General features: G+C 42.3%; 2 protein-coding genes and 1 pseudogene across 13 annotated transcripts; all 3 read right to left on the minus strand.

Moving 5' to 3' along the window:
• Positions 1–7,614: 7,614 nt before the first annotated feature.
• On the minus strand, positions 7,615–77,756 carry RAB7A (RAB7A, member RAS oncogene family). The gene is made up of 6 exons (XM_041761685.1): positions 77,533–77,756; positions 25,276–25,336; positions 23,492–23,618; positions 14,306–14,524; positions 12,578–12,706; positions 7,615–9,072 (listed from the first exon to the last, which is right to left on the minus strand). Exons 2-6 carry the CDS (start codon positions 25,326–25,328, stop codon positions 8,977–8,979), a joined length of 624 nt encoding a protein of 207 aa, XP_041617619.1. The 5' UTR covers positions 25,329–25,336; positions 77,533–77,756; the 3' UTR covers positions 7,615–8,976.
• Positions 77,757–107,623: 29,867 nt separating this feature from the next.
• Positions 107,624–107,812, minus strand: LOC121494242 (annotated as a pseudogene).
• A 5,542-nt stretch (positions 107,813–113,354) lies between these two features.
• Positions 113,355–134,284, minus strand: LOC121496205. Of its 12 annotated transcripts, none has more exons than XM_041764552.1 (4): positions 132,458–134,284; positions 128,277–128,419; positions 125,019–125,194; positions 113,355–113,642 (listed from the first exon to the last, which is right to left on the minus strand). In XM_041764552.1, the coding sequence occupies exons 1-4, from the start codon at positions 133,233–133,235 to the stop codon at positions 113,495–113,497; spliced, it is 1,245 nt and encodes a 414-aa protein (XP_041620486.1). In that variant the 5' UTR covers positions 133,236–134,284; the 3' UTR covers positions 113,355–113,494. The 12 variants fall into 12 exon arrangements, 10 of the variants coding, with proteins under 10 accessions (XP_041620486.1, XP_041620491.1, XP_041620496.1 ...); XM_041764554.1 differs by lacking the exon at positions 113,355–113,642 and adding an exon at positions 118,784–119,071; XR_005989124.1 differs by lacking the exon at positions 113,355–113,642 and adding an exon at positions 131,434–131,559 and having other exon boundaries at positions 124,440–125,194; positions 132,458–134,261.
• Positions 134,285–144,179: the final 9,895 nt, after the last annotated feature.

The following is a 144,179-nucleotide window of genomic DNA, read 5'->3' on the forward strand; positions in this document are numbered from 1 at the left end:
TTGGAAAAATGTCTATTTACCTCCTCTGCCCATTTTTTATTTTATTTTTTTTAATTTTTATTTATTTATGATAGTCACACACACAGAGAGAGAGAGGCAGAGACATAGGCAGAGGGAGAAGCAGGCTCCATGCACCGGGAGCCCGACATGGGATTCGATCCCAGGTCTCCAGGATAGCGCCCTGGGCCAAAGGCAGGCGCCAAACCGCTGCGCCACCCAGGGATCCCTCTGCCCATTTTTAAAATAGGATTTTCTTTTTTTGGCTAGTGAGCTATATAGTTCTTTATATGTCTTGGATATTAACTCATCAGATATATAATGTGTACATTTTTTTAAGTTTATTTTTAACATCTTTTTTATTTTTTAAAAGATTTTATTTATTCATGAAAGACACACAGAGAGAGGGAGAGACACAGGCAGAGGGAGAAGCAGCCTCCCTGCAGGGAGCCCCATGCAGAACTCAATCCCAGGATCACGCCCTGGGCCAAAGGCAGACCTCAACCACTGAGCCATCCAGGCGTCCCTAAATATTTTCTCCATATTTCTTTAGTTATTGTTGAATGTTTTAAAATGCTTTATCCATATTAATTGGTAGGATCATGTTGGGTTTTTCCCCCCTTCATTCTGTAAATGTGGGTTATATATATATATATATTTTTAATATTTTTTTATTATTTTTTTAAATGTGGGTTATATTGATGGATTTTCATGTTGAATCATCCTTGCATTCTAAGAATAAACCCCTCTTGGCCTCAGAAGTTTCCTTTCCTTCAGGGAAAGCAGTCAGAAAATCAATGACTGTTTTTGGTGCTCTTCAGGATAACGTGAATTAATGTCAGAGCTGGAGGATCCTTTCCCAGGGCAAGGAATGAAAATACAGCAAGAAGTTTCTCAGTCCTTCCCCAACTTGTCAACAAAACAATCCCCAAACAGTCCTTTCTAGGGGTAGAAAAATGACTAGAGAGCCAGGGTACTTCCGAACTGACAGCCTTGCTAGCTTCTCAGAGTAGAATCAACAGATACAGATGCAAACCCAACCGTTGAATTCACTTCAATTCAATAGACCCTCCAAGGTGGCTCTTTCCTCCTCTAAAGCTCGACATTTATTATGACCTTTACCCTTTCTCTCTCCTGGCCTAGAGTAGGGATTAATAATTCACCCATGAACTAGACTAAAGCCTAAGTGGCTAACAAAATTCCAGCGCTGGCTCCCTTTGTGTAATTCCAGTAAAATTACACATAACCCAGCAAAAGCGGGCATCTTTAGCCTCGCAGTGTGAGTGGAGGGAGACTTCTGCCACAGAAGAGGGCCAGGAAAGGTAATGTGAAGGCACAGGGCTCCTCTCCTTGAAGGAAAGGGGGAGAACAGAGTGCAGCATGCTGGCACTCAGGCCATCTCCAGACACCCGACATCTCCCGCCTGGCCAGGAAACTAAGGCTATGGAGCGCTGGTCAGCGGGGCGGGTGGAGCAGTCCTGCCAGTGTCCCACCAAAGCCATGGCTCTGATCTCTTGAAGCAGGTGTATTCCACTCAGAATTCTTGGCCAGCACTTACAAAAGACACTTTTTTTTTTTTTTTTACAACATATAAAGCAAGGTAGGCAAGTTTTAAATGAGGTGGGTCCTCAATTAATGATCATTATGATTTAAAAAAAATGATCATTATGAGGTATTTAGGAATGAAATCAGTGTTGCAATGTCTTCTAATATTTTTTAAAATTTATTTTTAGTGTGTTGGCTTTGCAGGTGCTCTCAACAAGTTATTTTTTAATAAATAATTTATACACCCAACATGGAATTTGAACTCATGACCCCAAGGGTCAACAGTTGGATGCTCTACCAACTGAGCCAGCCAAGCGCCCCTTTCCAACCTAAAAGCAGCTAGAAAACTGCATATTGTGTGGCAGCTTTCAGTTTAGATATTGGTTGGGTGTGCGTAGGGAACGTGGAAAATGGAAAGTCAAAAATTAGTGGGCAAGACTGCAACTTAGTGTGTGTCTAGGATGTAGGGCTAGAGCACACATTTGCGATCTTGCATTTTTAAGGCTAAAAATTCTCTTATCTCTTTAGGAACCAGCAACGGGCTTACACATAATTGTAGCGCATAAAATACTTAGGGTAATAACTTTCACCACTTCAACTCTGGCTGCACATTAGAATTACCTGGCGAGGCTTTAAAACGCTACCCTGGAGGCGCCTGGCTGGCTCAGTTGGTAGAACAAATGACTCCATCTCTAGGTTGTGAGTTTGAGTCTCACATTGGGTGTACAGATTACTTAAAATCTTAAAAAAAAAAAAAACTTACTGTAAAGTTCAGTAAATTGAGTCGGGCCCAGGCCTTCAGCTGATTTTTTTTTAAGATTAGAGAAAGGAGAGGGAGCAAGAGAGAGCACACACACAAGTGAAGGGGAAGGACAGAGGGAGAGAATCTTGAAGATGTCCTGCTAAGTGCAAAGCCTGACGGGGGGTTCATGATCACGACCCATTAGATCACGGTGAAACCAAGATCTGAGCCAAAACCAAGAGTCAGATCCTTAACTAAGCCACCCAGGTGGCCCCCTCCAGCTAATCGTAATACACAACTAGGCTGTTTTAACTGTTTTTCTGTTTTTTTTTCTTCTCTTTATAGAGGGTAGTTCATACCTTACAAGGTTTTTAAGGAAAAGAGCAAAGTTTTAAGTCAGGAAAGGGGAAACCTGGCATGAAGCCAGCTTTAAGAAATGAAGACAAGTGGAAAGTTAATGACAGACATGGGAGGTAATATGTAGACAGGATTTGTTACAGGGCTGAATTGTGTCCCCTCCCCAATTCATATGTTGCAGTCCTAACTCCCAGTACCTCAGAATGTGAAGATGGCTCTTTATAGAGAAGTAATTAATTTAAAATGAGTTTTTAAAAAAGAATTAATTAATTAATTAATTTGTGAGAGAGAGAGAGAGGGGGGCAAAGACCCAGGCAGGCTCCATGCAGAGAGACCGATGTGGGAGTTGATCCCGGGACTCCAGGATCACGCCCTGGGCCAAAGGAAGACACTCAACTGCTGAGCCACCCAGGCATCCCTAAAATGTGGTTATATACGCAGGTATATCTCACCCAGTATGGCTGGTGTCTTCATAAGAAGAGATTAGGGCACAGACACACAGAGGGAAGACCGTGTGAAGAAACAAGATGCCCACCTACAGGTCAAGGAGAGCAGCCCCCAGGAGGAACCAATTCTGCTGACACCTTGATCTTGAACTTTTATCCTCCAAAATTATGAGAAAATAAAATTGTCACCCAGTCTTTGTAAGATTAGTCCTAGTAAACTAATAATACAGGACATATCCAAGAGAAGGGTCAAGAAAATGAGATCTGTGAGGTGACAGTAGTTTGGGACACAGGAAAAGGCCTCTAGGAGGGCACGTCACGGTCAGATTCAGAGTTCGCTTCGTGATAAAGTTCAAGGAGTGGCAGATCAGATTATGATCTGTCAGGATGAAGGTAGGAGAATAAGGATCAGAGTCAGTGTTATGGTCAATTTTAGGATAATTACCATTTTTTTAAATAAAGATTTTATTTATTCATGAGAGAGGCAGAGACACAGGCAGAGGGAGAAGGAGGCTTGCCATGAAGAGCCCGATGCAGGACTTGATCCCAACCTGAGCAAAAGGCAGACGCTCAACCACTGAGCCACCCAGACACCCGATTATCAATCATTTCAAGGTCAAAATAGGTTAAAGTATGAATGATGGTACATCTGTGTACAAAGGATGGTTAAGATATAAGGTACCAGGTTACAGTGGCCTGTCAGCACAGTAGCACAATCAGTATGAAGGCAATGTTATTTGAAGTTCAAGCTGAGAAGGTTAGAATGACTGTCAATGTCAAAGTGAGAATCTAGAGCAGGGTCAAGGTCAGGTTCAGTATGAAAGCAAGATACAGTCATCATAATGATCTGGGTCAGAACCAGAGTCAGATTCAAGGAAAAATTCAAAATCACTTCAAAGTCAGGGTGTCTCAAGATAAGGAAGGTTGTTGGTGTCAGGAAGAGAGCCCTAAAGGGGCACCTGGCTGGCTCAGAAGAGCATGTGACTCTTGATCTCAAGGTCATGTGTTCAAGCCCCACACTGGCTGCAGAGGTTACTTAAAAAAATAATAAAAATAAATAAAAACACTTAATAGTCCTAAGAATTAAGGTCAGGTTCAAGATCAGGTTCAAGTAAAAATTTAGGCTAAGATATGGTCCGAGTGCTGGTTTGCATCAGGGTAAGGGTCAGGTCAAAGGTCTGAAAGGTCATCATCCTTCATGAGGGTGAAGGGCCAGGATTAAAGTAATTTTAAGTTCAGGGCAGCTCAAAATCAGGTCCATCATCAGTGACGCAATGAGCAGATTCAAGGTTAAGTATTAACTCAGGATAACAACATGGCCAGGACTATAATCAGGGTGTTTCAGATTTAGGCTCAAGATCATGAAAATCATCAGTGTCAGTATTTGGTTCAATACCATAGGCAATGTCACAGTTTCAAGGATAAAACTGAGAATAAACTATTGTAAGAATTATGGTCAGGATGAAAATGAGTCAAAATCAGGGCCTGGTTCAGGACCACTTTCAAATTCGAGGTCAAATTCAGTCATTCCAAGCTCAGGGAGGATTAAAATCAGGATTATCAGTGTACAAGATAGGTCAAGGTCAAGTTAAAAGGGTATATATAGAACATTAGATCAAAAAAAAAAAAAAAAAGAAAAAAGAACATTAGATCAAGGTCAGGTTCCAGGTCAATTTCAAAGTAAATACAATGTCATTTCAAGGGGATCAGGATCATTAGTCAGGATCAATGGTCAGGATCATTAGTGTATGAAGGACAAGATCAGGGTCAAGAAGTTCTGGTTAAAGTCAGCAACTCAGTTTGAGGTGGCAGGGTGATCAAGGTCGGGATAAAGGTCAATTTCAAGATGATCAAATTTGGGGCACCTGGGTGGCTCAGTTGGTTAAGCATCTGCCTTTGGCTCATGTCATGATCCCAGGATTCCTGTGTCAGGCTCCGCTCTGTGGGGTCTGCTTCTCCCTCTGCCCCTAACCCCCCATGCTGTATCTTTCTCTCTCAAACCAAACCAAACCAAACCAAACAAACAAATTTTAAGGGTAAGTTCAACATTGATCTTGCCTATTTTTAAAAGATTTTTTATTTATTCATGAGACACAGATAGGCAGAGACACAGGTAGAGGGAGAAGCAGGCTCCATGCAGGGAGTTTGATGTGGGACTCGATCCCAGGACCCTGGGATCACACCCTGAACCAAAGGCAGACAGATGCTCAATCACTGAGCTGCCCAGGTGCCTCATGATCTTGGCTAAGATTTTGAAATTCAAGTTCACTCCAAGGTTGTGATAAATAGTAATATAATATTGAGGGTCAAGTTCAGGCCAAGCTCAAAATTAGGGGAATTCAAGAGAAACATGATTATCTAAAAGGGTAAGACTGGATCAGGGTTAGGATCAAGGGAAGTTTCAATGATAAAATCAAGTCCAAGATCATTTCATAGCCAGAGCGGGTCAAGGCTGGGTTCATGGAAAAGATCCAGTTTGAGGCAAGGTACAGGGTCAATTTAAAATTAGGATGAGACATAGTCAGAATGAGTTTCAAGGTCCTTTCATGCCTGGGAATGGTCAAGGTCAATGTGAGGTACAGGAAGATTATCAAAGTCATAATGAAGGTTAAGGGTTCAACATCAAGGCCAAACTCACATTCAAGGTCAGACTGGGGGAAAAATCATGGGTCTCTGGCGTGTGTCTCGCTGAGCATCAGGGCCTGTGTCAGGATTAGTGAGACAAGAATGAAACTCAGCAAGATACATTCACCTCAACAGCCAGCTCTGAGAGTTTGAGTCAACTAAAGGCATCTAATTAAGGTAAGCATTCTCCATCTCAATCATTTGATTTACAAAACTCCTACTGCATACTAGTGTAAACCAAGATGGACTCAAGAAGTGTGCTCCACACATTCATGTAGAGTGAATTAGCGCTATTGAAAAGCATCATTATTTAGTTCAAACAACCTCAATCTCAGACATTCTTCCTAAAGGCAAAACCTTATTGCTGGTTAGTATTAACTAACATGAAAATAAGCATGTGCAACATACATTCATCTCAAAGGCACATTCTTAACAAGAAGTGGAAGGAATGAGAATCAATCTGAATAGGTGTTTGGAAAAGAATTCCTGTTAACTGCAACAAACCCAGCCCCAGGCTCCTTATAGATTGTTGGAGTAAACAAGTAAGCACAGCAATACACATTCATACTGTGATAGTGAGTTTGGGTCAAGCTAAGGCATACTATTTAAATAAATCTATAATAGTGCTGGGCATCTGGGTGGCCTAGTTGGTTAAGCTGCTGCCTTCGGCCCAGGACTTGCCCCTGGGGTCTTGGGATGGAGCCCTGCATCAGACTCCCTGCTCAGTGGGAAGCCTGCTTCTCCCTCTCTCTCTGACCCTCCTCTTGCAAATAAATAAAAATCTTTAAGTTCATTCCCATTCTTCTCAAAAGTAACTCCTTACTGTTAGAAAAAATTGAGAGGAATGGAAACAGCAACACATGTTCATCTCAATTCACATTTTAAAAAGATTTTATTTATTCATGAGAGACAGAGAGGCAGAGACATAGGCAGAGGGAGAAGCAGGCTCCCTGCAGGGATTCTAGGACCACATCCTATGAGCCAGCCAGGTGTCACTTTGAGGTCATCTCAAAATGAGGAAAGTCAATGTCAGGATGATTATCAGTTTTAGACTGATGGTTGTGATCCGAGGTCAAGATCCGTTTCCACGTCACATTTAAGGTTAAGACTAGAAAACTTGATCACGGAATAGGAGTCTGGTTTGTATACGTGGGCATCACAAAGGGTCCATAAACTGGAGAAGATCTAGGCCATGCAGTACTAGCCATGGTGGAGTTGTAGTTGTGAGCTTCTAAAAATGCTACTTGTAACACGAAAATTGAGCCATTAGCCGGCATGAGGAGAGGAACGAACTGAGGAGCCTGAGAAGTGGAAATGTAGAAAAGTGGAGCAAAATAGAATCCAAGAGTTTAGTCATTGTCGGCATTTCTAGAAGCAAAACCTTTACCAACCCTCTACTGAAAAACTACTATTTTATACATTTGGTGCTAGGTGGCATATATTCAGTTCTGGCTAGTGACCTAGAATATCGGAATACAGTGCCCTGCGGCTGCCACATCATCTTTCCCTGTGAATAATCAGAAAATCAGAACCATGTGATATCTAAGTATTAGCAACTATGCTGACTACAAAACAACACAAAGGCTAAGTTACACTTGTATCCAATAGGCTGTGCATGGTCCACAGGCAACCAACAGTTTGCAGCTGCTCCTCTACAGGGAGTGTTTTCTCCATTCAGAGTCCCGCACCCCATCACTGTAATTAGAAAAAAAACAAACCCAAAAACCAGGGACAGGTACTGCATGCAGGGCTGGTTGTGACAAGCCTTTCTGCCTCAAAGGCACCACATGTGCCCAGTTACGGAGGGTTCTTTGGCTTGATAAAGCACTGACTATGAAACATGGGCTCTACCGAGCCAAGGATCCAGAAGAAGGAAAAAAGACAGGGCAAAGGCAGATGATCTTTGTTCTTGTTACATTTTATTGGCATCACGTTCATCTCTTTACAGAAGAACTTGGCCCACACCCTAGAATGTAGACCTTTGGAAAAAGGGGAAGTGCTCCGTTAAGCAAGCTACAATGCAGGGGCAGATCCTAGGGAAGGGGCAGGACTGTCAGGGTTCCATACCAAAGAAACAGGTTAATCAAGAGTGGACAGTACTAGGAGGTGGTGGGGAAAAGGAGAAAAAGGTTTGCTAACCTAAGGATACCACAACCCTGAAAGGAGCGCCTTCTAGAACAAAGGTAAAATCACTAGGACAGATTCGGATTTTCCTTTCTCTCTTATCAGTAGGATGCTGACCTAATAGGGGAGTTTTGAAGTGTGGAGCTGGGGGGAAGGGGGAGAGAAAGAAAAAAAAGAATTTTAATTTCTGAAACGACAGCCATTTATCCATTGCACACACCACTGTATTATGCAAATCAACCTTTTGGAAAATTTAGACACAGAAGGGAACTAGACAGTTTTCCCTCTGGAGAGATGAAAAGCTTTTTGGCTCTTAAGTCTTTGATAAAAGGCGTACATAATTCTTGTGTCTACTGTACAGAATACTGCCTCTAGCTGGATTTCTGAATTCTGAGTTGCTAATACTCTGCAATCCAGACAGGGTTCAACCCTCCACCTTACACGCCTGCATTACAGGACTTAAACACATAATCCAAGAATTTCTTACACTAATTTATACATTTTTAATTGGTTGCATATATTAACATGTACTATAAGATTCTTTTCTAAGAAGCATTACATAATAAATGGATACTGTAAAAAGATCTGATTAGTTAAAAGTAACAAGCATTAACAGATACATACAAAACTCAGTCTGATCAGACTGGGTGTGAGCCTGTAATGAAGCACGGGGCACCAGCCTTCCCAAGTGGTAGCCTTCACGGGGGGTGGGGGTGGGGGGCAGGATAGGGGGTAAAAAGACCACAAGACCGTTAAAAAATCAGATAACTAATTAGACACAGATTAACTGTAAACAGTTCTCTCTCCCCAATGGACAAAAAGACTAAGCTTCCGATGCCGACTCCACACCAGAATGATTTCTACAGCTTGCCTGTCCTGTGGCCACACGAGGGCTGATGCGGTGGTGGGCAGACCCCAACGGCGTCATCACAGGCCTGGGCTGGAGTCTGCTTGTGTCAGGGGCCTGTGTGTGTGTGTGTATGTGTGTGTCAGGGTGAATGTGTTTGGTAGGGTCTTTTGGCAGCTGGATTCGAGAGATGACTTTATGTTTTGTTTGGAAGAGGAGAGGGGGCTCGTGTTGGAAGGCCTAAGTGTGTTCTTTGTTTGTGAAGGACTCTGTGCTCTGCTCTCACTGCCCCTTCAGCAACTGCAGCTTTCCGCTGAGGTCTTGGCCCGGTCGTTCTTGTCCAGTTTGATGGGTTCGGGGAATTCATTGTACAGCTCCACCTCTGTTTCCTGGGCAGGGAGAGAGAGAGGCCTGTTACTCAGGGTACCGGGCGCCTTCCGAAGCCAGCGGTGGCCCTTAGTGGTGCTCTCCCACGGGTTACTGTGGGCATGGGGCTGCATGCGGCAGTGAAGGGAGGGCTCGGCAGGTTCTGTGATAACCCTGGGACAGCGTGAAGAGAGAAACTGAGCAGGAAGAGCAGCGATTGACACTATGAGCAGTTGGGACAGAGCTGACTCACGCTTCCATCACGATGGCAATCTGGTGGCGTGGGGCCAAAGCCAGCCCCACAGATGCTCTCTGGTCTCCGTATCGGATCATTGCCAACACTCCAGAAGTCAGACTTCAACACGGGCTGGAATGTGGCAGCCCTCAGCACTTCCCCAAGGCAAGAGTGGGCTGGAACAGGAGTGCTACCTGCCTCCTCAGTCCCCAAACATCCTTCTAGCTCCCTGGTTGCCACTCATTTTTCTGGACCGATGGTCTGTTTTGTTTTTTTTTCTTCCAAAGGTTTAGGAAGGTTTTTGCCTCTAAGCGCTGCATGCTAAGAAACCAGCTATGGATGAATTTTATCACCAACTGGAGATGGTGAGAGGTCATAGGAGATGGACCATGGTCAGCTTAGTGTGACTTTTTGCTGAATTAAAATGTGTCCAGTGAGGAGCAGCTTTTACTTCCTGGTGTAGGAAAACAATGTGTCACTTGACCACTGAGCACCTATGTGTCAGGAACTGTTCTAGGATAAGGAGATAAAGCAGGAATGTTTCTATTCATTAAAAATTCTCTGGGAAAATCATTCCATTCATAATAGCTATAAAAGTAAAAACCTCTAGGAATACACATTAAAAAAATTTTTTTAAAAAGGTTTACTGAGATCTACCACAGTGCATATGATTCAGTGGTTTGGTTTTTAGTGCATTCACAAAGTTGGGCAACTATCACCCTTAATTCCACAGATTCTTTACCCCACACGGAAACCCTGCACCCATGAGTAGTCATCCCCCACTCCAACCAGACAGCCCCAGGCTTTAGTGACCAGACATCCTAGTTTCTGTCTTAAGAGATTTGTCTATTTTGGGCACTTCATTTGATGGACGTTTGTTTCTGCTTTTTGGCCATTATGAATATTCATGTACAAGATTTCATGTGGATAAGATTTTGTTTCTCCTGGCCTATACCTAGGAGTAGAATTGCTGGGTCATATGATAATGCTTTATGTTTAACTTTTTGAGGAACTGCCACACTGTTTTCCAAAGTGGGTGCACCATTTTACATTCCAATTAACACCTATGAGTATATTTAATATGAAAGGCAAAGGATCTGAAAAATGATAGTTTTATTGAAGGATATCACACAGGACCTAAAATATAATAGCTGTCATGGACTGACTGCTTGTATGTTTCCAAAACTCTTATGTTGAAATCCTAATCCTCAGGGTGCTAGTATTAGGATTAGAAAGTATTTATGGTTAAATGGGGTCACAAAGGTGGGGCCCTGATCCGACAGGATCAGTGTGTCCTTTGAGAAGACACCAGAGAGTTGTGGTTTCTCACTTGCTCTAGCTCGCTCTCTGCGAGCACAGAAGAAAAGCCACACACCTGAGGACACAGGGAGAAAGGCAGCAGTCTGCAAGTGGGGGAAGAGAGCCTTTAGCAGAAACGGAATTTGCTGGCACCTTAGTTATAAACCTCTGGTCTCTGAACCTAAGGGAAGATAAAAGCCTGCTGTTTTGCCACTGAGTTTGCAGTAATGCGCAATCTCAATTGTAATGCTTCAATCCACTGGGTAAAGTGGTTTATTTAACAATTTGCTATTCATATTTCAAAACTGGCTATCCCTCTGAAAGAAAAAGGTGAGTAGCTATTTCCTGCCATAAAGCCAAAATGAATTCTAACTGAATCAGACAATAAATAATCTAGACAGAGGAAACCTACACTTTTAAAATGACACACCTATCTAACAAAAATTACTTTTTTTTTTCTATGGCTCAGGGATACAGCAGAGGTGGAAATGTCACTTGCAACACAGGTAAAGTTAATTCCCATTCAGGCAACGCTCATGGGAAGCGATGGGTGCCTGGGCCAGTGTCATGTACTGGTGGTGGTGTGCAGCAGAGGGAACCCACAGATTGGCAGCAGAGTTACAGGTGGTGCTGGCCACCTGCTGGTGAGTGGGTAAGAGGAAGGACTGATGTACTACTGCCCTCGAGGAAAGTAGATCTGGCACCATTTTTTAAAAGCACACATACCTTTCAATCTAATCATCTTAGTCCCGAGAGCTAGCAGATAGGAACAAAAAAGCACTATAATCAGACTACAGGGACGGCACTATTCAGAGAGAACTGACAGTGGTTCTAGTCAACAGGGAGCTGGTAGAAACAACTCCCCATGCCTGTTTAGATCTGCATGCAAGGATGGGAGAATTAGGAAAAGCACACTGGGTTACTGACCTAAGTGTGAAGGTGGGTTAAAAGAAGGGGGACCGGGGAAGCAAAGGCCTCAGACCTGCATCCTGCTATCAGTGTTGCTCACTGGGGGCTCCCAGCATTTCGGGAGGCTTGATTCCTTTCATCAGGGGACGCTTGGTGCAGCCTCCAGCCCTTGGAACAACCCAATCCAGTTACTTCCTTTCCCACAGGTTCAAATGCCCTGTTCTGCTAAGAACTGCTGTTTTCTATAATCCCAGTTTCCTAGATCTGGCAAAACCTGTTGTGCCCTTTACAGCTAACACATGCTTCCTACCTGTTTGCTGTGCCTTCTGGCGTGCACCTCACCTCTGACCCTCACCCACTCCCCAAGTCTGACCACCACAGATAACCGATGGTGCCTCACGATCTGCCCTAATGCACTGGCCCCAAAAGAGCTGTTGAATCAAGAGAGCTTTCAACTCCCTCATGCCAACAAGAGGTAACGGTCTCTTGTGGGAACAGCTGAGTAAACTACATAAATAAGGAAGAAAATCTCACTCAAGGAATGCAATTCCTAGAACTTCTGGTTAAGCTTTCCTTCTGGTGATCAAACAGAACCAGTTATGAGAACACCAAGAGTGAGCCCATCTCATTCCATCTTCACAACCACTTTGCAAAGCCAGTATTCACATTTGACAGATGAGGGGATGGAAGCAGAGATGATTAAAACAAAACAAAAAAACAAAAAACAAAAGCAAAAAAACATAGGTAATGATGGGTGGCAGACCTGGGATTTGAATTCGTTTATCCCCTCCTTTGGTAGAAGGAACCACCAGACCAAGGGCCTCCTGAAGAATAAAGAACATACCCAAATAATGGTGGCCTCAGCCTGCCTTTGTTGCCTCTGCATTGGATAGATTATTCACAAACAAGTAGGGTTTCTATAGAAGCTTTAACAGAACATCTCATTACCTTCCCAGATAAACAACACGGGTTCTTCTGGCTACACAGGAAAAAGCACTAAGAAAGATTAAGGACAGGAAAGCCAGGCATGGGGCTGGGTCGATGGTCAGTCACCAGAGGGAGCCAGACAGCTGCCAGAGACCCACCTGTTTAAGTGCATTCCTTGCAATCGTCTGGAACGCCTGCTCCACATTGATGGCCTCCTTGGCACTGGTCTCGAAGTAGGGAATGTTGTTTTTGCTGTAGCACCAGGCCTGTGCCCGCTTTGTGGCCACCTGGAAGAGGAAGCAGGATGTACGTATGCTCTTAACAGAAGCAGAGAGCATGGACTGTACCTTCTCTAAGAAAGGTCACAGTACCAAGGCTATACAGGTAGCACAGGGGAGGGAGCAAACTTGGGATGAGGGTGTGCAGGGTTGGAGGAAGGGAGCTGCACACCTGTCCATGGTCATGCTGCTAGCTCTGTGTGATACAGCTGGGCCTCAAACCCAAGCCCACTCTACAATCCATAGTTTCTGACCCCTAGCTACACTTACAAACAACGGTGAAAGGAATAAGCACCCTGGGAAGTAGTGAATCGTTTCTCTTGGGACCTCAGAGGTCCCAACCCAGGAAATGCCCGGCAGCTTGGTCTTAAGGTTTGCAGTATATCTTCCTCATTACTGCTAATATTACACCACCTGTACCACACCCTCTTGCCAAAGAATTCTGCAGCTCTCACTGACCCCCCTACCTCTCCTACCCTAATTCCTTCCCCCACCCCTAGGTTCATTTTCAGGCACAAGAAGACCATCACCTAGGAAAGGCAGAAAAAGAGATCAATGACCAGAAATAAACCAAGCTATAATTAAGAGTCTATGCTCCCAAGAAAAAAATGTTATTTCAAAGTAAACCAGAGCAGTTTTGAGTGCAATCTTCTGCACACATGGAGATCCAGGCAGGCCCCTGAGGGGCAGGAGAGCACTCAAGAATGACAAAATCTAATTCCTTCAAGTGCAGAAGGAGAACTGAGGCTCAGAGGGCAAAGGCAATGGCCCAAAGTCATAGCCAGGCGGAGAAAGCATAGGGATTTAAACCAGATCTCTTGGGCCCCTGCCCTCAAAGGCAGCTGGCCGGAAGGTAGTTCATATTCCCACAGGTACCTTTCTAGAGCCCTTCTGGACTTCACACAGAACCCACGAAACCACAAGTCACTCAGAAGTCAGTGTCCCTCAGAGGGGAGGAAAACAGCAATGGTCAACTAGAAAGTCACCGTTTCCTAAGCTGCTCCTAGGTGCCAGGGCTCTTGGGTATAGTCATCTGATCCCAGAGTATTCTTGTATTCTTGTCATGTAAGTCAAGACTGAGACTCCAAGAAATATGCCCAGATTAAAAGTGCATGAGCCAGGTTTTAAATGCAAGTTTGCCTTTAAATCCAAAAAACCAAAATGCAGATTGCAACCAGCCTCAAGTCAAATTATTTCAACAGGACCAAAACAATGGCTAGTATGGGCAACTCCACAAAATGGATTTGCTACTTTGTACCCTTCCAGACTTTCATGGTCTCTGTTTTCCCCCAGCAAAAACAGTATGCCTTTAGTACATTAGGAAGCAAGGCCTGATTCCAAGGCTGGGCAGGAAACTACTTAAGTCACCCCTCCTTCTCTCCCCCATGGTCTCTCTCTCTCTCTCTGCTCTCTCTCTCTCTCTCTCTCTCACACACACACACACAGATACTGGATGCTGGTCTCCTTAAGCCACATGGATTTTTACCAATCAAAACTAAAAACAGTACCTGTCATCTGAAACTTAGCTGCTACTTTTAAAAGAAGACCCTAATGAGGGTAGATTCATGAGCCTCCACATTTAGGATTCCCACTATCTTTAGCACTTACTTGTCTGTTTTCGAGGTCAATCTTGTTTCCCAACACAACGAAAGGGAAGTTTTCAGGATCCCGGGGACTGGCCTGGATGAGAAACTCATCTCTCCAGCTATCGAGGGTTTTGAATGTGTTGGGGGCAGTAACGTCAAATACCAGAACGCAGCAGTCTGCACCTCTGTAGAAGGCCACACCAAGGGACTGGAACCTTTCCTGGCCTGCTGTGTCCCAGATCTGCGAGAGACAAAAACATTATCCCTTCAGGGGCACAGCACTAGGAGTCAGGGGCATCAGAGGAAACGAGTTGCATCATGCAGCCACTCCGAGACAAGCAAAGTCAGATTTCAGAATTCAGGAAGCAGAGTACAGCACCACAGTATCCCAAACAGCCTGGGAGAGAGAGCATGTGTGAGTACATGTTCTGCAAGGGCTAACATTGAGTCTGAACTCTGTTACAAAACCTTTTTATCTTGACATGGGTGGTGGTCACACGAATAGATATTTAAATAGATATTTATGTAACGTTCAGGATGAAAACTTAAGATCTAGTACTCTAGGAACTTTCTGGGAGTGATGGAAATACAGGGAGGTGATTACTCACTGAAATATACATTTAAATCTACATATTTTACTGCATATAAAGTTATCTTTAAAAAAAATCAATGTTTTATTTATATTATAACTCAATAAAAAAAGCAAAAACCCCTGACAGAGAGAGATGAAGGGAAAGACAATAAGAACATACTTTAGAATAAAGGAGAAAGCCAGCTTTTAATCAAAAGAACACCAGGTGCCACTACTCAACAGCTCAAAAACTTCCTATCCTTCACTGCCTGCTAAGGTTCAAGAGCAAGGATGATTTCCTCATTGCTCTACATCCCTAACAAGGCCATCCTGGTCAACCTGAGAGATGGTGAGTGTTCCAAGGAATGGTCCCACACGCTCCAACAAGTCACCTGGTTTAAAAAAAGCATCTGCTCAGGGATCCCTGGGTGGCGCAGTGGTTTGGCGCTTGCCTTTGGCCCAGGGCGCGATCCTGGAGACCCGGGATCGAATCCCACGTCGGGCTCCCGGTGCATGGAGCCTGCTTCTCCTCCCTCTGCCTGTGTCTCTGCCTCTCTCTCTCTCTGTGACTATCATAAATAAAATAAAATAAAATTCTTTAAAAAAAAAAAAAAAAAAGTGAACCACTCAGAACCAGAAGGAAGTGAAAATGACTTTGACATAAGGGTTAAGACCATAAAAACAAAGCCAATTCTCTCTTATCAGGATGGGGAACTAAATGCAACCTCCAACGCAACAAGCTGAGTACACACATGTAGACCAAATACAATCTCTGTTGCCAGTGGATAACCAGTAGATGGACTGCTGGTGTTATCTGCTTGTGTGCTTTTCTGGTTTCCCAATGTCCTATAGCAAATGTGTGTTTCTCACTGAAAAAACAAACATCTCTCACAAGAGGGAGACTAAGATGGAGCGGGACTCAAGAGCATGGTCATACAATAAGGAAAGTAGAAACAGAAAATTACTTCTATAAAGGGACAGTAGGAAAGATTTAAAACCAGAACTTAAGTCTAGGCTTGTAGAAATTAAAAAAAATTTTTTTTTCTATTAGAGAAGTAACACTATTATGTAAACATTTGGTTAAGTAAAGCCAAAGCCAATACCCACACCTCAAGACCTGGTACCCTCCCACACAGAGACCATCTTCATTACCTCATTTGTTATTCTAGGTGTCCAATGCTGGGGTGGGGGGAGGTTATGGAGCTGAAATCTTTTTTTTTTTTTTAAGATTTTATTTATTTATTCATGACACACACAGAGAGAGGCAAATACACAGGTAGAGGGAGAAGCAGGCTCCATGTAGGGAGCTTGATGTGGGACTCAATTCTAGGACTCCAGGATCATGCCCTGAGCCGAAGGCAGGCGCTCAACCATTGAGCCACCCAGGCACCCCTATGGAACTGAAATCTTTTTTTTTTTTTTAATTTTTATTTATTTATGATAGTCACACACGGAGAGAGAGAGGCAGAGACACAGGCAGAGGGAGAAGCAGGCTCCATGCACCGGGAGCCCGACGTGGGAATTGATCCCCCGTCTCCAGGATCACGCCCTGGGCCAAAGGCAGGCGCCAAACCGCTGCGCCACCCAGGGATCCCTGGAACTGAAATCTTAATACCACATGTCACTCTCTGGTCTTCCCCATCACTCCTACTCCTCTCTGTGTGGACCACCATGGTACTTTCTGACAGCAGCTCACACCTTTATTGCTGCCCAATAAATTCAGCAAACAATTTCATTCTTGTTTTCTAAAAACATATTGCTGGGGTGGCTAGGTGGCTCAGTCTGTTAAATATCTGCCTTTGGCTCAGGTCATGATCCTTGAGTCCTGGGATTGAGCCCCACAATGGGCTCCCCACTCATCAAGGAGTCTGCTTCTTCCTATGCCCCTACTCCTGCTCATGTGTGTGCAAGTGCATGCACTCTCTCTCTTCTCATAAATAAATAAAAATCTTTAGAAGAATAAAAATAAAAACACATTGCTGCCAATTTTCCACAATTTTAAGGACCTCAGAGTCTCTTCTGTGTTTCTGATTGCTTGTTTAGGACAGAAGAATCCCAAGAGGAGAGTAACATAAGAACTCTATGACTCCTGGTGGAACCAAATGGGTATTTGGAATTGGGGTATACAGAGAAAATGAAGTAAGGCTTAAGAAGTTGAAAAACTGGGGATCCCTGGGTGGCTCAGTGGTTTAGCGCCTGCGTTTGGCCCAGGGCGCGATCCTGGAGTCCCGGGATCGAGTCCCGCGTCGGGCTCCCGGCATGGAGCCTGCTTCTCCCTCCTCCTGTGTCTCTGCCTCTCTCTATCTTAAATAAATAAACAAATCTTAAAAAAAAAAAAAAAAAAAGTTGAAAAACTAGCAGTTATCCTTAGCAACTTCCTGGGTCTCCAGGATCATGCCCTGGGCTGAAGGCGGCGCTAAACCGCTGAGCCACCGGGGCTGCCCTATTCTCAGCAACTTTCAAAGATTAATTTATTTTCACACCTAGAAAAGTACAGTCCTATGGCTGTGATCCTTTAAAATTTTTAATATTTTAATTGAAATAGTTTATTTTCTACATTCAAAGCACATCCCTATATGTATTTATCCACACTCCAATGTGACAAATATTAACAATGCCACTTTTTAAAAAAATATTTTATTTATTTATTCATGAGAGGCACAGAGAGAGAGGCAGAGACATAGGCAGAGGGAGAAGCAGGGAGTGGCAGGGAGTCACCTGGGCTGCCCAACACTGCTACCTTAATGTCATTTTTTCCCCCCCAGAAACGGAGTTAGCCCTTCCTCAGCATTCCTTTTCCTTCTTCCCAGATGTAAATGATCCTATACAACTTTTTGCAACTTGTTTCTTTTCTTTTCCAAAAGTTAACAGCTATATAGCATTCCACTGTCTTCATATACACACACTATTCCTTGGTCATCTCAGGGGCAATGAGATTTCTCTTCCTGAGCCCAGAGTTCATTCAGTTCCTATAGGTTCTCTGCCTAGACAGGTAATTGCGCATGCTTAACAATGGAGAGCAAAATGATAGTCTCTAATGAAAAGGGCGGCACTGATACACTCCCATTATCAGCTTGAGAATATTCTACCATCTATATTCCATCCAAAACTTGTTTTTTCTTTCATATCTTTACATTTACAGCAACATGATTAACTTTAAAGTAAAATATAACAAGTTACTATTAAAATACAGTAAGGAACATCTGTGTTTTGTATTTAAATGACTTTAAAGAACACTATCTACATTAAGAGAGCTATATAAAATGAGGAATCGATTAGAATTAAAATGCTATCTGGTTTGCATTTTTCTTAAAATGTACATAAATTCTCACTTCCAACTCATTAACTTTAGTATGTCATATCTGAAAATTTACTTTCTACATGAGAGGCTCTTCGCTTTTAAAATGTAGTAGTAGGGGCAGCCCAGGTGGCTCAGCAGTTTAGTGCCGTCTTCAGTCCAGGGCTTGATTCTGGACACCTAGGGTGGAGTCCCAGGTCGGGCTCCCTGCATGGAGCCTGCTTCTCCCTCTGCCTCCCTCCCCCGTGTCTCTCATGAATAAATAAACAAAATCTTTTTAAAAATAAATAAAATGTTGTATTGGATCACCTTTATGGTTCTGTTGATAAATGTTACTGTTTATGATCAAGAATTTCAAATGAGACTTTATATTGAAATAAGACACTTTTTTCCCATATCCATGATTTTACTTATTTTATAACCAGAAGTTTGTCCCTCCTAGTCTCCTTCAACTATTTCTCCTATTTCCTTTTTTTTTTTTTTAATTTTTCTTTTTTTCTTTTTTTTTATTTATTTATGATAGTCACAGAGAGAGAGAGAGGCAGAGACACAGGCGGAGGGAGAAGCAGGCTCCATGCACCGGGAGCCTGATATGGGATTCGATCCCGGGTCTCCAGGATCGCGCCCTGGGCCAAAGGCAGGCGCCAAACCGCTGCGCCACCCAGGGATCCCTATTTCTCCTATTTCCTACACCCTCCCCTCTGGCCACCATCAGTTTGTTCTTTGTACTGATGAGTCTATTTTTGTGTTGTTGCTGTTGGTTCATTTCTTTTCTTAGATTACACATATAAGTGAAATCATGTGGTATTTGTCCCTGATTTCACTGGGTATAATACTCTCTAGGCCCATCTGTGTTGTTGGAAGCAGCAAGATCTCATTCTTTTTTATGGTGAGTAATATTCCATTGTGTATATATACTGCACTTTTTTTTTTTTTTTTAAGATTTCGTTTATGAGAGACACACAGAGAGAGGCGGAGACACAGGCAGAGGGAGAAGGGACCCAGGATCATGCCCTGAGCTGAAGGCAGACACTCAACCACTAGGCTACCCAGATGTTCCACACACCACATCTTCTTTATCCATTCATCTGTAGATGGACACTTGGGCTGGCTGCTTCCATATGAAATAAGATACTTACTGAATATATTATTATTTTACTTTAAGACCAGAGAAGATGGTGCTATCTCAAAGGCTTGGACAAAGTTTTCTTTTTCTCTTATTCCAGTAAGTTTACTTAACAGCAAAAAACCTGAGGTTTCTTAAGTGATATAGAGCAATGATGCTTCTGTCTGTGATAGACCCAGATGAGATTTCCAACATGTTTTGTTTTTTTTTTTTAAAGATTTTTTTACTTATTCATGAAAAACACAGAGAGAGGCAGAGACATAGGCAGAGGGAGAAGCAGGCTCCCTGGGAACCTGATTAATATATACACACAATTAAAGTTTATCTCAGGGATGCCTGGGTGGCTCAGCAGTTGAAAGTCTGCCTTTGGCTCAGGGTGTGGTCCTGGGGTCTGGGATCGAGTCCCTCATCCGGCCCCTTGCAGGGAGCCTGCTTCTCCCTCTGCCTGTGTCTCTGCCTCTCATGAATAAATACATAAAATCTTTAAAAAAATAAACAAACAAAAAAATAAAGTTTATCTCAGTTTATCTTACCATCTCAGATCTTACTAAATGAAATTACTTTCCTTCTGCCTGAAGTACAGCTTTTAGAATTTTCGCCATAGAACCTAAGGATGTAGGTTTTCATTCTTCGGGGTTATTTTTAGCAGAGGCAAAACACTGTGCTGAAGGTTTCTTTCAGAATCTATTCCACCGCCTGTTGATTTCCACTAATACTGTTCAGAGTCAACTGTCAGCCTCATTCTTGTTCCTTTTCAAGGTCATCTTTTCCTCTGATGCTTTGTGAGTTTATCTTTTGTTTTTGCAATTTTAAATTCTGGAAAATTTTCGGCAAATGCTATCTTTGATCTCTTCTTTTTGAGATTAAAAGGAGGTCTGACCTATCTACTGAATCCTGTTCATGCCTCTTTCCTACCATTCTTCCTTTCAGCTCTTCTGGCATATCTTTTTTTTTTTTTTTTTTAATGATAGAGAGAGAGAGAGAGAGGCAGAGACATAGGCAGAGGGAGAAGCAGGCTCCATGCACCGGGAGCCCGACATGGGATTCGATCCCAGGTCTCCAGGATCGCGTCCTGGGCCAAAGGCAGGCGCCAAACTGCTGCGCCACCCAGGGATCCCTCTTCTGGCATATCTTAGCTGCTGCTAAAAACATTCTTGGATTTCCACCTTTTGGTTATTGTAGTTTATTTTTAGAAATTCTATTAACCTAAACCACCTGTTTAATTTCTTCTCTCCAGATACATAAGATTGCCTTGTTTCTTTAAATATAAAAATCACTCTGAATGACCAGGGAGCTTTCCATTGGTTCTTGCCTTGTTTTCTTACTTACGAGTTATCTTATTGCATGCTGCTAAAAGCCTGTGAAAAGTATGTGAATATTCCTCTCCTCAAGATCTACGATGGTGGGCAACCAGGGTGGCTCAGCGGTTTAGCACCACCTTTAGCCCAGGACGTGAGCGTGGAGACCAGGATCGAGTCCCACTTCGGGCTCCCTGCATGGAGCCTGCTTCTCTCCCTCTGACTCTCTCTCTCTCTCTCCCCGCCTCTGTGTCTCATGAATAAATAAATAAAAATATTTTTTAAAAAATGAAAAAGAAAAAGATCTAGGATGGTGATGCCTTTGTCCAGAGATGATGGTTTTCATTTCCCTCTAGTCTTTCAAGCTGGCCACAAGAGCATGAGGGTCAGCCGTTTTTTCAACCTTTCAGGAACACATTCCCTTTCCCACTGTTTCCTGACTCTGATGACCTGTGGTTCTCCATGTGGTGTCCAGTCCTGTAGTGCAGCACCACAGGGTTCTGCTTGGTCGAATACATGGGGCTCTATTATAATGGCCCTACACTCAGGAGGAGCAGGTTTCTGACTCTGGGATCAACGTACATTGCTGTCAAAACCACAGCCTGGCTCCATAGCTCTGTCTCTCCTGGTCCAAGAAGGAGTCTTCAGTCTGGCTGGAACACACGTCAAATTTGCAGGTAGGACTTAACCCCAGCATACGGAAGACATTCCCTTTCCTTCTGCCTCCTGTTTTCCCTGAGAACTCCTCTGTTGTTCCTTTGTAAGTAATCTGTCTTTTCTCTCTAGCTGACCATGTTTTTCACTTCTTCAAGTTCTAAGTTTTCCATATCCTCATTTTTTTAGTGTCCTTGTTCATTATGGTTTCTGTTCCTTTTTTTAAAATCTCTAGTCATTGTGAACATTTTTTGTGGTACATTATTTCCTCATGTGGCTATGAGCTCATCTTCTATCCTGAGGTTGCAAGTCTTCCTATAGAATGGTCCTCTCTCTGCTTTTGTCACGAATGATGGGGATTTATGGGTTTATATTGAAGTCATCTACATTTCTGTACCACAGAGTATAAGCTCAGAATCCAGACAAGCATAGTGAGAATGACAGTCTCCAAAAAAAAAAAAAAAAAAAAAGGAGAAGAGGCAAAGCCTCAGGCCTTTACTTCGTGAGCTCCGCCACTTCCTTGGGCTGAGGTACTTGATCCTGTTTCCACAGCTTTCTGAGGTCCTGGGTGACTGTGAGAGTCAGTGACAGAGAGAGGGAGAGAAAGAGGGTGTTTGTGTGTCTCCTCAAGAGAGACAAAAAGATAGCTCCTCTATCTTTTGTAGTCACATCTCCTGCCCCGGTGAGTGATGAAGTTCTCATCCTGGTTATACACTTGCAAAGCACCATGAGCTCAGAAGCCCCTGAGCGAATCACCGGCTTTCAGTTCTCCCTTCTGTCTGATAATCTCGAAATTCTCTTTCTCTCAAGCTTGGCTTATTAAAACTTCAGTCATATTTTGAACATCTCTTTAATAATTTTTTGAACCCGTATTAAATCCATCCTGGATGTATGAGCCAAGGAAGTGTCAAGTCCTTATCCTCTCAGAGAACATCACAGCTTGAGGTCAATGTGTAAAAGCTTCTACTTGTAACACCTGGATCACCCAAACATTTTGGTGAGCCTGGTTTTTGCTAGGACCACACAGTGGGATTAAGAGTTACATTTGTCTCTAGAGGCCTAGTCTGCCAAGGATCTCATTTAATACAGGAAGGAGGGGATCCCTGGGTGGCTCAGCGGTTTGGTGCCTGGCTTCAGTCCAGGGCATGATCCTGGAGACCTGGGATCGGGTCCCACATCAGGCTCCCTGCATGGAGCCTGCTTCTCCTTCTGCCTATGTCTCTGACTCTGTCTCTCATGAATAAATAAATAAAATCTTAGAAAAAAAAATACAGCAAGGAACAACTGCTGTGGAGATAGGAATTTCAAAAGACAACACCTAGGCTAAAAGTTGGAGACTTTTCAGGATGGATGGAGATGGGCCAAAGGGGCTGGGATGGAGGCAGACAGGTGCAACGACAGCTTGTTGTTAAAAGCAGCACATGGTTTGGAAGGACTGGAAAAAGACAAAAAGTGAAGAATAGTTTGTAGTCAGAATGCAAAGACTCTCAAAAGGTCATATGAAGGAATGTGTATTTTATCCTGTTGCAAGGGAAACCCCCTGAAAGATTAAGTAAGGTGATACACAAAAAAGCCAGGCTGACTTAACAGAAATACAAAGTTGGTGGCTATAGATAGGACAGATTAAAAGTCAGAAAAACAGGGAAACTACATTAACAGCTACTATAAGAATCTAGGAGAGACCCAAAGATATTCTGACCTAAAATACTATGTGGTGATTTTTGTTTTTAAGATTTTATTTCTTTATTCATGAGACATGGTGTGGGGGGGGGGGGGCAGAGACACAGACAGAGAGAGAGGCAGGCTCCCCAAGGGGAGCCTGATTCGAGACTTGATCCCAGACCCCGGGACCATGCCCTGAGCCAAAGTCAGACGCTCAAGTGCTGAGCCACCCAGGCGTCCCCCATGTGGGGATATTAAGAAAGGAATGAGTTAAACTTTTGGAGACAAAAGTTTGGGCCTGTATGTTATCAAATTCAGCAAAAACAAAAAAACCAAACCAAACCAACAACAAAAAAACAGGAACTCCAATTAAATTTGAACTTTGGAAAACCAATGAAAAATTTCTAGTATGTCTCATGCAATGCCTGGGTCATACCCTGATGTCCTGTATTTGTATCTGGCCATCCTACCTGCGACCAATTATCCATGAATATAGTAGTGGGAAATGAAGAATGGGGTGGGAAAATGCCTAGGCATGAACAAAAGAGTTCAGACTGAATGAACAAGGCTTGGGTGACTAAATTGAGATGTGTGCTTACCTGCATTGTAACTAGTCTGTCATCCACCATCACCTCCTTTGTCAGAAAGTCTGCTCCTATTGTAGCTTTGTACTGATTACTGAATTTCTTGTTCACATACTGGTTCATGAGTGATGTCTTACCAACTCTGAAATTGGAGAAAAACCACAAGTATAGGTCAAGTTAGAAGGGGCAGAAAAATGATTCTGATATTTGCAGCTCTGAAGATACTTGCCAGCTTAAAGGAGAACAAGCAACTGTAATCACAACAGAGGACAGTGCCAGCAAATTGCTCAGTGTTACTCATTCAAGGTTTTATTTTCTCCTGGAACAAAAGTACGGGCTATAGATGTGGATCAGATGTTGAAAAGTTGCTCTTAAGTTTTGGTACAAGCAACTCAGATGGTAGAACTTAGTATTATTTTTTTCCTTCCAGAAAGATGTCAGCAAATACTCTCCTTCTAAAAGAAGCTACAGCAATAAGATCCTGTCACCATTCTAAAAATATCTCTGCTGTCTTGGGTGTCTCTCCATTTAGGGGCTGCTATTCAGTCCAAGAAAGTAATAGCAGGAGAAAGTCACTGGCTATGAGCAGACATATATGCCAGTCAGCCACCTGCTGCTTCAAAGTTTAAAATCTGAAGTGAGGAAAGTATCAATATTCCCACCAAATCAGAATCTACCTCAGAGTAAGCTCCTCCAGGGAAGTTTTTCAATAAGAAAACTCAGTAAGAGACAATGTGTGGATTTTTTTGGTGATGAGATTAGTTAGGGCAGGCTGAAGATAATATAAAAATCTTATTCCAAGTCAACAGGATCACCTTCCTTTCCCACTAAGGAACATATTCATCTTCATAGGCAGAGGACCTGGAAGTAAGTTATGGCTTTAAGGCAGTGTTCTCCAATCCAGGTCACCTGGGTCTGAATTTTCAGGGTCAGGAGGTCTCTAATCAAATAAAGGCCCGGTGATTTTTCCCATGCAAGTTTGGGCCTAAAACAGTACCTTTCAATCCTGACAGCACAGTGGTCACCAGGAGGGAGGGAGGAGGGAGACAGAGAGATGTATGTATTTAAGTACTGCCAATGAGGCCCAACACAATGGTCTGGAAAAATGCTTACTTTTGAAAAGCTCCTCAGGGCAATCAGAAAAGCCAGCCAGGGTAGAAAAATCACTGCCTTCTTAAAGGGCAGGGAACTTTCGTGTAAGGAGGCACACCTGCATTTGTCGTCGTTGTCATCATCATCATCATCATTATTTAAAAAAAATACATAGCTTCTAGTTGGTCTAAGGTTTCCCAAGTCACATCAGATGCTGAGTCTGAAAAGCCTCCCACAGAATCATTAACAGTTACTGAAGAGTTAGTCACTTAATTAGTGGCAGATCTAGGATCAGAACCCAGTTCTCCAGTCACAGGTTCTTTCATATACACCCCAAATCAGACCCAGTAGTGGGAAGATACTGCACAGCTGTATCCAGACTCCAAACCCACAACTGGTGGGCATGAGGTCAGTGGCAACAAATCTACACATGAACAGAACTCTCTTGTCTAATCAGCTCAGAAAAAAGAGATTCCAGTGAAACCGTTCTTGAGTTTAAATGGCTACTCCTTCTCCTAAATCATGCCAAAGACCAGGGAACCAAGGATTACAGATCAAGAGATCATTAAAATTTCTGCTGTGCTGGAAATGGCAGGAGACCTAGAACCCTACTGCCACTACTATTAGAAAAGTGGCAAATGCCAGCAGGGAGGGCATGGCTTCAAAGTCACATTTTAATCCAAACCAATCTGTTACTTCAAACTTACCCAGAATCTCCCAGGATGATAACCTTCAGCAACACTTTCTTCCTAGAGGTCATCCTTCAAACTAAAAGGAGAAAGGAGAAAGTACTTGTAAGCGTGACAGAAATACCAGGCAAACCTTGTCCCTCTGCACAAGCATCAACAGCCCCAGGAGCACTAAGCCTTCCCATTTAGCTATTTCCCTGCCACCCAGGGGGACCGGACAGAAAGCAGAATCAATCTTAGAACTTTGGACACAAGCTGGGCAAAATCATGAGAGGCAGGGTCATCCTGCCCCTTGGAGCAGTCTAAAAGGATGGATTCTCCCTCTCAGATGTTGCTGGATTGCTGTGGATTAATGTTCAATTTAACAACTAGGCCCTGCTTCATTCAAGTCTCTGCTCACATAGCACTTCCTCAGAGACGTGACCACTTTATCTAAAGTGGCACACCCTCTCCCCATCTGCTCTCTAACCCTTTACATTGCCTTACTTTTTTTCTTCAGAGCACTTACCACTACTTGACATCCAAATCTATTAATTTGTTTTCTCCCTTCTCCAACAACTTCCACCAAGACAGTTTTATTACCCACTGCATCTCCAGTGCCAAGTAGAGAACAATTATCAAATATTGGGGTTGGTGTGAGAACAATACTTGTTGAACTGCAGCTCTTGAGATCACCCTTTTCTAGAAAACCTTTCAGGGCAGCCCAAGTGGCTCATCGGTTTAGGGCTGCCTTCAGCCCGGGGCCTGATCCTGGAGACGGGGGATTGAGTCCCACATTGGGCTCTCTGCATGGAGCTTGCTTCTCCCTCTGCCTGTGTTTCTGCCTCGCTCTCTGTGTGTGCCTCTCATGAATAAATAAATAAAATCTTAAAAAAGAAAAAGAAAAAAAAAAAAGAAAACCTTTCAGGAAGCCTGGCTAGACAAAATGTAAGATGCCTCATTTTTGCTCATCTCTATTCCAGAAATCTGCCCCTATTTACTTACTAAGGCAGGGTTCCTGTCTTAATTATCCCTTGGTCTCCTGAACCTGATTCTGAGTTTCAGAAAAGTAGGAGTCCTATATTCCGGACTCCAATGTTAGCAACTTACCTAAGACTGCTGGAGGATCACTCCTCAGACAGCTGGAATCCCCAGCAGAAGGCCTGCATTCTTCTCTATAATCAGGAATTCAAGACTGAATCGAGACTGATACCTACACCTGAGAAACCTTAGCTCTGGCCCATTATCCTCAGCAGACAGTGAAAATGCCAGGGCAGGAGACTACAAGGACCCAGGCAAGGGTCAACATCGACCTCCTGCCTTCAGTGGAGCTGGAGGAAATGTTGTTTACATATAAAAAAGGCAGGTAAGGAAGTGGGTTCAGTAAAGCCTGTTGTTATTCTTCAGTTTGGGGGAACAATGCTGTCAAAACTCCATTTCAGAAAAGCTACTTTTTAGTCTCATTTTTAACCACCTAGCTTCTAGAAGGCTGAGGCTGATCATACTGGCTATAGTGAGTGAGACTTAAGCATGCAAATACTGATCCTGGACCACTAGATTTTTACTCTGGCTATGCTACTCATTATTAGCTGTGATCTGAGGCAAGTCATGTAACCACTGTGTTGAGCTAGGGATATACAGGTAATGGCTATCATGTCCTAAGGATGCTGTGAGGCCTGAGGGACTAAAATGCTCAGGACAGTCACTAGAATGGAGTAAGTGCTCAGTGAGTACTGGCTGCTATCATTTTAATGTGTGTCAAATACAGAGAGAATGGAAACAGAACATGGACTTCAGAAGGCATTGAGAGAACCAGTAAATCAGAGTCCATGCAAGGCAATTAAGCTACACTCCCTCATTTCCAGATGCCTCGCTGTCAACTGTTCTCTTTCAACAGGTGGGATTGCACCAAAGACCACAAACTGAAAGGAAATATTACAACTGACTACTGCCCCACAAGGAAGGATTAGATAATGAGCCCTATGCTCCTGAAGGTGGAGCTTTCCAAAAGCTTCTCAAATACTTTGGAAGTGGGAGCGAGACCAGAAGACAGCCTACCAGGCACTCAAACCAGCCCCCACATCACACCCAAGGGTTATGCTGTGTCACTGCCCAAAGTCTCATTTCTCTGGTAGGTCTACTGAAGACACCAACTCTCTGCCCACCAGGATCAGTCTATAAAGTTCCCATTGGTGTGTCAGGGAGCAATATAGGATGAGCTGAGTTTGTTGTAAATTCCATTTCCTTTAGTCTTCCATCATACCTAGTTTGTTTTTCCCCCCCATCCACAGTGAGAGTTATACCCTCAAATCACCTGTTATCTAAGGAGCCCTACCAGCCCTACCTTCCTCCCCAGAGGCTGCCTTGACCAACGTTAAAGAATCTCACCCCAAGTTCTGGTCCACATTTTGGGTTGGAGATCAGATTATGACAGGATAGTTTCAAACTTAAAGAAGGGCAAGTTAAGGAAAAGGATGAAAAAAGATGAGAAGCTTTACAAAAAAATTCTTGGGGATCCCTGGGTGGCGCAGCGGTTTGGTGCCTGCCTTTGGCCCAGGGCGCGATCCTGGAGACCCGGGATCGAATCCCACATCAGGCTCCCAGTGCATGGAGCCTGCTTCTCCCTCTGCCTGTGTCTCTGCCTCTCTCTCTCTCTCTGTGACTATCATAAATAAATAAAAATTAAAAAAAAAAATTCTTGAAGAATATTTAGGAAAGTCACTGATTTTGAGAACGTGAAAAGAGATCTCCATTACTTGGTTTAGTAAACCTCACTGGTGTACCAAGTATTGCTTCGTATCTCTTTAATACTGTAAACAATACTAATTTGATGAAATATTTTATAATTTGTTATTTTTATTTAAAAAACAAACACAACTCACCTTATCAGTCAGACTGACTCTCTAGGGCAGGAGAGTCCTAAGTTCTTTCCTCATCTGCAAATCTCAGTCATAAAGATCCCAGAAACACCTGACACAGCCCAAAAGGTTCCTAAGTGCTCACTAGAGCAGGCACATATGCCCAGCACACAATCTATATTCTGTTCCTTCTGTATTATTCTTTATCCTTGTTGCTAGTACTTGCTTCTGTTATAGTCTTAACGCCTCATATTTCTTTGAGTGAATTAAGTGTTTAAATAGCCATTCCTGGGGTGCCTGGGTGGCTCAGTGACTGAGTGTTTGCCTCTGGCTCAGGGCATGATCCTGGGGTTCAGGGATGAGTCTGGCATCAGGCTCTGTGCAGGAAGTCTGCTTCTCCCTCTGCCTTGTGTCTCTCTCTCATGAATAAATAAATAAAATATTAAAAATAAATAAATGGCCATTCCTGCCTTTTACTTAATATACCAAAAATCTGGGGAAAGTAATGCTATAAAGAATATCTTTGAACTTGTTTGTAGGATCATTTCCTTGGGACACAGTAACAGCCATGGGGTGGGGAGGATGTTCTTAGACTCACAAGCATATCACAGGGCACACCTGGCACTTGCCAAGGAGAAGGACTGGGACAGGAACACAGCTTGCTGGCTGTTCCTGTAGCAGTCTACACAAAAGAAGGCTCAGAAACAGGGAGACAGTGTGGGTTCAACCCCTGACTTAATACCCACATTGCTGAGGAGCCAATCATCTCTTTTAATAGCTCCTTTGGCTCCTTGTGAGAGGCATATCCAGCACAAGAGCCACCGTGCTCTGGGAAGCCCAAGCATGGGGGTCCATTGGGTACTCACAGCCTCTCCCTGTCCAGATGCAATTATCAACCAGGAGACATTTTACGATAAGCCACAGTGCACAGCAACAGAAGTGATAGTCTGCCTTTATCAGGTTCCCCAGGAACAAAGTTAGCCACAGGCCAAATTTTCACACTGGCCAAAGGGTTTTGTTAAACTTAACTTACAGATTTTGTTCATGAATGGGGTTACTGAATCAAAAGTATAAATACTTTCATGACTTTAATTCGCTTTCCTAAAGGATTTTCCAAATTTATTTATTTATTTTAAAATTTTATTTATTCACGAAGGACACACAGAGAGAGAGGCAGAGACACAGGCAGAGGGAGAAGCAGGCTCCCTGCAGGGAGCCGGATGTGGGACTCGATCCCGGGACCCTGGGATCACGTCTGAGCCAAAGGCAGTCAACCTCTGAGCCACCCAGGTGTCCCTCCAAATTTATACTATAACCACTGTTGCAGTGATTAACAGCAGTATAGCACTTAAATAATGACAATCTTACTGAAACAAAGGAAATCTGAGTAACTGAAGAAATATTTCCAATAGGAAGCTTTAATGGGAGATGTAAATCCTCCCATACTGAAACAATCCCAAAGATTTTTATTCATAAAAATACACGAGTCCCTCTCAATCCTCCCCCAAAAGAATAATGACAGGACAGCAGACTTGCCTTCATAGTCTTGGGAAAGTATGTTAGAAAAATAGAGTATTAAAAGTATGGGGCTGGAATAGGACTAAAAAGAAAAATAACCCAGAAATGAATAATTTGGGCAAATACGGCATTATAAAATTCAGCAGCAAAAGGATAAAAAAGAATTTACTAAGTGAAGTTAGCCAGAAAAATTCTGATGAGAATTAAGACCTCTACAATGCATGCTCCAAAACGGATTCCCAAAGGAGTAAAGATGTAAATGTAAAAGTTGAAAGGAATACACAGAACTTTAGCAGGTTCTTCCTGGGGGACAGAATTACAAATAGCTTAGTTTTCTTTATACTAGCTTATTGTGACCTTTGGAAGAACATGTTACCTTTAAACTGAAAAGGCCTCAACTTTGGAGGAAAATGTTAATATGCTGATTTTTCAAATACGTTTCCTCACTACAAAAATAGTCCTTATTCATCATGAAAGATGAATTACACATGAATGAGGATTTTCATCTTCACTTAGGGCCTATCGAATATTCAAGGGTTGTTGCAAATGGGAAGAAACCAACATGTGGTTTCACCAGGACATTGATGGCTTTAAACTGGCAAAGTTAAGAGCTATGTTTTTGTACTTACTGATCTCCAGGATCAAGAATGGGACACTTGTTTCTACAAAAGAGCTAAGAAAAAAAAACATAACAAAACCTGAGTACTTTTCCTATAAGAAGCTGCCCAGGCTGCAATGGCTTTAAAATCTCCACTAGCAGTTTCTTCTTCTTCTTTAAGACTTTATTTGGGGGGAGGAGCAGAGGGAGAGGGGCAAGCAGACTCCTCGCTGAGTGTGGAGCCTGAGATCATGACCTGGGCTGAAATCAAGAATCAGCCACTTGTGCAGCCCAGGTGGCTCAGTTAGCGCCTGTCTTCGGCCCAGGACATGATCCTGGAGTCCAGGGATTGAGTCCCAGGTCAGGCTCCCTGTAGGGAGCCTGCTTCTCCCTCTGCCTGTGTCTCTGTCTCTGTCTCTCTCTCTGTGTCTCTCATGAATAAATAAAATCTTAAAAAAAAAAAAAATCAGCCACTTAACAGAGCTACCCAGGTGCCCCTAGCAATTTCTTTTGTTACTGATTTCCATCAGCACTTTCATGGATTTCTGAGGACTGAAATTACTTTTTGAAATCCTACAAACTTAGGCAACACCAGCTGGCTCAGGTGGTAGAGCATGCAACTTGATCTCAGAGTTGTGAATTCTAACCCCAGGCTGGGCGTAGAGTTTACTTAAAAAACAAAACAAAACAAAACAAAACAAAAACTACAAACTAGCAATTTTTAACTGGAAAACAGTTTCTAACGCAGAGACCACTCCTTTTACAGGAGAAACCAAGGAGGCAAAGAGGAAAAAAAGTTGTATGAGGTCCCTAACCCCTTTTAACATTTCTGATAACATCCATTAATCCCTTTATATACGTTATTTTCTAAAGGTCAAGAAAATACTTTCCAAGGGTCTAGGCTGGGCAAGGTCAATGAGTCAGAAAGGGCTCAATCGAGAATGGTCAAGGGGAGGGCAGCAAGAGCAAAGAACTGGTATGGGAAAAACAGAAGGAGCAGGGAAGGGGTAGAAGTTGGCAGTCACGGGGCCACTACAAAGTCTGGCCAATGCAATTTTGCATGGTGATCACAAACTCATGATGACTGTGCTCAAGTAGAGGTGAGACTTTAGGGAGTTGCAGTATCAAGGAGCTGAGCAAAGTGTTGCAAAGCCATCAAAAGTGTAAAACACAGGGAATAAAAGTGAACCAGGTGTTGTATCATATCCAAGATCACACAGCAACTGAGTGGCAGAGCTGGAATTACCAGATATGTCAGCCCAGGCCCCAATACTCCACCATCATGCCACTCTGCAATACTAGCTCTCACTGCAAGAGGATTCTGGTTCACCAGAGCTGGAGAACAATCCTCATCAGGGCATTCTGAAAAGTTCCCACTGGCAACTGAGGCACACACACTGGGTCTGGAAACCACTGATCTGAGGCCCCATAATTGCTGTTCTGATTTACACGTGTGTCTGACACAGTGATGGCAGAAATGTTAGATGTGCAACAAGGCTGGGACAGTGAAACCAACTGGTTTTCTAGAGCCCATTAACAGTTTTATTTGCTTGGTGTTGCCAAGTTAGTTGCCTACCTCTAACAGCTAGATCCTAATCAGACAGTTGGCTTTTCTGCTACCTTCTCTTCCACCCCCCAATTAAAGTATTAATTATAGAAAATTCAAAGGTATTTAAGAGAGTGAAGCAAAGACAAAAAGGACCAAGGACCCAAAATTCCAACACCTCGGAACAATCACTACTGAAACAGCACGGTAGAAGTCTTTCTAGTTTTCCTTCAAATGGTTGAGATTATACTGGTGCATCCTGTTTTTTCTATATTAAATATCCTCCTGTGTTATTAAGGTGGCATATTTCAGCATGTTGATAATCCCATTATTAAGCATGCAGTTATTTTTAATTATGAGATGAACCTATGCATATAATCTGTCAGCATATCTCATCAGACACATAAACATAAATGTGTTACCATTCAGCAAAGTAGTATGAATATTTTAAAAGCCCCTGAAATATACTGACAAATTATTTTCCAGAACAGCTTTTATTAACACCCACACCAGCAGTGAACTAGTATTTCCATTTTGCCATACCCCAGCTATCATTAGCACAAATCATTGTTTTTTTTTTTATTTTTTATTTTTTTAATTATTTATGATAGTCACAGAGAGAGAGAGAGAGAGAGGCAGAGACACAGGCAGAGGGAGAAGCAGGCTCCATGCACCGGGAGCCTGACGTGGGATTCGATCCCGGGTCTCCAGGATCACGCCCTGGGCCAAAGGCAGGCGCCAAACCGCTGCGCCACCCGGGGATCCCAGCACAAATCATTGTTAATCACATAGCTAGAAGAGAGGGTCAACTGGTTCCATCTGCAACTCCTGGATGAGCAGAGGTCAAACATTTCAACCAGGTATCTTTCAGTTGTCTGATGGTTTTTGTCTATTTTACCTACTATAAAGTGATTCACTGCATAGTCTAAATATAGTATTGAGAAGAAAGTATCATGGGGACACAGATTTTAGAAGTTGTAGGCTTTTTTTTTTTAATTTTTTTTAATTTTTTTTTTAAATTTTAATTTATTTATGATAGTCACAGAGAGAGAGAGAGAGAGGCAGAGACATAGGCAGAGGGAGAAGCAGGCTCCATGCACCAGGAGCCCGACGTGGGATTCGATCCCGGGTCTCCAGGATCGCACGCCCTGGGCCAAAGGCAGGCGCTAAACCGCTGCGCCACCCAGGGATCCCTTTTTTTTTCTTTTTAAGATTTTATTTATTTGACAGGGAGAGTGAGTGAGCACAAGCAGAGCTGCAGGCAGAGGGAGAAGGAGAGGGAGAATTAAGCCCCAGTGCCGGGCTTGATCCCAGGACTCTGGGATCATAATCTGAGCAGAAGGCAGACACTTAACCAACTAAGCCACCAAACCACCTGGAGCTGTAGACTTCTGAGCAGATTCTAAAGTACCATTCTAAACTTTAACCAGAATGAAACCTCTCCAATCCATTTTCTTCCAAGACTCTGTGCTCTGTAGCCTACTATTAAAGAAGACCAGCAGGGGCTCCTAAGTGGCTCAGGGGAAACAGGGGAGGGAAAGGACTGGAAAGGAATTTGAAATCACAGAGTATGACTGTGCTGGTTGCCAACCTGAACAGTAATGTCTGCTGTATCCACAGGTTGAGATGGAGTGCACAGCCAAAAGAAGATGCGCATGAGCTATTAACAGGTTGAGCAATGGGGTGTGATATTTGAAACTTTTCCATAATAAAAACTGTAGGAGCAGCCTCAGTGGCTCAGGGGTTTGGTGCCACCTTCAGCCCGGGACATGATTCTGGAGACCCGGGATTGAGTCCTGCATCAGGCACCCTGCATGGAGCCTGCTTCTCCCTCTGCCTGAGTCTCTACCTCCTTCTCTGTGTGTCTCTCATGAATAAATAAATAAATTAAATTTTAAAAAACTGTAAATGCAATTCAGATTTTTAACAAATTGGAATGTCTATAGGAAAATCAAGAATGTATACATTTATTTTCATTAATAAAAATACTTTGACAAACTTTTATGGCAATGTATCCCATATTCTGGCTTTTTGATAATCATCTCTGGTTATCTGTGATAATCAGCCTTTGGTTTGAGGACAAGAAGACTGTTAGTTTTGTCATGATAGAAATCTTAGGTTAGAAACATCTAGTACATATCTTCTAAAAATGAAGCCTAAATAAAGAACTATGTTATGACTTTGATAAGTAACTTTTTTAAAAAAGGGAGAGAGGAGAAAGAATTAGGGGGAAGGACAGAGGGAGAAGCAGACTCCCCCACTGAGCAGGAAGCCTGTCTCAGGGCTCAATCCCAGGACCCCTGAGATCATAACCTGAGCTGAAGGCAGATGCTTAATTAACCTAATGAGCCACGCAGGTGCCCCAGAAGTAACCTTTTTTTGGAGTAGGCTCCCGGCCCAACATGGAATTTGAGACCTGACCCTGAGATCAAGGCACATAACCTACTGACTGAACTAGCAAGGCACTCCTGGTTTTAAGATCAATTTGAGAGAAAAAGGGAGAAGCACAGTATGAATTTGGATTTCCACAACAGAGCAGCTTAAGATGGAAAGAGGGCAGCCTTGGTGGCCCAGCGGTTTAGCGCCACCTTCAGCCCAGGGTGTGATCCTGGAGACCCGGGATCCAGTCCCATGTCGGGCTCCCTGCATGGAGCCTGCTTCTCCCTCTGCCTATGTCTCTGCCTCTCTCTCTCTCTCTCTCTGTCATGAATAAATAAATCTTTTTATTTTTTAAAGGATGGAAAGAGAAGTTTGAACAAGAGCAGAATCTTTCTAAGTAAACTACCCCCAAATTCATGATCCCAAGATCAAGAGTCATATGCTCTACTGTCTGAGCCAGCTAGGCTCCCCAAGAGCAGAATTTTCAACCAATAATAACACCCAGCCAATCCCAATGTCAATGGCTAAAAGGCACTGGCACTGTAGAAGGGTTCTAGAGTAGCAGGAGAGAACCATAAAAGGTCATAAAGGTAAATAAAAACAATTCTCAGCAGCAGCTCTAAGCCAGGAGATGAAAGGAAGTTATACTGGTTGTAGAAGGTAGGTGTGCTTGATGGGCATGGGAAGTACTGGTAACAAGTGAAGGAAGACTAGCTACGTGAAAGCCTACAATCAAACATTACTAAGTGCACCTCTTGAAAACTTACTGTATGCTTGTCTCCAAGCTAAGCATCTTACCTGTATCATCTCATCTGGGTAAGCATGAAGGTAAGATAACTTAGTGTTACTTATGGGACAGTTAAAGGATGTTCAGTGTGTCCTTTGGGGATGGGAGTTGGAACACGGCTACTTTAATAATCCAAGGGTTAGCAAATTCAGAAAATACCCTATTAAAAAATAAATAATTTTTTTAAAAAAAGAGGAAAAAGGACGGGGTGTAACAGATTGCCTGAGTTAAAAATAAAAATGTTCTCAAAATTCTAGGCCCAGAAGAAAGGCAAGAAAATAACATCTCAAATGATGTTTTGAAAGCTCCCAAATTAAAACTGAAGCTGTAGTTAAAAACAGTAGCAGGAATCCCTTGGTGGCTCAGCGGTTTAGTGCCTGCCTTCGTCCCAGGGCGTGATCCTGGAGTCCCGGGATCAAGTCCCGCATTGGGCTTCCTGCATGGAGCCTGCTTCTCCCTCTGCCTCTGTCTCAGCCTCTTTCTGTGTCTTTCATGAATAAATAAATAAAATCTTAAAAAAAAAAAAAAACTGTAGCAAAAATTCCTCCAATAAGGAAATGAGAAAGATGGAAAACTGGAGTTGTTTGGAAACCCCATGATCAGACAGTGCTAGTACCAGGTGCAGGTACACCAAAGTGAATGGGAGAAGAATGTAGGAGGCCACAGCCACATTCTTCCAGAAGGGATGCAAAGTTCCAGAGAGGAGGCGGCTCATCCTGGGCGATGGCACAGGAGTGGAAAGACTGCCAATATGGGAAGAAGAGGGAAGGACAAAAGCCCTTTCTGTGGAGTCATCAAGTCACTTTGAAGGAGCTCAGGATAATGCTGGTGTTCTAGAAACTCATAGAACAAGATTAGGTTGGAAAGAAGAATCTGGCAACTGGTTGGTACGAACTATCACTATCTCCAAATGTACAACAGGCATTCAGACAGGTAAGCCACCTTTTTACTTTTAACTAGCTTTTGAATAAAGTCACTTGCCTGGTCTGGAGCACCTTTCTTACCCTTCAACTGGCTAAGCTCCAATGCCCTTCATTAACACAAGTGTATCTCAGAATAATCCTAAAACCTTAAATCTAGGTTCTCTACTCCAGGGCACCAGCGTTTGTCTGTAGCAAGTTTTTTCTTTCCCTTTCAGGTCAAATGCTGCCTTCAGAAGGAAGCCTCCTCTAGCCTCCTCTAGCCTCCTCTCCCCAGAACCCAAGACAAACTCAAGGCTTCCTTCCACTAGTTTCCATTACAACCACCCAGTACACAAATGGATGCTGTGGGTCTGACTAAGCTGTGACCAACCCAGGGTGGAATGCCCTAAGAGGGAGCCCACACCTGGGATAAAGATGGCTGGGAGAAGTGGGCAGGGCCTGTGGAATTTCTTGCCATGCTGAACCAGTTTGTACTCCGGAAAGTTCAAGAGCCACTGATTTCTCTCTTTCTCTCTCTCTCTCCTATGAATAAATAAAATAAAATCTTAAAAAAAAAAAAAAGCCACTGATTTAACAGAGTCAAAGATCTGGTCAGGAACATGGATTCTGAAGTTCATATTTCAACTACTTTCATGTTACAGCTTAGGGGACTTCCAAGTCTAGGAAAAAACATGAGCTCAGTTGAATTTTATCGTATTCTCCTTTCTTCCTAAATAGAGGGCCCGGAGTAATTTTGCAATCAAATCTTTTAAAAAATTTATTTTATTTTATTTATTTATTCATGAGAGACACACAGAGAGAGGCAGAGACATGGGCAGAGGGAGAAGTAGACTCCCTATGGGAGCCAGATACGGGACTTGATCCCAGGACCGCGGGATCACACCCTGAGCTAAAGGCAGATGCTCAACTACTGAGCCAGCCAGGCATCCCTATTTTTTATATAGATATACTATATATTTTTTTAAAAAGATATACTATATTTAGTTGTATCTCAAATTTCACTGCTGAGGAATGTTTTTTGTGCTAGGATTTTATGACTTCAGTTTAGATGCCTGTGCTAAAATGGGAATGTCAACATTCACTGGACGCACAGGGCAGTTCAAAGAACAGTAATAGATGGCTGGCCTTGTCTTCTAGAGGTGTGCTGTTTGGTGGCAAGAAGACATGATCATTCCACAGGGCAGTGTAAATACAGGAGTTTAAGGGAAAGAACACTATCAACAGAAATACCGGAACAGTTTCAAAAGCAAGGCTGAACAGCTGTACACACAATGTGTAAGGAGGAATGTCCAATGTGTCAAAACTAATTGGTCAGGATGTTTTACTTGTTTTCTATCCCTTACAAGCTTCAGAGAAGTTCCCAGGAAGTCTAGTGGGAAATGTTAAAGGACTGAAAAGAGAAAGAGCAAGACTGTGAAGGGTCAGGTCTGAGGAGCAGCTGGACCAGAGGGATGAAAAACAGCTGTCTGAGGTCAAGACAGCAGGGATGCCCACAGGACCTGAGAGTATGAATTCACCAAGACTAGAGTGAGCACACAAAAGCTACAGCCCAGCCTGCCATGGGCCCTCCAGACGACCATGGGAGGCAGGTATCAAGTCTAATCTTATAATATTTCTCCATATTATGCATCATTTCCACCCCTACATTCCCCCTATCTCAAGTGCGCTTGCCACTCCTCCCCCAGGGTCCTACCCTCTTCATGTACCAGGAGCTTGCTCCTCTGGGAGGGGGTAACGGCTAGGTAATGTGGAGAACCTGTCTTCCTGGACACCACTCCCCAAACTCCAGAGCATCTGGGTCTCAGAGCACCCTTCATCATGCTGAATCGGGCCTTCCTGCATAACTGCCTCCTACGCAAACGGGGACAAAGGCAAGTTCTCCTTGAAGGCAGTCTCTCCTCCATCCCTGAATCCCCAATTCCAACAGTGTGCACCCCACATGAAGGCTTGGTAAACAACTACTGCTTGGACAGGGCACATGTCCTGTACAGTAGTTACTAACCACAGGTGGCTATTTAAATGAAACTAAATGAGGTCAAATATAGTTCCTCAGCCACACTAGCCACATTTTAGGCACTTGACACCCACCTGTGGCTGGCACCTAGCATACTGAACAGTGCAGATATAGAACATTTCCATTATCACAGAAAGTGTTATTGTATAGGGCTGGTCTAAATTCCAGAGCATTTCACTAGGATGTGTACAGTCCTCAAACATCTCAAATCTCAATTTACGGCTATTCCTTGTTTCATTATTGATTATCTTGTCTTTCACTCTTGACAACACAATAAAAATACTAGTTCTTTTTACCACAACACACCAATCCCACCTCTCCAAAAAATAAGATCTGTTAAAAAACAAGACAACAGGCATAAAACGAAGTCACTTATGCTAAGCCTAGCATCACCAAATTGAGACGTAATTACAGTTCTGGCCTCTTCCAGAATGGAATCTTAAACCAGTCAGGAATTACCTGGTCAACACCAGTGAGGTGCTGAAGACCCCTCTGTCTCCCATAGAAAAGTGACCTTCTCACAACCAATCCACTTATTACTAGCTACTTATTTAATAACTTATTTAATAACTTATTATTAGTTATTACTAATATATAACTTCCCTGTCCCACTCCCTTCTGCCAATAAAAGTCTTTTCATTTTGTACAGCTCTTTGGAGTTCCCTTCGCTGCTAAATGGGATGCTGCCTGGTTCATGACTTCTTGAATAAAATCAGTAAAATCTTTAGTTTACTCAGTTGAATTTTCTTTTTAATAGGTCAAAGGAGGGTGCGCTTGGGTGGCTCAGTTGTTGGGTGTCTGCCTTTGGCTCGGGTTGTGATCCTGGAGTTCCAGGATTGGTTCATCAGGCTCCCAGGGGGAGCCTGCCTCTCCCTTTCTGCCTCTCATGAATAAATAAATAAAAACTTAAAAAAAAAATAGATCAAAGGAACAAAAAACTGTAGCTATACAACATTTCTCTCTCTCTGATATTAGAAGGGGGGAGGAGGCAAGTTACCTCTAGGGAAATACAAGTTAGAGCAACAAACTCTTACCCAATGTTTAAGGTTCTACAGGGTTCTAAACCCTTGATTCTTTCTTGAAGTCAGATACTAGGAATGCAGGAATACTGCAAGTCTGACAACTTGTCTGAAGGGCTGAAGCTCAGTGGCTGTAATTCTCAAAACAGATGCTCAAAGTAGTAAATGCTTCTAAGTACACTGGCTTGCTTGCTTGATTTATTTAAAGTTTTTTTTAAAGATTTTATCTATTTATTCATCACACACACACACACACACACACGCAGAGGGAGAAGTAGACTCCTCAAGAGGAGTCCCAAGTGGGACTTGATCCCAAAATCATGCCTTAAGCTGAAGGGAGATGCTCAACCACTGAGCCGTCCACGTGTCCCTAAGTACACCAGCTTTAAAATAAAGATCTTACTTCATATCATGTCTCCAAAATACATGAACAGATTAGATTAAGCCTAATATGCAATCACTGGGGCTTAAAATCAGAAAGCCTCACCACCAAAACCATTTTTAAACAAGTACTTAATATATGAAACAAAAGAAAGTAGAGAAAACAATATTATAGATTCTCATATTCTGTAAGTAAACTTTAATTTAAAAGCAGCATGGGGGATCCCTGGGTGGCGCAGAGGTTTGGCACCTGCCTTTGGCCCAGGGCGCGATCCTGGAGACCCGGTATCGAATCCCACGTCGGGCTCCCGGTGCATGGAGCCTGCTTCTCCCTCTGCCTGTGTCTCTGCCTCTCTCTCTGTGACTATCATAAATAAATAAAAATTAAAAAAAAAAAAAAAAAAGCAGCATGGGATGTCTCCAGTGGGAAACTATGCATTACTTAGACTCTAAATCTAGAGCACTTTCTTTTGGGTTGACTCTAGCTTTCCACTGCCTGTAACCCAACTGTAAATTGTAGAGAACCTCTGTTTGTGGATATGCAAATGAATTCTAGCTGGAGAATTCTCTTTTCCCCTCTGGATGAGCAGGTTTTATGTTCATTTGCATGTTCCTTTCACTTTACTGACCTACAATTATATCTGTTCTTTGTATTCTTTGGTTGTAACATTTTCCCCCTGCTTTATTCAATCAACGTGTTAAACAAAATTTTTGACATGTGTTCATTTCATATTTAAATAACGGTCATGATCTTACCTTTTCTTGAAAAGGATCATAGATTTAACAGCTAACATTTCTTTTTTTTTTTTTTAAGATTTATTTATTTATTTATGATAGAGAGAGAGAGAGAGAGGCAGAGACACAGGAGGGAGAAGCAGGCTCCATACCAGGAGCCCGACGCAGGACTTGATCCCAGGACTCCAGGATAGCGCCCTGGGCCAAAGGCAGGCGCTAAACTGCAGAGCCATCCAGGGATCCCCTACAGCTAACATTTCTAACAAAGCTTTAAGTGTGTTTGTTTTATCTTCAGAGGCAAAAAGCAATACTCTTAAGGAAAGAATGTGAGGAGTGATGGGATTCCTTAATAATCCACAGCTGGTCATACAAAGGTTGGTCGGAATGCTATGGCTTAGGGGGTGTTCTCAATACTATTCCCCAAAAGCAGATCTGATCCTTATCCAGATGCAAGACAAACTGGGATAACAGACCAACCAAGCAAGGGCTTTGGGACCTGAGAAGCTCTGGTTCAAATCAGGGCTTTGAAACCTACTAGTTGTGCAAGTTGGGGTAAATAATCTGCCCTTCTTGGGCCTTTTATAGTGAATTCCTAAATCTGTAAAAAGTTGTAGTTTTATCTTTTTGTGCTCCTTGAAGAATGAGAATGAAGATGTAAAAGAACCAGAGACACCAATGTCTGATACATTATCATTGAGGGGTGGTGGTGGGACCCCTGGCTGGCTCAGTTGGTTAAGCATCTGCCTTTGGCTCAGGTTAAGAAGTCAAGGTCCTGGGATTGAGCACCACATCTGGCTCCCTGCTCAGTGGGGAGCCTGCTTTTCCCTCTCTCTCTCTGCCTCCTCTCTCCTGCTGCTCATGCTCATGTTGTCTATCTCTCAAAAAAATAAATGAATATGATCTTTAAAAAAAAAAAGTGGTGGTAGCTCATTACCATTAAGATCAGTATCTCCCTACCTCTTGAATTCTTGGAGCTACTACTGGTTAGTGGTAAAATGGAGTGAGTCCCTAATAAACGCAATACAATATTCTCCAATTCAGTTTGCTACGGGATTGTCCTTCAACCAATGTAACTATAGAACATACTTTAGTCTTCACTCTTCTTGCTGAGATGATCCCCATGACTGAGGACATTTTCCAATTACAGAACTTAAAATTAAAACATATCCTTTCTTGGGGCACCTGGGTAGCTTGGTCGGTTAAACATCTAACTGGTGATTTCAGCTCAGCTGATGGTCTCAGGGTCATGGGATGGAGTCCAACATCAGGCTCCGCCCTCAGCAGGGAGTCTGCTTGAGATTCCCTTTCCCTCTGCCCCTCCCTGCCTCCAGTGCAAATGTGCATGCTCTTTCTCTCAATAAATAAATCTTTTTTTTAAAAGATTTTATTTATTTATTCATGAGACAGAGAAAGAGAGAGAGGCAGAGACATAGGCAGAGGGAGAAGCAGGCTCCCTGTAGGGAGTCCGATGTGGAACTTGATCCTGGTCTCCAGGATCACACCCTGAGCCAAAGGCAGAGGCCCAACCACTGAGCCACCCAGGCGTCCCAGAATAAAAAATACATCCTTTCTTAACATTTAATGAAAAGAAAAACAGCAGTAAGAGTCCAATCAAGAAATGAACATCTACATGGGACGCCTGGGTGGCTCAGTGGTTGAGCGTCTGCCTTTGGCTAACGTCATGATCCCAGGGTACTGGGATAGAGCCCCACATTGGGCTCCTCGCAGGAAGCTTGCTTCTCTCTCTGCCTCTGTGTATCTCTCATGAGTAAATAAATAAAATCTTAAAAAAAAAAAAGAAAAAAGAAATGAACATCTACAATAAGCAAACATAGCCCTCAGGGATATCAATATGCCTCAGTCAAGATACCTATGTCAGAGTACAATCTACAACGATGAAGCCTAAACATACTAATGGGCCAATAAATTTAGGTCTCCTTAGGAATTTAGGAGGTAAGAGAGGAAATATGGCTAGAAAGAAAAGGAAGAAAAACTCAAAGACCTGAAAACTGGGAACATCTAGGTGACAGGAGCAAGAACACAAGAGAGGCTTAGTGAAAGAGTATGTAGTAGCCACTGATCAAAAGCTTCCTCATCTCAAGCATAATAGGATTCCTTCTAGCAAAGCAAGGTATGGAGCGGGAAGACAATAAGGAAAGGGCAATCCTCATACCTTCGGAGTTCTAACGGGCTCTGCAACTACAACTTTTATAAAAGGAGTCTAACCATACTCAGAGATGGAAGACTCCAGAGGAGACTTGGATTTTTTCGAAAGAGAAAGGGGATGTGCCTTCCAAATTTTATTTTTCTTAAGATAACACTGATTTTTTTTCTTTAGGCATCCGTTTGACAGGAGGAAGAGCCAGTTGAGAAAACACGGGAGACAGATGGGGATGAGGAACCCTGCATCATTTTAGAGTTGGCTAAGTACAGGCATGCTCACATAACTGACAGGTGACTGAGCAACTGACTACTTTGATTACTGGCTTATTTATTAACCCGACAATTTCTGACTCTCCAGTGTATCCAGTGAGGGACATAGATGACAAATGTAAATGCCCCCTGGGTACCTGAGACCCTACCTCAGTTTAAAATCTAGTCCTGGGACTCCTGGGTGGCTCAGCAGATGGGCATCTGCCTTTGGCTTGGGTCGTGATACCAGGGTCCTTGGATCGAGTCCCACATCCGGCTCCTCATGGAGAGCCTGCTTCTCTCTCTGCCTCTGTCTCATGAATAAATAAATAATATCTTTCAAAAAAAACCAATAAAATAAAATAAAATACAATAAAACCTAGTCCTATTTCAAGACTGTTGGAAATTTGAGGTAGGCAGATTTCCTAGACATCACAACAAAAGCACAATGTATAGAAGGATTGACAAACTGGACTTTATAAGGGTTAAGAACTTCTGCTCTTCAAAAGACACTTAATACAATGGAAAGACAAAGATGGAAAACATATGTGCAAACCATGTATCTAACAGACTTAGAACTCTAAAACTCAGTACGAAAACAACTCAATAAAATAAGCAAAAGATTAACCAGATACTTCATCAAAGATGAGTAAGCATGTGAAAAGATGAGCCACATTATTACTCATTAAGGAAATGCAAAAACCATGAGATAAAACTACCCACCTGGGCAGCCCAGGTGGCTCAGCAGTTTAGTGCAGCCTTCAGCCCAGGGTGTGGTCCTGGAGACCCAGGATCAAGTCCCATGTCAGGCTCTGTGCATGGAGCCTGCTTCTCCCTCTGCCTGTGTCTGTTCCCGTGTCTCTTATGAATAAATAAAATCTTAAAAAAACAAAAACAAAAACAAAAGCTACCCACCTGTTTGAATGCCTAGAAATTTTAAATGACCATACTGAGTGTTGGTGAAGATATGGAACAATTGGAGGATATGGAACAGTACTGCTAGTGGGAATGTAAGACACAGAAAAACCATTTTAAAAATTAAACATACATTTTGGGGTGATGAAAATATAAAATATGTTCCCAGAATGACAGAGTTGTGTTGAACAATCTTGTGAATATACTAAAATAGCACTAAAACAAACCTTGAAAGGGGAGACTTAACAATTCCCCTAAGTAGCTGCCCAAGAGAAATGAAAGCATATATCCAGACTTGTACACAAATGTTCATAGCAGGTTTGTGTGTGTGTGTGTTTTTTAAGATTTATTTATTTATTCGAGAGAGAGAGAGAGGCAGGCAGAGTAGCAGGCTCCCTGGGATCACGCACTGAGACAAAGGCAGACGCTCAACTGCTGAGCCACTCAGGCGTCCCACAGCAGGTTTATTTGTAATAGCCAAAAACTGGAAGCAAATGGCCATCAATCAGAGAACAGAGAACTGTGACACATCTATATATCAGAATACCATTTGGTTTCAAAAAGGTATGAACTACTTGATATATTTAACATGGATGGGGATCCCTGGGTGGCGCAGCGGTTAAGCGCCTGCCTTTGGCCCAGGGCACGATCCTGGAGACCCAGGGTCGAATCCCACGTCGGGCTCCCGGTGCATGGAGCCTGCTTCTCCCTCTGCCTATGTCTCTGCCTCTCTCTCTCTCTCTCTCTCTCTCTGTGTGACTATCATAAAAAAAAATAAAAAAAAAAAAATTAACATGGACGAATCTCAAAATAATGTTGAAAGAAGTCAAACCCCTCTCCCTCAAAAGTATATCCACAGTATGTGCATATACATAAAGTACATACACAGATTCCACTTAAATGAAATGGAAAGAAAATGCAACTAGAAAGCAAGTCAGTCAGTGATTGCCTGGGGATGGACAAGGAAGGGGCAGTAGGCAGGAGGGAGGATTTGTAAAGGGGCATTAGGAGACTTTTGGGATAATGCATTTGTTCATCATCTTGATTGTGGTGACAGTTTCACAGACATATGCATATGTCAAAACTCAACATATATAAACACGTCCAGTTTACTATATGGCAACTATACCTCAATTAAGCTGTTCTATAAAAAAAGAGAAGGTAATCAGAGGCCATCTGCAGATATCTGAGGAGATGACCTGGAAGAACTGGTGACCTTGCAATGCTTCACTTCCTACTTCATTCAGGGCATCAAACGCGGATTTCAGTTTATGCTTTTATCTGCCGCACACACATTTGTCATGTGTTCTGTGAGCACCTAGAGTCGCATCACATACAAAACATTCCATCCACCCAAATCTGTCCAAGGGGAACATTCTCTCCTGTTCTCAAACATAAAACTATTTCCTATGCTCCTCTACCCTAACCATTACATCTGACCTAGTCCTACCCATAACTAATCTTCCCTAAACTTTTCAAAAACTTGGCACAGCCCCAGTGAGAATCCTCGTTATTTCCTGCTTCTTTATTTCTTCAGCCCCAGAGTTGCCCTGCTCTGCTCTATATACATGGTGTTAGCAATCACAGAGCACCTTGGGCTTACTTTTCCAGCCCTCCCAGGGCTTGGCCCCAGCTCCCTTTTGGTCTATTTGCTGACCACATTCAACTTCCCCCTCCATTGTAACCTGCCTCTTCACACTTTGCCAGCCTCAGCTCCCACCAGGAGCATCCCTGTTGTACTGTGACCCAAACCCAGCAACTCCTGATTAGACTAGAAGTAAACAACTGACTGAAGAGAAAGCCAACCATAGTAGGGGCTGAGCCACACAGATTCTCAATGGAATCTGAATCCCAGCATGCAGTCTGGTTAAATAGTGCCAAGTACTGGGCACAAAAAGTCCAGCAACAGATGGTGTCAGGCAAGCCAGCCCCAGGTGTAAGTCAAAAGACAAGAAGAACCCACGTCATACCCACTAGGATGACTATAATTGAAAGGACAGACCATAACAAGTGCTGATGAGCGCGTGGAAAAACTAGACCTCCATACACTGCTGGGGCAAAGGTGAATGGGTGCAGTCACTCTGCAAAAGTCTGGCAGTCCCTCAGAAAGTTCAACATAGAGTCACCCTATGACCCAGCAATTTCATTCCTAGAGTTGAACCCAAGAGAAATGAAACATACATCCACACAAAAACCTGCTCACAAATGTTGACAGCATCATTATCCACGATAGCCAAAAAAAGAGGAAACCAACTGTGTACCAACATCTGGTGTTGAACACAGAAAAAGCTGAGTAAGCAAAATCATCTGGACCCTTAGGGAACCTAAAGAAATAAAAAAAGGAGAGATGAGAATCCATGCATGAGACATTCCACAGAGAGGACTACCTTTCCCCCTCCCATTAAGCTGGGCTGGAAATGAATTCCCTAAGATTCTCTCCACTATCCTCCTGGCAATTCTTCCCAGCCTGTCCACGTGAGTCATGAGTAATGTGGAGGAAGTCTAGACTGCACACACTGTTCCCATCCTCAGAAAGAAACAGTTCCCTTAGCCACAACTTTCTTACTTTGCCAAACTCAATCCCTTTCCAGTGCCCTAGACTTTTCTACTGCTGATTCTGCCAGTGATGCTGCTTTTAACTCCAATGGCCTTCCTGCCCCTTCTCAAGGGTACCACCAACCCTCCCTAATCCAACTCGAAAAACACAAATAACACCTCCTAAACTGAACACATCTAAAAAAAAATAAAAAATAAAAAAATAAATAAACTGAACACATCTCTTCAGTTGGCCTCTCTACCTACATAGGCAAATAAATTAACATTATAACATTAACATGATAACATTAACATTGAATACAGATACTCAAACATGGTAGCCTTAGAATATAATAAATGTTTGCCAAATTGCATTACTCTGGATGACAGAACCTGAACTAGCTGTTTAAAGAATAATTTTGAGGGGTGTCTGGGTGCCTCAGTCAGTTGGGTGTCCGATTCTTGATTTCAGCTCAGTCATGATCTCAGTTTGAGTTCAAGCCCCGAGTTGGGCATGGAGCCTACTTAAAAAAAAAAAAAAAAAAAAAAGGAACATATAAAGAATAACTGAAATTAAAAAGAAAATCATCTTGCAACCCTTAATGAAAACAAAAGGTTAAGGTCAATATCATCAATGATGCTAATACCACAGGTGAAGGGGGGATGGGGAACTAAAGCTGTACATGTCACCAAAATAGCACCTCACAGATCATTTCCTAATCACAGAGGTTGGGAAAGAAGAGCAGTACATATTTGTGACCATTTTAATATAGTGATTAAACTAATCTTCACTAACAGTGGGACAATCAGACATTATGAAATATTCTCTCAAAAACACATAACCTGGGACACCTGGGTGGCTCAGGGGTTGAGCATCTGCCTTTGGCTCAGCACATGCTCCTGGAGTCCCGGGATCGAGTCCCACATCAGGCTCCACGAAGGGAGCCTGCTTCTCCCTCTGCCTGTGTCTCTGCCCCCACCCCTCTCTGTGTCACTCATGAATAAATAAATCTTAAAAAAAAAATTTTTTTTTAACCTAAATTCACCCAAACTTTTAGATCTAACTTTCAGTGCACAAGAAATATCAGGGCTAGAGGAACACATTCAATATCAAAGGATATACCCAGAATGTGGAACATTCTGTTAAAGCAACTGGTTTGATGTCTTCAAGTTAAAGGTAATGGCATAAGTGGGGGGGAGGGGACCACATTCTAGATGAAAAGACTTGAGCATTTAGGGGTAAAGTGTCATGAAAATATCTAATTTGCTTTGTATTAGTTTAACCAAAAGAATAGAGCAAATAGAGTTGACCGTTGAACAACACGGTCTGAACTGTGTGGGTCAACTTATATGTGGACTTTTTACAGTATGGTACTAAAAATATTTTATTTTTTCTCTAGCTTACTTTATTGTAAAAATACTGTATATAAGTCATAAACAAGTGTTAATCGACTCTTTATTGGTGAGGCTTCTGGTCAACAGTCTACCAGTACTTAAGTTTGCAGGGAGTCAGAAGTTATACTGGAATTTCACCAACATGGGGTTTCGTACCCCTAAGCCCTGCATTGTTCAAGGGTCAACTGCTGATATTAGGTAGAAGTGTGTGTGTTCGTGTATTTTATGATTCTATTTACTTGAATTTTTTCATAATAGAACATTTTAAAGAGACAGCTACTCCACATTAGAGGAAGAGTGGCTTCCTGAAGCAGCGCTGTTAGAGCATGATCTCTGATCAAATCAAAATCTGGTTAAACAGTTTCTGATACTTAATCCCCAGAATCCTCCAATTTCACCATGGGCTTTCAACATGCAGAACTTCAACATGCAGAAATGCCTCAAACTAAACTAAACCTTCTATAGTACTTCAGGTGTCCTTAACCAGTAGCTAGTTCTCCCCAGGCAAGAAGGCTCTCCACTACTAATTCAGGTTTAAGTAATGATTCACATCATTATATTATTCCCGGTTTTTTTGTTTTGTTTTGTTTTAGAGTGCTGTGTGATAAGACTTCAGAAAGTTAAGAAGTGTGGGAGAGATTTGTAATACAGAATAAACAAATAAACAACACTGTTTGTTTAGTTTATTGCGTTGGGGCAGAAGGGCCTGAAAGGGAATGAATACCAGTATAAGGATGCTCTGGGACCTGTCCTTAGGAAAGAGTGACTCTATTAATGCCAAATGTATTAGGACTTTCCAAAGAAACAGAACCAACAGACCACCAAGATGGAGGAAGAGAATCTATCAGCTCTGTTGCACCATATATAAGCCCATATTTTGCCAGTCACCTTCAAGCAAGATTTAAAATATGTTAAAAATAATCTTTATATATGTTAATAATGTATAAGATCACATGAATACATACAAGATTGTATATATACACACATAAACTTTATATATGTAACATTACAAGGAATTAGCTTGCACAATTACGGAAGCCAAGAAGTCCCAAGATCTGCAGTCTGAGGGCTTGACAACCAGGAGAACCAGTGGTGTAAGATCCAGTCTGAGTTTGAAGGCAGGAAAAGACATTCAAATAGAGTGCTGAATTCTCTCTTGCTCAGCCTTTTGTTCTCTTCAGGCCTCTAATGACTGGATGAGGGCAATCTGCTTTGCTCTGCTCAGTCTACAGATTCAAATTCAAATTAATCTCATCCAGAAAGACCCTCACAGATACATCCAGAGTAGTGCTTTAATCAAATACCTGAGCATCCCTGCCCCAGTCAAGCTGCCACATAAAATTAACCACCAGGCCAGGGCTAGATATGAAAAGCTAACAGAGCTCACCCATTTGAGGTTTTAGGTAAAATGGGGAACTGTAATGCTCAAGCACAGGCCCAGCTCTTTAGGTTAAAAAGGAAATGCTAAAGAACAGTAATGTCAAAAGTTTCACAACACTTTGCTTCTATTTCAAAGATTACATCATTGAAGAGAAGGTTTAACGGGACAGAAACTATGCTGGTAAGATTTTGGCAAAATAAAGATCTGTCTGCCAAACTGTATATCACCAACACATAGCTTGCTTCGGACATTGAGAGACATCATTGCTAAATACTCAAGGTGAAAACACAAAACTACCATGACAAAAAAGGAAAAGGGATGAACGTTCCACCACTTTCCATAACTATACTTGCTTTTCCACCACACCATACTGCACAGCTGAGCACACTATGTGGTAATACATGGTTTATAAAATCATACTTCAGTATCAATGATCTGTCAGTTAAGATGCAATCTGGCTGGGATACCTGGGTGGCTGAGCATCTATCTGTCTGTGGCTCAGGGCATAATCCCAGGGTCCTGGGATCGAGTCCCACATCAGGCTCCCCACAGGAAGCCTGCTTCTTCCTCTCCCTATGTCTCTGCCTCTCTCTGCATATCTCATAAATAAATAAAATCTTTTTAAAAAAATGTAGTCTGGCTTTATTTGAGCAAGAGTTTATATGAAGAGAAGATACTGATTTTTTTTTTGAAGATACTGATCTTAATTTCCTCGTTTGTAAGAACATCACCAGCATCTATTTCCAGAACTTTCTCATCACAGCAAACAGAAACTCCATACAAGTTAAGCAGCAATTACCCAGATCCCACTCCCTTAGCCCTTAGTAATCTCTATTCTATGAATTTTCCTTTCTTAAAATAGCCCATGCAAGTGGGATCATACAATATTTGTCCTCATGTCTGGCATATCTCAGCATGTTCTCTCAAGGTTCATCCACGTTGTAAAATGCATCAGAACTTCATCAATCTTTATAAATAAATAAATTCAAGTTAGTTAACATATAGTGTATTTTGGGGACACCTGGGTGCTTCAGGTGGTTGGGCATCTGCCTTCAGTTCAGGTCATGATCTCCAGGTCCTGGGAGAGAGCCCCCACCCCCCCCACCCCCGCAATTGGGCTTCCTGCTCAGCAGGGTGTCTGCTTCTACCCACCCCACTCATTCTCTCTCAAATAAAATCTTAAAACCAAAAAACATACAGTATAGTGTATTTTGCTTATCCTTTTATCTGCTGATGATGTGGGTTGTTTCTACTTTTTGATTATTGTAAATAATTTTGCTATGAACAACAGTGTATCATTAACTGTTTTCAAATCTTTTGGGTACATACCTAAGAGTGGGTTTGCCAAGACATATAGTTTGTTTTTCCTACCAAGCTAATTCTAGTTTTTTGGATGCTATTTTAAGTGGAACTGTTTTCTTGCTTTCCTTTTTGGATAGTTCATTGTTAGTATATCAAAATGCAACCAGTTTTTGTATGTTCATTTTCTATCCTGCAAACTTTGCTGAATTAGTTTATTAGCTCCAAGATATATTTTTATTTTTAGGTAGGAAATCTTTAGATACTCTACATATATAAGATCATGTTATCTGCAATAGAGATAATTTTACTCCTTCCTTTCCCATTTGGATGCCTTTTATTTCTTTTTCTTGCCAAACTGCTGTGGTTAGAACTTCAGTATTATTATGACTAGAAGTGGTAGCAGTGGGCATCCTTGCCTTCTTCCTGAACTAAATCAGAGGAAAAGCTATCAGTCTTTCACCAATGACTATGCTGTTCACTGTGTGCTTTTCCTATGTGGCTTTTATTATGGTGAAGTAATTGACTTCTATTCCTAGTGTTTTGCGTCATGAAAGGCTGAATTTTGTCAAAGGCTTTTCCTGCATCAACTGAGATGACCATGTGTTTTTCTTGTTCTTTTCACTCCGTTAATGTGGCATACTGATCACTTTTTCAATGTGCAATCATCCTACCTCTCAGGAACAAATCCCATGGCTCATGTGTGAAATCCGTTTAATAGGCTAAATTTGATTTGCTGGTATTTTGTTCAATATTTTTGAATCATCATAAGGGCTACTGACCTGTAGTTTCCCTTTCTTTTAGGGTTTGCCTGGCCTTGGTATCAGAGCAATGCTGGTTCACAGAATGATTTATTACTGTTCCCTTCTCTTTGATTTCTGGGAATAATGTGAGGATTGGTGTTAGTTCTTTCAATGTTAGAATTCACCAGTGAAGACATCAGGTACAGGGCTTTTCTTTGTCGGCAGATTTTGGGTAACTGATTCGATCTCCTCACTTGACAATAAAATATGATTTTTATTGAGTCAGTTTTGGTAGTTTGTGTTTCTATGAACTTATTAATTTCATCCAGGTTATTAAATTTGTTGGAGTACAAATGTTCACAGGACCCTCTTACAATGTCCCCGCCCCGTAGAATTGATAGTAACATTCTCATAAAGTTCATTTCTGATTTTAGGAATATTTGGCCTTTTCCTTAGTCAATCCAACCAGAAGTCTATCTGCTATAATCTATATCACTTCCTTTCCTTCTACTAGTTTTGGGTTTGGTTTGTTCTGTTTCTAATTCTGTAGGAAGTAAAGTTAGGTTGTTGATTAAAGAGGTTTCTTCAGGGGATCCCTGGGTGGCGCAGCGGTTTGGCGCCTGCCTTTGGCCCAGGGTGCGATCCTGGAGACCCGGGATCGAATCCCACGTCGGGCTCCCGGTGCATGGAGCCTGCTTCTCCCTCTACCTATGTCTCTGCCCCACCCCCCCCGACAATCATAAATAAATTTAAAAAAAAAAAAAAAAGGGAGAGAGAGAGAGGTTTCTTCATGGGGTACCAGGGTGGCTCAGTCAGTTAAGAGTCTGACTCTTGGTTTCAGCTCAGGTCATGATCTCAGGGTGGTGAGACTGAGTCCTGCATGGGGCTCCACCCTCAGCACGGACTCTCCTTGAGATTTTCTCTCTCTCCTTCCCCCTCTGTTCCACCCCTGCATTTGTGTGCACTCCCTCTCAAATACATAAAATCTTTAAAAAAAAAAAGATGTTTCTTAAATAAATAAAATCTTAAAAAAAATAAATAAATATAAGTGTGTTGTTTAGGGACGCCTGGGTGGCTCAGCAGTTGAGCGTCTGCCTTCAGCTCAGAGCATAATCTGAAGTTCTGGGATCAAGTCCTGCATCGGGCTCCTGTATGAAGCCTGCTTCTCCTCCCTCTGCCTCTGTGTCTCTCATGAATAAATAAATAAAACCTTTAATAAATATATAAAAGTGTGTTAATATTCATAGATTTGAATTTTTTAGTTTTCCACCTGTTACTGATTTCTAACTTCAGCTCATTGTGGTCAGAAAAGTTATTTTGCATGATATCCACCTTGCTATTGAAACTTAAATTGTGGCCTAACACCAGGTGTCCTAAAGAAGGTCCCATGTGCACTTGAGAAGAACACATGTGCTATTGTTGGGTGGAGTCCTGTATATGTCTGTTAGATCTGATTGGGTTATTCAAGTTCTCTCTTTCTTTACTTCTCTGTTCTCTGGTTCTATCCACTCTCGAGTATCAGGGTAAAATTGTCTATTTCTCCCTTCAGTTCTGTCAATTTTTGCTTCATATAACTTGATGGCCTGTCATTAGATGTATAAATGTTTGCCATTATTTTATCTTCTTGCTGTACTGAGACTTTTATTAATATATGTCCTTCTTTGTCTCTTGTATTTTTTTTCTTGTAAGTATTTTTAATTTAAACTCTATCTTGAAAAAAAAATAAAATCTGTCTTGACTCATATTTGTACAGCCATCTTAGCTCTCTTTTGGTTACTATTTGCATTGATTATCTTTTCGCACTATTTCATATTCAAATATTTTTGTGTCTTTGGATCTAAACTGGAAACTATTTGTAGACAACAAATAGTTGGATCAGGTTTTTCTATCCAATATGTCAATCTGTCTTTTTGGAGAGTTCAATGCATTGACATTTAAGAAATTACTGATAAGGAAGGACTTATTTCAGTCACGTTAGCGTTGTGTTCTATATGTCTTACAATTTTTTTGTTATTCTACATGACTATCTTCTTTTGTGTTCACTTGATAAAAAGTAAAACTTTTTAACCCTTTCTCATTTCTTTTGTGGGTATTCTATAGCTATTTTCTTTGTCATTATCCTTGGATTACCTTTAACATCCTAAATTATGCACACCGTTATGTGTATTTATACCAGCTTAACTTCAGTAACATAAAAACTCGGCTCCTTGGGGCACCTGGGTGGGTCAGTGGGTGGGTTAAGCATCTGCCTTCAGCTCAGGTCATGATCCCACAGTCCTAGGACTGAGACTGTTCTGGTCTCTCTGCTCAACGGGGAGCCTGCTTCTCCTTCTCCCTCTGCCGCTTGCCCTGCTTGTGGGCTTGCTCTCTCTGTGTTCTAAAAATAAAAATAAAAATAAAAATAAAAATAAAAATAAAAATAAAACAAAACAAAAAAAACCCACCCCCAAAACCTCAATTCCTTTATAGCTCCAACCCACACCCTTTCAGTAACTAATGTCACACATTTATGCATGTGTCCAAAAATATTTCTTAAATGCCCTTTTTAAAAATTTCTATTTATTTATTCATGAGGCATACAGAGAGAGAGAGAGAAAGAATGAGAGAGAGAGAGAAAGGCAGAGACACAGGCAGAGGGAGAAGCAGGCTCCATGCAGGGAGCCCGATGCGGGACTTGATCCCGGGACTCCAGGATCACACCCTGTGCCATAGGCAGGCACTAAACCACTGAGCCACCCAGGGATCCCCATGTCCAAAAATATTTAATTTAAAAAAATATAGGGGTAGCCTGGGTATTTAGATATGGCCTAAATGAAGAGAATCCTTCAGGTTGAAAAGAAAGGACGCTAGACAGTAACTCAGAACATTATAAATAAGGCCACTTGGATGGCTTAGTTGGTTAACTGTCTGGTAAAGTAAATACTTGGAAAATGATAAAAGCTAGAACCTACTGTAACTTGGGTCTTTCCACTTTGGTTTATCTGGGAATGTCTTAATTTCCTCCTCACTTTTGAAGAATAGTCTTGCCAGATAAAGGTTTCTTGATTGACAGGTTTTTCCCTTCAACATTTTGAACATGTCCAACCCAAGTCTGGCCTCCAAGGTTTCTGATGAGAAATCTACTCATGACCTTATTGTTGAAAATAACATGAAAGAAAGCTATCTTTCTCTTGGCTTAACAGATAATAGACCTTATTGTGTTGTATGCAACAAAACCCTTTCCTATATTGTGATAAAAACATAGTTGCAGGGTCATTTTGAGGCCAATCACAGTTTAAGTGAAAGGAAATGGATATTTTAAGTGTAAACACTGAGGTCTTTAAAGCTAGAAATTGGGATTCCTGGGTGGCTCAGCGGTTTAGTGCCTGCTTTCTGCCTACGGCGTGATCCTGGAAGCCCGGGATCAATTCCCGCATGAGGCTCCCTGCATGGAGCCTGCTTCTCCTTCTGCCTGTGTCTCTGCCTCTCTCTGTGTGTCTCTCATGTATAAATAAATAAAATCTTAAAAAAAAAAGCTAGAAATTATCACAGATTTCCAAAGTAGAAAGGAAAAGCCCACTGAAGCATCACAGATTTAAATTTTCAATAAAGTAAATATTTGTTTTTTAAGATTTATTTATTTATTCATGAGACACAGACAGAGAGAAAGAGGCAGAGACAGACAGAGGGAGTAGCAGGCTCCTTGCAGGGAGCCCAATGCAGGACTTGATCCCAGATCCTGGGACCACAACCTGAGCCGAAGGCAGGTGCCTAACTACCGAGCCACCCAGGAGTCCCATAAATATTACTTTGTAATAACTCACCTAAACAAAGAGTTCTTTGGAGTCCCTTGGGGAAAAAAAAAAAAAAAGCAAGGTGCCTGGGTGGCTCGGATGGTTAAGCATCTGACTCTGGATTTCAGCTCAGGTCATGATCTCAGGGTTGTGAGACTGAGCCTTGCATTGGGCTCCCCACTCAGCTGGGAATCTGCTTCAGATTCTCTCTCCCCCTCTTCCTCCTCTCTACTAAATAAATAAAATCTTAAAAAAAAAAAAAGGAACACAAAGTCTTGAAACCAAAAAGCGAGAAAGCCACTGTAGATGATCCCCAGCCATTATTGGTTCATTTCTTGCTCCACACCATTGTGATGGAATTACAAACACGCATATCCAGCCCCCAGCTGGGCCCAGGTTTTTGGTCCTTACAGCCCAGAAAGCTGATTTTTGGTGACCTGATGGACTTTGGTAACATGACAGGTTGTTTTTTCTTTTTCTTCTATCTTGTTGCTTTTTTCTTTATTCTCCATTCTTTTGTATTTCTCATTTTTTTTTTATTTTTCTTTGTTCTGTTTTCTTGTCTTTTTTCATTTTTCCTTTCTATTCTTTAATTAGCATAGTATAATTATTATTTTGTATCATTAGTATTAGTGTTGTTAGCAAAACTGGCATTGTCAGTACAGTTGGCAGCAGAGTCTTACAGCCATCTCTAACAAATTACCCATATCTACAATTATGAGCTCCTCGATACCAATGGCCAGGGTAACTTTGTTGGCCCAGCACATCTTGACTAGGACAGAGGCTGTGAAGGTCATTGAAAAGAATAATCCAGAACTCCTCCAGTCTCCAGGGACTTTTCTATGAAGCACACAGCACAAAGACCTTGAATCATACCAATATTGTAAGATTATTTGAGGTGATTGACACTGAGGAAGCACTATTCCTTATCTCAGAGTACATTAGTGGAGGAGACATGATTGGCTATTTATTGGACCTTGGCCACATGACCAAGAAAGAGGCCAGAGACAAATTCCAGCAGCTAGTATACACTGTACAGTACTGCCACTGGAACGGTATAATCCACAGGGACCTGAAGCCAGAGAACCTACTTTGTGACACTCTGCTGACTGTAAAAATTGCAGACTTTGGCCTCAGTAATGAGTTCCCCACTGGCCATAAGCAGAGCACCTACTCTATTAGTCTCCCTTATACTACCCCAGAACCCTTCCTATGCTGAAGTACAATGATCCAGGGTCACCTGGGTGGCTCAGTCAGTTAAGTGTCCAATTCTTGATTTTGGTTCAGGTCATGATGTCAGGGTTGTGAGAACAAGCCCCACATTGCCCAGAATGAAGTGTTCTTAAGATTCACTCCCCCCCCAAAAAAAAAAACTCTTTCCCTCTCCCTCTGCCCTGCCCCACTACTCTCTCTAAAACCCATTAAAAAAAAAAAAAAAAAGGTACACATTCCACCATGTGGGTATGTAAAGCATGGGAATCATTCTGTCACCCTGGTCACCGGTATCCCTGCCTTTTGTGGGAGAGGACTTCTGGGAGCTATGGAAGTAGCTCCAGAGGGAGGAATACCACATTCCAATATTCTTATCTCTTAAATGTGAAAACCTCAAGAAATTTGATGACCCTCAACCTCAGTGATAGAAGAATATTAGAAAATATTATCCATGGGTGAATATGGGCCAGCAGGAGAAACTCAGATCTTACATAGAGTACATCACAACAAGGACCCCCAGGGTGACCAAGGTGATGATGAACATGGGTTACAGGTGGACCAGATCCAGGACTCACCAAGAGGTTGGAGGTACAACAGTGTGATGGCCACCTAACTGACCCTAAGCTCAAGAAACCCAAGGTGGAGGGCCATTCCATCAGAGTAAGCCATCATAGTAAGTCCCTCCTTCCCTTCTGCTGACCTTAATAGCTACATTCTTCCCCAACATAGAAGGTTCAGCAGGTGTCTGATAATACAGTAAAAAAATACAGGCAGCAAGTCTGCTATATCCACCTGGTTCTACAAGGAAGATCAGGGGCTGGAGGAGCACCAGAACTTGAAGTAGAAGGCCACAGTGATTGCCAGTTCCCCCCCCCAGTCTGGAGTCAAGGAACACCATCCCAGCTCAGTCCCTTAGCAGTGACCCTGGGGCCTCCTCCTCCACCCCTAGCACCAGGAGCAGTACAGCAGCATTCAGAGGGAACTAACTGTCCTCAACATATGTCTTTGAAATCCTCTGCAAATAAGGCAGCCTGATGGTATGACCCAAATCTCTCCCTCTGGTCACAGCCAGGGCCCAAGAGGGATGGCTGTCAGGTTCCTCAACTTTTCTTTTCTATTCTTTTCTATTCTATTCTATTCATTCATGAGACACACACACACACACACACACACACACACACACACACACACAGAGACAGGCAGAGGGAGAAGTAGGCTCCATGCAGGGAGCCCGACGCGAACTCGATCCCAAGTCTCCAGGATCACACCCTGGGCTGAAGGTGGCGCTAAACCGTTGAGCCACCCAGGCTGCCCCCTCAACTTTATTCTAAGACTGCCCAGCAAGAATGAGAATGGCAAACAAAATAGAGTGAAGTCAATTTAATCTCTCATAGTGGATGGCCAAGGCAGAAATCAAGAGGAGGTGGAGCTGCACTCCCTGGATTTTAAATGAAAAGAAAGAAAAAAGGGGGGGAGGGGGGCCTGGGTGGCTCAGTGGCTGAGTGGCTGAGAGGCTGCCTTTGGCTCTGGTCGAGATCCCAGAGTCCCCTGGAAACCTGCTTCTCCCTCTGCCGGTGTCTCTGCCTCTGTGTATTTCATGAATAAATAAGTACGGAGAAAGAAAAAGAGAATGAGAGAAAGAGAGAGAAAGAGAAGAAAGACAGATACCTGGGTGGCTCAGTGGTTGAGCATCTGCCTTCAGCTCAGGGCACGATCCCAGGGTCTGGGAATCCCAGGAATCCCGGGAATCGAGCCTTCCATCGGGCTCCAGGCGGGGAACCTGCTTCTCCCTCTGCCTGTGTCTCCACCTCTTGCTGTGTATCTCATGAATAAATAAGAGAGGAGAAAGAGAGAGAAAGAGAAAGAGAAAAAGAGAAAGAGAAAGAGAAAGAGAAAGAGAAAGAGAAAGAGAAAGAGAAAGAGAAAGAGAAAGAGAAAGAGAAAGAGAAAGAGAAGACAGACAGATACCTGGATGGCTCAGTGGTTGAGCATCTGCCTTCGGCTCTGGATGTGATCCCAGGGTCCAGGGATGGAGCCCGGCATCGGGCTCCCCATAGGGAGCCTGCATCTCCCTCTGTCTCTCTGCGTCTCTCATGAATAAATAAATAAAATCTTAAAAAAAAAAAAAAAAAAAGAAGTACATGCTGTGTGTGCAGATGCTTGGGGAAGAAAACTTGGTAATTATTGATAAGGAAATATTTACTTCTGCTAAGTAACATTTGTTTTCTGTACGTCTCTTTTTTGTTGTTCAGTTCTTCACTTACTTTTTTTGTATCTAGTTGAATTTTTTAATGTAGTTTTATGTACCACTGATTCCCTCTTCTTTCCTCTTCTGTTTATTATTATTATTTTAGTGGTTACCTGGGGGATGACAATTAACATCTTTTTAGTTTCAATGGTATACACTGTTCTAATCTGTCCCTTCTCCTTTACATTGTTATTATCACAGATTACATCTATATACATTGAGTGCCTGTTATGACAAACTTGTAACTTTTATGTTTTTGTCATTTATTTATTTTTAAAAGATTTTACTTATTTTTTTTAAAGATTTTATTTTATTTATTCATAGAGACAGAGAGAGAGAGAGAGAGAGAGAGGCAGAGACACAGGCAGAGGCAGAAGCAGGCCCCACACAGAGAGCCCGATGTGGGACTCGATCCCGGGTCTCCAAGATCACGCCCTGGGCTGCAGGCGGCGCTAAACCGCTGCACCACCAGGGCCGCCCAAGATTTTACTTATTTATGGGGGTGGGACATGAGTGGTGGAGATAGGCAGAGGAAGAAGGAGAAGTTTCCCAGCTGAGCAGGGAGCCCGACGCAGGGCTTGATCCCAGGACCCTGAGTTCATGATCTGAGCCAAAGACAGATGCTTAATTGACTGAACCACCCAGGCACCCCCATGTTCCTATCTTTTTAAAATCATATATTTAGGGGCACCTGGGTGGCCCAGGGTCCTGGGATTGAGTCCCACATCGGGCTCCCCAGAGGGAGCCTGCTTCTCCCTCTGCCTATGTCTCTGCCTCTCTGTGTCTCTCATGAAGGAATACAATCTTTTTAAAAAATCATATATTTACAAAAAGGACAGAACAAAAGAGCAATAATATTGGCTTTTATAGTTACCTTTACCAATACTATTTCTTCTTATGGCTTTGAGTTAGTGTCGGTGTCTTTTCACTTCAGACTGAAGGACTCCCTTTAGCATTTCCTGTGGGGCAGGCATACCTATGATGAATAAACTCAACTTTTGTTCATCCGGAAATATCTTAATTTCTCCTTCAATCTTGAAGAATAGTTCTACCAGATACAGTATTCTCAGTTGATAAGGTTTTGTTCCCCCTCTCAGGACTTTAAAATGTCATTTGTACTGTCTCCTGGCAGCCATGAATATTCGTTTTTAAGATTTATTTATTTGAGAGACAGAGAGTGCATGAGCAGGGTGGAGAGGGAGGAGAGGGAAAAGCAGAGTCCCCACTGAGCAGGGAACCTGAAATGGGGCTCAATCCCAGCACGCCCTGCGCCTGAAATCAACTGTTATAAACCTTATTCAGAATTCCTTATATATGACAGGTTGATTCTCTTGCTTTCAAGTTCTTCTTGCTTTGCAAATTCAAGTTACAATTTGACTATAACATGTCTTGGTGTAAATTTCTTGAGTTTATTCTCCTTCGACTTCATTAAGCTTTTTGGATGTGTAAATTCCTTAGATCCTGGAAGTTTTTGGCCATTAGATTTTCACAAATGTATTGTTCCTCTCTACGTATTCTCCTTCTGGAGCTTCTATGAAGTGTATCTGGCATGCTTGATGGTGCCCTGCAGGTCCCTCAGACTGTGTTCATTTTTTATAATTCTCTTCTCTTTCTGTTCCTCAGACTGAATAATTGTGATGGTCTTACCTTTAGCTTGCTGATCTTTTCTTCCATCTGTTCACATCTGCTGCTAAACCCTTCTAATAAATTTCATTTCAGGGGCATCTGGGTGGCTCAGTCAATTGGAAGTCCGAATCTTGATTTTGGCTCAGGTGATGACCTCAGGGTCATGAGATGAAGCCCCATTAGGCTCCCTTCTCAGCAGGGAGTCTACCTGAGGTTCTCTCTCCATCTGTCCACCCCCCATGCCCACTCGCAGATGCTCTCTCTAAAATAAATAAATAAATCTTTGTTTAAAAAAAACAAAAAACAAAAAAAAAATTAAAAAAAAACAAAACAAAACAAAAAACAAAAAACAAAACTTTGTTACTGTACCTTTTTTCTACTCCAGGAGGTTTTTTTTAGAATTTCTTTCTTGATGGTTTTATGCAGACACTATTCTCAATTGCCCTTAATTCTTTGTCCATGATTTCCTTTAACTCACTGAGTATATTTAACACAGTTGATTCAGTGTCTTAAAAAAAAAAAAAAGATTGAGGGACGCCTGGGTGGCTCAGCAGTTGAGCATCTGCCTTTGGCTCAAGGCGTGATCCCAGGGTCGGGGATCAAGTCCCGCATGGGGCTCCTTGCAAGGAGACAGCTTCTTCCTCTGCCTGCCTCTCTCTTTCTCTGTGTCACTCATGAATAAATAAAATCTTAAAAAAAAAAAAAAAAAGATGGATTTATTTTAAGGAGAGAGAAAGCATGGGCAAGTAGGGAGAGTGGGAGAGAGAAAGAGATGTAGACTCCCTGCTGAGTGCAGAGCCCAATGTGTGGCTCAATCCCATGACCCCAAGACAATGACCTGGGGAGAAATTAAGAGTTGGATGCTCAGCCACTCAGACACTCCAATTTAATGTCTTTAACTTACAATTCTAATGTCTGAGCTTCCTCTGAGATGGTTTCTGTCCAATTCCTTTTTTCCCTGTGAATGGGTCACAGTTTCCTGTTTCTTTTTATGTTTCATATTTTTTTCTTGTTGAGAAATGAACATTCTAAGCATTATAATGTGGTATATCTTCAACAAAGTAGGTCCCGGAGTTCCAAGACAGTTGATTCCAACTACTCTTTCCAGGTCAATAGCTGACTAGGTAGAGGGGTTGCCCTCTAAAGATTCCCATTCAAGTCATTTTGTGTGACATCACTGCAGTCTATAATCTTTTATTTATTTTTTTAGTCTATAATCTTTTAATGTAAATAGTCAATCAGTCCAATTTTCAGACCTTGATCAAACTCATTCAAGCCCTTGAATCACTGCTAATTCGCTCAGCAGAAAATGCCAAGTACATGAATATTTTTGGACATAAATACGACCTGTTTTCTAGTTCTGGTGAAGGATCGAGATGAGTCATTCCTTCCTTAAATGTAACATCTTTCTTAAATCTCTTGTGACTATAGAAGACCATCACGGGAAAGAATATGACATGCAGCAGAAGACAAAGATAATCTAATAACACAGACTTAAAATATGAAACTAGGGGCTCCTGAGTTTAGGTATTGTTCAAAATACTAGGAGTGAAATGTAGTATTAAGAGGTGGTTGGAAAAAAAAAAAAAAGAGGTGGTTGGGAAAAAAAAAGAGGTGATTGGCTAGGAGTAGGGCAGAGAATTTACTTCAAGAGTTTTTGTTTTGTTTTGTAGATTCCACTTATTTATTCATGAGAGACACAGAGAGAGAGAGGCAGAGACATAGGCAGAGGGAGAAGCAGGCTCCCTGTGGGGAGCCCGATGCTTCAAAAGTTTTGATTTCTGGATACAACCATCCAGTGCTCTAAAGGTACAGCTGGAGCTAATATTTCTAACACTGTGCTCAGCACATATTAGGGACTTAAACATTTGCTAAAATATTTAGCTTCCTTTGTCTTAATAGAAACAACTTTCTGGAAGCATACATAAGAAAGGATACAAAGAATGCTCCATACAGGTAAAGTACTTAGCTCACACTCCAGAAACCTTCTCTCTCTAAAATATGCCTTTTGGGGGGGCACCTGGGTAGCTCAGTCAGTTGACCATGCAACTCTTGATTTCGGCTCAGGTCATGATCTCGAGGCCCCAGTGAGGCTCCACGCTCAGCACAAAGTCTCTTCCTCTGCTCCTCCCCCTGTCCACTCTCCAATAAATAAAACTTTAAAACACGCCTTTTTAAAAATTTATTGTTTTTATTGGAGTTCAATTTGCCACCATATAGCATATTACCCAGTGCTCATCCTGTCAAGTGCCCCCCTCAGTGCCCATCACCCAGTCACCCCAACTCCCCTCCCGCCTCCCTTTCCACCATCCCTTGTTCATTTCCCAAAGTTAGGAGTCTCTCATGTTCTGTCATCCTCACTGATATTTTCACTCATTTTCTCTCCTTTCCCCTTTATTCCCTTTCACTATGTTTTATATTCTCCAAATGAATGAGACCATATAATGTTTGTCCCTCTCTGATTGACTTAACTCACTCAGCATAATACCCTCCAGTTCCATCCACGTCAAAGCAAATGGTGGGTATGTATTTGTTGTTTCTTTTTTTTTTTTTTTTTTTTTTTTTTTTTTATTTATTTATGATAGTCACAGAGAGAGAGAGAGGCAGAGACACAGGCAGAGGGAGAAGCAGGCTCCATGCACTGGGAGCCTGATGTGGGATTCGATCCCGGGTCTCCAGGATCGCGCCCTGGGCCAAAGGCAGGCGCCAAACCGCTGCGCCACCCAGGGATCCCGTATTTGTTGTTTCTAATGTAAAACATGCCTTTTTTGAAGCAATAAATTTGTATTAGCAGAATAAGCCAGGAGTTACAATGTTTGAGAAATTAATGTTCTAACAGTCAGCAATTTCCAACAAATACCAAATAAATGCTTCCTCCAAAAACAGCCAAACTACCTCAACAATTAACCAGTCAGTGGCTGTGAATATGAGTTCACTATGAATATGACATAATCACTGGTTAGGAGCAATCAATGGATACAAATCACCATGCCCGCACTGCCCAGGTATCTTCAGTTAATGGTTAATCCTGTTTTTTCAGGAGCAGCCAGCTGTTTCCTCTTTCACCAACACCCTATGCTTGCCCATGCCTACCCCTATGTGTCGCAAAACCTGTCAAATCGGTGTCCCTGCACAGTCACCATCTTAGACCAAGCTTGTAGGTCAAAACCAAGCAAATTTATAGGGTTCACGGTCTCTACAGTAGGAAGGACTGAGGTAGGAAAATATTTGTTTTCAAGGCCTCCTTCTGTACAACTAGATGTATGAAGTATATCATTACCTCTTCACATACAAAAACTGACACCTGTCCAGAAGCCTACTATCAAATCTTTTTCATACTACATCACCACCTTTTGTGGGTGGCTCCTCACATGTCACAGTCAAAAAGAAAAATTCCTCCAGGCAGGAAACTATCTCACTCCTCTGGCATTTCCCTATAGCACTTGATACAAAGCATCCTTTGGATGCTTGATGTCTGAATGACTACATTTCCACTTCCTCTGTCACCAGGGGTAGAACTTGCTCTCTACTACAGCAGTGGGAAGCAGAAAAACCAACTCATTTTTCAGATTCGGACATGCACTGTTTGATTTTGGCCTGGGAACACCACAGATGAATTATTCATTAACTGTATACACCATCTGTCTAGGGAGCAGGTACATTAAAAGGCTGACCAATAGGAGCTCCTCACTCCCCTCTCACCCCCCCCTTCCCAAACTCACAAGGGGAATCTTGCTACTGCCTCACTTCTCCAGTGGTCTAACAGAAGTCTGGCCACAAGGCTCCACCCTTCACAGAAACAGCATGCCTTTCTCTCCTCCAAGCAGATCATGGTTGCTCTATAACTCCAGATGACTTTATGGGTGCATAGAAATGCAAGCCAGAGAAAACTGCCATTTGGCAGGGGAGCTGGCCAGTCACGTGCAGACAAGATTTCATGTTGTTGTCATGCAGAAATGATTAGCTATAACTTTAGAATAAGCAAGGGAAAAAAAGAATTGGCTGATCCAATGTACTTTTTCCCTAAAACACAATTGTTTCTCCCAATTCAAACTGCTAACAGTCTTTCAACAGCCCTAAAAATAAAGACTGGGGCACTGGTCTACTCCTTATCTGTGAAAATTAATTAACTCACTCCTTATCTGTTACAATTTAAAAAAAGAAAAAACCATTTTAACTCTTGCCAAGTCTCAAACACTCCTATGGAATCTGCTTTTACAATCCTCCACCAAAAGTGACAAACAAATCTCATTTGTCAGAGTTAGACCAAAAAAGTTGGTAAAGGGACGCCTGGGTGGCTCAGTGGTTGACCGTCTGTCTTCAGCCCAGGGCATGATCCTAGAGTCCTGGGATGGAGTCCCGCATTGGGCTCCCTGCATGGGGCTTGCTTCTCTCTCTCTGCCTCTCTCTCTGTGTTTCTCATGAATAAATAAAATCTTAAAAAAAAAAAAAGTTGGTAAAAAATCCATCTAGAGTGCAGATTATAAACTGTGTATGTTCAAATACCGCAAGAAATGACCATAGAAGTCAAAACATGAAATGCATAAAAGCTTCATGACCCTAATTTAAATATTTGCTTTCCAAAGTCTTTTTTCAATCCATTACATAAGGCACATGGGTTGTAAGGACTGAAAGATACTGCCCCATCAAATCCAAGGCTCCTTGGATTTCCAAGGCTTCCTCAGAAACCAGGTTTTCTATGGTTTGTAGAGCTACTACCTTGCACAAGGCTTGGGATATGGTGGTACTCAATAAAACCTACTGACTTGTATGAGCAATTATACAGATATATATACAGATACATATTTGTCCCAGATACTTAAGAGAGAGAATTTAGCTGCCTCCCTATGCCAGGGCACCTTAGAAATGCTTCTTCTAAATTTCTTGATGGATGAAACTGCCAGACAAACTGATTAAAGAACCAAGACAAGGAGTAGAAAGAACACCAATTTAATGAGAAACAAACGTGTTTGAGCCTAACTCCAACAAAGTTCTATGAAAGATAGAAAACTGCTGAGCTTGTCAAAATGTATTATGAAGCAGAAGCAAATAAGACAATAGTACTGTCCCACAAAGAACAGATCAATAGAGTTAAAAAAAAAAAAAAGACACATGTAGGTGGGTAATTTGGATAAAAAGATTTCTAGTCAGTGAGGAAAGGATGACAATACAACGAAATACTGGGACAACCACATGTTTGGAAAGATTCTGATGTCATACTGCATCATATGTAAGAATTCCAATGAACTAAGTATGAGGGGAAAACATCGTTTTTATTGCCCTTAGGATAGGGAAGGCTTAAGTATATTTAACATAAAACACCAAAACTAAAACAAATCAACAGATGTTGACTATAGCAAAGTTTCTTTACTACAAAAACACACCATTAACCAAACCAAGCCATGTATAACAAGCCTGGAATGTTTGCACCATGAAAAAGGTCAATATTCTTGCTCTATAAAAAGTTTAGTTTAAAACAAAACTAAAAAGCCTCACTTGAGCTTTAGAGAAAAGTCAATTCACAGAATAAAAAGAAATGGCTAACATTTTTAAAAAGCTACATCTATTCATCAATAAAATAAAAATGAGGTATCATTTAAATTTCCCCATTAGGGGATGGCTGGGTGGCTCAGTGATTAAGCAAGCGTTGTCTGCCTTCCGACTCAGGGCACAATCCCTGAGTGCTGGGATAGAGTCCTGCCCCAGGCTCCCTGTATGGAGCCTGCTTCTCCCTCTGCCTGTCTTTTTCTGTCTCTCTCATGAATAAAATATTTTTTAAAAATTTAAAGTAAATAAATAAATTTCCCATTAGTTAAACTAGCAACCATGAAGAAAATTGACAATTGGCAACTATATAAATAGAATTCTCAAGCTACAAATGTAAAGTAGACAACCTTCTTGGAGGCAGTATGATAATGAATACCAAATTTTAAGTATGAATAACAACTATAAGGTAATGATCAAAGAAGTGGATAAAGATAAATACTAAATAACTAGGGGTTTTTTTTTAGATTTTGTTTTATTTTTTAAAGATTTTATTTGTTTATTCATGAGAGACACAGAGAGAGAGGCAGAGATATAGGCAGAGGGAGAAGTGGGGCCCCTGCAGGGAGCCAGATGTGGGACTCAATCCCAGGACTCCTGGATCACACACTGAGCCAAAGGCAGATGCTCAACCACTGAGCCACCAAGACATCCCTAGATTTTATCTTTAAGTAATCTCTAGGCCCAGCATGGGGCTCTAACTCACAACCCCGAAATCAAGAGTCACATACTCCACGGACTCAGCAAGCCTGGTGCCCCTTAAATAAATTTTTTTAAAGATTTATTTATTCATGAGAGACACACAGAAAGAGGCAGAGACATAGGCAGAGAGAGAAGCAAAGAACAGATCAGAAGAGACGGCTGGACACGGGATCATGCCCTGACCTGAAGGCAGATGCTCAACTGCTGAGCCACTCAAATAATTTTCTTAAAGATGAAAGTTGGAACTAACTGAAATGTTCATTTAGAGGATGGTTAAACTTGGTAAATGTGGTATTACACAGCCTTTAAAAACAGTATGTACTGGGGGGCACTTGGGTGGTGAAGCTGGTTAAGCACCTGACTCTTGGTTTTGGCTCAGGTCATGATCTCAGGGTCATGAGATTGACCCCTGTGTCAGGCTCTGCCCTCAATAAAGTCTGCTTGGGATTCTCCCTCCCTCTCCCTCTGCTAATTGCCCCCCAACGGCTGCATGTACACACTTTCTCTAAAATAAATCTTAAAAGAAAATAACAGTAGGTAATGACAAAAAAAAAAAAAAAAGGTGTGTAGTATATACAATATACTTCTTTTAGGGATCCCTGGGTGGCACAGGGGTTTGGTGCCTGCCTTTGGCCCAGGGCGCAATCCTGGAGACCCGGGATCGAATCCCACGTCGGGCTCCCGGTGCATGGAGCCTGCTTCTCCCTCTGCCTGTGTCTCTGCCTCTCTCTCTCTCTCGCTCTGTGACTACCATAAATAAATAAAAGTTAAAAAAAAAAAAAACAATATACTTCTTTCAAAAAAAACAAGTTACCGAAGAGTGTACATTGTATGATCACATTTAAATATAAACAAGATTGGAAGTATAACCACCAAATTACCCAGAAGGGTAAGAGAGAACTATTCACTTACCACTGTAATTTAGAAACAAATCCGTTTTAGGAAAAATCTAACCACCTATATAGTGCGATAACTCTTGCCCCTCATAAAGAAGTCAATGAGCAGGACCTCCATGTGGGTGATAGCTTTTAAAATGGCTTAAAGGGTCCTCAAAGTTTCCTGTAGCATCATCTTGTCAGTTGGGATATTGCAAAAGCCACTGCAGTATGATCAAAAGCCAAAGAAAGCCAAAATATAAAATGAGAGCCAATCTGCTACTCTTGTTTTGCAGAAGTGGAAATGGAAGCTTAGTAACTTATTTAAGAGCCATAGTGTGGCCCTGCTTAAGAAAGTCTCTTCAGGGATGCCTGGGTGGCTCAGTGGTTTAGTGTGTGTCTTCGGCTCAGGGCATGATCCTGGAGTCCTGGGATGGAGTCCCACATCGGGCTCCCTGCACAAAGCCTGCTTCTCCCTCTACTTATGTCTCTGCCTCTCCCTCTCCCTCTCTCTCTCTCTCTGTGTGTCCCTCATGAATAAAAAAAATCTTAGGGCAGCCCAGGTGGCTCAACGGTTTAGCGCCGCCTTCAGCCCAGAGCATAATCCTGGAGACCCAGGATTGAGTCCCACGTCAGGCTCCCTGCATGGAGCCTGCTTCTCCCTCTGCCTGTGACTTTGCCTCTTTCTCTCTATGAGTCTCTCGTGAATAAATAAATAAAATAAGAAAAGAAAAGAAAAGAAAAGAAAAGAAAAGAAAAGAAAAGAAAAGAAAAGAAAAGAAAAGAAAAGAAAAGAAAAGAGAAGAAAGAAAAGAAAAGAAAAGGAAAAAGAAAGAAAGAAAGAAAAGAAAGAAAAGAAAAGAAAAGAAAAGAAAAGAAAAGAAAAGAAAAGAGAAAAGAAAAAAGAAAAAAGAAAAGAAAAGAAAGAAAAGAAAAAAGACAAGACTCTGCAATCCTATAGCTTCTGGCCTACTGATTTCAAGCAATGTGAAGAATTTACAGATATTTCTTTTTTTCAGCCAGAGAACGCAACAGATGTGCACGCGCACACACACACACACACACACACACACACACACACATCAAAAGCCATTTGGAGGACATATTTTCAGTTCTTTCCTTCAAATGATGAGCTTTGGGGGAAAACATAAATTAATATCTACCCTGAAGCCCCTCTCCTAGAGTAGGCAAATGCATACACAAAATGAACATAAGACACATATATGAAATACAAGTCACAGGTGTTCAGTGAAAGCTGAGAGTAGCCACAAAAAGCTTTAAAAATGGAGCTCGTGGTACCTGAGCCAGGCAGGATGCCAAAAGAAGAACACTGAAATGAAGGGAAGTGACAGGAGCCAAGCTGAAGGAAGCAGGGAATGTGTGGCAAGGAACAAGTAAGTAAAACAATTTAGGATAAATAAAACAATACAAGGTGTGCATCAGAGAAAGGACAAAACCAGGAAGACAAACCAGAGGCAGTGTGTGAAGAGACATAACCAAGGGCAATGGAAAACCAAGGGTTCTCTGGGCAGGGAAGGAACAACCTAAGGAGTACTTTTAAGACTGATAGTGCTTTACAAGAAGGGGGGTGGGGGGCTGAGAAATCAGTAAAAAGATATCTACTAAGTCTATAGGATTCCAGCACTGAAAACATGGAAGGCAAGGGAATACTCAGACTCAATGGTTTCTTTCACACCTGCTTCTGCAAAAGGTATTTCAAGGCACTTGAATGGAGATTATCACACATCATTTAAAAGAAATACAGATTTCTTAGGCTAGGTGATCTGTCAGTGAGGCAAGGTGGTATCCTTTTCCACATTTAAATTGCCACTTGACTGGAATGAGAATCTACAAATGAGGCATTCTTTCCCCCAACAGCTATTACCTATTAACAGCAAGCCACTGTAAAACTAGTACTATTTCCCAAATATTTCCAACTCTGTGCTTTCCGGGTCCACAGCAGAATCACAGTTCTTGATCTCTTGTGTGGTGTGACTCATTCTGGCCAGTGAGCGAGAAGCTGAAGTGACGTGTCATTCTGGGGTGGAACATTAACTGCAGGAGCAAGACCCTCCAGTATTTCTTTTCCACTTTGCCAAGATATGCAACAATATTCCGTACCATGGCTGCCCCTTCAACTGAAGTAGGAATGATGCAAAGCCTCTGGAAAATTTATGTTGCACATGCTGCATGAACAGAAAATAAACCTATGTTGCTTTCAACCATTTTGAAGTTATTATTTGTTGCAGAATAACCTAGCCTATTCAGTCTTATACAGCTGGAAAATTCACTACCTGGAAAAAACTTACATTTCAAAAGAAGTAGTCAAAGCATCCCTCTTAAAAAAAAAAAAAAAAAAAACTTACTAGGGATGCCTGGGTAGCTCAGCGGTTGAGTGTCTGCCTTCAGCTCAGGGTGTGATCCCGGGTTTGGGGATCAAGTCCCACATCAGGCACCCTGAGAGGAGTGTGCTTCTCCCTCTGTCTGTATCTCTGCCTCTCTTCTCTGTATCTCTCATAAATAAATAAATAAAACTCTTAAAAAAAAAAAAACTTAAACTGAACAATAAAATTTACACAGGCTGCTCTTCCAGAGAAGATGTATGTTATTTTCCTCATGACCATTAGGGTTAAAGAAACATCTGGCAACTTGGAATATGGAGTGCCAGTTCCAACCTCACTATTCAGGCCTCCATGATACTGAGCATGTCCTTTTGGGCCATTTCCTCATCTGAAAAGAGATGGTCACAATTCATGCTGCTTGAATTGAATGCTGAAGTGAAGCTGAAAACAAGGTAACAGGTGAGCTCTGTAAGAGACTGATCATACATACCTTTGTTCCTTGTATCAGTCATGTGGAAGGGGGAAAAAAAAAAAAACTAAAGCAACTTTTACAAAGGAGTAAGTTCCCTGCAAAGCAATTCTCGTTAAGAGGACTTTGCAGCCCAGCCTAGATTCTTGACTATGATGCACCCCACTGCTCTCAAGCTTTCTAAAGGCAGGTACCAAATCAAGAGCTGAGTTTTTAGCCAGAGACGTGGACGATGGTGCCTTTTCCCCCTCTTTTTTGGTAAAACAGATTGGAAAGCAGAGACAGTAAAACAGTTACACAGAACTATTTCCTATAGCTCAAAGCTTTTGCTAGCAACCTTAGTTTATCTCAAGCATTTACCTAGTAAAATAGATTATCCATAAATTGGTAAGAGGAGCTCAAAATGGGCCAGCAGGCTAAAGAGGAAAATCAAATTGTTCTGTCTTCATCCCATCCGTCCCAAGCCAACTCCTTTTAATGTGTTAAAGGCACTTATGTGGAAGCATCTCTTTCAAGGTTTAAACACATTTGTATTTGAGTCCTAGTCCCACTAATCTCTCAACACGTATTTCTCTAGGTAAATTATAACATCAAAGTCATTCCTTATCCGTAACTGGGATACCACCTGCCTTAATCAGTAGGGTACTGAGGTTTAAGTGAGAGGATGCCCTATCCTAGCACTACCTAGTGAAGTACCACTTTGTTAAACATAGACCCTTCAAGAAGGCACTGGAGTGCCTCCCCTCCCCCACTCCATCTGGCCCCCATACATACAGTCTTTCCCAATTTGGAGATACTGCAGCTACTCCATCTGCCTTAGCATTTCCCTACCTCCATTCATTTGCTTGTGCCATTCCCTCCAACTATAATGGGTTTCCCAAGTCTCCTTCCATACCAAAACTCCACTCAGCATCTACCGAACCAAGACATCTGAACACCTCTGGCATTTTCTTTAAGCTATTTTTATGACTTCCATCCGCCTTGTTTTACAATCATTTCTAAACCTCCAGTGATCTTTATTTTATATTCCCCACAGCTGCCAGCAGTGTTTTCTTACACCAGACAATAAAAATCTGTCAAATGAATACAGAACACAGTTTAGCATCCAGAAAAGCTCTACATATTAATCACTGGCCCAGAAGCATAACTTACAAATAGTAACTTACTGTGCAAAGTTAGAACTGGAAAAAAAAAATTTAAGTTTACTGAGTAGTGTTTCAAGATCTATCCTAGAATGATTCATCCCTGCTCTCCAGGAGTTTAGAGGTTTTTTTTTTTTGGGGGGGGGGGGTAGGGAGGGAGGAAAAGTCATGTAATATTATTTCAACCAAACTAGGTCTATAGTAGATGTACAAAGCTCAAGATCACTCAGCCAGAAAACTGCTGGTCAAACACCAGTATCTAAATGGTCAGTCAGAGACACCTGGGTGCTCAGCGGTTGAGCATCTGTCTGCCTTTGGCTCAGGGTGTGATCCTGGAGACCCAGGATCGAGTCCTGCATCGGGCTCCCTGCATGGAGTCTGCCTCTCCCTCTGCCTGTGTGTCTCTGCCCCTCTCTCTGTCTCTCTCTCTCTCTCGAATAAATAAATCTATAAAAAAAAATAAAATAAATGGTCAGCCAGAATATGCAAACAGACCTATTTCTAGTATGTGTATGAATGAATCCAATATTTTCTAGTACATGTATGAATGAATCCAATATTTTCAGGGCTCAAGCTTAGATCAAAGAAGAATCTGAATGAAAGCACTGTTTATTATGGCTAGATTTATACCCTACAGATGATACTTTTGGGCCAATTCCACCACCAGGAATGGATCCAGATCATAAATGCAAAAACTAATCCACAACTATGGAGGACTAACCACTCACTAGACAGAAACCAATCTGCTTTTCTAACCCTAACAGATTTACGAAGCATTTACAAGAGGTTGTCTCAAACTTTAACACGCTTAGCTCCTTAAACAACTTCTCTACTCCCTCAAGGATTGTCTATACTGGTACTGAATGGGGCTATAAAAAGTAGGCTCCTACCCAGGCGGCAAAAAAAAAAAAAAAGAAAAAAGAAAAAGACGACAATTGTTAACAAAGATGTGGAATATTTGGAACTCTCAATAGTGCTGGTGGGAGTGAAAGCTGGTACAACAATTGGATAATTGAAAGCATCTACCAAAGTGTAATACACTTATGGGCTGAATTGTATCCCCACCAAATTCATTTGTTAAAGTCCTAACCCCCAACACCTCAAAATGTGATGATCTTTGGAGACAGGGACTTTAAAGATATGATTTGAGGTTAAATGAGGTCATGAGGATGAGCTCTATTCAATATGACTGATGCCCTTATAAGAGATTAGGATACAACAGGTACAGTGGAAAGACCATGTGAGGACACAGGAAGATAGCCACATACAAGCTAAGAAGACAAGTCTCTAAACAAGTCAAACCTACCAACACCTTGATCTTGAGCTTCTAGTTTCCAGAATTATAGGAAAAGAAATTTCTTTTGGTTAAGCCTGTGGTATTTGCTACAGCACTCCCACAAAAGAATACAGATACATACCCTAAAACTCAGCCTTTCCTCTGCTTGGTATTAACGTAATAGAAATATGTTAGTTAAAAGACAGACACAAGAACATTCATACAGCATGATTTGTAACAGCCATAAATTTAAAACTATCCAAATGCACATCAATAAATTAATAAATACATTATGGTATACCACATAATAGAATACTTCTGAGCAATGAAGATGGAGTTTACAACTGCACTGAATGCAAAACACAACAATGGATCGAAGAAATCAGACAAAGAATATGTAGTGTGTGATTCCATTTATACAAAGTCCAAATGCAGCAAAATCACACTATAATGTTCAAAACCAGCAGACTCATTACGCTGGGAGGATGGGAGGATAATGACTTGAAGGAGTCACAAGGAGGCTTCTAAGTTTATAAAAAATATCCAAGTTCACTTATTTGTGTACTTTTCCGTATGTCCTACTTCAAATTCAAAGTTTACTAACATATAGAAATGAAAAATTACTTAAAAATAGGAGCAACACTTTACTTATCAAGTGTCACCACACCAAATAACTATTCTTGAACTGGATGCATCAGGTTCTTTACCAGTTGCCATTAAACATACAAAAAACACAGCTAGTCTCATGATGCCCAGCTTCCTATCACTGAGTGTTTTTTTAGGAAAGATCCCATAGGTCAAAGACCCAAGAGTGTTCAGTCCCCCCACAGTTAAATTACCATACTGTATCTTATTCAACTGCATAAAAGAAAGATTAAAGTATACATTCATAGGAAGAAAATAACCAGTTAACACTGTGGTCTTCCTCTGGGTAGTGAATCAATTTCTTTTTACTTCTTCTTTTCCCTGGGGGGGGGGGGTGTTCGCCCTCTTTTTTTTCTTAAAAATAATTGACTTGTTTACTAATCAGCAAAAGAGAAACATAATTTTATTAAAGATTTATTTATTTTAGAGAGAGCACATGTGGGCATAAGCAGGTGGTAGGGGAGAGGGAGAGAATCCTAGAGCCCCCTCCCTGCTAAGCCCCAAGTGGGGCTCTATTGCAGGACCCCAAGATCATGACTTGAGCCAGAAATGAAAGAGCCACTTAAGCCAACTAAGCCAGGGGTCCCAAGAAATGTCATCCTAAATAAAAGGTAGTGGGGGGTGCCTGGCTGGCTCAGTGGGAGGAACACGTGACTCTTAATCTTGGGGTTGTAAGTTTAAGCCCCATGTCGAGTGTAGAGATAACAAGAAAAAACCAAAACTTTAAATTGTAAGTACTACACAAACACTAAAAAGCATTTAGAAACAAGTATTGTGTAAGAAGGTTTCCACAGAATGTTAATACTCTTTAGCAACGGTCAACTGAATGGCAACAGTCATAGGATGAGTGGCTCTTAACTTGTAGGCTGTCCAAATGACCCAGGGTAATTTCCGGGGTCCTCAGATCTGTAAGTGCATATAGAGCACTGCTGGTACATTGACTAAATACCATATCTAAGAGGCACTACTTTTTAAATAAATTCTATGCTGTTACAACTGGGTTTTTAAAAGGTTAATTCATATTGGCTTTATCATGTACTCTCAAATTACTCAAACTAAAGTTCATCAAATGGAAATAAACTTTTAATTAAAATTGCACACAAAAATTAGAAACAAACAATGTAGCTATTTAGCTCACAATGTAATTTTTAAAGGATTACCAACCCAACTGAGCTGAACAACTCCAGGAAAGCCAGTAGCAAGCACAAGCCATCTTTACTTGAAGGATCAGGGAGAACAGAGAAGCTCCACTGTTTCTGGTAGCAATCACACAAGCAAGCTCATTTGAGAGCCAAGTGAGGTTACAGAATTCCTAACACTGTCAGGTCCCCAGGCCTCCCTTACCATGCCTCCTCAGTCTTGCTCTGCCAGAACAGCAAGCAGTCTGAGTCGACCAGGAAATGGACAACAAAGTCAGACTGAGCTCCACAACAGTGACCACATCACCAAAACAGCCTAGGAGAGGCTTGAGGTCCCTTGCATTAAGAACTGCATCCTCAGGCAAATGAGCAAGGCCAACACTGTATGCCACCACTGGAACCAAGTCCCAAGCTTTCTTCCTCCCCTACAGAGACATTCTGTAAGTAGTTATTCTTAAATTTGTTTTTGAAATCACAGCCTGAGTACTAAAACTGAAACTAGTCAGAGGCACTGCTAAAAAGCCTACTCTGATTTCACCCACCACACATCACGTTTACCTTTGATTCACAAATCACACTGACCACAACCACCATGAAGACGTTTTAAAACACAAATGCAAGCTATTTTTCTGTGTTTAGGAAAAAGCAGAAAATAGAAGGAAGATGTGAGAGCAAAAACTGAAGAGATCAACACGTTGCAAAATGTGTCTGCAGCAAACTGCAGACAGGCATGGAGATCTGGGAGATGGCAGTAACAGATGATTGTCTGCTAACACACGATGGCTGACCCGGAACACAATAGCAACCTTACATGGGTGATGAGAGTCTGCAGAAAGCCAGCAGCCACAAGGGGGGGGGGGGGGGGTGCTCATCTCTACAGCTTTGGTCTCCTTCAGAGGATGACATCAGTACCAAGGGGAACCACCAGTTAGCCTTACTCTGGAGGACTCGTCTTTACTTCCCCAGAAAACGCTGCCTGTCTGTATGTAACTCCTAGTCCAATATTTGGTCAAATCCAAAGCCTTTTTTGTTGAATTGTACAGATGTAGAGTTAAACACTTTATCACAGAATAATGGTAAATACTTATGTCAAATCTCAGAAAGAAACCGTGCATAAGAAGACTATCACAAGAGTGTGGTCTGAGTTTGCTACACCTTTGCACAGAAAGGCTAATACTAAATAGAAGGGTAGAAATGACAGCACAATTCTCTTGGAGATTAGAAGCTAATCAATAATCAAAACCAAGTTTTTGCTTCACTTGGTGATGGGATTGCGAATCGGCTTCAAAGCCACACTTTATTATAAAACAATGCTTTTGATTACAGGGTTTGGGGGCTTAGGCCTCGTTGGCATGAAAAAACGTAAACAAAACAAGCAAATGCCCAAGTGACTGCTAACAATTACCTAGAGAGGTATACTAACAAAACTATTTTTAGAGTGTCTTCTCTACATTCCACCCTTCTGTTTGTTTGCTCATGAAGTTCTACACAAACATAAAACTTACATCTCCTTTTAAAGAAGGGGAGCCAGAGCAGTGGCAGGAGTTGGGGTGGCGTAGGGCTTTATTTAGTAAAATACTGGGACTATAAATGGTGGACACTATATTAAACTTTCTTCATCGGCTAAAAAAAAATAATAATAATCCACCATGCCAAATGTGCTTTTGCTCCAAGAGCACAGCAACAGCAAACGTTTACAGTGTCAAATAGCAGTGACAAGAATTCCCTCAAGTGAAGGACAAAATGCCAGTACAGCAAAAGGAAAAACATATTTAGTCTTGAAGGTTTCTCTTCCAAAGACGTGACCAATTTGGAACTGTAACGTTATCCTCTATACTCTCAAGAGCAAATCATACAAATGCTATTACAATTAACAAAGCCTTCAAGTTGGCCAGAACATCAGACTGCCTACTATGGATTCACATGCAGTGATGAGAAAAGATTCCTTTTCCAAAAGCCTCAGGTTCTATCACCAAGCCATTCCACAACAGAATTCCTGGCCATGATCAAACGCCATTTTTAAATTCCTTCAGGACAATAACCACACCTGTCTCCCTGAGTCAATAACCAGTGATGCCTAATACATGGTAGATACTCAAAACATCTCTGAATGAAAAAGTGCTCATCATTACTCTCTAAGTTCAAACACTATTTAAGACTACCGTATTTATTACTCGCTTAAATATATCAGTTTGTTATATATATTGATATATTTAACGGAGTGATACCCAAATATAACCTTGGGTAGCAAAGTTTAAAAAGAAACTAAATTAGAATGCAATAGGATTGGGAGAACTAAGCTTTAGCTTGGACAGTATCTTCAGAAATACAACTCACCTTCCAGTTCTCAGACTCAAATCTGAACAAAGTCTCCCAAGTCTGAAGAGAAACACACTAATAGGAGACTCTATTAATCCATGGATGATAAGTCATGAGGCTAATCAGCTGCTTAAGTCACAAGGAAAAGACAAGAGGCTGTTCTTTTGGAATCCAAAGAGAAGATACAGTATTTTCAACAGGACAGAACCAACTGACTAGACACCCATGTACTAAGGTTTTAAGAAAGGTTCACATGGCAGGATTGCCAGGCTTAATTCATTTCACAAAACATTTACTTATCAAAAATTTTCAGACCTCAATTAAGCACTTTGCTAAAACTGCAGAGCTTCTAATCTACTGCCACTACAGTACAAGAAAAAAGTTGTGTTAAAAGTCACAACCGCAAATGGAACATTTTATGATTTTAAGGTAGCACTAAGTTGGCTGTAAAGCAGAACCGAAGGAGGATTTCAAATGGCATCACTGGAAACAAAGGAGGCGGAGAGAGGAAGATGCCAGGTGACAAAAGATAGATCACAAACTTCAGGAGCATCGGAAAGCAATACAACCCAGACTGAGCACAGTACTCCGGAGTCTGCCTGCCTGGGCTGGACTCTCCGCTCCATTACTTATTAGCTGGATGACCTTGGACAAACAACTTAACCTCTCCATTCTTCGACAATTATGGTACCTCAGAGGGCTGTTCTGAGAATCAAACACAAAAATCTATGCAAAGGTCTTGCCACGCTGCCCAGAATACAACCAGCGCTCAAATGTTTGCAATTATTCTTCTCAATTTTCCACCTTTACGAACCACTAGGCATCAAGGCCCCCAATGCGGTGGGATCCAAATATAGCTCTAGAGTCAGCCACCATCTCTCACCCAGTAAGTTTGAAAACTTCCTTCGGGATTGACCACAACACATTTAGGACAACAAGCCCCCTGTCTACCAGAGCCAGAGGCGTCTCACAGGTATACAAGCGCTTGGGGCGAGCCCAGTGCACGTGACCTGACTCACCGCCTTGACTCAGTTGCCGTCAGGGAACCTCCCGCACTAACAGGGTCAGGAACGTGCCTCGGCCCCGGGCGCCTGTTGGCAAGGCCCGCGCGGTCAGCGGCGCCCCGGGCCAGCGTCCCCGGACGAGGCAGCGGGCGGGGTCGGCTCCGACACACTCCGCTCGCGGCTCCCAGGGACTCGGCCCAGCGCGTCCCACCGCGGCGCAGGCCCTCAGTGTCGGGAGGCCACCCAAATCAGGAGACACTCCGGATCCGAGGTCTTGACGCTACCGGCAAACCAGGCGTCCCAGACAGCCGGCCCGCGGTCCGCAACTCGACCAGAGGTCACACCCGGCGACCTCTGACCTCCTCCCCGGCCGGGTGCGGTCCGGGCCTGGTCTCGGGCCCCGAGCTCCGCAGGGTTTCCCCACGGGGCCTGTACCGGGCCCAGAGCCGCCCCAAACTACAGGCGACGGGAGGCCCAAGCGACCGAGGAGCTAAGGAGGGGGATGGGGCCAGGCCACCGGCCAGGCTGGGCCCGCTGCTTACCGCAGCCGCTCCGCTGGAGGCTCCGGGCCGGGCGCGTCGCTAGGGCTCCCGCGGAGGAAGAGGAGCAAGGATGGACAGGGGCCGAGGACAAGTCCAAATTCCGGTTCCGGCGGCCTCCTCGGCACTCCCCAGGCCTTCAATGCCGCCGCTGCCGCCGCCTTGGGCTTTATGGCCAAGACTCCGGCTCCGCTCCCACTTCCGCCACCGCCGCCGCCCCGAGCGGAAGTACCTGTCACGAGACTCTAGACGCCAAGAGTGCGGGGAAGGAGCCCCGCCTCAATATTGCGTCACGTTCCGGCCGCCTCTGGGCTGAACCTGGATCACGTGGTGCAAACATGTCTGCCCCCAGGCAGTTGTCGCCATCTTTGAGGCTCGTACAATGAGGAGGACGACGCCATGTTGAATCCAAGAACCGATGTCTCGGCCATCTCCCCGGTGTCCCCGGAATAACGAAAGCCAGGGAAGAGGACGAGATTAAACTGGCCCTAACAGTAGTGTCCCTCTGCAGAAGGCACAGATCAGTCAACTAAGTAATCCTACTATGTGCCCTGAGCTCTTCCGGATCAGCAAAGCAGCATGCTCTAGGAATGGGCTTTCTCATTGAGAAAGTAGTGGGAGATAAGAGAGTGATTATTTGACACACTTGCAATGCTTTGGGAAAGGGTACCCCTATTTACTGAACACCTACCATGGCCCTATACTGCACCTTGGATCATCTCTATTTGTCCTCACTTTAGCCGCTTAAGGAGAGATTATTTTCACCATTTTGCAAATAGGGAACAGAGACCCACCACACGTCACTTGACCTCACTCTCACACTTAAGTGGTAGAGTGGGATGAGAACCAAGGGGTGTCTGATGTCAATGTGCATGATCTAGTAGACCTGAAACAACTGCACTAATGGTGTAACAGAGTGGTAGAGACAGGAAGGTGAATTAGGTATTACCAGAACATTTCCTATGGCAGAAGAGAGGGTCCAAGAAAATGGAAAAATAGTGTAACCCAACTAACCTGAGGTTGCTCCTTAATGAGTCACAGATACACCAGATGGAGTTGTCTCACAAAGTAAACTTTATTTGCAGCAAATAAGGAAATTGTTGGGAAATAACTGCCAAATCCATGGCTCATGGATCAAGGGTGAATGGGTTCCTATTATTTGGGGTTAGGATGATTGTTTAGATAGGGAAGCCTTGTCATCGAATGTAGAGGTGGGCAAAAGGAGGTGCTTGTGTCTTAAGGAAACATGCCTACACAAACATGCATTGTATTTTATATATATAAAGCTTGTGCTCCTCCTTGGGTCGAGATTTTACTATTATAACAAGGTAACTTGGTCACTCTGTGGGTCACTCCATGGTCCGTCTGCATAGGCATGAGGGTTAAGTTCAAACTGGTCTGTGTGATCTGGGCAGTTGTTATTGTTTGAGGGGCATTTTGGTTTCCATCAGGGAATATTATGCCCCTCGGATCTTTTGCCTGAGTTAAAAGACAAGCTGGAAAGAAGAACCTAAGGAAAAATGTGAGACCCATCAGTGAGTACAATAAGCAGGTAGACAGTAAAGGTCAGGTTTCAGAGTCCAGCTGGTGACAACAGCTCAAGACTCTGAGCTTACTATTAAAGGTGAGACAATAGGGCAGCCCGGGTGGCCCAGCCATTTAGTGCCTCCTTCCGCCCAGGACATGATCCTGGAGACCTGGGATTGAGTCGAGTCCCACATCAGGCTCCCTGCATGGAGCCTGCTTCTCCCTCTGCCTGTGTCTCTGCCTCTGTGTGTGTGTGTGTCTCTCATGAATAAATAAATAAAATATAAATAAATAAATAAATAAATAAATAAATAAATAAATAAATAAATAAATACAATAAAGTTGTACACTATACAGCTCTCAAGAGGATAGGACATACTACCATACTACCAAAGACCCACCCCATCTGAACACATTCAGATCAACTCAGAACTTTATCTCCATCTTCAACATCATACTCTTCTCATAGTTTTTTCCTGTCTTGGTTCATGAAAACTTTATTCTTTCAGTTGCTCACTCCACAAAAAACTTTGGAATCATTCTTGTCTTCTGTGGTGGGTTGAATAAGTGACCTACAAAAAGATAAGCCTACGTCCTGGAACCTGTGGATATGGTTCGATTTACAAAAAGGTACTTGCAAATGTAATTAAGGATCTCAAGATGAGAGCATCCTGGATTATCAGGTGAGTTCTACATCCAATGACAAGTTTCCTTATAAGATACACATGGAGTGCAAACACACAGAGAAAAGAAGTCCACCTGAAGATGGAGTCAAAGATTGGAATGAGTAGCCACAGGCCAAAGAATGCTGACAGCCATCAGAAGCTGAAAAAGCCAAGGAAAAGGAGGGATGTTGATTTTGAATTTCCTATTTAGGTTGTATGAGAGAATACATTTCTGTTGTTTTAAGCCACCAAGCTTGTGGTGATTTCTTACAGAAGTCCTAGAAAATGAATTTAACTCCTTTTTCTCTGGTACCCCTCATCCACAGCCTTCAAAAGATATTCAGAACATGACTACTTTTTACTATCTCTGCTATTACCACCTGGTCTGAACCTCTATCATTTCTCCCCTGCAGTATTGCAAAAAAACCTTGGTTTCCCACTCCCATGTGACCCTTTGCCATTTCTTAAACAGCAGCCAAAGTAATTCTATAAAAATGTCAAACCATTATTCTCCTCCTCAAATTCTTCCCATAAATCAGACTAAAACTAAAAGCTTTGACCCCAAAATACCTCTCTGACCTCATCTCCTTCTAATATCCCCTCAGATCAGTCTTCTCAAACTATACTAGTTTATGAAAAGAGAAGGGATATATCTAACTCGGGCATTTGCAATTGTATTTCTATCTTTCTAGAATGCTCTTCCCCCAGATACATGTATAGCCAATCCCTCACTTTGACTTAAATGTCATCTTCCCATTGAGAATGGCTTTTCCTATTTAAAATGGAAGTTGCCCTTCCTATCAACATTTAGACACAAAACACCACATGGTATTTTCCTGCTTGCCTTTTTTTTTTTTTTTTTAAGATTTTTATTCGAGATAGAGGGAATGGAAAAGGGAGAGAATCTTCAAGTAGACTCCCTGCTTAGTGTAGAGCCCAGTGCAGGGCTTGATCCCACGACCATGAGATCATGACCTGACCTAAAACCAAGAGTCAGATGCTTAACCTACTGAGTCACCCAGGCACTTGTTTTGTTTCTTTATATTGTTTTCTTGCTTATTGCCCATCTCTCCCACTAGAATGGCTGTTCTATAGGGCAGGCACTTTTGTCTATTTCATTCAGTGCTATATCCCTGATCCCCTAGAATAGTGCTGGGGCACAGTAGGTGTTCAATGAGGACCATATGTAGAATATTTGGGAGAATAGAAACTGGAAATGGTCTCAAAGGCCAAGAATTATGAAAATTCCACCCTATTCTGCAGCCATATAAAATGCTAGGTTTGAAGATAAAGAAGCAATTAGAGAACATAGGAAAAGGCAAAGCAAAATATAGAGAGCTGTGAGCCCCAGCCTTCTAAAAAGCTGACTGAGAAGGCTATTCAGATATAAGCATGGGCCACTTCTTCTTTTTTTTTTTTTAAAGATTTATTTATTTGAGAGAGAGAGAAAATATGAGCAGGGAGAGGGGCAGAGAGAGAAGCAACAGACTCCGTGCTGAGCAGGGAGCCCAACTCAGGATTCTATTGCAGGACCCGGGATCATGACCTGAGCTGAAGGCAGACACTTAACTAAGTCACCCAGGTGCCCCAACATGGGCTGTTTCTTATGGAAAAGAAGGGATGACTTAGAAGAAGCACATGAGCCAAGAGGATAGAGTCAAGAGCTGCACAGAATCATTAACAGGGAGCAAGACTGAACCCCTATCAAAGAGCTGGCAATGTGTGCTTAACTGGATTTCAGAATTGCTATGACACAGTGGTAGTTATGTTACTCCTGTTTTTCCCGTTTTTGAACAGAAGTGTTTGCTCTGGGGGCACCTGGGTGGTGCAGTCGGTTAAGTGTTCAACTCTTGGTTTCAGCTCAAGTTGCAATCAATCTCAGGGTCCTAAGATCTGGCCCATGTCAGGCTCTGCACTCAGTGGGGAGTCTGCTTAGGACTCTCTCTCTGTCTCCCTCTGCACCCCACTTCAAATAAATAAGTAAATCTTTTCAAAAAAGTGTCTGGTCTGGTAATCTCAAGCCCATCAATTCTGTTGGGTTTCTGGAGAGCAGAAGACCTATCTGTAGCTTACAGGTCTTCAGTAAGAATAGTACTCAAGAATCTGTTCTTGAGGAATCATGCCTAATCTGTACTGGGACTTGATTTATATGATAAGATACATTAGGAGCAGCGATGTTTTAGAATGAGACCTTAAGGGTCCTTGGGAGGAGGTGAATATATTTTGCACATAGAAGGAATGTAAATAATGTGTGTCCAGAAGGTGGACTATGGTAGATTAAAGATGGTGGTAAATTCTTTGCTCCTCCTTCGAGATGTTGAATCTACTTCCCTTCCTTTTGAATTTGGGTTGGCCTTCCTGATTTATTTGGCCCATAAAATGTAGGGGAAGTAATATCCTGTGACTTTCTCAGCTAGATCATGAGAAGCCTTAGAGTTTTTTTTTAAGATTTTTATTTATTTATTCCTGAGAGACACAGAGAGAAAAGCAGGCTCCCTTTGGGGAGCCCAATGCGGGAATTGATCCCAGGATCCTGGGATCACGCCCTGAGCCAAAGGCAGATGCTCAACCGCTGAGCCACCCAGGTGCCCCAGCCTTACAGTTTTCAACCAGAAGTTTTGAAAGGCTCAGGCAGTAGAGGCTCCTCCTCAGAAACCAGCCTTCATGCTTTGGGAGCCCCAAACCATCACAGGTGTTCTTAACAACAGCCCCAGCTGAGCCCCCAGGAGGCAGTCAGCGTTAGTTGCCAGCCACGTAACTGTACCATGTGGGATGTCTAGCCATGTTAAACTTCAAAAGATTATAGCCCCAACTAAAAGTTGACTGCAATCATACAAAAGGCTCCAAGTGAGACATACCCCATTGAGCCTAGCCAGCCTATAGAACCAAGAGATGCTAATAAATTTTTGTTTTAAGCTGCCATGTTTTGGGCCGCTTTTTTTTTTTTTTTAGATATTATGATTATTTTTAAAGATTTTATTTATTTGAGAGAGAGAAAGCAAGAGACCAAGTACAGAAGGAGAAGGAGAAGCAGATTCCCTGCTGAGCAGGGACACCCCCCCCCCCCCAATGCAGGGCTCAATCCCAAGACCCTGGGATCATGATCTGAGCTGAAGGCAGACACTTAACCCACTGAGCCACCCAGGTACTCCTGGGCTGCTTTGTTATATAGCAACAGATAACCAGAATAGGGCCTATAGAAAATGAAGGGGGAAAAAAAAGAAAATGAAGGGGAAGGGAACAGTTATATAAAAGACTTTTAGCAGAACAGATTTGGGTTGAGGGAGACAGACCTCAGAGTTGTTAGGTTTTTTTTAAATTTTTATTCATTTATGATAGTCACAGAGAGAGAGGTGCAGAGAAACAGGCAGAGGGAGAAGCAGGCTCCATGTACCGGGAGCCTGACATGGGATTTGATCCCAGATCTCCAGGATCACGCCCTGGGCCAAAGGCAGGCGCCAAACCGCTGCACCACCCAGGGATCCCTCTCAGAGTTGTTAGTTAAGGGAATGACATGCTTACAGCTGTTTTAAGAGTCTTCACTAAATTGGTGTCCTGCAGAAAGTGAGAGAGGAAGCCCAACCTAGGACTGCATGTGAGGCTGAGTGGGCAGGGAATGAGAGATTGTGACTTATTGATCCATGCGGAAAACTCACTTAAGGAAGTTTGGATCCCTGGGTGGTGCAGCGGGGGATCCCTGGGTGGCGCAGCGGTTCGGCGCCTGCCTTAGGCCCAGGGCGCGATCCTGGAGACCCGGGATCGAATCCTACATCGGGCTCCCGGTGCATGGAGCCTGCTTCTCCCTCTGCCTGTGTCTCTGCCTCTTCTCTCTCTTTCTCTCTGTGGACTATCATAATAATTAAAAAAAAAAAAAAAAAGGAAGTTGTCAGTGGGTCACGAGAAGTGGACACTGGTGCTCTGACTGAGTTGGTGAGGCCCAGAGGATAAGAGAGAAGATTGGAGCCTAGAAGGTTCAAAGGAGGTTAAGTGATGTAGGAGTAAGGAGCTCAGTTCTGGAAATACTGATTCAGAGGCTGTCCCCCCCCCCACCCCCACTTTGGACATGTAAGTAGAGAATGTGGAGGAAGAATTCTATAAAAATGTCAAACCATTATTCTCCTCCTCAAATTCTTCCCATAAATCAGACTAAAACTAAAAGCTTTGACCCCAAAATACCTCTCTGACCTCATCTCCTTCTAATATCCCCTCAGATCAGTCTTCTCAAACTATACTAGTTTATGAAAAGAGAAGGGATATATCTAACTCGGGCATTTGCAATTGTATTTCTATCTTTCTAGAATGCTCTTCCCCCAGATACATGTATAGCCAATCCCTCACTTTGACTTAAATGTCATCTTCCCATTGAGAATGGCTTTTCCTATTTAAAATGGAAGTTGCCCTTCCTATCAACATTTAGACACAAAACACCACATGGTATTTTCCTGCTTGCCTTTTTTTTTTTTTTTTTTAAGATTTTTATTCGAGATAGAGGGAATGGAAAAGGGAGAGAATCTTCAAGTAGACTCCCTGCTTAGTGTAGAGCCCAGTGCAGGGCTTGATCCCACGACCATGAGATCATGACCTGACCTAAAACCAAGAGTCAGATGCTTAACCTACTGAGTCACCCAGGCACTTGTTTTGTTTCTTTATATTGTTTTCTTGCTTATTGCCCATCTCTCCCACTAGAATGGCTGTTCTATAGGGCAGGCACTTTTGTCTATTTCATTCAGTGCTATATCCCTGATCCCCTAGAATAGTGCTGGGGCACAGTAGGTGTTCAATGAGGACCATATGTAGAATATTTGGGAGAATAGAAACTGGAAATGGTCTCAAAGGCCAAGAATTATGAAAATTCCACCCTATTCTGCAGCCATATAAAATGCTAGGTTTGAAGATAAAGAAGCAATTAGAGAACATAGGAAAAGGCAAAGCAAAATATAGAGAGCTGTGAGCCCCAGCCTTCTAAAAAGCTGACTGAGAAGGCTATTCAGATATAAGCATGGGCCACTTCTTCTTTTTTTTTTTTTTAAAGATTTATTTATTTGAGAGAGAGAGAAAATATGAGCAGGGAGAGGGGCAGAGAGAGAAGCAACAGACTCCGTGCTGAGCAGGGAGCCCAACTCAGGATTCTATTGCAGGACCCGGGATCATGACCTGAGCTGAAGGCAGACACTTAACTAAGTCACCCAGGTGCCCCAACATGGGCTGTTTCTTATGGAAAAGAAGGGATGACTTAGAAGAAGCACATGAGCCAAGAGGATAGAGTCAAGAGCTGCACAGAATCATTAACAGGGAGCAAGACTGAACCCCTATCAAAGAGCTGGCAATGTGTGCTTAACTGGATTTCAGAATTGCTATGACACAGTGGTAGTTATGTTACTCCTGTTTTTCCCGTTTTTGAACAGAAGTGTTTGCTCTGGGGGCACCTGGGTGGTGCAGTCGGTTAAGTGTTCAACTCTTGGTTTCAGCTCAAGTTGCAATCAATCTCAGGGTCCTAAGATCTGGCCCATGTCAGGCTCTGCACTCAGTGGGGAGTCTGCTTAGGACTCTCTCTCTGTCTCCCTCTGCACCCCACTTCAAATAAATAAGTAAATCTTTTCAAAAAAGTGTCTGGTCTGGTAATCTCAAGCCCATCAATTCTGTTGGGTTTCTGGAGAGCAGAAGACCTATCTGTAGCTTACAGGTCTTCAGTAAGAATAGTACTCAAGAATCTGTTCTTGAGGAATCATGCCTAATCTGTACTGGGACTTGATTTATATGATAAGATACATTAGGAGCAGCGATGTTTTAGAATGAGACCTTAAGGGTCCTTGGGAGGAGGTGAATATATTTTGCACATAGAAGGAATGTAAATAATGTGTGTCCAGAAGGTGGACTATGGTAGATTAAAGATGGTGGTAAATTCTTTGCTCCTCCTTCGAGATGTTGAATCTACTTCCCTTCCTTTTGAATTTGGGTTGGCCTTCCTGATTTATTTGGCCCATAAAATGTAGGGGAAGTAATATCCTGTGACTTTCTCAGCTAGATCATGAGAAGCCTTAGAGTTTTTTTTTAAGATTTTTATTTATTTATTCCTGAGAGACACAGAGAGAAAAGCAGGCTCCCTTTGGGGAGCCCAATGCGGGAATTGATCCCAGGATCCTGGGATCACGCCCTGAGCCAAAGGCAGATGCTCAACCGCTGAGCCACCCAGGTGCCCCAGCCTTACAGTTTTCAACCAGAAGTTTTGAAAGGCTCAGGCAGTAGAGGCTCCTCCTCAGAAACCAGCCTTCATGCTTTGGGAGCCCCAAACCATCACAGGTGTTCTTAACAACAGCCCCAGCTGAGCCCCCAGGAGGCAGTCAGCGTTAGTTGCCAGCCACGTAACTGTACCATGTGGGATGTCTAGCCATGTTAAACTTCAAAAGATTATAGCCCCAACTAAAAGTTGACTGCAATCATACAAAAGGCTCCAAGTGAGACATACCCCATTGAGCCTAGCCAGCCTATAGAACCAAGAGATGCTAATAAATTTTTGTTTTAAGCTGCCATGTTTTGGGCCGCTTTTTTTTTTTTTTTTTAGATATTATGATTATTTTTAAAGATTTTATTTATTTGAGAGAGAGAAAGCAAGAGACCAAGTACAGAAGGAGAAGGAGAAGCAGATTCCCTGCTGAGCAGGGACACCCCCCCCCCCCCCAATGCAGGGCTCAATCCCAAGACCCTGGGATCATGATCTGAGCTGAAGGCAGACACTTAACCCACTGAGCCACCCAGGTACTCCTGGGCTGCTTTGTTATATAGCAACAGATAACCAGAATAGGGCCTATAGAAAATGAAGGGGGAAAAAAAAGAAAATGAAGGGGAAGGGAACAGTTATATAAAAGACTTTTAGCAGAACAGATTTGGGTTGAGGGAGACAGACCTCAGAGTTGTTAGGTTTTTTTTAAATTTTTATTCATTTATGATAGTCACAGAGAGAGAGGTGCAGAGAAACAGGCAGAGGGAGAAGCAGGCTCCATGTACCGGGAGCCTGACATGGGATTTGATCCCAGATCTCCAGGATCACGCCCTGGGCCAAAGGCAGGCGCCAAACCGCTGCACCACCCAGGGATCCCTCTCAGAGTTGTTAGTTAAGGGAATGACATGCTTACAGCTGTTTTAAGAGTCTTCACTAAATTGGTGTCCTGCAGAAAGTGAGAGAGGAAGCCCAACCTAGGACTGCATGTGAGGCTGAGTGGGCAGGGAATGAGAGATTGTGACTTATTGATCCATGCGGAAAACTCACTTAAGGAAGTTTGGATCCCTGGGTGGTGCAGCGGGGGATCCCTGGGTGGCGCAGCGGTTCGGCGCCTGCCTTAGGCCCAGGGCGCGATCCTGGAGACCCGGGATCGAATCCTACATCGGGCTCCCGGTGCATGGAGCCTGCTTCTCCCTCTGCCTGTGTCTCTGCCTCTCTCTCTCTTTCTCTCTGTGACTATCATAAATTAAAAAAAAAAAAAAAAAAGGAAGTTTGTCAGTGGGTCACAGATGGGACCTGGTGCTCTGACTGAGTTTGTGAGGCCAGAGGATAAGAGAGAAGATTGGAGCCTAGAAGGTTCAAAGGAGGTTAAAGTGAGGTTAGGAGTAAGGAGCTCAGTTCTGGAAATACTGATTCAGAGGATGTCTGTGGGACATGTAAGTAGAGATGTGGAGGAAACTGAGGAAGAGAGTCAAGTTAGCAATCTGGGTCCCTCAGTGTGGATTTGGATGATAGTAGAGATTGGAGAGTAGTGATGGGTGTGACTAAGATAACCCATGAAAAAAGTCTAGAGGTGGTTGATTTTTCAATAAACTATTTACTGAGATTCTCTTATGTGCTAAGCATTGTTACATGCTAAGGACACGAGAAAAGCAAGGCCTCTGCTCTCAAGGTCCTTACCACTTTGTGTGGTAAACAATGCATAAGTAAACACCTCCCCACATACACAGAATTTCACTCAAATTTCCATCAAGGGGAAACTGGTTAAATAAAGTACAATACATCCAGTCAATGAAATAGTATGCAACTATAAAAATGAATGAGAGAATTATCTGTGTATTGATATGAAAACATCTGTAAGAATTTTATTAAGTAACAAGCAAAATACAGAATAGTATATACCATATGTTGCTTTTCAGGAGGGGGGAAGAGTGAAGGTAGAATAAGAACATACTTCAGCAAATAAAACATGTGATTAACTGGTGTATCAATTAAGATCTTTATTTAATTTATTTATTTGACAGAGAATGAGAGAGAGAGAGAGAGAGAGAGAGAGAGAGCACAAGCAGGCAGAGAGGCAGGCAGAGAGAGAGAGAGAAGCAGGCCCCCCACTGAGCAGGGAGCTCGATGTGGAACTCGATCCCAGGACCCTGGGATCATGACCTAAGCTGAAGCCAGATGCTTAACTTACTGAGCCACCTAGGCACCCTCAATTAAGACTTTTTTAAAAAGGTTATTTATTTATTTATTTATTCATTCATTCATTCATTCATTCAGTCATTCATTCATGAGAGAGGCAGAGACACAGGCAGAGAGAGAAGCAGGCTCCATGTAGGAGCCCGATGTGGGACTCAATTCCGGGACTCCAGGATCATGGCCTGGGATGAAGGCAGACACTCCTGAGTCACCCAGGTGTCCCTTAATTAATATTTAATCAGAGAAATTAGAATAGGAAATTAATGGTAGGGGTTAGACCTACCCAATTGTTGGAGTTGTTAAAAAAGTTTATGCAGGCTGTTGTTTCTGTGTTCAGTGTTGGACCAACATTGATCACCATAGGTCAGGTATGGAGGAGGACAATGACACACTGGACCCCATAAAGATAATTAGAATCCACAAGGACCAAATAGAACTCATGTCTGTCTTCTCACCTCTAACTTCAGTGCCACAAGTAGATGACATGCAGCATAACCTAGTGTCTGTCCTTTGCCATAAAGCTGCACACATGCTTGGCCCAGGATTAAAAGAAGCTGAAGGGGGAGATCTGATGGAGGGCTGGAGAGGGTGTTGACTCAAGCCAACAAGACCACCAGACTAGTGACACTATGAGCTGCCCCAGGAGCAGGCGCCCTGTATGATTTTCAGAGGATAAACAGTATAATTGCTGTTTCACTTTTGCTTTCCAAATCTCATGCAAATGTCTCTTATGACCAATGTGACCACAGATCCACATAGAGAAAGAGAATTCTGGGAAATGTAGTTCCAGCTTAGTTGTACTACAAAGCCACCATAATACCTGGTGAATGAGATAAAGCTGGGAGCTAGATTTTCAGTGCATGCCCTTTATATTACCTTTAAATTTTAACCATGAGATTATATTATCTATCAGATATCTAAATTAAAAAAAAGAAATCCATAAAGTGATGAAGGGATGCAGATGGTAAGATGGTATATGAAGCAGTGATGGAGGGATGTCTGGGTGGCTTAGCGGTTGAGCATCCGCCTTTGGCTCAGGTTGTGATCCCAGAGTGCCGGATTGAGTCCCACATGGGGTTCCCTTCATGGAGCCTGCTTCTCCCTCTGCCTGTGTCTCTGCCCTCTCTCTGTGTCTCTCATGAATAAATAAATAAAATCTTTAAAAAAAACCAACAAAGAAACAGTGATGGAAGTTGGGGGAAAAGTGATATTAGACACAGGTGGTAAGAAAGGCTCCCTGAGGAGGTGACATTTCTGCAGACACCTGTTGACAAGGGGGGAGCCAGCCTGTTGACAGTACCTGAGCAGAAGACATTACAGGTAGATGGAACAGCAAGGGCAAAAACTTCGTGAAGAAACAAGTGTCCTGCTCAAGGAACAGCAAAGACCCCAGTGTGGTTGGAGCAGATCGAGGAAGGGAGAATGTACAAAGAGGTGAGGCTGGAGAAATGGGCAGAGCAGGTCACATGGGGTCTCATGGTCATGGTAAGACCTCTGAAATACATACTAGCTGTGATGAAGCCCCTGGAAGTTAGGCAGAGAGTGTGTGCGTGTATGTGTCTATGTATGAGAGTTGTCTCCCATCACAGGTCACTTGCACTGTAGTGCTTTTTCTGGCCATCACTCTCTTGTCTCCTGTTTCCACAGTGAAGCTATAGCCCTGGTAGGCCCCTGTTACAGCCCCATGACACTACTTACTTGATGTCTGCTTATTCCTCTGCTCCTCAACTAGACTGAGGGGCTTCTCAAGGGCTAGCACTTGTTCTGATCTGCCTTAATGTCCCCAGTGCCCCAATAGGCATTGCCAAACCTCACCACACAACCGAACCATTCAAAACAAAGTCAACTGTTGCATTATTCTCTCTGACACAGCTTTACATGATTTATGAAGTTCTTTGGGGTTTGCTATGTAAACATGGCCAGTTTTGCTCAAGAGTTCCTTCCTTGGCAGTTTTTACTAATCCAGGAGTCACTGACTGGCTGTCCCTCCATGCCCGCTCTAGTCTTCCCTTCTTGGTACTTCCCCAGTCTAATCCCTTTGAGCAACTCACTTGAGCAATTTGGGCCTCAATTTCCTCATTCTAAAATGGTGTTAATAACCCCAACTCTGAGATATTGTGGGAACCAGATGTGAAAGTGATTTATCAAGTGCTCTATCACACATAGAATGGCTGAAGTTACATATCAGTTGCTGGTTGAGATAAATCTGGGATGGTAGCTTCAGGCATTTTCCTGCTAGATGTGGTGAAGAAAACAAAGATTCATTCATTGATTCATCCAAAATAAATCAGTCCTCAGCTTCCAGGACAACCCTAAGGACACAGAGATGAACCAGCCACAGTCCCTATGTTCCAAGAGGTCCCAGTTGTGTGTGTGTGTATGTGTGTGTGTGTGTAGCCCGGGGTACACCCCCAAAAAGACAACCTCACATCATACTAGGTCCTCTTCCTCCTCCCATAACTCTAGCCACGGGCTGCTTTCCAGAGCCTTCCTGCTCACAAAGCTACATTGCAGCCCCCTCTCTGCCCACAGTAACCCTTTCGGAACAGGCACTCAACCAGCTCCAGGGCAATCAAGGCCAGTAACTCTCAGATCTGCTTCTTTTTTAGGGCGGAGGGAGGCAGATAGATTGGAAGGAAGAAGATCTTTTCCCTGTGAAGAAAGAATAAGATATGTCTAGAATTGCTGGGGGACTTCTTATCACCTCAAGGGCAGAACCTATTGGAGAGTAAAGCTAAATATTAAGTAAAAACAGAGGAGGGGTGCCTGTGTGGCTCAAATGGTTAAGCATCTGCCTTTGGCTCAGGTTGTGATCTCGGGATCCTGGGATTGAGCCCTGTATCAGGATCCCTGCTCAGCGGGGAGTCTGCTTCTCCCCCCCTCTGTCCTTTCTCACCACTCATGCTCTCTCTCTCTCAAATAAATAAATAAAATCCTGGGACGCCTGGGTGGCTCAGTGGTTGAGCCTCTGTCTTTGGCCCAGGGTGTGATCCCAGATCATGCCCGGGATCCGGGATTCAGTCCCACATCAGACTCCTTGCAAGGAGCCTGCTTCTCCTTCAGCCTATGTCTCTGCCTCTCTCTCTCACTGTGTCTCCCGTGAATAAAAAAAAAATTAAAAAAAAAAAAAACTTAAAAAAAAAATAAATAAATAAAATCTTTAAAAATAAAAAAGAGGAGAACAGGGGTGCTTAGCTGGCTCAGTCAGTAGAGCATGCAACTCTTTATACTGGGATCGTGAGTTTGAGCCCCATGTTGGGTGTAGAGCCTACTTAAAAAATAAAAATAAATTAAAAATAAAAGCAGGGGAAAACAAAGAGATGGTGAGGGACACGTACATCTTAAGGTTAAAATCTGGGCACTTGTATCCAGTGATGCCTGAACTCACCTGCCTTTCTCCCTCCCCCATTTCCCCAACCTCATTTCCACTCCACACTCCAACCTTTACCACTTGCTTAAAAGAATATCTCAGCTGCATCAGGGGCTAGTCTTAGCTGGAACTGGAGCAGCTTTCTGTCCCAGGTCCTGCCTGAATGGACTCACAGAGGCTTTGGTGACTCTTCTAGTGACTGCTCAGGAAAGTCAAGGGATACAGCCCAGAGATGTGGGGGAGTGAACATCCCCAATGGGACTCAGGATTTGGGGAGGAGCTGAGAGGTAAAGTCTTTGCTTTTACCTTTCCCCAGTGGATGGTTCCAAATGCCTTTCTGGCGACATCTCATGAGACTAAAGTTGTCAGAATTAGCCAATAAAAACACTTGGCATAAAATACTGTTTGTGTTCATCTGGAATTCAAATTTACCCGGGGGTCCTATATTAGTCTGGCACCCCTGTATGAGACCCAGCAACAAGCTGTGTCTGCTGAGACTATGGTCAGTGTGATAACGGTGTGACAACCTTGTGTTTCTTTTCTTTTCTTTCCCTCATCACTCATCCTTCACTCTTGCTGCCCAGGTACGGAACTCCACAATAAAGTGGCAGCACGTTAGCTTTGTTCTCAGGCGCTGGTTTCTAAGAGCTAAGCCAAGATAAGGCAGTTCAAGTTAGGTTTCTTTCACTTACACCCAAGAGTCCTGAGGAAAACTCACCTGTTTCCTCTTCTGTGGAATGAGGATAAGAGTTCCTACCCCATTGACACCCCAGGATGGACGAAAAGGTCAAAAGACCTTATGACCTACACAGCCAGAGCCAATGGGTCAGTGCAGTCACTCTGGAACACAGGAGGTTGAGTCCCAGAGCTGGCTCCTGACACACTGAGTTAATGGGGCTGGGAGACAGGGCTGCTATCTCCTCAGTGGCTGCAGGCTCCATCTGTGTTCTCCTGTGTAAGCAATGTCTCCCCTGGTTCCACTTCATTGGACCACTGCACCTGACTGTTTCAGACTTTGCCCTTCAGGGGACCAGGGAGCCCTGCTTCCACCCAGTCATTCTTCTATGGTGTGGATTGAAGTCATCCTCTGGCTCCATTCTGACAATGCTGTGGGTGCTTCATCCTGCCTTTACCAACACATGCCCATCCCTGTGTGTGCCTCTGTCCCCTTTGCCTGGAATGGCCCTACTACTGTGGTCTTTGAGGCCCAACATCATTTGGTCTTTGTCTCCCTTTCATGGATTTATTCATGCAATAAGCCTAGTTTGAGCATTTACTGAATGGCAGGCATTGTTCTGAGCCCTGGAGAGAGAGAGCAGTGAACAAATCGGACAAAACCTCTTCCTTCATGGAACTTACATTCTAGTGGAAGCCTCTGAAAATAAATCATGTAAATAAGTGAACTATGTAGTATATTAGATGGTGTAAGTGACAGAGAAAAACAAAGCAGGGAAGCAGGGTGGCAACGGACCTGTCCCCTGCCATAAATACAGCATGATAATGCTACATAAAGGAAGCAAAGGAGTGAGAGTGGCCTAGCAGAGGCACCTTTGTAGCCTGGGAGACTACATAAGGTGCCTCCAGGGGCCTTCCCAGAGGAGGCAGTGCTGAGGTGGCTCATGAAGGGTAAGAAAGAATCTGCTGGGCAAAGGAAGGAGGACATTACTGCCAACAGAGGGACAGCTATGTGCAAAGATTTGGAGAAAAGAGAGAGCATGTCATAACTCATTCTAGAAACTGCTGACAGTTCAGTGTTCCTAGAGAACAGTTAGAGGGAAGGAAGCAGGAGCAGCAAGAAAACCTAAGAAGAAACAGCAGTCATGATAGGTTGTGAATGCCTTTCATCTAGATGTTGACGGAAACTTTTCCTGTTTTCCTGGTATTGACAATTGAGATACAAGATTGAAGACAGAGTTGAGGACCTCACATTTAAGGATGATTAAGGATTTCTGCTAAGACTTGGGCAAGAACAGGCACTGCCCTGGGAGGATACGGAGAAGTGGCAGGACTGGCCCTGCAACAGTCACTCACCCTCCTCCCCCGCTCTCAATGAGCAAAAGTGTGGGAAGAGTTGAGACAGGGAATCTGAGTAGGCCTGGGCTACTCCCACTGGGGGATCCTGGGTTATTCCCCTTCTCCACCAATGCCAAGTTGAGGGGGTTCTGGGAGATTTAAAGGTAGGGTGGCAGGGCTACAAACAAGATTGATGAGCATCTCATTTCCTAGTGGAACCCCTGATTAGGCAGATGTACTGATCCTACCTTCCGCTTCCCTAGACAGGGAAAGGAGAGGGATAAAAGGACAAGAGGAGACTGCAGGGGAGCTGCCGATGAACCCACGTGGGTGAGGCTAATGTGCAAGAGTTTCCCAGGTTTGGTCCAGAAGGACATCAAGCATGAGCCATTGTATTAGCTACCTATTGTTGCAAAACAAAACACTCCAAAATTTAGTGCCACGAACCAACAGATGATAAATCTCATGATTTCCATGGACAAGAAGTTCAGATGGAGCACAGTGTGCATGACATATCTCTACTCCATGATGTTTGGGACCTCAGCTTAAAGACAGAAAGCTAGAAGCTAGAATCATCTGAACGGTTACCTGGGGCTAGAGAATCAATCTGCTCCCAAGGAGGCTTAATTGCATGGCCAGCAAACTGGTACCGACAAATTGGTTTTTTCCATATGGGCCACTCCATAGAGCTGTTTGATTGTCCTTATGACATGGCAGCTGACTTCTCCCTGAGAAAACAACCCAAAGGACCAAGGTAGAGGCTGTAATGTGTGATATGACCAAGCTTCAGAAGCCATGCATCATCACCTCTACAGAATTCTACTAGCTATACAGTTCAGCTTTGATTCAATGTGAGATGAAACTGCAGAAGGAAATGAATACCAGGAAGTTAAGCTCATTGGGCCCAATATGGAGACTGGAGACCACATCCTTCTTTTGGCTCCTCACCCAAGAGGGCTGGTGAGGGAATGGAAGAAACTTAAGAGGATTGGGAATATTTCCTCAGTAGAGCTAAGGGGTAGAAATAGTTCAAGCATGAGTCAGATCTCCCTTATAATGGTGTTGAACTATGGGAAGGCCCCATAGGGCTCTGTGCATAACTCACATGTGCCCTGCGTAGAAATGCAGCCCCCACAGAGGATGTTCGGGATCACTGAGCATAGCCAGAGAAGCACCCATGACCCGGTATCATCTATTAAAAAGATCATCTGGGACGCCTGGGTGGCTCAGCGGTTAAGCGTTTACCTTTGGCCCAGGGCATGATCGCAGAGTTCATGGATGGAGTCCCACATTCGACTCCCTGAGGGGAGCCTGCTTCTCCTTCTGCCTGTGTCTCTGCCTTCTCTGTGTGTCTCTCATGAATAAATAAAAATCTTTTTAAGGGATCCCTGGGTGGCTCAGTGGTTTGGCACCTGCCTTTGGCCCGGGGAGTGATCCTGGGGTCCTCAGATTGAATCCTATGTCGGGCTCCTTGCAATGGAGCCTGTGTATCCCTCTGCCTGTGTCTCTGCCTCTCTCTCTCTCTCATGAATGAATAAATAAAATCTTTTAAAAAATTCTTTAAAAAAATTTTTTAAAAAAAGATCATCTTGGGGTGCCTGGGTGGCTCAGTCAGTTAAGCAACCAATTCTTGGTTTTGGCTCAGATGATGGTCCTGGGATTGAGCCCCTTGTCAGGCTCTGTCCTCAGCAAGGAGTCTGCTTCAGGATTCTCTCTCTCCTTCTGCCCCTCCCTTCGCTCTCCCTCCCTCTAAAATAAGTAAATAAAATATATTTTAAAAATATTTTATTTATTTGAGACACAGAGCACAAGCAAGAGAGAGAGTGAGAGAGCATCCATGAGGTAGGCGGAGGGGCAAAGGGAGAGGGAGAAGCAGACTTCCCAGTGAGTAAGGAGCCCTTCACAGGGCTCAATCCCAGAACCCTGGAATAATGACCTGAGCTGAAGGCAGATGCTTTTCTTTTCTTTTCTTTTTTTTTAAGATTTTATTTATTTATTCATGAGAGACACACACAGAGAGAGAGGCAGAGACAGAGGCAGAGGGAAAAGCAGACTCCATACAGGAAGCCCTATACAGGACTTGATCCCGGGACTCCAGGATCACACCCTGGGCCGAAGGCAGGCATCAAACCGCTGAGCCACCCAGGGATCCCCAAAGTTCCTCAGTTTTACATGTGTTCATTTGTGTGTATGTATGTGTGTGTACTAAATTCTATACAATTTGATCCCCTGTCTAGGTTTGTGTCTCTATCATCACAGACCATGTGTTTTTAATGGTATGTCTTGCCCCAACTTGTCCTAATTTAGGAACCTGGGCTGATGGAGCCAGCCTCCACCTCCTGACATATCACATGTTACTGCATTACAGAGGTGTGACTATGCAAACTATGCTCTGGCCACCACTCAAATGTGAAACATTTTGCTTCCATTTGTGTTTTCTTAGACAAAGCCTGTCACATGGCCATGCCCTAACCTCAACGAGGCAGAGAAGCATGATATTACTATGTCCTTGAAAGGAGGAGAATCTAGGGATCCCTGGGTGGCTCAGGGGTTTAGCATCTGCCTTTGGCCCAGGGCGTGATCCTGGGGTCCTGGGATCAAGTCCCGCATTGGGCTCCCCGCATAGAGCCTGCTTCTCCCTCTGTCTGTATCTCTGCCTCTCTCTCTCTCATGAGTAAATAAATAAAATCTTAAAAAAAAAAAAAAAAAAAAAAGAAAGGAGGAGAATTTGAATACTAGTGACCAGGATCACACTATATGTTTTTCTCCCACTGTGTACATTGGTGAATATCCTGAAAGGGCCAGGTCTCTAATCCACTCTTGGGGGAAGTAAGGCAAATAGAACACAAACAATTATGTAAAGCTTTCAAATAACTTGAAATTAATAGCACTAGCCATGTGAAAGAGTAGATCAATTTCCCTTCTCAGGTGTCTTTGGAGATTATGTCAAGCGTCAGACTGTTATTTTGGTCATTTCTCTGCCTTCAATTTTTTTTTTTAATTTTTATTTATTTATGATAGTCACAGAGAGAGAGAGAGAGAGAGAGAGGCAGAGACACAGGCAGAGGCAGAAGCAGGCTCCATGCACCAGGAGCCCGATGTGGGATCTGATCCCGGGTCTCCAGGATCGCGCCCTGGGCCAAAGGCAGGCGCCAAACTGCTGCGCCACCCAGGGATCCCCTCTGCCTTCAATTTTTTTTGAAGGTTTTATTTATTTATTCATGAGAGATGCAGAGACATAGGCAGAGGGAGAAGCAGGCTTCCTGTAGGGAGCCCCATGTAGGACTTGATCCCAGGACCCTGGGACCACACCCTGAGTCAAAGGCAGACGCTCAACCGCTGAGCCACCCAGGTGCCCTTCGTGCATCTTTGTACATACCTTGTTTCTTGCAACCTTGATAAGCTTGTTATTAGCTCTAATAGTGTACATTGTTTCGTGTGCACTTATTTCTTAGGAGTCTCTATTATATGCAAGATCATGTCATCTTTCTTTCCAATCTGAATGCTTTTTATTTCCTTATTCTTGCCTAACTTCCCTGGCAAAAACTTCCAGAACAATGTTGACTGGAAGTAATGAGAGCAGATGTCCTTGCCTTGTTCCTGATCTTAGGGGAAATCTCTCATTCTTTCACTATTAAGCATGATGTTAGCTGTGGGTTTTTCTTAGATGTCCTTTATCAAATTCATGGAGCTCTCCTCTATTCCTATTTTGTAAAGTTTTTTTTTTTTTAATCATAAAGGGTGTTGGATTTTGTCAAATGCTTTTTTGCATTTATTGAGATGGTCATTTTTCCCCATTAAATTAATTAATTGATTGATTTTTTTTAAAAGATTCCATTCGTTTATTCATGAAAGACACACAGAGAGGCAGAGACATAGGCAGAGGGAGAAGCAGGCTCCCTGCAGGGAGCCTGATGCAGGACACATCCCAGAACCCTGCGCCAAAGGCAGATGCTTAACTGCTGAGCCACCCAGGCATCCCCCATTTTATCTTAATAATATGGTGCATTACCTTAATTGATTTTCATATGTTGAGTAAACTTTGCATTCCTGGGATAAATCTCAGTTGGTCATGGTATATAATTCTTTTTATATGCTACTGAATTTGGTTTGCTGCTAATTTGTTGTGGATTTTTATTTTTATAATCACAAAAGATGCTGGTCTGTAGGTTTTTTTTCTCTTTTCTTGTGATGTCTTTCTCTGGTTTTGTGTCAGGGTAATACTGATCTCATAGATTGAATTGGGAAGTGTTCTCATATTTTCTTGTTGAAAACTAGACATTTTAAATAACTGAATGTGCAACTCTAGAAATCACATTCTCTCCCTCCTCAAGGTCTTTTGTCATTACTGCTTGTTGTGGTAGTTGTCTGTTTGTTAAGTGACTATCCTGAACTATATTGTCTGTATTCTTTGTTATATAGGGCCACTGACGTCTACTCAGTTAGATTAGTGGTCAGCTGATGATGGGACAGAGATTTCTATAAATGCCTGGAATCAATAAATCTCCAAGTTTGTCAAGGGGCTCTGAGTGTATATTAGGACATGCTTTCAGTGTGCAGGCAAGCAGTTACAACTACATCTTAACATTCACTTCCTGCTTGAGCAGTGCTTCAAGAGCAACTAAAGATGAGAGCTTAGGGTGTTTTTGATTCTTTCCTGAGCATGTGCATTCCTGGGCACATAGACCTATGCAAGTACATGAACTTCTAGACTTCTTAGAGTATGTCAAAGCTTTCAAAGCCCCTATGGACACCTATTCCCTAATTTTTCCTTTTTCAGTCTTTTTTTCATCTATTGTGTGACCCAACTCTTATCTACTACCTCCAGCAGTCACAAAGTTAAAATACCTGCCTGTATTTGTTTTTTAAAAAATATCCCCCAGGGGTACCTGAGTGGCTCAGTTGGTTCAGCATCCAACTTCTTGATTTTGTCTCAGGTCACAATCTCAATGTCATGATCTCAGGGTCATGAGGTGGAGCCCTGTGTTTGGGGGCGGGGGGGTCCCTAGCTCAGCGGGGAGTCTGCTTGAGATTCTCTCTTCCTGTGTCTCACCCTGCTACTTTCTCTCTTTCTAAAATAAATAAATCTTAAAAACAAACAAACAAACAATTAAATAAATCACCTAAAGAGAAAACTTTTCACACTGGGTGAGCTCCAAGTGAGCCAAATACAATCTTGCCACTGAAGTCTTTTAGGGAACCACCAGACAAGTCAAATAATGAAAATCATTTGGAAATGCATCTTTTAAAGAGTTCCAGCTCCATTCTTCTTCCTCTGGTATCTGCCACACTATACCAGGATGGCGGGTTGTTGTTGTTGTTGTTGTTTTAAGATTTATTTATTTTTAGCGAGAGAGAGAGAGTGTGTGATAGGGAAGAGCAGAGGGAGAGGGAGAGTCTCATGCAGACTCTGTGCTGAGCATGGAGCCCAAGGCAGGACTTGATCCCATGACCCTGGGATCACAATTTGAGCGGAAATCAAGAGTGGAACGCTCAATCCACTGACCCATCCAGGCACCCTGCAGACTGTTATTTTTGAAGGCTACTGAGGACCTGGAGAACAGGAGATAGGTCTAGGGCAAGTTAAAATGTCATAAAACTCACTGTTCTTACTGAAAAGGTTCTTATTCACCTTTATTCTTGAATAAATTTTCTTCAGTTGTTCCAAGCCTTTGGCTAACTTCCACACTCCTCAAAAAGTTGATTCTGATAATTTTTGCCAGTTTTCTGGTTGATTTTATGGAGGAGACAATATTTTGAGTCCTTGTATTGTCATTTTCATTGACCTCACTCACACATACTTGTTTTTTAAACTTGAAAATGAACCCTGAACTTTTAAAAATAAGACTAATTATCCTAAAGTATGATGTTCTCATGACTGAGTTGCATTCCATTCCATGAATAAATTATTGTTTCTTTAAGAACCATCTCCCAACTGTTAGACATTAGGAGGTGGAAATCTCCAGGCATATGCTAGAGCCAGTATGCACTGACTTTCAAGACCCATTTGTATACATCTCTTCCCAATTCTCTGTTCAGAGAGAGTTCATTGATAGCTTGAAATCACCCATGGTTGAAAGGCTTACACCACAGAAATCGGCAAAAATACAAAATGTTTCTCTCCACCCCCAACTGATAGGTGGCTGTTAAACAATCAACAGCACATCACTAGGTACAAGTACCATAACAGAAAGCCATATTAGGACCACATTTTATTCATTTGTGTATTCTTAAGACTCAGAAGAGGGCCAAGCACACTGTAAGTGATCATGAGTTTTTTGGATTTTTTGTGTGTGCATGCTTCTTAAGAGTCAGATTTTCAATTTGAGTACTATTTTATAATCTTTCTTGATTCAGAAAAACTTCAAAGCTTATCATATTTTGACACATAATTGTCATTATTTTAATAGCTGCAATTTTCCTTTCAATGAATGAATCATATTTCTTTAATCCTTCTGATGTCGATTTATTATTAGGTTATTTCCGATGTTTCACAGTGATGGACATCTTTGCATAATGACCATTTTATATCTTTTTACAACTCCTTTAAATCTGGGAACAAATTATCTTGTCAAAACAAACAAATAAACAAACAAACAACATCTGAGGGGCACCTGAGTGGTTCAGTTGATTAAGCATTGAACTCTTGATTTTGGCTCAGGTCATGATCTCAGGGTCATGGGATCAAGCCCCATGTCAGGTTCTACACTCAGTATAGAGTCTGCTTGTCCCTTTCCCTCTGTTCCTTCCCCACTCATGCTCTCTCTCTCTCAAATAAAGAAATAAATAAAATAATTTTAAAAACCTCACCTCCTGGGATGCCTGGGTGGCTCAGTGGTTGAGCATCTGCCTTTGGCTCAAGGCATGATCCTGGGGTTCCAGGATCGAGTCCCACATCAAGCTCCTTGCATGAAGTCTGCTTCTCCTCCCTCTGCCTCTGTCTCTGTCTCTCATGAATAAATAAATAAAATCTAAAAAAAAAAAAAAAAAAGCCCCACCTGAGATAGAGTAAAAAACACATATGACCTCTTAGATTATTCTTTTCTATAGTGAGTGTCTTTTCTGGGCCTAAGTGTGGCACCTGTTACAGGGACTCAGGAATAAAACCCTACATTTAGAATTTTATCAATATTTCCAAATGAAATTATACCTACCAAAGAGTAGTACTCATATAATTCCATAGTTCTGAACCAGGAACAATTAGGGTGTAGTTTTAATTGCTCTAAGAGAGAACCTAAATATTTGCACATTAAAGAGATAGAAGTTTCTTTTTCATCTGTTAATAGTCTTGCTTTGCTGTATCAGGGAGCCAGCCTCCAAATGTATCATTGCTCACCTGTACCTAGGCATGCCCAAGTTTGCTCAGCCCAATATAGCTTACTGCCTATTGGAAGCAAGAAAACACCTTTTCCCTTTTAGAGCATCTGAAGTTGTGTATATCACTTGCTCCCACATTCTAGAGGCCAAACTTAATGATATGGCCACACATAGCTGCAAGGGAGTCTGGGAAGTGTAGTATTTGACCTGGATGACCATAAACACAGCTAAGAATTGAGGAACATGGGCAGCCTGGGTGGCTCAGCGGTTTAGCGCCACCTTCAGCCCAGGGCCTGATCCTGGAGACCTGGGATCAAGTCCCACGTCAGGCTCCCTGGATGGAGCCTGCTCCTCCCTCTGCCTGTGTCTCTGCCTCTCTCTCTCTCATGAATAAATAAATAAAATCTTTTTTTTTTAAATTTTATTTATTTATTTATTTTTTATGATTGTCACAGAGAGAGGAGAGAGAGAGAGAGGCAGAGACATAGGCAGAGGGAGAAGCAGGCTCCATGCACCGGGAGCCTGATGTGGGATTCGATCCTGGGTCTCGAGGATCGCGCCCTGGGCCAAAGGCAGGCGCCAAACCACTGTGCCACCCAGGGATCCCAATAAATAAAATCTTTAAAAAAATAAAATAAAAATTGAGGATCATGATAACATAAAAAGTAGAGAACTGATTTGGAATAAAATTAACATTTTTCTCCTGGAGTTTCTAATACTTTTTTTAATGTTAAAGCATTAAGTTGGTAAACTTAAACCTTTAAACTGTAGCAGCAATTTTGCTACCCTGTTTCTGTCTTCTTTCTCTTTTTTATATGCCAGGAGCTAAAAGGAATTGCCCCCAACTTTGCTCAGCTGTGTAAACAGAGACAGGTGAGACCTAGTCCCTGCCTTCTTGGTCTAGTACAGGAGACAAACAAGTAAATAAATTATTGGAGAAGGTATACATATAGAAGCCAAGAACAAGACTTTTCTCCAGGAGGTAAGAGAAAGCTTCTAAGAAGAGGCAATCCAGGAACACCTGGTTTGTTTAATTGGTAGAGTATGTGACTCTCAAACTTGGGGTTGTGAGTTCAAGCCCCACATTGGGCATAGAGCCTACTTAAAAAAAAATAGAACAGGCCATCCAAATTCACCTGGTAGGAAAAGTAAGAGTGTTACCAACAAAGGGCTCACCTTGAGAAAATGCATTGAGTATTGGAGGTACCCCAGCAATTCAATTGAACACAGTGTGGATGGGTTGTAACCCACAACCCATGGCTGGAGATGATGCTGGGGAGATTGGCTGGGCCTCATTTTTCCAACTGTGGTAGGCAAGATAAACTGACTCTCATTGTCCATTCCAGTATTCTAGTTTGCCTTCCAGAATTCTAATGTTTCAGAGTTTAGAAAACCAAAAATTTCACTGCCTTCCTTACAGGTGGAATTCTGGGTAAGAGCTCTACCAGTTAAACTGATGCAACTAGGAGTGAAGTGGAGGCCATTATTTTGCTTCTCTGGCTGGCAATGCCTGGGAGACACTAGGTTTCAGCAGCAGTTCACAGCAGCTACTTGTGAGAGCTAAAAGAGATTAAGGGAGAGTTGCAGCTGAGGCAAAAGCTTCCTTATATCCAGATCACAGTTCAAGTGATAGTCTCCTGACTCCCCCACTTCCTAAGGGAGAAACTGCAGTTCCTCTGGTAGGTCAGCTCTGCTGTGTCATTCTGGGTGCTGGCTTAGAGACCCAGCAAAGCCATGCCTCTAGGCCCTCCAATGATTTTATAAGCATCTAATCCCCTGTATTAAATCTCCATCTGGTTAAAATCGCTAGAATGGGTTCTGCTTCTCATAATTGAATTCTGATTAATGCAGAGCAATAGTCAGTTGGAACTATCTAGCTGTATTCCACCTGAAATGTAGACCCAAATCAGGCTCTGGCTTATGTCTGGAGAGCCTGTTACTGTTATGCCTAAGAGGCAATGTGATCACCCCCTACCAGAAAGCTCTCCTGGCCTGGCCTGCTATAAGTGGAGAATAGGCCACTTCTGAGAGTTAGTTAGAGTAAGTGTAAACACAGCCTGCTCTGCAGAGATCCTGCTTCTGGTATATCAATTGTAGGGGTGGGAAATTTTTCCCTTGTTCCCTTCTAGGTTTTTTGGCTGATCTAATAAACTGACATAAGACAGATTAACAGGAGAAAAACAAATTTACTTTCATACCTAAGGGAGCCCAAAATATATGAGACTCAAAGGCAAGTCAGGCAATTGAGGCTTAAATGCCATCCTGAGCTAAGGAATGGGATGGAGGTCTGGGGCTTCAAAGGGAGAAGGATAATTCAAAGGACAATCAGAAGAGCAGATGTTTGGTAATTAGGTGTTTGTCCTGCCATACAGATAGATCTTTCAGCTAAAAAGTTACCTCTAGTAAGAGCCCTCTTTCTCATCCAGGCTCTCCCTATCTTAAATTATTTTAGGTAGTTAAGGGAGAAGTAAACATTTTCTTGAGTCTACTGGGTCTCGATTGCCTTCAATTGAAAATAATCCATATGCCAAAGTGGCATATTTTGGGGTGATATAGTCTGCTCTCTCTCATGGTCCTCCCTTCCACACCCAAAGGTAGGGGTTGTACAATCTTGGCCATGACTCAGGCCACTTGAGTTTCTGCAAAAATATACTGAATGGGTTAAAATACCTATCATTACAGAGATTTGGGGCCTCTTTCTTTTCCATACAAAGCTATGGACATTAAATCAGAGACTGTAGGGGGAGGGGAGGGGAGAGGTATAAAATCTTTAAAAAAAATCATTGTTTATTTCTTTTAAGGTAGAGTAGAAAAATATAACACATGAAATAAAGCCAATTTCATGAGCAGTATTTTTTTTTAAGATTTTATTTATTTATTCATGAGAGGCAGAGAGAGAGAGGCAGATACACAGGCAGAGGGAGAAGCAGGCTCCACACAGGGAGCCCGATTGGGACTCGATCCTGGGACTCCAGGATCATGCCCTGGGCCTAAGGCAGACGCTCAACTGCTGAGCCACCCAGGCGTCCCATGAGCAGTATTTCTTCAGGACATGTTTATTTTATTTTTATTTTTAAAAATATTTTATTTATTTATTTATTTATGAGAGACAGAGAGAGAAGCAGAGACACAGGAAGAGGGAGGATAAGCAGGTTCCATGCAGAGAACCTGACGCGGGACTCAATCTGGGGACCCCAGATCACACTCTGAGCCAAAGCAGATGCTCAACCGCTGAAGCCACCCAGGCATCCCTTCAGGACATGTTTAAAAGGCAAACCAATTAGGGGGAGTTATCAGGTAAGTAGTAGTAGAGCTGGCATGAAGACATGGCCCAAACCATGTGGGTGGCATGGCATTTCCTAAAATTTGGAAAGCCCACTGCAGGATCAGTTATTTCTCCAAGACAACTGTTGGAGTTGCTAATATTTTGCCCCTATTTTATTTTATTTTTTTTTTAAGATTTTATTTATTCATGAGAGTCACAAAGAGAGAGAGGCAGAGACCCAGGCAGAGGGAGAAGCAGGCTCCATGCGGGGAGCCCGATGTGGGACTCCATCCCAGGACCCCGGGTCACGACCCGAGCCAAAGGCGGACTCTCAACTGCTGAGCCACCCAGGCGTCCCACCTGCCCCTGTTTTCGAATGGCAACTGAGGGTTCAGAAACACAAATGACCTGTCAGGGCCACATGGCTGCTATGTTTAGTGACAAAGTTGAGATTCATTCCTGGCCAACGTTTTTTACCCCCTCTTTCCCCCATCTTATTTGTCATGTAGGCTCTGCAAGGCACCAGGACAGACGACTTTGGAGAAGTGAAAATTCCTCCAGCTCACTTCCTCCTGGTGGCTGAGGTCATCCACCTGATCCCGGTTCCCCTCTGTTGGGGCTGGTCTGTTGCACAGAACGCTCAGGAAATCTGCCAGGTTTGGGGTGTGGACATCCAACCTGGCTGCCTCCTCCAGCATCCCAGGCTGGAAGGTTCAAGGCCAGAGAGATGGGGGGAGCCTGTCTCTGTTCCTTCTCCTTGCCCTTGTCTCTGGACTATGGTCTATATTTTAGGAAAATAAAAGAGAAAGTGCAGTGGGGATGGCATAAGGGGGTTGGGATGCTGCTTGAGCACAGGCTGAGAATTCCTTCTCCAAAGTCAGTGACCCATGTGGCCCCAGGATTCAAAGTCAGAGCTGTTTGAGGAAATGGAAATGGAAAAGGGGCAGGTAAGATCCAAGCCAGCTTTCCCAAGGATCCAGTGGCCATTGGTATGTCTCTTGGGCCAGAAGTTTCTTTCTTTCTTTCTTTTTTAAGATTTTATTTATTTATTCATGAGAGACAGAGAGAGAGAGAGGCAGAGACACAGGCAGAGGGAGAAGCAGGCTCCCCATGGGGAGCCCGACACGGGATGTCATCCCAGGACCTCGGGATCATGACCTGAGCCAAAGGCAGACACTCAACCACTGAGCCATCCAGGCGTCCAGGCCAGAAGTTTCGACACTGTCATAGGCTTCAGGTTGGGGAGCCCTCAACCCAAACAGCAGGGAAAGAGAAGGTCTTTTGGGGTGCTGCCCTTGTTCGAACCCAAACAACTTCTGTTTTATGTCTTAGATTCAAAAACAGTTTGAGAACCATTGCCCTAGGATCTTCTAGGCCTCGGGTTCAAAGAAATGATCACAGGGCCTCATTCAGCCACTGGCTCTGAAGATACCCAAGGCAGAAATGGATGACTTAGAGGAGACCAATGGCAAGTCATGGTAGAGCTCTCCAGGCTGGGAGAACCAGGTGAACAGAAAGGATACTGGGTCCCAGAAGCTAGCCGTTACCAAACCCTCTTCTCAAGTGCCTCCTGTCATTCCCCTAACTAGCTTAGGAAAAAAAGTACACATTTGTCTCCAAGTATCTCCCTATAACTTACTAATTACAAAACACTGACGTACTAAAAACTGGTGGACATCTACCATAACCAAATGATCATACTTAATGTCAGCAATATTGAAATAAAGTAACATCAGGGACCTCCTGATAAGATGAACCTAGACAGTTCACATACAGTTTTTCTGCCAAAAATGTAAAGCCTGGATCTACCTAACAAGAAGGAAATATCAAGCAGGCTCAAACTGAGGGAAAATCTACAGAATAATTGGCCTATGCTCTTAAATCTACTCATGGATATATGAATGATGTTATCAACATCCTGCTCTGTGTGGGGATTTAAGTCACTTATACTTTGCCATCTCCCACTCTTTCCAATAGAGTTTTTATCACTATTTTTCATCCTCGTAACTTTAGGTTTTCTGTTTTTCTATCAAATCTAGACAGTATCTAAGGTCCAAGTTTATCAGATATGGCTGTTCTGGCACCTACTCTTCCCATTGCCTCATTCTCTTGCCTCCCTACTTCCATGATCTGTGATTTTAATTTTATACTGTCAAATTGGATAGTGTTTATGTCTTTGTTCTGTAACCACAACTGTCTTCTTTGCTGAGTCTACAGGTTGGCTTTCAGATTCGAAAAGTCAGATGCCTGGGTGGCTCAGTGGTTGAACGTCTGCTTTTGGCTCAGGTCATGATCCTGGGATATGGTCCCACATCAGGCTCCCTGTGAGGAGCCTGCTTCTCCCTCTGCCTGTGTCTTTGCCTCTCTCTGTGTGTCTCTCATGAACAAATAAATTTTTAAAAAGTTGAAAAGTCAATAAATATTGCTCATATGATTAAGACTATATAAACTTTATTACCTGCACAACCAAGCAGTGTACAATGGTTACATTTTCTTTCTTGGGATCCTTTGACTTCTTTTGTATTCAATTATTTTTAGAGGCACCCGACTAGCTCAGTCTTGAGGTCATGAGTTCAAGCCCCATGGTGGGTGTAGTTTACTTACAAGAATAAAATAAAATAAAATAAAATAAAATAAAATAAAATAAAATAAAATAGGGGCACCAGGGTGGCTCAGTTGGTTAAGCATCTGACTCTTGATTTCAGCTCAGGGTCAGGATATTGGGCTCTGAGCTCAGCATGGAGTCTCCCTGAGATTGTCTCTCTCCCTCTTCCTCCACTCCCAACCCTGCTTGCAACCCTCTCTCAAATAAATAAATTAAATCTTTTTAAAAATAAAATATTTTGGGGGATCCCTGGGTGGCTCAGTGGTTTTGCGCCTGCCTTTGGCCCAGGGCGCGATCCTGGAGTCCCAGGATCGAGTCCGGCGTCAGGCTCCCAGCATGGAGCCTGCTTCTCCCTCTGCCTGTGTCTCTGCCTCTCTCTCTCTCTCTGTCTATCATAAATAAATAAATAAAAATAAATCTTTAAAAAATAAAAATAAAATATTTTAAAAAGCAAATAAGGGATCCCTGGGTGGCGCAGCGGTTTGGCGCCTGCCTTTGGCCCAGGGCACGATCCTGGAGACCCGGGATCGAATCCCACGTCAGGCTCCCGGTGCATGGAGCCTGCTTCTCCCTCTGCCTGTGTCTCTGCTTCTCTCTCTCTCTCTCTCTCTCTCTGTGACTATCATAAAAATAAATAAATAAATAAATAAATAAAAATAAAAAGCAAATAAAAATCAACTATTTCTACTTAATGATGTCTGAAAAGTCTTCCATTTTTTACAATGACTATATGGTAATTCAAGTCTGTAGATTTAAATTTTTGATTTTTTGACTATTATAAAAGTTTAACAAAAAAAGTTTAACATGAAAACACACATGACTTTATTTTTATATTGCAGTAAAAACAGGTACTATATGGAGAGAGGACATGTGGAAGCAGTTGATTTCTTCTAATGAACACACCCATTGTTTATATTCATTCCAAGGCTCCTAACATAATGATACTATTTCCTCATATTACCACTATTCCAATATGGTTCTTTTTCCCACTAGTTGCCATCTCCACACATTCATCTATCACAAGATTCATAAACAGATCGAACCCCTGTAATATTCCTTGGACATGTTGGCCACCACTTAACTTCAATGATAATTTCTTGCCCATAAGTTTTTCAACTTGGGAGGGGAGCTTTGCTCATGGTGTCTACTGAGTAAGCTTAAATATGCCTCCAAATGGAATTTGATTTACATTTTTAAAATTAAATTAAAATTTTTATTGTGGTAAAGCACATGTAACATAACATTTGCCATCTTGTCCATTTCCAAGTGTTTAATTCAGTGGCATTAAGTACATTCATACTGTTCTGCAACCGTCACCAACCATCTACAGAACTTTCCCATCATTCTGTACTAAACCTCTGTACCTACTAACAACTCCCCATTTGCCTCTCCCCAGCCCTTGGTAACTACTGTTCTACTCCATCTCTATGAATTTGACTATTTCAAGAATCTCACATAAATGGAATCATATGAAAGGGAGCAAAATACATGATCCCAAAATATGTCAATTTGGCATGTGGATTATTTTGAACTGAAGGCAATCACCTGCATACTCAAGAAAAATTTCTCTCTCTTAACTACTTAAACTACTTAAATTAATTTAGTAACAGTCTTGGCCTAGAAAGAGAGCTCTTACCAAAGGTAACTTTTTTAATTGAAAGATTAATCTGTACAGCAGGGCAATCACCTAATTCCCTAATATCTGCTCTTCTTATGGTCCTGTGAATTATACTCCTCCCCCCGCCCCCCCCCCCCCCCCGAGCCCCAGGTTCCCATCCCATTTCTTAGCTTAGGATGGCATTTAAGCCTCAAATGACTGACTAGTCTTTGGACTCTAATGGTCTTTGTGGGGTCCTCATATGTATGAAATTAAATGTTTTTCTCCTATTAATCTGTCTCATATCAATTTAGCAGCCAAGGGTAGAGGAAAGATTTTTCCTTCCCAATAGTCAGCACAGGTGGCAGGATGAACCATTGACTGGACACTGCTTGCTTTGAAGCTGCTGCAGCAGAGAGCTCCTGGGACCTCTGATAAGCACTAGCAGAAGGCAAGAATTGTTACTTCAGTCTCCCACATCTCTGCCCACAGCTACTGGTAGAAGTATGAGTGGTGACTCTTTTTCTCCCCTCTTTTTTCTTTTTTAAAATTTAGGTAAGTGGGAGAAAATATTTGTGCAACTAGTTCCTTGGATTTATTGACTCGGCTAAAGAATTTTTAGGAGTACTCTTGATTTTTGTTGGTCATTTTACTCCTAGAGATAGTCACTGTTTTCCTTTGTCTCTATTGTGTCATTTGTCATGAGGAAGAAAACCATTGGGAAGAATGCAGGTGTAAGGCCTGTGAGCCTGCTATTTGACCTGGCCTCACAGCACAGTGAGTCCATGGTTTTCACCAGATCAATGTTTGCTTAGACAAACTCTGCTGTGGGCATGGTCTAGCACATTATGGCTATTAGAGCAAATGCTACCTAACTCAAAGACTCTTGTGTTAGGATAAGTTAGTCACAGAACAGGTTGGACTGACCATAGGTTAGCTGCCAACCGCAAAAAACATTTCTGTGTAATGAGGCACACTGTAAACCACCACACAATCCCCACCTCTGGGGCACATATCCCTCTTATGTGTTAGTTTGGCTGAGAGACCCTTTTAGCTCAGCTAAAGCTGTTGATATACGTATAAGAAAACCCAAATATGGTTTCTCTTTTGCCCTGTTCTGTGTTTTGAAGGCTCGGCTTTATGAATAGTGAGAATATTCTCTCGGGTCTCTGTCAACTGGAGGACGCATGTACAGGTGTGCATTCAGGGGATAACCACTGCCTGTGGATTTGATAAGCAGAATTCTCCTTGTCCAACTGTACCAGCTTTCAAGGGAATTTATCATGAGGGGTCCTGGTCCATGAGGGGCCTTTGTTGTCTCAACCTTTGTTGTCACTAATTTGGCTGGACAGAAATGTGGATGTACTCCATTTGCAGCTAGATCTTTTTCAGGCTAACTTTGGGAGTGAACTTTTTGGACCTTGTTAGGGCCGCATTTTTGTACTCTCCTTGAGTACAAACCTCTTGAGTTTATGGTTATCACAAAAAGGCTTATTGGTTTGAGTTGTTATTGAAATTAATGTAAAATCCTACTTGTCAATGACCAGATGATGGAGCCTCTGAATTGGCTATATTTATTTATTTTTTTTTAAATTTTTATTTATTTATGATAGTCACACAGAGAGAGAGAGGCAGAGACACAGACAGAGGGAGAAGCAGGGTCCATGCACCGGGAGCCCGACGTGGGATTCGATCCCGGGTCTCCAAGATCGCGCCCTGGGCCAAAGGCAGGCGCCAAACCGCTGCGCCACCCAGGGATCCCTGAATTGGCTATATTTAAAAGAAAAAAATTGTTTTAGAGAGCTCTCATCCTACCAATTATTTTATTGGTACCTATACAAAGACCAAATTTAAAAAAGGACACAAAAAATTATAATGGTTAGCCTCAGGGACTCTCTTAACAAGATGAAAGAACACAAATTTGACTTAAAAATTAAATTTGATGCGAATTCCTCTTCTTCTTTTTTTTTTTTTTCTAATTCCTCTTCTTAAAATCTGGCCCCATTTGCCTATTTTAACTTTCTTTTCCCCGTAAGATTTACAGAGAGCACTGTGGCCTGATCTCCAGGCCCATGATTATGTAAGGTACTCATGTAAGTGCTAAAAGTCAGGAAGTGAATTTAACAGAAGCATCCAGGACAGGGAATAGGGCTTGGTTTGCTGGGCTCTACAATTAGGCTCTGCCAATGTCAGGCTTTCCTACTAATGTCCTTTGCAGGTATATTGTAGACTCCCATCCAAATAATTCATGTTCTCAAGATGGCAGAAAATAAAATTTCACGTTATTTCTTCCTTTGCAAATCCAGAACTGTTGGTTTTTATCCTTTTACTCCCAGGGATAACTGTTTACTCTTGCTTGCCTAGTTTTGTGTCCTAAGAACTTGGTTTGGCTTTCTGTTTGCCTGGGACATACAGCTTGTTGGTTTTTTCTTTTGGCTACCTTTGGGAGTGACTCTGGATCTTGGGAAGGTAATATTTTTTGCACCCTCTTTGGGGACTCCTCTTACATCCAAGGTGAGAATTTGTTTAATACTGACGGAAATATTTGCTGTTTGTTCTGGCTGAAAACTAACATGATACAGGCATACCTTGGAGATATTGCGGGTTTGGTTCCAGACCGCCACAATAAAATGAGTATCATAATACAGTCAGCCAGATGAATTTTTTAGTTTCCCAGTGAATATAAAAGTTATGTTTATACTATACTTCAGCCTATTAAATGCACATTATGTCTAAAAAAACCCAATGTACACACCTAATTTAAAAACACTTTATTTTGGGACAGCCCGGGTGGCTCAGCAGTTTAGCACCTGCCTTCAGCCCAGGGCGAGATCCTGGAGACCCGGGATCAAGTCCCATGTCAGGTTCCCTGCATGGAGCCTGCTTCTCCCTCTGCCTGTGTGTGTGTCTCTCTCTCTTTGTGTCTCTCATGAATAAATAAATAAAATCGTAAAAAAAAGAAAAAGGAATTCCTATTGTTTCAAAAAATATATATTTTAAAGATTTTATTTATTTATTCATGAGAGACACAGGCAGAAGGAGAAGCAGGCTCCATGCAGGGAGCCCGATGTGGGACTCGATCCTGTGTCTCCAGGATCATGCCCTGGGCTGAGGGCAGCACTAAACCGCTGAGCCACCCTGGCTGCCCTAAAAATACTTTATTGCTAGAAAAATGTTAACCATCACCTGAGCTTTCAGGGATTCATAATCTCATCGTTGGTAGAGGGTCTTAACTTGATGTTGATGGCTGTTGGTGGTGGTGGCTGTCCAAGGCTAAGGTGGCTGTAGCAACTTCTTAAAATAAGACAACAATGAAGTTTGCTGCATTGATTGACTCTCCTTCTCACAAACCATTTTTCTGTAGTATGGGATGCTCTTTGGTAACATTTTATCCACAGTAGAAATTCTTTCAAAACTATAGTTAATCATCTCAAACCCTGATACTGCCTTATCAACTAAGTTTATGTTATCTAAATCTCCTGTTATTTCAACAACCTTCACAGCATCTCCGTGAGGAATAGATTCCATCTCAGGAGACCACTTTCTTTGTCATCCATTAGAAGCAACTTATCCATTCAAGTTTGATCATGAGATGGCAGCAATTTAGTCATGTCTTCAGGCTCACTTCTAATTTTCTTGCTACTTCCACCACTTCTGCAGTTACTTCCTCCCTTAAAGTCTTAAACCTTCAAGGATTGCATGAGGATTGCAATCCTCATGAGGATCTTTCCTTGAGGACTGCAGTCAACTTCTTCCAAACACCTGTTCAAATTGGTATTTTGACTGCCTCCTATGAATCATGAATGTTTTTATTTTTATTTTTATTTTTTTTTTTTCATGAATGTTTTTAATGGCATCTAGAATGGTGAATCTTTTCCAGAAGATTTTCAATTGACTTTGCCCAGATCTATCAGAGGAATCACTGTTTGTGGCAGCTATAGCTTTACACAGTATTTATTAAATAATAAGACTTGAAAGTTGAAATCACTCGCTGATCCCTGGGCTGCAGAATGGATGTTATGGTCACAGACATGAAAACAACATTAACCTCACACAATTTCATCAGAGCTCTTGGGTGACCAGGTACATTGTCAGTGAGCAGTAGTATTTTGAAAGGAATCTTTGTTTCTGAGCAGCAGGTCTCAACAGTGGGGTTAAAATATTCAGTAAACCACGTTGTAAACAGATGTGCTGTCATCCAGGCTTTGTTATTCCATTTATAAAGCACAGGTAGAGTTGACTTAGCATAATTCTTAAGGGCCCTAGGATTTTCTGCATGGTAAATGAGCATGGCTCAACTTAATGTCACCAGCTGCATTAGCCCCTAACAAGAGAGTCAGCCTGGCTTTGAAGCTTTGAAGCCAGGCACTGACTTCTGTCTCACTATGAAACTCCTTGATGCTATCTTCTTTCAACGGAAAGCTGTTCATATACATTGGTAATCTGTTTAGTGAAGCCACTTTCATTAAGGATCTCAGCTAGATCTTCTGAATGACTTGTTGCAGCTTCTACATCAGCACTTGCTGCTTCACTTTACACTTTTAGGTTATGGAGACGGCTTCTTCCTTAACCCTTAGGAACCACCTCCGGCTAGCTTCAGACTTCTCTCATGTAGCTTGCTCACCTGTTTCAGTCTTCACATAATTACAGTTAGGGCCTTGCTTTCAATTAGGTTTTGACTTAAGAGAATGTGGTGGTGGTTTTATCCAGAACACTAAAACTTTCTCTATATCGAAAGAAGGCTGTTTTGCTTTCTTATCATTCACAGATTTGTTGGAGTAGCACTTTTAATTTCCTTCAAGAACTTTTCTTTTGCATTCACAACTCTGGCTAACTGTTTAGCATACATAAGAGGCCTAGCTTCCAGCCTGTATCTGAGCTTTCGACATGCCTTAATCATTACATTTAATCATTCCTAGCTTTTGATTTAAAATGAGAGACGTGTGACTCTTTCACTTGAACACTTAGAAGCCATTGTAGGTTTATTAATTGACCAAATTTCAGTTTTGTTGTACCTCAAGGAATAGGGTGACCTGAGGAGAGGGATAAAGAAAGGGGGAAATGGCTGGTTGGTGGAATAGTCAAGAACACATATAATACTTATCAATTAAATTTGCTACCTTATGTGGGCTCATTTTTTGGTGCTCCAAAACAATTACAATAGTAACATAATAGAACACCATTCACAGATCACCATAACAAATATAATAATGAGACAGTTTGACATATTTTAAGAATTACCAAAATGTGACACAAAGACATGAAGTGGGCATGGCGCCAATAGACTTGCTCAATGCCAGGGTGACCAGGAACCTTCAATTCATAAAAACCACAGTATCTGCAAAACATAATAAAGTGCAGCACAATAATGTACCTAGAGGGAAGGAAAACATTCTAATATAGGTGTATGGGTGTGTTGGTTCCTTATTATCCAGGCTACAAACCAATTCTTTGAGGAATTTTGGACGACTGTTCTTATCTTACAAATCTTTGCAAAACTAGAAATACAACTCTAGAGGCATTTCAAACTCCACCTATTCCTTTTTACCAATCCTGAAACCTAAGTACTAAAAAAACTCTTTTAAGAAACCAAAGGTCTTGAAAGAACTTGCATTAAGATTACTTGTCAAGAACAAATACAAATCTTAAGTATCTTCTAAAAGGCTTTAGCCATCTGAGCAAACTTATTTCAACTGTTCTTTTGTAACATGAATTTTACATTATTATACCTATTTCATGGCTGAAATTTTAAAATGAAACTATAAGGTTTCTGTGTCTGTCTGTAGTTTTATGTGTGTCCATATATGGATATTGTAGATGTGTACCACCTTATCCCTGTGGATGGTATTGCCAAAATTAAGAAAATGAAGTGCTTACATAATCAAGTTCTCAGAAATATGTAACCCAAATATTTTTCCGGTTCAAGTGGTCTGGAGAAACATTTAGTATTAAAGCTTGTTTAAGTTTGTTGGTGTAATTATAATCGGCATATCTTCAGAATTATCAGCATAAAATATACTTTTATTCTACCTAAGTTTACCAAAAGTCAAATAAGTTCATGCCATCTCTGTTATAGAATTTGTCAGCAAGAAAGACACTTTAAGATGGTTAGCTTTTTAATGTCTCATGAAATTTTCCTAAATAATCTAAACATAATTGTTAAGAACAAGTGAATTAAATGTAAGGTAACAGTTTATAAATCAACTTTTGAGCAATATTTATGTTTTTTTTTAAAAGATATGTCTACTTAGCTTCCCCAAATCTTTTCAGTAACTTACAACTTGGGAGTTTTGCTAAGTTAAATCAAAGGATGTATAGTCACCAAATATCTAGATCCTTCTTTTTTTTTTTTAAAGATCTTATTTTTTTTTAAGATTTTATTTATTTATTCATGAGAGACACAGAGAGAGAGAGAGAGAGAGAGAGAGAGAGAGAGAGAGGCAGACACACAGGCAGAGGGAGAAGAGGGCTCCATGCAGGGAGCCCGACATGGAACTTGATCCAGGGTCTCCAGGATCAGGCCCTGGGCTGAAGGCGGCACTAAACCGCTGAGCCACCTGGGCTGCCCCAAGATCATATTTCTTTATTCATGAGAGACACAGAGAGAGAGAGGCAGAGACATAGGCAGAAGGAGAAGCAGGCTCCCTGCAGGGAGCCTGATGTAGGACTTGATCCCGGGACCCAGGATCACGACCTGAGCCAAAGGCAGACAGACATTCAACTGCTGAGCTACTTAGGTGCCCTGAGATCATTTTCAAATAAGATAAAATACTGAATAGTAATTATTGTCTTTTCTGCCTGTAAAAGCCTTCCTTTAAAAAAAAGAGATTTATTTATTTTGGAGAGAGAGAGAATGCAGAAGGGAGGGACAGAAAGAGAATTCCAAGCAGAGTCCCCAGGGAGCATGGAGCCTGACATGGGGCTCCATCCATCCCACAACCCTGAGATCATGGCCCAAGGAGAAATCAAGAGTTGGACACCCAACAGATTGAGCTACCTGGGTGCCCTCCAAGCCTTCCATTTTGTATAGCTCCTTGGACGTTGTTCTATTCCTGAATCTTGCCAATTGGACATTTAAATTTTACTCAGCTGAATTTTTTAAGTGTATCACATAGGAATTAAAGATATTTGGGTCTTTTTGTAAACACATCTTGTGTCATGTTGAAAGATTACACTGTGAAGAAGCATGTGTTTCTAGAAATTGTGAAATGTATTCATAAATTTGCCACTTTAAAGAACACTGGTATAATACAATTCACAGTTGCTTATTCTTATTTTTCATTAGAAATGAAGATTTCTAAGGGTTAAGAATTCTAATTAATATATGTACTTAAAGTTGCTAGAAAAAATAAGGGAAATATCTCCATATGCAAGGAAAGTAGGATGTGTGTTTCTGGTAAAATAGATATGAAGAAAGAAAATGAATTTTTGTTGAAGGAAAAGAAGGTGTAGAAGGTTTGTGGAAAAATAATCTTTGGAAAGAAATTTTAATATGCGGTCAAACTTGCTAATGTTAGAGTAACTTTAATTGAGTTTTATTTTATATTTTAAAATATTTATTTATTTGAGAGAGAGAGGGAAAGAGAATACATGTATGAGCAACGTGGGAGGAGCACAGAGATAGAACTCCAAGCAGACTCCCTACTGAGTGCAGAGCCCAACAGAGGTTCAATCTCATGACCATGAGGTCATGACCTGAACCGAAACCAAGAACCCATGACTTAACTGAGGCACCCAGGCAGCCCAGGTAAGTGAATTTTCATATAAAAAATAAGCTAGTGAAAAATTAGAATTGCTTTTCTCTCTCTTAAAAGGACAAAGTTTTCTTGGACTTTTGGTCTGCTGTTTGTAACAGATCGCAAAAGAAGTTTGCCTTTTATTTTATTTTTTATTTTTTTTTAAAGATTTTATTTATTTATTCATGATAGTCACACAGAGAGAGAGAGAGAGAGAGAGGCAGAGAGGGAAGCAGGCTCCATGCAGGGAGCCCGACGTGGGATTCGATCCCGGGTCTCCAGGATCGCGCCCTGGGCCAAAGGCAGGCGCCAAACTGCTGCACCACCCAGGGATCCCTGAAGTTTGCCTTTTAAATAATCTGCCTAGAAAGCAGAGATTCTGTGTTTTATCAAAATTTTCTGTGCTTTACTAGGTCTTTCGTTGGTTTTGCTCACAACTACATAACATTTTGTATTTGCCTTTAAAATCTTTTGTCATTGGTTCAATGGATAATTAAGAATTGTTTCTTTTTTTCTTTTTTACAATTTATTTATTCATTCATTCAGAGAGAGCGAAGAGAGAGGCAGAGACACAGGCGGAGGGAGAAGTAGGCTCCATGCAGGAAGCCCGATGTGGGACTTGATCCCAGGTCCCCAGGATCACACGCCAGACTGCAGGCGGCGCTAAACCACTGCGCCACCGGGGCTGCCCTTAAGAATTGTTTCATAGTGATCTGTGATCCTATTTGGTTAACTGTCCAAACCATTTTATATATATTTTTTTCCATTTTATATTTTTGAAAACGTTTCTACAATAAAATTCTCAGTAAAATCTCTTTTGACCTCAGGGACACCTGGACAGCACAGCTAGTTGAGCATCTGACTCCGGGTTTCAGCTCAGGTAGTGGTCTCAGGGTCACAGGATGGAGCCCAGCATTGGGCTCCCTGCTCAATGTACTGTCTGCTAGAGATTCTTTCTCCCTCTTCCTCTGCCCCTCCAACTTGTGCTTGCTCCCTCTTTCTCTCTTAAATAAATAGATCTTTCTAAAAATCTTTTTTTGGGGGCACCTGGGTGGCTCAGTCTGTTGAGTGTCTGCCTTTGGCTCAGGTCATGATCCCAGGGTCCTGGGATCAAGCCCCGAATTAGGCTCCCTGCTCAGTGGAGAGCCTGCTTCTCCCTCTTCCTGTGCTGTTCACCTGCTTGTGCTGTCAAATAAATAAATAAAATCTTTTAAAAACAATCTTTTTTGACCTCAAACTAAGTTTTGAGAATTTCAGAGGGTCCCTGTAGTATCTCAAAAGATTTGTTCTCTTTTATAAAAAGAGAGCTATTAAAATTAATTGGGCTTATTTGGTATGTTAAACTACAGGGGAAGGATTGTCAAATAAGTGATGATAAAAGGCAGCCCTGGTGGCTTAGTGGTTTAGTGCCGCCTTTGGCCCAGGGCATGATCCTGGAGACCCCGGGATTGAGTCCCATGTCAGGCTCCCTGCATGGAGACTGCTTCTCCTCTGCCTCTCTCTCTCTCTGTGTGTCTCTAATAAATAAATAAAAAATCTTAGAGGTCTTAAAAAAATAAGTGATGATAAACCTTCTTAGATTATGTTGTATGTTATTGATATTAATATAAATATTACGGAAGTTGTATGAAATTCCTAAAATTCTAATATGTACTGGTATAACGTTATCAGTCATAATTCTAGTTACTACCTTAAAATATTGTATGTCATATATAACCACATTTATGTGTTTATGTGTAAATTCCATTATAATAAACTCTCAACAGATCTTTAACAAGGGGCATTTATTTTTTTTAAATAAATTTATTTTTTATTGGTGTTCAATTTACCAACATACAGAATAACACCCAGTGCTCATCCCGTCAAGGGCCCCCCTCAGTGCCCATCACCCATTCACCCCCACCCCCCGCCCTCCTCCCCTTCCACCACCCCTAGTTCGTTTCCCAGAGTTAGGAGTCTTTATGTTCTGCCTCCCTTTCTGATATTTCCCACACATTTCTTCTCCCTTTCCTTATATTCCCTTTCACTATTATTTATATTCCCCAAATGAATGAGAACATACACTGTTTGTCCTTCTCCGATTGACTTACTTCACTCAGCATAATACCCTCCAGTCCCATCCACGTTGAAGCAAAAGGTGGGTATTTGTCGTTTCTAATGGCTGAGTAATATTCCATTGTATACATAAACCACATCTTCTTTATCCATTCATCTTTCGATGGACACCGAGGCTCCTTCCACAGTTTGGCTATTGTGGACATTGCTGCTAGAAACATCGGGGTGCAGGTGTCCCGGCATTTCACTGCATCTGAATCTTTGGGGTAAATCCCCAACAGTGCAATTGCTGGGTCTTAGGGCAGGTGTATTTTTAACTCTTTGAGGAACCTCCACACAGTTTTCCAGAGTGGCTGCACCATTTCACATTCCCACCAACAGTGCAAGAGGGTTCCCTTTTCTCCGCATCCTCTCCAACATTTGCTGTTTCCTGCCTTGTTAATTTTCCCCATTCTCACTGATGTGAGGTGGTATCTCATTGTGGTTTTGATTTGTATTTCAACAAGTGGCATTTAAAATGTTTTTGCCATTTACAGATAGCTGTTTTACTCTGATGCTCTGCAAAGTGTTCTTGCAAAAGTACTCCTTTTTCTTTCTTTTATTTATTTATTTATTTATTTATTTATTTATTTATTTATTTATGATAGTCACACAGAGAGAGAGAGAGGCAGAGACACAGGCAGAAGGAGAAGCAGGCTCCGTGCACCGGGAGCCCAACGTGGGATTCGATCCCGGGTCTCCAGGATCGCGTCCTGGGCCAAAGGCAGGCGCTAAACCGCTGTGCCACCCAGGGATCCCAAAAGTACTCCTTTTTCAAGGAGATTCAAGAGAGTAATTATTGACAAGTACAGGTTTCTGATAACTTGAGATTATGAAACTGGGCTGGATAATGGTGGCACCTGTTAGTCTCTGTCAGTAGAGCATGTAACTCTTAATCTCAGGGTTGTGAGTTCAGTGTCCATATTTGGCATGGAACCTACATAAAATAAAAAAAAATAATAAAATAAAAAAAATAATAAAATAAAATAAAACCCTCACCAAAAAAATTGTGCTAAGGAAGAATTTCCAGAACCAATGGAAAAACTGGATTAGGTGGAACAAGTCTTAATTATTTGGAAATGAATGAACCAAGGGGAATGATTATAATTTTTCTGACTTTTGGGAAACATTTTATGACTTTCTGTTTCTCCAGATTTAAGGAAACCTTTTGTTATTAACAATTTGGTAAGATATATCTTTGTGAACAAAGATGTAACAATTTTTCTCCCTACCTGACCCCTCTAGAATTTGGTGAATGAGTATTCTTATATTCACAGCAATATAATTATTTGCAAAATCAGTAAGAACCCATTCTCCTTGTAATAGGACACAATTGAAAACACAGGTTATAAAAAATAGTAATAATAAATAAATAAGAAAAAAGAAAAGAAAAGAAAAGAAAAAAAAGAAAAGACAGGTTATATTACCAAGGCTTTGACTGGAATGTCACATTTGAGAGAGAGATGTATATAGACTCATATATGACCAGACAGATTTTTTTTAAGTTTTTTAAAAAATTTATTTAAGTGATCTCTATGTCAAATGTGGGGCTTGAACTCACGACCCTGAGATCAAGAGTCAGATGCTCTTCTGAATGAGCCAGCCAGGTGTCCCATGACCAGACAGCTTTAAGGAACTAAGAGTAACTTTATGGAGCCAATAAAGTCTCATGGAAAAATTGGCCTGGTACCCTGCCTACAGGGTTCCTACCCGCCTCACCAGGTGAATAAAGAAGGGCACATCCTGGCAGGTGTAGGACCTTAGGATATTTTGAAGACCTCAAAAAAAAAAAAAAAAAAAAAAAAAAAGAATTCACCCAAATCTATAGGTATCGCAGGCTCAATCTGAAGCTACTTCTTGGCATGGCTTGCTAACCTCAAGAAGCTTTTAAAAGTTCAATCTGAGATTCCTTATTAAAAGCTCCAGCAAAGTAGATTTAAAAGACCTTATACAGTCAATCACTACTCTTGCTGCACCTCTGCAAACAATCAGGCCAAGTTGATTTAAGCTAGGCTTGGTTTTCAGATGAATTAGTCTTGCTGTGGTTATCTTTGGTGAAAATGGGGGCGATCGAAGAGAGAAAAATTATGTTTTAGTAATATACCTTTGTGGATATCAAATTCTAGTGTTGTTAATTGTCTTTGGGATTTTGTTTTCTACCTGTAAACTGGACCAGATCCTGAATTTTTCTAGTTTTCTCTAATATTTGGCTACAACTGTCCAAACGAAGGTTTATAGAGTTCCTCCCACACTTCTGACATGGAATCCTTGAGAACTAAAACTGCTAGTTTACTGAAGCTATGCAAGTTCACTATGCAAGTTGCACAAGCTATGCAAGTTGGACAACTTAATATAAACTTCAGAGAAATCGGGCAGCCCTGGTGGCTCAGTGGTTTAGCGCCGCCTTCAGCCCAGGGTGTGATCCTGGAGACCTGGGATCAAGTCCCATGTCGGGCTCCATGCACGGAGCCTGCTTCTCCCACTGTGTCTCTGCCTCTCTCCGTGTGTCTCTCATGAATAAATAAAATCTTTAAAAAACAAAAAAAATAAAAAATAAAAATAAAAAACAAACAAAAAAAACTTCAGAGAAATCACCACAACAGTTCATGTACAGAAAATCTTGATGCCTGTTGTAGTGTGTCCCCTCAAAAAGATCACCAGTGATATTCAAACTACAAACCAGAAAAATCTGTCAGATTGCCTCTGTCTGAAGATATTTTGAGCCAGATATCTAGAAATCTTCCTGTCTCACTGACTTCAGAACTCAGCAACAGGGATTATAATCTGCTCCAATCATTAATATTTGTTTTTCTTTTGTTTCCATAGAAATGCTTCTTGTACCATAGCCCTAACTTTGTGAGTGCACCTGAATCATCACCTTCTGAAATGAGATACAACTGTTTAACTGAACTGACTAGTCTCAGTATTATAAGAGAGTGGTTCAGTGAGATGGAGCAATCTACCAACTTAATTTTAGAATTGTGAAACATCTTGGGGACATTTCCAAGGTGGGATGGAGGGGACGGGCAAATTTTGTGACTCCAAAATATGCCATTTTGGCTTACGGGTTATTTTGAGTTGAAGGCAGATTCAAGAAAAATGTTTATTTCTCCAAAATCACATAAAAGAATTTAGATAAGGAACCTGGCCCAGAAAGAGAGCGATTACCAGAGATAAATTTTTATTTGAAAGACTTATCTATATGGTAGAGCAAACATCTAATTACCAAACACTTATTCCTCTTATTGTCCTGTCACCATCCTTCCCTTTGAAGCCCCAGGACCCTATCTCATTCCTTAGTTCAGGATGCCACATAAGCCTCAACAGATGGGCTTGTCTTTGGTCTCCTATTCTTTTTTTTTTTTTTTAGATTCATTCATTCATTCATTTATTATAGACACACACACACAGAGAGAGAGAGAGAGAGAGGCAGAGACACAGGCAGAGGGAGAAGCAGGCTCTATGCCAGGACCCCAACGCGGGACTTGATCCCGGGACCCCAGGATTGCGCCCCGGGGCCAAAGGCAGGGGCCAAACCGCTAAGCCACCCAGGGATCCCCTGGGTCTCCTATTCTGATGGGACTTCTGTATGTAGTTAAATGTTTTTCTCCTGTTAATATGTTTTATATCAAATTACCACCAAAGAACCTAGAAGGGAGGAAAAGAAATTCTTCCTCCCAACACATGCAGTATTTGTTCTTTCAATCTTTTGGCTTATTTTGCTTAATGTACTTTCCTTAAGGTTCATCAATATTGTAGCACTTGTTAGATTTCCTTCCTTTTTAAGTATGAGTAATATTCTATGATATTATATGTATACACTAAATTTTGTTTATTCATTCACTGATGGACATTTGGGTCCATCATTTGGGCCACCTTTTGGCTCTTGTGAATATATTGTTATGAACACTGGTATACAAATATGCATTTGAATACCCGCTTTCAATTCTTTGGGAAAATACCCATAAATGGAATTACTGAATCATATGGTAATTCTGTTTAAATTTTGATGAAGTCCAATTTTTTGCCTATGCCTTTTGTTTCAGATCCACAAAATCATTGTTGAATCCATTGTTAAGAAGGTTTTGTACTGGGATCCCTGGGTGGCGCAGCGGTTTGGCGCCTGCCTTTGGCCCAGGGCGCGATCCTGGAGACCCGGGATCGAATCCCATATCGGGCTCCCGGTGCATGGAGCCTGCTTCTCCCTCTGCCTGTGTCTCTGCCTCTCTCTCTCTCTCTGTGACTATCATAAATAAATAAATAAATATTAAAAAAAAAAAAAAAAGAAAAAAAAGAAGGTTTTGTACTGTTTTCTCCTAAGAGTTTTATAGTTTTACCTCTTACATTAAGGTCTTTGATCCACAGTTTTTAGGTTTTATAACTTTTAAATTAGTGATCTTTAAAAATATATAAACACAGGGGCACCTGGGTGGCTCAGTTGCCTAAGCATCTGCCTTCAGCTTGGGTCATGATCCATGGGTCCTGGGATCCAGTCCCACACTGGGGCTTCCTACTAGCCGGGAGTCTGCTTCTCTGTCTCCCTCTGCTACGCCTCCTGCTTGTGCTCTCTCACTCTCTTGTTCTCCCTCTCAAGTACATAAATTTTCAAAATCTTAAAAAAAAAAATCATGTCAATACGATCAGAACTTTCCTGAGGTTTTTACCTCAATCAAATTAAAAATCATTCTTATTCTAGCCTGCAGGCCTTTACATGATCCAGTTTACACTTTTCTGATTTCAACAAATTCTAGGAACACTGCCCACAACATGCTGTTTCTCAAACACGCCAAGCACATTCCCACCTCAAACATTTATATTTGCTGTTCCTTCTTCCAGGAACATACTGCCTTCCTATCTCTGATTATTCATCCTCTTCTCACTGAGGTCTTTCCTGAGCACCTTATCTAAAGTGCCATCTTCATCTCTATTCCATTACCTTGCTTTTGTTTTATTAGTATTTGTCATTGCCTGACACGTCATCTGTTTTTACCTTCTGTTCCTCAAAGAGAATATAAACTTTAAGAAGGCAAAGATCTTGGCCTCCCTCTTACTGTAATAGGATCCTCACACTTTTATCTGAATATATAGATGCTCAGAATAAAAGCACTTAGTGATGGCCAATGGGCGAAAAACTCCTAGGTCATATCCTTGAAAACAAGGAGTGTACCTCCTTTACTCTTTCCCCACTTTCCACTGGCTAGAATTGGATGTGGTGGCAACCAGTTTTAGACTCTTTAGATAATGACAACTCCTTAGAGATGACAAAGAAACATGACTGATGGAACCTAGCTACCTATTGATTTCTTGAATCAAAGCTGTTGAAAAAGCTTGGACTTTTCTTTTTTTGAGAAAGAGCACACTTTATCTGAAAGAGAGCATTGCACATGACCAAAAGGTGTAGGCAGCTCAGAGGGCATCCTACACATCACGTTCTAAAGGATACAAAGGATGATAGGTGAAGAAAATTAAGAATACACTTAATATGATGAGCACTGAGTAATGTATAGAATTATTGAATCACTATATCATACTCCTGAAACTAATATAACATTGTATAAATAATACTTGAATAAAAAAAGTTTTAAAGATACACAGGATGTTTTGCTAAGAAAGATCAACTGGAATACATATTCCTTTGGGACCCCTCCCCAATCATATCTCTCTGAGGGGTTGGTGTACTCCTAACCATTTCTCTGAAAGAGATTGTGGTTTGCTAAAGATAAAGCCACTCAAGGGTGACTTCTTGTTTTTCATAAAAACATTTTTAGATTTTTTTTTGAAGTCTTCATTTGTTACTTTTTTTTTCATTTGTTACTTTTATGTTCTCTCAAGGTCATCAGACTAGACATACAGATATAGATTACCTTGATGTCAACACCAGGGAGGTCATCTTTGACCATGATCAAAGCCATCTAGGGTTATATCAGCAGCAGCCAGCCTCATCCTGCTTGCATGAATCATATTTCTTAGTCCTTTCACTGGGCATGGGGACCTTGCTCTCCCCGTCAATGAGGCCTGATCTGGTAAGTGCTGGATCCACATTTCTTTTTTTTTTTTTAATTTTTATTTTTATGTATGATAGTCACACAGAGAGAGAGAGAGAGAGGCAGAGACATAGGCAGAGGGAGAAGCAGGCTCCATGCACCGGAAGCCCGACGTGGGATTCGATCCTGCGTCTCCAGGATCGCGCCCTAGGCCAAAGGCAGGCGCTAAACCGCTGTGCCACCCAGGGATCCCCACATTTCTTTTTTTAAAAAATATTTTATTTATTTATTCATGAGAGACACAAAGGAAGAGGCAGAGAGATACGCAGAGGGAGAAGCAGGCTCCCTGTGGGAGCCTGATGTGGGACTCCATCCCAGGACCTGGGGGATCACAACCTGAGCCAAAGGTAGATGCTCAACCACTGAGCCACCCAGGTGCCCGTGGATCCACATTTCCTACTTGGTTTGTGGCCATGATACAAACACGGTTTGTGTATCATGTATCATGATACATGATACAAGGGCATATCTCCCCTTGAATTAAATCCATTCAATTGCTTCCTCAGTTCTATTATTGTTTGCTGAATATCTCTCTCACCGCCAGAATTTGAATAATATTTTTTGTCCCAATAGCACCAATTTCATCAATAAAAAATGCTGGATGGTACATGTTCTTCAGCAACTTGAAACAATTCCTGTACAAGTTTGGGCCAATCACCTCGGTACTTCTGAATAATTCAGAGCCAGCTATTCTCAAGAAAGTGGCTGAGGTTTGGTTTGCTATTGCTTTGGCCAGTAAGGTTTTACCTGTGCCAGGTGGCCCATAGAGAATGACTCCCTTGGGTGCTTTATATCCATTTTTTTCCCCATAATATTCAGGATGAGCAAGAGGAAACTCACAGATTCCTTAATTCCCTGATCTGGTTGTCCAACACCCTAATAACAGCATAGGTCTCCTGGAGGGACTTTTCCACCTTCTTCACTGTGACCAAGGGATCCATGTCATTCATTAACACCCCATCACAGCATGCAGCTTGTGGTTGAGCAGGGCTGAGCAGTTGGATTCCAGCAGATTGCTGTCAACAAATGAAAGAATGCTGATGTGGTATTCTGAGCCCACAGATGTAGACACAATGGCTTTGATCATCAACGACCTCTTCTAAGGTTCCTGGTAGGAACTGCGATCCCCAGATAATTCACCTTCGATCTTTCCTCCCCTTGCTTTTCTCCTAAAGTCTTCAATTATTCCTGATATTTTAAAAAAGATTTTATTTATTTATTCATGACAGACACAGAAGGATCGAGAGGCAGAGACACAGGCAGAGGGAGAAGCAGACTCCATGCAGGGAGCCTGATGTGGGACTCGATCCTGGGTCTCCACGATCAGGCCCTGGACTGAGAGTGGCACTAACCTGCTGAACCACCCAGGGATCCCTTATTCCTCATTTCTAATGAATTCTTCCTCCTCTAACTTCAATAATTTTAACTGGCACTGAATGGGAGGATCACCAGTGGCAGTTTGTTGCCAGTATCTGATCCCTTAGTTTCCTTCTTTTCCCCACTCTAGTTGGTACACAAGGTTCATATTTCTTTTTCTTGTCCTTGTCATCCTTCTTGCTACCTCCAAGACCATGACCACTACTACTCTGACTTTGACCCATCTTGCTTCAGCCATTGGAGCCACCAAGATTGGACTTTTATGTGGAGACATATTTTCATCTTAATAAAATAACTATTATTTTGCATGTCAGTCATAGTACCTGTATCTATTTCTTAACTCTGAGCTTTCTAACCAGTGTGCCTCCACCAAGAGAAAGGAGGAATATCTTTTTTTTTTATAAATTAATTTTTATTGGTGTTCAATTTACCAATATACAGAAAAACACCTAGTGCTCATCCCGTCAAGTGTCCGCCTCAGTGCCCGTCACCCATTGCCCCCCACCCCCCTCCCTCCTCCCCTTCCACCACCCCTAGTTCGTTTCCCAGAGTTAGGAGTCTTCATGTTCTGTCTCCCTGATATTTCCCACACATTTCTTTTCCCTTCCCTTATATTCCCTTTGACTATTATTTATATTCCCCAAATGAATGAGAACATACACTGTTTGTCCTTCTCTGATTGACTTACTTCACTCAGCATAATACCCTCCAGTTCCATCCACGTTGAAGCAAATGGTGGGTATTTGTCGTTTCTAATGGCTGAGTAATATTCCATTGTATACATAAACCACATCTTCTTTATCCATTCATCTTTCAATGGACACCGAGGCTCCTTCCACAGTTTGGCTATTGTGGCCATTGCTGCTAGAAACATCGGGGTGCAGGTGTCTCGGCGTTTCATTGCATCTGAATCTTTGGGGTAAATCCCCAACAGTGCAATTGCTGGGTCGTAGGGCAGGTCTATTTTTAACTCTTTGAGGAACCTCCACACAGTTTTCCAGAGTGGCTGCACCAGTTCACATTCCCACCAACAGTGCAGGAGGGTTCCCCAAGAAAGGAGGAATATCAATCAACAGAGCTTACCCTAGTGACCAAAAACTTTCTTCTTGTATTAATCTCTGAGTATACCTGGTCTTAGAACAGGCAATGGGAAAAAAAAAAAAAAAAAAAAAAGAACAGGCAATGGAAAGGAAAAAAAAAAACCCAAAACATCATTCTTGCTGCTGCATATATGCATATGATCTCAACTATTTATAAAAATACATGTACCCATGCATATAAAAAAAGACTAGGGAAAAAAAAAGACTAGGAGGAAATACATAAAAATGTTAAGGGTGAAGACTTGTTTCAAGAGTCCAATGAAAAAAAAAATGGAAAAAATCCATTTCCCTGCGAAAGGGAAAAAATACTGAAAATGGCCAGAAGCTTTTTGGATTAGGAAATGGTAAGAAAATGGGACACCTAGGTGGCTCAGTGGTTGAGCTTCTGTCTTTGGCTCAGGTCGTGACCCTGGGGTCCTTGGATTGAGTCCTGCATTGGGCTCCCTGTAGGGAGCTTGCTTCTCTCCCTGCCTATGTCTCTCTGTGTGTCTCTCATGAATAAATAAATAAAATCTTTAAAAAAAAGGAAATGGAAAAAAAAAAAAGGAAATGGAAAGAATACTGATATAATTATTATGAAAATATTAAATATGTCATTCTTCTTAGATAATAGTACCAAAAATACCTTAACAAATCCACCCTGGATTCAGATAAAATTTTTCTTTGAAAGAATTAGAGAGATACTGTATTTGTTCTGTGCTTCCTTAAACATGTAGCATGAAACGGTATTCCTGAGACACTACCACTGCAAAAAGTATTTTTTCCATGGATACATACAGTATCTTTCCCTGGAATTTTTCTTTTTTCTTTTTTTTAAGATTTTATTTATTTATTAATGAGCGACACAGAGAGAGGCAGAGACACAGGCAGAGGGAGAAGCAGGCTCCCTGTGGGGAACCCGATGTGGGACGTGATCCCGGGACTCCGGGATCCACCGAAGGCAGGCGCTAAACCGCTGAACCACCCAGGCATCCCTCTCCCTGGAATTTTAAAGGCTCTGAGAAATCCTGCAACTAGGAAACCTGATTCATGTTGCTCAATGAAGCATTACTGTGACAGACATTACTGTTCACATATATACTCTCCTCTTTGTTCTTACAACCCTGATTTGTTCAACAATGTGCCCGGTTAAAGTCCCACATTTTTCAGCATTCCTTGTAGTTAGAGGCTGGGTGACATGGTTCTAGGCAATGAGGTGGAAGTGGCAGTTGCTGAATGGAGCTTCCTGAGTAGTTCATAAAAGACCAACCAAGCTGTCAAGTATGGTTGCTATTTTCCCTTCGTGTTTACCTTGGCTGAAACATACATGTGACAGAGGAGACAAGCCTGAAGATGAAAGACACAGGATAAGAATAATTGACAGAAAGTATAAAAGTAGCTTCGGCCTCTGATGGCTTCATGGGTTGACTGCACTTCTCAGAACTTCTCAAACCATGAGAAAAAGGAAATCTCTGTTTGGCTAAGGTACTATGGGTTTCCCGTCAAAACACAGGAACCTGGGTCTTTGTTGGCACTATAGGGTAGTCACATTTGCCTAAATCCGAACTTTTTACAAAAGGGAAAAAGAAAGTCCTAATTTGTTTGTTACTTGTACCAGATACAAATAGCAAAGGGCACTCACTGTGCTTGGGTTCTGGATAAGGAAGGAGGAGAGAACAGTCATGCTTTGGAAATGTTGAGTCTGAGATCCTTGTGGGATAGCCACTTGTGGAGGACCAGGAGACAGCAGGATATGTAGGTCAGGAACTTGGAAAAAAGATTGGGCTAGAAAAAAACAAGTCACAAGAGTTCAGGGTGGATACTTTAAAGTCCCTCGTTATCTGTCTTGGATTAGGCACTACACATTCTGCGCATCTCTAAGGAACAGAGCAAGGGATCAGATTTGGCTCCAAGTGGGTGAATACTTTCCCATAGACAGAGCTCTCTAAAAATGGAACAGGCTCTCTGAGTTTGCGTCCTTTTCCTTGAGCAACATAGGTAGAAACTGGGTACTCAAGTGGTAGGCAAGATGTCCAGAGCATTAGGTAATTGGAGTTGATGACTCTTAAATATCTTTCAAACCTTGAACAGCTAATACTCTAAGCATTTAATTTGGTTCTCAAATGTGATGTCATCAACCTTGTGAAAAGGATTCAACCAACCATGAGCCCATGATCCTTCACTGTTGTTGTACCTATTCTTGCTCTGAACTGTACACTTTAAAAAAGTTCATTTTACTTTTCCACAATTAAAAATTCTTAAACATATGTAGTAGGCACTTCATATTAAACTCTGAAGTATGAAGAATAAGCCTTGGAAATAGTAGCTGGTACCTCTTAGAGGCATCGTAAATGCTCCAAAGAGGTGATTGTGAGTTAGAATAGTGCAAGTGGCTGTTGGCAAGGGGGTGTCTCTGCAAACGGTCTGCAGACCATATCTGCTTGGGGTGGAGGCCTTGCAATTTTCCCAATGGAGGCAAGAAGCCTGAGGGACGGAAGCCAGTGGACCTGCCATCCCTCCAACTTCTCCTTGTAGCTTCCTGTGGTAACTGTCATCCTGTGGCCGCCTGCTCCTATCCCTTGACCAGAGTTCTCCTGCCTCTGAGTGCACTATTAGTTCCTTAACTCTGAGGTTGAAATATTGCAGAATTAGAGACCACTTATTGAGTTCTACTATATGTCCTGCACAAAGTTCTTTACATATTGTTTCTATTATTTTCACAGTGACTTTATGAAAGAGGTCTTGTGATTCTTGTCTTATTCATGAGAGACCAAAGCCCCGAAGGTTAAGTAACTTACTCAAAGATGCACAATAAGAAGCTAAATTCTTTCCATTATATCATGTGGCTCCTATGATAATAATAATAATAATAATAATAATAATAATAATAATAATAATAAAATCTCTACAGTACCTGGGATATTTTTAAAGCCCCCATAAGGTCTCAGAGGGAAAAATATACTGTAAGTAACTCAGAGTTGCCACAAAGTAGTAATTGCTAATACTCTAGTAATCTAGTAGTAATCTAGTAGTAATCTAATAATCTAGTAGTAATTGCTCTATAAAAGAGCATTTAGTACAGGTTAGGAACTTGGTGAAACCCTCATCACATTACCACATTTAATACATCCAATAACCCAGAGTGGTATGTCTAAGAGTGCCCATTTGTCCAGTGCCTTGCACATTGGCTAAGTCTCAGCAATGGTCAGTTATTTCAGGACAGAGGATTTCTTAAGATTTTATTTATTTGAGAGAGAGAGAAAGAAAGAGAGCATGGGGGGGGGCGGGGGTTAGAGGGAGGAGACTCCCTGCCCAGTGGAGTACCCGATGTGAGGCTCCATCTTGGGATTCATGCCCACCTGACTAAGCCACTGAGGTGCCCACAGGACAGAGGATAAATACTTCTTTCACATTGAAATATATGATTCCCAAGATCAATGCCAATTCTGGAACTGTGACTGATGTAGGAAAGACATTAGGGTTTGAAGCTAATGACCAAGAAAGAATTCTTGAGATGTTTTTGACGCAAAAAGATGGTTTTATTAAAGCATGGGGACAGGACCCATGGGCAGAAAGAGCTGCAATGGGGTTGTGAGGGGCAGTGATATTATGTCTTCAACTTGGGAGGGGGTTTGAGATAGCCTAAGCTTCCCGTGTATTTTGGAAACAAGGTTTCCAGGACCTTGAGGGGGCTAGCTATTTTTTGGAAGGATCATTATTGTTTAGTAAGCCTTCAGTCATGAGACACTTCAGATGTCTATCGGTGGGCCATATGCCTGGAGGATGATTCTTAATGTGTACCTGGGGGAGGGGGGTAAAGAGAAAGGGAGCTTCCAAAGGAATTTCTACATGTTTAGAGTAGACTCACAGGATCCTGGAGGGTCAAGTTAAGGTTGCCTTTTGGTCACAGCAGTATCAACACTGAGGCAGCTGAGCTTCCAGAAGTTCACCCTGTCTGTTTCAAGGACTTGTCAATGGGCTAGAAGTAGTAAGGAAATTTAATAATTTTTCTTCTCCTTTTGTTTCCCATGTTACTAATACTTTATTTTTTGAGAATTGGAAACACATTTCTGGATGATTTTAAGGCAGAACTTGCTTTGAATGCTAGCTCAATGTTGCCACTGTTTTCCATGATATTAACCCTAAAACCAGGAAGATATACCAGAAGATGCCGATAAGGACATGTGTCTTTATAGTAAAAAGGCACTCATTCATTCAACAAATAAGTTTGAGTGTCTTCTGTTTGCCAGGCCAAACCTCTTGTTCCCCCACCTCCCCTCAAAAAGCAAACAGATATGTGCACGGGTGACTCAGTGGTTGAATGTCTGCTTTTGGATCAGGGCATGATCCCAAGGTCCTGGGATTGGGTCCTACATCAGGCTCCTCATGGGGAGCCTGCTTCTCCCTCTGCCTAGTCTCTGCCTTTCTGTGTCTCTCATGAATAAATAAAATCTTAAAAAACAAACAAAAAAAACAAAACAGACAAAACCACCCCAAAACAAAAAAAGCAACAAACCACCCCCATCCCACATATCTAGCCTTCAAAAGGGCTATGGTTGTCACATGGATATAGAATAGATCCTTTGCACTAAGTGCTATAGCATTGACCTTGAAAATCCTATCCTTACAAATTGAATCCTATGGATCTTTATTAAATTCATGGTTAAAGCTGAAAAATGTCACTTTCTTTTGCCATTGTCCTTTAATGATATGATGACCTTATAAAGAATCTTTGTATGATTAAATCACATATTTAAATATTCATAGAACTTACCTTTCCTTCTATTCCTGTTCCTCACCTTTTCATATCTATTCCTTTTGTTAGATGAGGCAATTACTGCTACCAGTTCCTCTGCGGAGATATTTTATGTCTATGCAAGTGTCAGGGCAGAAAAATTTTCCTTCCACTCTCCTAGGTTCTTTGTCTAATAATTAAATTGACATTAAACAGATTAATTGGGGGGGGGGAGTTAATTTTGTATATACAGAAGCCCAATAAAAATGTGAAACCCAAGACACCCAGGCAATTGAAACTTATATGCCATTTCTGAGCTAAGGAATGGGTTAAGTAAGGGCTTGGGACTTCAAAGAGGAGGAGGGCAATTCACAGAAAGATAAAAGCAGATGTTTGCCCTGCAGTGAGGGTAAGTCCTTGAGATAAAAAGGTAACCCTGGTAATAACTCTCTTTCTGGGCCAGGTCCCCTTGTTTAAATCCTTTCAGGAAGTTAAGGAAGAGGTAAAACAGTTTTTCTTGGGTCTGCTGGGTCTGTATTGACATACCTTTAAAACAATCCACATGCCAAAGTGGCAGGCACACTTTGGGGTGGCATATTCTGCTTCCCCTCACAAGCTCCTTTGTATCTTTACCCACGTGGGTCTTTTAAAAATTTTTTTGAAGATTTTATTTTTAAGTAATATCTACACCCAAGGTAGGGCTTGAATTCAACCGGGAGATCAAGAGTCTTATGCTCCACCTACAGAGCCGGCCTGGCGCCCCAGGGCTACCCGTATGGGTCACGAAACAAAATGCAGGCAATGTTATAACCCTAACACAATTATCTGTGCTTTGCTTTTTTTCACGTAATGTATCTTGGAATTCATCCCATATTAATATGAAAACTGTTGCTTTGCTCTTTTTAGCAATTTCAAGTTATTCCTGCGGGGAGGAAAAATGGGGTCTAATTTAATCTCACCTGGTCACTCTCTGGTTTTATGGTTTAAGGGATGAAAATGTCTTTATGTCTACATGAGTCAGTTTGAGGTTATTAGGAATCCCCGTTCTGCCCACTTTTCTTAGTTGTTGGAAGGGAAAAGTTCCTTACCGCGCCACATCTGGGTATCATTAAGCTCAAGCTGAGGCCCAGGAAGAGCGTGGGCGAGGAGCCCAGAAGGGAAGCCCCCATCGTTCCACCTGCACACAAAGCCCCGACAGGCAAAGCCCGTCCCACCTGCGGCGTGGGCAGGGGGCGGGGCCGGTCCCCCGCCCCGCCCCACCCCACGCACGCACCCACGCTCCCACTTTTCCGGCTGTCTCCGCAGCAGTGGGAGCCGCCATCTTGGACTTTGGGTCCCCTGCTCCGTCAAGAGAGACACCTGGAAACTCCGCGGCAGCCATCTTTTACGAGAAGCCTTTTCGGCAATCCCTGCGCTCAGATCATCGCGTTTCTCGGAAACGGATAAAACGCTCAACGTTCCGTACAACCACAAAGGAAGCAGCCATCTTGCACCGCACACCCCTCCATTTCCGGAGCGGCCCGCTGTCACGCTGACGTGACAGGGGCGCGGGCCCACACGGGCAACTCTCTCGCCCCCTGGCGCTGGCGCCCTAGCAGCGACTCCAGCTTTGACCTGTTGGGGAGTCTGCTTCCGGGTCGGCTCGGGCGGGGCTTTGACGACGCCGGGCCCCGGGGTGCACGCCGAGCGGGGGCGAGGCCTAAGGGGGGGGGGGGGGGGTCTGAGTTCGCGCGTTGAGCGGCCGTGGCGGGGGAAACGGGGAAACCCGCGTTTGTTTCGGGTCTTTGTGTGTCGTGTTAATCCACCACGACCGTGTGAGAGACTTACCGTTTCCGGTTGCGGAAACACACTCCTGCCCTTGCCCATTCTGGGTTACTCACGGTTACTCACCGTTTCTGCAAAACGGGATAAGTAATGGGGTTGTCGTGAGGATCGAGGGCCGAGATTCAATGCCTGGTCAGTAACGGTCTCCTCTCCACTGACAGTAGTAATAACGTAGTCCCCCACCAGCGCGTGCCAGCACTCGGTACCCTGACCACACAGCAACTCTAACACGTGAGCAGGGTCAGCATTACCATTTTGCAAATGCGGACGGTGAGGAATGCAGAAGTAATTGGACCCAGTTTGAGAAATAGCTGGTCGCCCTGCGCAGGCAGATTGGGGTAGGACACTGAGCCAACCCCCGCCCGGGTAGCAGGACCTGGTTGGAGAATGTGCTAAAAAGGCAGTAAAGAACAGGGACCGATTTTCATAGTTCTTGTAGCCGTGTTGTGACAGGGCAACGGGGCTTCTAAGGATGGGCTTTACCTGGGAGGAATGAGAAGAGGGCGGGGGCCGGAGAGGGACTAAACCAGAGGGAATGCGGGAGAGAGGACAGAACGTCTTTGTCTTGTCTGCACCGGATGTGTAGGAAGTGGCTCCCAGCGTGTGAATGGGGAGTCAGGATGAGAGCAGTGGTAATTGCTATGATCGTTTAGAAGTTACCGGGTCGACTCTTAGGAGGTGTTAACCCAGAGGGTGAAGTTGGAAAAGTAGGTCCCTTACCCTCGGCAGTGTTTGCTTACCTATAAAACTGCGGTAATAAGCAGGGTAACCCCTGTCCCAGCCACCTAGCCAGACTGTTTTGAGAGAGACTTTGGTGTCCTACACTCTCATTTGGTATGATTTTTAACGGGACCCTGTGTTGGCAAGGCTGGGGCAAGTGTGCACTGCGGTATCTACCGTTGAAGGGAATGTACATTTTTACAGCCTCATTAGAAGCCAGGCTGTCAATGCCCTTTAACACAGAATTAATCCATAAATCATTTTTCCATAAATCACTTGATCAACCGCTTAAAGGCTCAGGAAATTGTTTTACCAGTGTATTCCCTATGTGCACAGACACCTGTACAAAGAGATAACAATCCAGCATTGTTTGAATCGTGAAACCTGGAAACAACCTAATGGTTCATTCATCAATAGGGGACTGATTTGGTTTGAAAAATATGACACATCAGGGTGCCTGGGGGGCTTCACGTGTTAAGTGTCTGTCTTTGGCTCAGGTCATGATCTCAGGGTCCTGGAACCAAGCCCCAAGTCCTGCTCCCTTCTCAGCAGGAAGTCTGTTTCTTCCTCTCCCTCTGCCCCTCGTCCTGCTCATGCTTTCTCTCTCTGTCTCTTTCAAATAAATAAAATCTTTATAAAAAAAAATCACACATTTGTGTGACAGAGGACTAATAGGTCTTTTTCTTTTTTACTGTTAGGGAGAGAGAGAGTACGAGAGTACTGTTAGGGAGAGGGGCAGAGGGAGAGACAGAATCTCAAGCAGACTCCCTGCTGAGTGCAGGAAGCCTGACACAGGGCTCAATCTCATGAACACAGGGTGACCTGACCTCTCATGACCCTGAGGTCATGACCTGAGCCAAAATCAAGAGTGATGCTGAACCAACTGAGCCACGCAGGCGCCCCTATGCAGCTCTTAAAAAGAACAAAGCAGTGCTGTATGGAATGAGCTCCAAGATTATATTTATCACATATAATTATGATGCATGTGGCTGCAGATAATAGAATACTCTTCTATTGCGCTTTAACAGACCAGTGTTAGTCTATTGAATACAGTAAGTGGTCCACACGTAGATAGATCTGAAGTTTGTATGGGTGTAGTGTGCCATCAGGGATGCAGACTTTTTTTAAGTGCAGAAAAGTCTTCTTACTATGAATCATACATAAAAAAATATGTAAAACGTAAATGTCCAATTTAGTAAATTATTGTAACACGAATATCTATGTAACCACTACTTAATTAAGAAAGAGAATGTGGGCAGCCCCAGTGGCACAGCGGTTTAGTGCCGCCTGCAGCCTAGGGCATGATCCTGGAGACCCTGGATCAAGTCCCATGTCAGGCTCTCTGCATGGTGCCTGCTTCTCCCTCTGCCTGTGTCTCTGCCTCTCTCTCTCTGTCTCTCTGTGTGTCTCTATGAATTAATAAATAAAAAATCTTTAAAAAAAAATAAATAAACTTTAAAAAAAAAAGAAAGAGAATGTTGACAGCATCCCAGAAACTTCTCCTTGTGTTCCTTTACCCCATGTGCTGGAAGATCCCAGGTAGGTGCGTTTCGCAGTCACAGATACATGACAAGATCCACGGCAGGAACACCTCTCAAGCCAGCCCTGAGCTGGCCCCGCCATGGCCAGTTGCACACAGCCATGGGATTGTGTCCCAACCAGTCAGAGATGTTAAAAGTCAAGGAATAGGATGTGGGAATAAAGTAGTTTCCGCTAGCGCTGGTGCCCTCAACACTGGGCTAAACTTTGGCAGACCTGGTGGGGACACCTCATCTGTGCCAGGGATAGGAACCAGGACTGCAATGCTTCTGAGAGCCACCTGAGGGTTATTGGAGGAAGGCTGTGGGCTGACGGCTGAATAGCTCATCCTCTCTGCCTGTGTGTGGTCCACCATGCTATTCTGGTCCACCTGTTCGTGGTAGTGGCAGAACTGTAGCCTAGACAGGGCCAGGAAATAGTGATCAGCAGGATGACCACATATGCCATGAAGAAGCAGCTGAAGACACTGTCTGATGCTGCCGTGCTATGGGGCAGGGAGAGGACGCACCAGTCACGCGCAGGGAGGAGGCGATCATCAGGCACTGATTGCTTATAGGAAACACGTAGTTGGCAGTCAGGGTGCCAACCAAAGAAAATGGGCTGTCCTATAAAGTGGCACTGAATGAGTTCGAGGGCATGACTTTGGTGGTGGTGATGATGGAGAACGGCATGGTCCCCAGGTGCTCCATCACCAGGATGGCAGTGAACACTAAGCAACAGGATGGCGACCTGGCTGCCCAGGATCCACACAGACTGAAGGATCTTTCTTCGCAGGGAGAAATTGAAATAGTGAAGGACAGTAGGAGCATTGTGGTGCGTGGGGTCAGGACATCGCTGATGAGAGCGAAGGAAACTTTTCTTCAGAGGGGCCAACCATGGGGTAGATGAGGAATGAACATACCTGCTAAGCTAAACAAGGTCAGCGACATGTTAAGGATTAAGCCCAGTGGTTTGTGAAGCAGACAGAGGTGGTTATGAAGACATTCCAGGCAAGCATAATCCATATAGGCCCAACATGAAGAAACCAGCCCACACAGCCTTGTTCCTTACCTGTGGCTGGTGATGCGTTCTCATGGTTGATGGTGTTCTTGTACCACCCAACTACCAGCTCTTTCAGGCAGAAACTTGACTGAAGTTGGGCAGGCCCTAGGAAGCAGTCCTGGCTCTGTCTCAGGAGTCTGGCAGCCTGGCTTCTCCTGGAAGATCCCACTTGTCAGGGTCTTCATCAGAAGAAGGAAAACTAGATCTCTTTGGTATTCACACCTCCAAGATCCATAGCACCTATTTTCCTAAGTAGGATGTTGCAAATAAACAGTGATTTCTGGAATCTTTAGATAACATTCCCTGCTCTATCTGCTTCAAACCCTCAATCAAACTACCTTCAATTCCATTAGGATAGTTTCCTGTTTCTGGAAATTGGATGCATTCCAGGTCTTCAGGAGACCTCTCTTTAAATGCAAAAATACAGACAGCCCGGGTGGCTCAGTGGTTTAGCACCCCCTTCAGCCCAGTCCTGGAGACTGGGGATCGAGTCCCACATCTGGCTCCCTGCATGGAGTCTGCTTCTCCCTCTGCCTCTCTCTGTGTCTCTCACGAATAAATAAATAAAATCTTTTAAAAATTTTATTAAAAAAATAAAATACAAAAATACCTTCATATCTGTTATCATTCCCCACATTGGTTATTAGTTAGCGACTCAATAGAGATGTATTTTTCACTAAGTTAAGGGCAAATCATACTTTTCATCTTCATCATCATATTCTCCTCTTCCTCCTGGGTGAGAATCCAATACTTAGAGAAGGTACTGTTTCTGTCCTAGAGAAATATACGAAGTTTGTTCACCAAGGTGTGCAAGTGCACAAATGTTATTGTCTTGTTGTGGAAGAAATGTAATAAGGAAGCCTCTTCTTATTTTTCTAGGACTATCTAACTGATTGAAATTCTACAATATTGTCTTTTTCTTTCTTTTATTTTTTTAAGTAGGCTCTATGCCCAGTGTGGAGCCCAATGCAGGGCTAATTCTTGACTCTGAGATCAAGACCTCAGCTAAAAATCGAGTTGGTTGCTTAACTGACTGAGCCACTCATGCACCTCTACAATGTCATCCTTGAATATAGAAATATCATTCATGCAGGACAACACAAACCAAAACAAACAGAAATATCAGACCTTTGCACTTTTATCCAACTAATATGTACAATTATTGCTTTATGCAATAGTCGTTTAGATCAGAGGGAAAAAAGAGAGACAAACAAAAAGACATTTATGTTGTCTTTTTTTATTTACCCAAGTAGTTATTTTTATTTGTTCTTTGTTTTTTCATTTGGAATAGAATTACTACTTTTAGCTCAAAAGATTCTTTTTAGCATTTCTTATAGTGCAGATCTGCTAGTGACAAATACTCTTAGATTTTGTTTATCTAAGAAAGTTTTAATTTCTCTTTGATTTTTATTCTATTATTGCATTCATTGATTTTTGTATATTAAACTAACCTTTCATTTTTGGGAAAAAGGCCATTTGATCATGGTGTATAATTCTTTTTATATGTTGCTTGCTTTTGTTTGCTAATGTTGCTGAGAACATTTGCATTCATATTCAAAACATATTGGTCTACCTTTCTTCTCTTGTGATATCTTTTTCTGGTTTTGTTGTTAGGATAATATTGGCCTCATAAAATGGGTTGGAAAGTGTTCCTTCCTCTTCTGTTTTTGAGAAGAGTTTGTGAAAAATCGATATTAATTCTTTTGGTGTTTGGTAGAATTCACCAGTGAAGCTATATCCCCTGGGCTTTTCATTATGGGTAGTTTTTAGAGTTACTAATTTAAAATTTTATAGTTCTATTCAGATTGTATATTTTTAAAAAAGATTTTATTTGTTTATTTTAGAGATAGTGTGAGTGCAGGAAAGAGTGGAGGGAGAAGGTGAGAGAGAATCTTAAGCAGGCTCCATGCCCAGCACAAAGCCTGATGTGGGGCCCCATCTCACAACCCTGATATCATAACTTGAACCCAAACCAAGAGTTGAATGGTCGATTGACTGAACCGCCCAGGCACCCCTGGATTGTCTATTTCATGTTGAGTCAGTTTTGGTAATTAGTGTCTTTCCAGAAATCTATTCATTTAATCCAGGTTATATATTTTGTTAGCGTACAAATAGTCATATTATTCCTTTATAATCCTTTCTTTTTTTAAAAAAAAAGATTTATTTATTTATTTATTTATGAGAGAGAGAGAGAGGGGGGGGGGCATAGGAGGAGGGAGAAGCAGGCTCCATGCCAGGAGCCGGATGCAGGACTCGATCCCGGGACTCCAGGATCGTGCCCTGGGCCAAAGGCAGGCGCTAAACTGCTGAGCCACCCAGGGATCCCCCTTTTATAATCCTTTTTTTTTTTTTTTTTTTTTTTAATAATCCTTATTTCTGTAACGTCAACAGTAATGTCCCCTGCAGTTCTTAGACTGAACACTAGGTAAGTAGGTGCAAGATGAGACATGCTACCCTGTCCCTCCTGGAAAGAAAACCCTCTGACTGGGGAGGTCGAGGAAGAGGGAGCCCTGTATTCTTGGCTGCAGTGGCTTAGTAGAGTCTCTGCCCTGCTGAGCTAGGATGGTGGTGGGAGGTAGCAGTCTTGGTTCGAATACCTCAGACTCTTGCTTTTCTTACTCGATTTTTATAGATTTTGTTGAATAGGTGTTTCTTCATTCGTTCTTGGCCTGCATGGTCATTTCCAGAGGCTTTAAATAGTTCTGTTTTTATAGTTTACACCAGTTTTACCACAGAGGTCAGTGGAACTCCTCATGTCATACTGGAAGTCAGTCCTTTACCCATGGTTTTCATTTTTGAGGGATATTTTGTTCATATAGATTTCCTGGTTGACAGTGTTTTTCTTTCTGTCCTTTTGAGGGCATCTCACTGCTTTCTGGCCTCCATGATTTCTGTTGAGAAGTCTCCTGTTCAGCTTATCAAGGATTCTTTGTGCATGGTAGATCATCTCTCTTTTGCTCCTCTCAAGATGCTCTTTTTGTGTTTGCCTTTTGTTCACTTGATTATGATGTATCTAGGTATGGATTGCTTTGAATCCTGTTCTTATACTTGGCATTAGTTCTTTCAACATATTTATTTATTTATTTATTTATTTATTTATTTATTTATTTATTTATTTTTAAAGATTTATTTTTATTTATTTATCATAGACACACACACAGAGAGAGAGAGAGAGAGGCAGAGACACAGGAGGAGGGAGAAGCAGGCTCCATGCCAGAGCCTGACGCGGGACTCCAGGATTGTGCCCTGGGCCAAAGGCAGGCGCGAAACCACTGAGCCACCTAGGGATCCCCCTCTTTCAACATATTTAAAATAACTGATTCACAGTGTTTGTCTAGAAAGTCCAATGTTAGATTTCCTTAGGTACAGTTTCTCTTTACTCCCTCCCCTCCGCCATGTATGGGCCATACTTTCTTTTTTTTTTTTTAATTTTTCTGGATACAACTCCTTTATTTTTTTTTAAAGATCTTATTTATTTGTTCATGATAGTCACACACACAGAGAGAGAGAGGCAGAGACACAGGCAGAGGGAGAAGCAGGCTCCATGCAGGGAGCCCGACATGGGATTCGATCCCGGGCCTCCAGGATCGCACCCTGGGCCAAAGGCAGGCGCCAAACCGCTGCGCCACCCAGGGATCCCTGGGCCATACTTTCTTATTTCTTTGCATACCTCATAATGTTTGTGGAAAACTGGGCATTTAAAGTAATCTAATGTGGCAACTCTGTAATTCAGATTCCTCTCTTCCCCAGGACTTGTTTTTGCTGTTTGTTGTTGTTGCAGTTTGTTTAGTGACTTTCTTTTTTTTTTTTTTAATTTTTATTTATTTATGATAGTCACAGAGAGAGAGAGAGAGAGGCAGAGACACAGGCAGAGGGAGAAGCAGGCTCCATGCACCGGGAGCCCGATGTGGGATTGGATTCCGGGTCTCCAGGATCGCGCCCTGGGCCAAAGGCAGGCGCCAAACCCCTGCGCCACCCAGGGATCCCTTGTTTAGTGACTTTCATGAACAAAATCTGTGAGGTCTGTGTTCTTTGTCATGTGTGGTCAGTGAAGTCTCTGATCAGTTAGCTTAGTGGTCAGCTAATGATTACACAGATATTTTATTAAATGCCTGGAACCATTAAATCTTCCAACCTTTGCTGAGAAGCTCTGTGTACTTGTCAGGCAAACCTCCAATGCTCATGAAGGCAGTTCGCAACTCCACCTTATCTTTTGCTTATTGTTCCCACACAGCTTCATGAGCAGCCACAAGTGAGAGCTTAGAGTCTCCTTAGGTATTTTTCGAGCATGTGTGCAGCCCTACATGTTTATGTGGCCTTTTAGACCACAAGAAGATGGAACATTTCATTCCTCAGTTTCAAAACATTGATTTTGGCCATTTTCCCCAGTGTTCTCGTTGTGTTTATGAAGGAGAGGAGTTTAAGAGTTTCTTACTTTGTCATTCCTGCTGATGTTGTCTTATCCATGTAGTATTTAGAAGTCTTTACTTTTCACCTCTTGATAGATGACCACATAGGATGTTTTTAGTTTTTTTGTCACTACAAACAAAGCTCTATGAACATTTTTGTCCATGTGTCTGGGACACGTGCTCACGTTCTCTAGCATATATATCTGGAAGTGGAATTGCTATACCATCGGGTACACGTATCTTTGGTAAATGCTGCCAAACTTTTCTTAAGTGGTTATACCAAATTATAGCAGAATATGAGCATTCCCCTTGGTCCACATACCCACCAACAGTTGGTATTATGAGACTAAGAGTTTTGCCAATTGGTGAGTGTGTAGTGGCATCTTCTTGTGGTTATAATATGCATTTCCCAAATTATTTTTTTTTTAATTTTTATTTATTTATGATAGTCACAGAGAGAGAGAGAGAGAGAGAGAGAGGCAGAGACACAGACAGAGGGAGAAGCAGGCTCCATGCACCGGGAGCCTGATGTGGGATTTGATCCCGGGTCTCCAGGATCGCGCCCTGGGCCAAAGGCAGGCGCCAAACCGCTGCGCCACCCAGGGATCCCCATTTCCCAAATTATTAGTGATATTTTATGCCTATCATCCTTATTGGCCATTTGAATAATTCTTGTTTCAAAGGTGCCTGGTCAAATTCTTCTGCTTGTTTTTCTATTGTGCTGTCTTTTTCTCATTGATTTGTATTTTTGTATATATTTTGGGTATAGGTTCTCTGTTAGATGTGTTCCAGTGACCTTCTCCACTCTGTGTTTCACTTAATGGCATCTTGTGAAAAATCTTCTGTTTACGCATTTATTTATTTTTTAAGATTTTAAGTAATCTGTTTACCCAGTATGAGGCTCAAACTCATGACCCTCAGATCAGGAGTCACATGTTCTTCCAATTGGGCTAGCCAGGTGTCCCGAAAAATCTTTTGTTTTTGATTTGAGTTTTGGATTTGTAGAACAGTTGGGAAAAATAGTAGAGAGTGTCCCTGTCTGATCTCAGACTTTCTGCAGAGCTGCTAGTTTGCTCCCTCACTCTCTCACCCAGCTTTTCCTTATGTGATCCTCTTGCATAATAATAGAATAGAATGGGCATCATTTTTTTTGTGAGATCCCCATAGTAAGTGATTTAGAGTTTGTGGATCATTAAGTCTCTGCTGCAACTATACAACTCTGCTTTGTAGTATGAAAGTGATCATAAATCATATGTAAATGAAGGGGTGTGACTGTGTTCCAGTAAAACTTCATTTATAGAAACAGGTGGTTGGCCTGCAGGCCATAGTTTTCAGACTCTAGTTCTATAGGAAAGGAGCATGCCCTTGCCCTCCCTCTCCTCTCTTTCCCTTAGGTAGAATGTAGACCTTAAAAAAAAAAAAAAAAAAAAAAAAAAGAATGTAGACCTTATGAGGAAGTAGGGGCAGCTCTCCTGGCTTATGAAATGGAAGACATGTGGTAAGGCTGGGTGAGTAATCTTATTGAAGGAAGCTGTGTTCTGGGTTCCATAGGATTATTACATGAGAAATAAACATTCTTCTTGTTTAATCCATTGTTGTTTGGGAATTTTCCTTTTCTTTTTCTTTTTTTTTGTTTGGGAATTTTCTAACAGCAGTTCATACTGCATACTACTATGCTATGACCAGTTTGAGTGAGGTTTCTGTCTCTTGCCACTGAAAGAGTTTTGGCTAACACAAATGACAACAGGAATTTGGGATCTAAAGGAAAGAAATGTTCTGAATATTCTTCTGTGAGTAATTGATAGGCTCAGTGTTTGACTTTGTTTTCTATGATATCGGGACAGTTCTGTCTTTTTAAAATAGGGGAATAATAAGGAGGGTTCACTGTTCTGATAATGTGCAGAGTGGTATTTCTCAAACTCACTTGACTGAATGGAAACACTTTTCTATACCTTCTACTGGCATACATGCACTCTGGGAGTCTTCATGGGGAAGGATGAATTACAGCTTGGTGTTCCTGTTTCCTTTAAAGAAAGGCAGGTATACAGAGCACCTACTAGGAGACACAGAAGTATGAGGGATTAATTGTGTAGGTAAGATTCATGAACTGTTCTTATTTTTTTTTTTAAGATTCTTGAAGGAGTGAATAAATGAATGAATGAATGAAGAGAATGTCAATGGCCTCAATGTTTACAGAACATTTTTTGGCAGTATTTTCTAAAATTAAAAAAAAATACTGTTCACTCAGTATTGACATTTTTGAGAGACAGACGCAATTTGTATTCCCCCTTTGTAACTATCCTTATAAGAGACTAAAGAAATGGGAGCAGCAGTTGCCTTCTAGGAGTATGACTAGGTTCCTGGAGAACAGAAGATGAGGACTGACTTGCCGCTGCATATCCTTTGTGGTCACCTGCCTCCAAAATGGTCCTCTGCCTCTTGGTCTTCACCGTGGCCTTGCATAATTCCTTTCTACGTTGTACTGGGGTTGGTCTGCGACAAGTAGAATATGGCAGAAATAATGATATGTCATTTCTGAGATTATATTTGATGAGAGAAAAAAACTCTCTAAAGGCTTGACATATAAGGGAAGTCATTTTAGATTTCTAAGTCACCATGACTGTACATAAACTTTGTTTGAACCAAAGCCCTGATTTATGGCCCACCAAGCATACATTGTGCACCTACTTTGTAAATGAGTAGTCTAAAGAAAACCGTTTTGTCCTTAAGATATTGATCAATGCTCCTACTCTGAGCATTCCTTGATGTTAAAACTTGTGATTCTCGCCTATATGTTAATCTATAATCTTTTGATCTTTTACAAGATCAAAAAAGTATATAATCCTGTGAAAACTATTCATTCTCTGGAACATTTTCTTCCCTGTGAAGAACATGTTTCCTGGCAGCTGTCCCAACTTGGGCTCAAATTAACTCTCTTTTAGAGATTCTAAAAGGTTTGCTCGTTGCGCATCAACACATTGCGGGAGGCACTCTGGCTTCTGTCTTGGTTGCTGTCTCTTTCTGACACCTCCTGCCAGTAGCCACATGAGTGAGCTGTCAGCTGGGCTGCAGCCTCTGAAGCCTTGACTGGGGCTAGAGGATCTTCTCTAAGCTCACTTGAGTGGTTTTTGGCAAGAGGAATGAGAAAGAGGGAGGGAGAAAGAGACTGACGGCGCCAGAAGTTACCCAGGAAAAACAAAGGTCTGAAACTCCAGGATGATTCAGGGATATCTTTGCTGTAATTGTTACTGGGTGGAAAAAATCAAATTGGTTCATT

The sequence above is a fragment of the Vulpes lagopus genome, chromosome 7 (genome assembly GCF_018345385.1).
Source record: "Vulpes lagopus strain Blue_001 chromosome 7, ASM1834538v1, whole genome shotgun sequence".
Classification (NCBI taxonomy): Eukaryota; Metazoa; Chordata; class Mammalia; order Carnivora; family Canidae; genus Vulpes; species Vulpes lagopus.

Coding starts and splice junctions, on each gene's coding strand:
- RAB7A (XM_041761685.1), bottom strand. CDS start 25,328: ATGACCTCTAGGAAGAAAGTGTTGCTGAAGGTTATCATCCTGGGAGAT. Junction 23,619..25,275: donor ATCATCCTGGGAGATTCTGG/GTAAGTTTGAAG, acceptor CTCCAATTTCAG/AGTTGGTAAGACATCACTCA. Junction 14,525..23,491: donor ACAGACTAGTTACAATGCAG/GTAAGCACACAT, acceptor TGTCTCTCGCAG/ATCTGGGACACAGCAGGCCA.
- LOC121496205 (XM_041764552.1), bottom strand. CDS start 133,235: ATGGGCAAGGGCAGGAGTGTGTTTCCGCAACCGGAAACGGTAAGTCTC. Junction 125,195..128,276: donor TTATCCAGAACCCAAGCACA/GTGAGTGCCCTT, acceptor ATTTGTTGACAG/CAATCTGCTGGAATCCAACT. Junction 113,643..125,018: donor ATCAGGGAATTAAGGAATCT/GTGAGTTTCCTC, acceptor TATGTTTTGCAG/ATACTGTGGTTTTTATGAAT.